The sequence below is a fragment of the Nothoprocta perdicaria genome, unplaced genomic scaffold, assembly GCF_003342845.1.
Source record: "Nothoprocta perdicaria isolate Ctin4 unplaced genomic scaffold, notPer1 scaffold_42, whole genome shotgun sequence".
Classification (NCBI taxonomy): Eukaryota; Metazoa; Chordata; class Aves; order Tinamiformes; family Tinamidae; genus Nothoprocta; species Nothoprocta perdicaria.
Window position 1 is genome coordinate 3,280,889 of NW_020455666.1, and position 143,781 is coordinate 3,424,669.

The 143,781-nt window shown below is 44.4% G+C and overlaps 1 protein-coding gene and 1 long non-coding RNA gene across 2 annotated transcripts; both read left to right on the plus strand.

Moving 5' to 3' along the window:
* The first annotated feature begins 26,966 nt into the window (after nt 1-26,966).
* On the plus strand, nt 26,967-82,912 carry FBLN2 (fibulin 2). The gene is made up of 16 exons (XM_026046092.1): nt 26,967-28,377; nt 52,203-52,314; nt 55,107-55,236; nt 58,639-58,825; nt 59,898-60,104; nt 62,215-62,331; nt 62,756-62,857; nt 68,980-69,114; nt 71,093-71,230; nt 71,535-71,678; nt 74,316-74,444; nt 74,960-75,085; nt 76,480-76,596; nt 77,176-77,304; nt 80,940-81,063; nt 81,708-82,912. Exons 1-16 carry the CDS (start codon nt 27,039-27,041, stop codon nt 82,063-82,065), a joined length of 3,594 nt encoding a protein of 1,197 aa, XP_025901877.1. The 5' UTR covers nt 26,967-27,038; the 3' UTR covers nt 82,066-82,912.
* Nucleotides 82,913-112,698: 29,786 nt separating this feature from the next.
* Nucleotides 112,699-121,067, plus strand: LOC112953131. Its single transcript, XR_003250524.1, has 5 exons — nt 112,699-112,746; nt 116,973-117,030; nt 117,434-117,566; nt 118,491-118,559; nt 121,042-121,067. It is a non-coding gene; the product is annotated as an uncharacterized LOC112953131 (long non-coding RNA).
* The last annotated feature ends 22,714 nt before the right edge of the window (nt 121,068-143,781 follow it).

Consider the following 143,781-nt stretch of genomic DNA (forward strand, 5'->3'; position numbering starts at 1 on the left):
ATATGAGTGAACTGGGGACGTGGAGTGGTTGGGATGGGCTTGCTTGTCTCTGCACCATGTTTGTATGTTGATGAGGGATGGTTCATGTCGAAATGGAGCCTCTTGAATGGCTCAGCACCCAAGCTGCGGTCTCAGCTAAGCTGGAGGAAAAAGCAGAGGAAAAGGCTGGGTTTGATTTTTGCAGATCTTCTCACCGGGGAGCTGAGACGCTTTTGTGCGAACGCGGCGGGTCTGTGTGGGGAGGCCTCGCTGAGCCATCGCCGAGGGCTCACGCGGCGGCTGTGCCAGGAGCCGCGAGCGCAGGTCACCAGCGGCTGGGGACTTTGCTGCGACCTCTCGCAGCAACCTGCTGCGGTGCCCCTTGGTGCTCCAAGCTCCAATTGCTAGCTCTCCGTGCTGGTTTTGAGATCCATGCAGTACCTGCTCTGTAAAGGCTTTGCCAGGAGCTCGGTCCTGGGAAGAGGAGCTGCCACCACCCCAGGGCCACAACCAGTGTCCCTTGCACGGCCATTCAGGGCAGGGAGGTCTCAGTGGATCTATGAGCTTCACAGCCGAGCAGGTCATTAGCGGTGCCTCCAAGCAGCTCATCCCCAGTCTTGGTAAGTGTCCTCAGCTGTGCAAGAGTTCCTGTGAAGCTCGTGGAGACGTTGCACTTAGCTTGAGCAAAAATTGCATTAAAAAAATCTGATGAGAGCCACAAAGGACATCAGCAGTGCGGGCAAACAGCTGCTTGCCCTGATGGTACCAGTGCTGGGCTCACCATGTGCCCCTGCCCCAGCACGATGTGCCAGCCTCACAGCCTGCTCGCAGGGGAGACCCTCCTTGTTCGTGTCTCAGCCTTGCAGAAAGCTTTCCGTTCATTTCCCATCTTCTTGTGTTACCAGCTCTGCACAGAGATGCTTCTAGCTTGCTCTCCATTATGTGCAGAATGTTCCCAGAGCTCTGAATCCCTCTGGGCTTTGCCACCGATTTGCCTTGTTGGTAAGTGCCCTCTAGGCAAACTACTGGCATTAATCTGTTCCATGCAACAGTACGGGACCAAGTCTGACTGCCAGACTTCTCAGCTTTCTCTCTTCTTGCAAGCTGTAGCCATCCTGGGTTTCACAGCGACTGCTCTTTGCCATCCTACCTACAGTTCTACGCGGCTAGGCAGGCGGTGCCGATGGAGCTCTGCACCCGCTGGGAGCTCTGCTGACGTGAGCAGAGCCGTACGTGGGTGCAGAAAGCCACATAAAAAGAGCCCACACAGAGAGAGCCTGTGGGCCCTGGGTCCCCTAGTTGGCAACCTTCAATATTTGCAATGCTCTGCTGACATTTCAGATGCTGTTATCCTTCCTAAATTAAGAGCATGCTCCAGAATCTTAATGTGAAGCGTTACTCTGGGGTAGCTTTGCGTGAGGGAGCATGTCAGTGGTCATTCTTATCTCGAGTATTAGCGTTGTTTTGGTTACAACCTGCAGGCAATTTGCTGCAGCAAATCCAGAGTGGATTTCAACAGTCTGCATTAGTCAGCTCATCCACCAGCAAAGAGACAGAGCCACGTCTGTTCTCTGTGAACTTTTAATGTCAATATGGAAACCTTTCCCAAAAAGAAAACAGTAAAAAGGAGCTGGTTTCTCCTTTACATCCTGAATTTTCCGAACTGCCAATGTTTTCAGGTGCAGAAGATGCCAGGAGAGGGACTGTGACTGCAAGGAGGGCACAGGACTGCCTGCAAGCAGATGAACGGGAGCAAGGCAGCTCTGCCCGCACCTTGGTGGAGGAGTCAGGGTCAAGGCACTACTGCCAAACTGGGAATCCAGCCCGAAGGAAGGCCTGGGTTTCTGTGGAGTTTTGTTGCACACAGTGGAAATGAAGGATGCAAAGCGCGGAGCGGGATGCGTTGCTCCAGGCTATGGGGCCTGGGCAGACACAGTGTCCACGAGGGTTGGTGGCCGGTGTGTGGCACATTGTGCCCTGCTGTCCTCTCTGCAGGTGCCAAGGGCAGCCCCCTGCCACAAGAGCTGTGCTCCCCCAGTGCGCTCACCTATGGTGAAAAGCCTGCGAGCAAGCAATGGTTACAAGTCTCTTTCCAAGATGGAGATCATTTTTCTGCTATTTGTCTTGAAGAGCTCTTTGTTCTCAGCTTTGAGTATGTTCCCCAGCCACTTGCAAAATATAAGAATCTGAAAAACGGTTTATCAATTATTGCTTGTAATTGTTCTTGCTTTATCAGTATGTCAACTTAACAGTAAGTCACTGTACGACATGCATGCTCCCCACTCAGACAGTGGTGCTTTATTCTGTTTCACATGTGCAAGCTTATTCCCTTACAGGTAGAGCCGAGTGCTGCATTCGGCCAAGCACCAGCAGAAAACCTGGGTGATGCTGAAGAATGGATGACACTGGTTTCCTGCCGAACTGCCTGAGCAGGTAGTTCTTGTACCAATGCACCCTGCCGAGCAGGAGCCCTCTCACGAGCTCTTTTTTCAGCTTTGCCCTTGTTGGTGGTTGGCCGTGCAGGTCGCAGCAGTCTCACTGGGGCCTGGCCACCAGTGATCTCCTCAAGAGTATGAGCTGTTCCCCATGTGGATGTCCAAGGGGGACATAGGTTAAAACTGACTTGCTTGGACTGGGCTACTCTTTGGCTTGTGCAATTTTTCTCTTATTTGAACTATGTTAGACTATCAACTTGCTGATGTGTCAAAGGAGCCACATCTGCTAATGACTTTTCCCATGATGGGAGCTCTGCGTTTCCTTAGCCTCCCAACTCGGTGCAGTGGAAGGCAGGCGGCTGCATGGCCTCGCTCTGGCCAAGCACACATTGTTTTCTGCTGCTTTGTGACTGCTTCCCAAATTCCACAAGGCCGTGGTTGCATGAGGACATGTGAAAATATTTCAGTCTGGATCTGCCCATACTTGACAATTGTTCGGGCCTGCTCAGTGGTTATTCAGCAAGACCAGTGCTACTTTAAAGTGGGAATGCTGTAGCCATGTGGATAACATAGTCACGAATAGACGTGGCAAAATAGTTCCTACAATTTGCAGTGTCTGAAGGAAAGGAAAAAAAAAAGGAGGTAGTGGACACTGGTGCTGTAGTTCCCACTGGTTGCTATTAGGAAATCATCGCTTGAGAAATGCTGAACGCTTTTTGGGGGTATTTTAAATATCATATCCTCTGGTTTGGTTGCTTTATCTTAGGTTTTGGTCGGAAAAGCTCCAGGTCCTTGAAGTTCTCTAGGCAGAACTCTCCCGTGTACAGAGGTCTTTCTGAGTGCCCTCATTTACTGTCTGTGCCTAGGAGGCACCAGAGGAAGAAGGGAGCTCTGAGCCTAGACCTTACAGGCTACGGTGCCTGATGGAGAGCTCACAGCTTCGGGAGTGCTGGAGATGAAAAACAAACAAAGCAGAAAGAAACCCAGCTTAATGAAAGTCCAGAAGAGCATTTTTCCCTAAGTCAGACTTCCCCAGAGTTAGTTTTGATTTCCCAAACTACTCCCCGAGTGGGTACGTGCTGATCCGGCCAAGGAGTCCAGCCATCCCATATTCCGTGCAGATTCACACGGCCTGCCTTACCCTTTCCTTCCCCAAATGATGCTTTTTGTCAGTCTGGTTCATCCAGAAATKATGTCTATTTCCTTTTAGCTTCACTTATAAATGTCTGCATGTATTAGCTCTTCAGTGTTACTTGAAGTCAAAGCAAAATATTTTAAGTGTTATCGCATTATCCTCCCTCCTCCCTTTCTGAGCCAAATTTGTACTCAGGCATGAAGGGACTAGGACTCTGTCTTTCAATTTAGGCTTAAGATTTCCATGGTTCGTGCAGGTTATTATTGTTGCTGTGTTGTGTGGCAGAGTAGAGCTGGCATTTTCAAGACAACTGCTTTGCTCTGCTATGCTGAGGAGTTTATGTGCCGTATGGTAGGGTCCTCTGAAGCTGTGATTTATCCGTTATTGTTGTTTTCCCTTGATAGACACATGGATGAAATGATTTGACGCAGTGGTTTCTCAGATGATTGGCAGAGTGAAGAAGAGCCTGGCCAAGCATTATGGTTGTGCCACTCTGCTTCAGCTCCATCTTCCTCCGTGTCCTGTGAGACAGGAGGTGGATAACCCTGCACGGCCACTGCCCAGCGCTGCCTGCTACACGGTGCCCAAAACGCCACTTTTCCTCCTCAAATCACCCATTTCTGTGGGTTCAGCCCGGGGCGCAGCAAGGCCGTGGGAGCGCCGTTCCTTTCAGGCTCTGCCTCACGAATGCCGCCGTGGTGGCTTTAACAGCTCTGCTGCTGGAGCGACGTGAGGAGTCCTCTCAGCTCCTGCGATAGATKCAGCGGGTCACAACTATGCTGGGCCTGAGCTGGGGCGACTCAGGGCTCGCAGGAGTGGCCATGGGTGCTTCCCTGCCCCGTGCACGGCCGCGTGCGGCGGCAGCACCGCTCTGCCAGCAGCTACCRGAGCAGCGGGGCCGCGCGCTTGATGGCCGAGCTGCGAGACGGCCACGGGGGACACCCAAACGCCCCGGAGCAGCAGCCACGGTCACGTCCCTGCCAAGGTGCAGGGAAATTTGACTCCTGCAGCCAGTGATTCCCCTGTTCTTTCTAAGCTTTCTCTCAGAAGAAATTCAAGACTGCATAAGATGACTTTGGGAGGGTCGCTTGTTTTCTCACTAAGTGAATAGCATTTTCTTTCTGGTTGAAGTTACGCAAGGATTTTGTGCCGCTGCTCTAGCCCCGAGGGTGCTGGGCGGTCCCGGGCAGTGCCCCGTCCCCGCGCGCGCTGCAGCGTTGCACAAGCAGCCGGTTGCACTTTCCCAAGCTTTGGCCCGTGTCACCGACAGGATACCGCATTATTCAGAAATGGAAATTCTTACGCTGCTCCTTTTCCATAATTACACGCACATTTTGTCTGTGCAGATTTCAAATGTGCCTGTGAACAGGAGCTGCAGAGACGGAGGCAGTCCAGATTTCCAGGCAGCGCTCGTGCTGACTTTCTCCAGCCTTTGCAGCCCTTGTGAGCTGTCCTGGGTGGGTGCCCACGGTGGGCCTGGAGGAGAGGTAACCAGCAGAGCTTGGGCATCTGTGGCACCTTTGCTCTTTCAGCCTGTGAGAAGCTTCATGGCTTGGCTTCCCTGAGGCACCTGGCCCCGCTCCTGCTGCAGGGCCCCACRGGCCAAGGGCTGGGAAAGGCCAGGCAGAAGCACGGGGCTGGGTCGTGTGCCCAGCCTGGGAGCCCCGGACGAGCCAGGCAGCTCGGCGCTCCTGTTGCTCCTGCACGTGTTTGCCTCCCAGAGCAGGGGGCACCTGGGCTGCCTGCAGGCCTCTCGCAGGAGCCTTTTTCTGTGCCCTAGTGCTACAGCTCTTGGCTCTTCCCAGGACCTGGCCTCTAATTAGTAGCAGGCTGGGTTTCTGCGCTGCCTCCCCTGCCTCACCACTGCGATAACTGCACTGTCCTGGTGCAGATTCGCATCAAAAGCGGCGGCCGTGGCTGGTTGCAGGCGCGGGGCACCTCACACCCCGGCGAGCGACGGGAGAGCTGAGCGCGCTGCTGAGCCCGGCGCGCTGCTGAGCGCGACCCGCGGGGCGGCTGGGCCCGGGCGAGCGGCGGCTCCGCGGGGCGGCCCCGGGGCGCGGCCCCCGCCGCAGCTTTCCGGTCCCTCCCCCGGCGCCCGGGCTGCCCCGGCCCGCGGAGCGGCGCGGCGGAACCGAGCGGAGCGGTAAGCGCGGCCCGGGCACCGGCACCGGCACCGGCGGCGGGGCGCGGGGAGGCCGTGCAGGGCCCTGCCCGGCGGCGGGGCAAAGGCGCAAGTTTGTCCGCAGTCTGTTTTTTTCTTTTTTTTTCTTTTTTTTTTTCCCCCTGTGGAAATGGCAAAAAAAAAAAAAAAAAGAAAAGTTGCTGTAGCTGTTTGGAAACTGTTGCTCTAGTGAAAACAGCTCCCTCGGTGGAGGCGAGAGCAGCCTGCAGCTCGAGGTGGGATGGGAGGCGCTGGTGAATGAAATGCTGCTTGGAGGTGGGGGGATATGGCAAAATCGTTGYCTGAAGTTTGTTCTCCGAGTCATGCGGAGTTGCTCAGGCTCGTGTCAGCTTAAACAAGAGCCAGTGGGAAGTTTGGAACGAAGAGATAAGGATGCCGGGGATAGGGCAGTGGGCTGTTTGTGGAGCGTGCRGGCTGCTGGTGCCAGCGTCCCGGAGCGAGTGCTCCCAGCTGGGCTGACCACACCGGAGCGCGAGCGGCGTCGGGGCAGTCTGGAGCAGCGGGCTCGAGGGAGCAGAGCACCCCACTGCTGGCAGCAGAGCCGYGCACAGCGTGGTGGGCGCTTGAAGCGCAGCCAGCCCCGTGTCTGCCCCCGCTTCCCCTCGGGCCTTATCTCTTCCCCTTGTCGCTCAAAGGCTTGTGTTGGAGCCTGCCTGTCGCGTCCAGCGCTGGCGCGTGGTCTCCACCACCTGCTGGAAGGTCCTCGGACCCCTACMGCAGAGCTGGGTTTTTCTCTAAAAAAGCTCAGTCCAGCAGGAAGGGAGGTGGTTGTCACAGGGCTGTGTTAGCGCGGGGTTCTCCAGGCCACACTCGGTGCATGGAGTGGAGGGGCTGGGTGCTTGGGGGCACCTCTGCCCTGTGGCTTGGGCAGGATCCACAACACCCAAGTCACCCCCTTTCCTGCTCCTCCTGAGGCAGGGTTTTTCYTGGAGCATCTTCATCCTCTTGGTGGCAGGGGGAGGCTATGGGTGCACTTGAGGTACAGGATCAGACCCTGGTTTCCTACTAACTTGTGTTAGCACCATTTAACACAAGGAAAAAAATTACCRTAGTGTGTTGTGTACAGATAATGGGTATAAATTTGCTTGAGAAATATAGAGCTTTATAGACATAAACATCCTTGTTATTAGATGGATGAAATTATTTTTAATATAAAGGATTTTTCCCTAATGGCAGAATGGCACCTACAGAGGCCAAAAAAGGCTCCTTTTTAACTGCTTCTTTTCCCAAATGCAATCATCTGGACTTGTAAAATTTTGAAGACATAGCTACACCAGTATTAGTAGGGCTGCTGTTGGCATAAAAATATCATCCAAAAATCACACCCTTAATTGACATTGCTGTGTTGGTAAAACTTTTCCAGTGCTGCCTTATCCTGTAGCGGTCATGTTATTTTAACTGTATCCATATGCCCTGTCCTGTGGGCAAAGGCTCTGGCCGGGCTTTGCTGAATTCCCTGTGGCGGCGGGGGCTTTACCTGCCCTAGGAAAGCCCAGGACCTGCTGGCAAAGCTGCCAGGCCCTGCAGTCCCTCCCGTGTCCTCGTAACTCCCCCTGACTCCTCTTTTGTGGCCATGCAGGGCTGGGATGGCCGCAGCAGACAGCCCTGCAAACTACCCTGGGATAAGGATCAGGTGAACGCGAGCCCAGTGGTATGTTTAAGCGTTAGGAAAGGTGCTTTTCTTTAATGCAGATCACCTGCTATGTGCAGCAGTGCGGACTAGCAACCCATGGAGCAGAAGGGCAGCTGGGGGAATGCAGCTGTGGAAGCCCGTGTGTCAGGTCCATGGATACCCCGGAGGAGCGCCGTGCCCACGCGGGAGCCTGCGCTGCTACGCGTCCGAGAGCAGCCCGGCTCCCGCACTGGGGCGGGACGGAGCCGGCCAGGCCTCCCGGCGGCCCCGGGCCCCGTGGCAGAGCCGCAGCGCGCTGAGCGGGGCGCCCGCCCGTTGCGCCCTGCCYGGGTGCCCGTGTGCGCTTCGCTGCCTGCCGCCGCTTTGCTGGACAGTTCCTCTGTGACCGGGGACGGAGCTGGGACACGTCCGCGCAGCCAGAAACTCTCTGCTACGTGGGGGTCCCTTCCTCCAGCTTTGTGGAAGTGGAGAGTAGTTACGTCTCAGCCCCAGGCTCTGGCTTCTTTCTTTATTTTCTCCTGCAGAAGGCAGCTTACAAAATGAAAGACAAAATACATTTTTTTTTTTTTCGCTTTAGAGTTTCTTGCCCAGCTCTGTCAGACCTGAGGTTTAACTTCTTCTGGCAAAACCAGAAGTGTCTGTGGGCACGTGCCTGCTTACCTGCCTTCCCAGTTCTGAGCACCGTGTCCTGAGGACCCCAGAGTGTTGYTGCTGAAACCTCTGCCATGCAGGAGCCCCGTGGTGTGTTAGTGGCTGTTGTCCTCCAGGGGAGGGCTTCTTCTCCAGGCTGCAAGCAGATCCCAAGTGGCAGAAAGAACCTTGATTCTTGTTCATTCTCTTATCTCCTCTGAGAGGTACCAGAGTCCGTGTACTTAGCATGAGACCCTGATATAGCGATAGGGTCCCATGCATTCACTTTTGTTTCACTCTTCCCTTCATTCTTCTCCATTAGCGGAAATTTGGATTTCCTGCCAGCTTATTGGCATAATATTAACTTTTTTTTTTCKTTTACTGGATGTGATATGATTGCCTTTAATAGAGGGCTCTAATTTTAGAATTCTGTGTTCATGTAGATCAGGAGCTAAAAGGAGATTTCTGAAGGAGGCTTTACAAAGTGGTTGGTTTTCTCCTGCTCTTGGTGTTGTAGTGTTCTTGGAAGAAACCAAATTGGTGAAGGAAAGAGATGGTTCGTTCAGGTTATGAAGGAATAGCAGTGCAGCGCTGTGGCTGAATCTGCTCCTTCCTCTGCAGGAAATGACTAGAGTGAGCTCAGACCCTTTTCAGACCCTTTTCATTCTTGTGTGTTACAAACCTAATATATTATTCACCAAAATTAAGCTGTGCTAATTAAATCTCCTGGTCTGCTTTAAGAAAGTCATGCATTGCCGTCTGAGTTGCTTGCTAATGAACTCCATGGATCGAATCCAAAAGCGGAGAGAAGTTTAAGTGCTGTCACTGATCCATGCATGCATGCAATGCTCATTGACTCCCTGGTCCAGATGTGACCTCCAGCCTTCCCCAAGTAGAGGCGATTATGGAGTAAATGTTTGACTGAGAGATGCCACTGACGTTTATTGCTGGGTGTGCTGCAGCCTGTGGCTTTCATCGGCGTGGCCTCCTTTTTTATGAATGGAGGCAGGCAGTGAGTGCCGAGCTGCCCTGCCTGGTGCCAGGAATCTGGTCCTGGAGACACGGCGGTGGAGATGGGAGCGTGCAAAGAGCCTCTGTGCCGGGCGGCCGGGGTGCAACTGCTGCAGGCCAGGCCGCGCCGCGGGGAGCTCGGCGGGAAGAGGTGCTGAAGAAGTACCGGGTGCGTGCCCCTTTTTCAAAGGGAAGGAGTAAAAGGTTTCTTCTCACTTCAGAGTCCTCCTCCTTGTTTTGCTGGGATTCCTTTTCTTCCTCTGATGCATGGCATGAGTATTCTTTTAGTTCGGGTCTGTTTTCCTCTGGGTGACTCTATTCAGGGACAAGACGTTGCTTTCTAGCCCTTTTGCCTGAATCAACAAAACTTTTAGTAACTAGTAACTCCTTACGCCTGTATGTGGCTAGTCCAGGAAGAGTTTTAACCTGGTTTTGCCTACATTTGTGGTGGAGGGAGAGAGTAAAGCAATTCCTGAGGCACGGATACATGTTTTTTTTTTGGAAGCAGAAAGCACGGGCAGCAAAGGTGATCTCCCCAGCCGCACTAGCAGAGCAGTCTTACGGGTATTCCTAATCCACCTCACTRTGAAGTCAGCCAGGTTAGCTCAAACCACCTTTGTTTTTGACTTAAACTAGCTGACTTTGCAGTAAGGCAGTGAATGTTCTCTCTGTCCCTCCTGCCAGATGTGGGGGGGGACTACCAGCCAGCTGCTGGTCCTCCGCCAACTTCTGCTCTCGCCAGACCTAGCAAAAATCACTGTGTCCCCTCTCGGCTTTCCTTAAATGACAGCTGAGCCATTTGTCCAGTATCAGTTTAACCACATTTGTCAGACAATCAGTTTAAGATGTGCCCCTTACATTCATCTTAGTGCTGGCCTAAATCACTGCAGTTTGGCACCTATCCCTCCCTTCTTAGGAGGTTTCACATTAGCGGTTAATCCCATTAACAGTTTTTCTGGGGGAAAGTTTGCAGGTCATCAGTGCACTGTGGCAGCCATCAGGACTGCGGCCACTTGGACTTCTTGGTGCGATTCAGACAGACCAACTTAGTGCAGAAGTCACCATTTTACCTCCTGAAGGACGGGCCGGGTCAGTTACCTGCGTATTTGTGAACCGTTTAGGAAGATCCTGGATGTGCAGGCATGGACACAGGTTTCAAGACGACTGATGAGATTCGACTTCCCATTTGCATTAAACTGCAATTTGGTGCCCATGTTTTTGTGACAATCCCATTCAAAAAGTTTTATGAAAACAGCTTCCAGGACTCCTGCTTTTCCATACTATGTGCTAGACTTTGGAGGCTGTGTTACATGTAAAGAAAAGATGGTAGCTGAAAAAGCATTGTTTTGCTGGTATCATAAATGCCTTAGATAGGAGGGAGATGAAAACCATGTAAAACTCTGCAAATCTGGCTATGTAGCCAGAAACGTTTAAATATACAGCTGGAMTAGAAAAAAAATATTCATTTTTGCAAATTATGGGCTTTTTTTTTAAGAGTTAAATGCAACTGCTTAGAAATGATTGATTATGGTAACATGTGAGCACTGCGATGTTTCATCCACTCACACTATTATTTCAAATGATTTGAAGTTGTTTGTGCAAGATTTGCTTTTACCGTGTCATTAAATGTCATGGATTTGTTCCAGCTGTCCTCCATGGGTGTATCACTCACGATGGAGTTTGCATGGGAACAGGCTGCCAGATTTTAGTTTTGACTCCAAAGCCCAATTTTGCTTTATTTCTAACACAGCAGTCCTTTGCAGGACGTATTGCTGGCTTTGAATGCACTTGGCAAGGAGGATGGTAGCGCCTCCGCTGAGCAGCGTTGCCAGGCCCGGCTTGAGCTCTGTCGAAGCCGCTCGTGCTGGGATGGGGAGCGGTGTCGGTGCCCTYGGAGCGCAGCTGGACCCTGCCCTCTGCCAGGGGCTCTGCCACTCCATGGCCTCCCTTTGCCCTCCTGGCTGCTGGCTCCAGAGTTCGGGAGCGCTTCCTAGTTTGCCTCAGGCAGAAGCGAGTGGATTATCTCAAGCCACTAATGAAGCCGATGCAGTGCCGCTGGCGCTGGGTTGTCCTCTGCCCTGGYGCAGGCGGGTCAGCGGGTGCTGAGGCCGAGCAGCTGGAGGGCTCTTCCACACGCTGGGCTGGGGCAGCCTGTGTCGCCAGGGCCTCGCTGCTGCCTCAGCGAGGCAGCTCCRAAGGACAACGTCACCAGCTGCTGGGACTTGCTTGGTGGCTCTGTGAGGTCTGTTTAGGCTTTTTTTTTCCCTTGATCAGCTTTTGTGACCGGAGCGCTTGTATTCGGTGAGCAGGTGAGGCTTTCCAGTTCTGAACTAATCTGCCCTGCATAGGAGGCTCTGCTGGATCATCACTATAATGCACCAGCTAATGATCTTTTCAGGAGTGGGTGTGATGAATGTTTAAAGCTGAGCCTGCAGTTTGGAAAGGCTATGGCCTGATACCAGGCAGAGCAAATTGGTTTGGGGGGTTCCCTCCAAGTCCTTCACTGATTAAGCGTAAGCAGCTCTGCTCAGTGCCGTGAGCTGCAGCGTGGTGTGAAATCCTGCAGCTTGCCCCCAAAGACGGGGAGAGAAACCCCAAAAACGTAACCTGCTCTGCAGCATGCGGCTGCTTCCTGGTGCCGTGGCTTGCTTGGAGTTGGGATGTGCCTCCCGAAAAGTGGTGCAATCACTCRTGGGCTTTTATTAAATGCCGGCGTTACGAGCGAGACCACGTGATAGGTGTTCTCCCTTCTCTTTCTTTCTTAAGCAAAYTGCATTTTTCTTGAAGTGTTGGCATAGAAGAGAGTACCCCAGGGGTGTCTGAACATCTAGGATGGATAAAAAATGAGGTGGTGTAATAGTGTCTCTCRAAGCTGTGTAAACTGGTTAACTTGAGCACATCATGTTTTTTCTATATTTAAGTAAAAAACAGCAGTTTCACAAAGTTAACTATATCTCCTGGTTACATTGCTTTAGTTCTTGGTTGTCTGTCTCTGAGGTTAGAATTGTGTATTTTCATGCTTGTAGAGGGCTGGATGCTGTGATTCCCTGTTGCGGAACAAGCGTGTCAGGTGCTGCTATAATTGTGACATCTCTTTACATGGGAATACCAAAAAAAAAGGAGAAAARAAAAGGGAAGAACAGTCTGCAAAGCATGTCAGACAAGCATGTGTTGTTTTGAATGAAATAGCCTCCAAGGGGTTTAAAATGAAATATTTCCATTTCTTTTTAAATCTGKTTTTCTAAAACTCATTTAAAGAGMCCTCAGTGATGTTCTCATGTTTGGGCTCTAGCCCTGAAAGTGCAAAGTGTGTCAGCCCCCGGTCGCCAGGGCTGAGTGCAGGGTTAGGTGTCTGCAAGTGAGCACTTGGGCAGGATTCAAGCCCAGGATGTTGTGTAATAACACTAGTAAATTTTCTAGTTGTTTTTCTATGGTATTTTTTCCTGATGGATAAATTAAGTATAAAGGTCTTGTTTCCTCATTAAAGGAAAAAAACTAAGTTAAAGGAAAAGAAATGCTTTCTGCAAATCACATCCTGTTTTTATCCTCCTTTAATTACCAGAGATTTGAAGTTGCAGAGTGATTGTAGCCCATCTGACCTACCTCCCCTTCCCTGCTTTGTGACACTGATATTAGAACTATGGGAAAACTTACACTGCTGGCAAAATGGGTGGAAAATCAAATGTTTAATGTTTTCCTTGAACATTTTGTGGTTTCTCCTGAAATTCTTTGTCTGAAACAAAGGGCGCTCTTTGTTCTTTTTTTTTTTTCTTCAAAAAAATCTGCTATGTCATTGTGGATTGCTGAAGTTTCTACAGAAATGGCATAATTTCTCTATAAAATCTTTTTATTTTTAAACCCGTGACAAAGAAGGAAAGTTACAAACTGTGCAAAAAATGCCTGTTTTGATGATGAAAAGTTGTTTTTTGGCAGATTGTCACAAGTGTATTCAGAATCAAAATGTTAGYGATTTGGAAAAATCTTGAAATAGAGTAATTTCACATGACCCCCTCTTGGAAGCATCTGAGTTTTGCATTCTTTGCTCCAACACAATTCCCAGTGAAGAAATACTTCAAAAAAACCAAGATTATAGATTCCTTTAAAAATGTCATTCCTTGCTGTTTGGGCACTGTGCTAAGATGTATTTGTGTATGTTATTCATATCCTGGTGTATTTGAGCAAAATGAAGCGTTCACGGGTTTGTCTGGAGGCTGGAGAAGGTAGGAGCCGGACCGCGATAGRCACCGGGAGCTGGCAGCGCGTGCGGAGCAGAGCGGGGCGGCTGGCAGCCCTGCAGCTCTGACGACTGTCAGCCTCCCCAGTAGCTCCGGCTTCTTGCTGGTTAAACAAGTGCTTGCCTGGCTCCCCCAGCCCGGCGAGCAACGTGCCAGAGGTGCTTGCTGTGCGTGCCGGGGAGAGGCGCCCGGGGCTGTGGGTCCTGACCCTTCAGACCACTCGCTCCCCTTCTCTTTGGTTGCTTTTCTGCAAGCAATACTCATTGCCACCGAGCAAGATAAATTTCCCAGTCAGCTGAGATCCCCAGCCTACACGGGGAGTCTGTGTTTCCCCTCTAAATACAGTCTTATGTATTACATTATTCTCAGTCTTTTCTTACCCTCATACTGATTTCAAACAATTCATTTTAGTTGATAATGCATCTGGAAAAAGATGGAATGGAGTCTTTGCTGTGGATTAGTCTAGTTTATCCAAAGGTCTGGAGTTTGAAGAATGGAGAACTGTGGAGAGGTTGTAGGGGAGCGTGGGAGCTGTGTGCGAGTTAGCTGTGAGCGCTGCTCCTGAGGCCAGGCACCAAAATTAGCAGGTTCCTTACATGAAACTGCTTTGCTTTCTTCTGGCTCTGAGTTACAATTCCCCCAAAGCTCTCCCTCATTTCTGCCATCTTTGTGCCTCTGGGACCCCTCTCAGGTGCTCTCCTTCTGGAGGCTCTGGAGGCTGAGCATCCATGGGTTGTGTGTCCACAGGCCAAGCYGCCATGGGTCAAGCTGCCATGGGCTGGGCTTGGAGGGCCGAGGTGCCATGGACTGAGCCAGCTGCTGGGGGCCAAATGGGTGTCCGCGGGCTCAGCCCCCTCAGTYTGATGAGGGGCTGTGGGACGAGTGYCCGTGGGGAGCCCCAGGGCCCGTGGCCGGGCTGGGGACGTGGGGCTGTGCCCAGGGGGCAGGGCACTGGGGGTCACACGGAGCCGGGCTGGGGGCGAGCCCTGCTTTGTGCCGCCAAGCCGCTTCCTGAGGCGTCGCGGGGGGTAAGAGCGCGAATTAGCCATATCGCCGGCGCGTGGTCCTTCCCTGCTCAGATTACACTGCGAAATCTGGGCAGTTCCTCGGATAGGGCTGGGGAAGGGAACTGGGGAGTGCGAGCAGCGAGCGCCTGGAGCGGAATGAGCGAGTGCCTGCGAACAAAGGTGACGGGGCGCGTGGGAGCCCGGCCCGGGGGGCAGCGTGAGGGGCGCGGGATAACCCTGYGTGAGCACCGACCTGGCCTTCGGCCCGGCCCACTGTGCGCGGGGACTGCGCCTCGCCGCCTTTCCCCCTGGCTTTTGTGCTGACTCTCTTTCCAGCCGTGCTCACTAACCCTTAAGCAAAGCCTGAGCTCAGGCGATGCTTCTCGCCTTGTGCAGTTGGAAGGCTGGGGGAGATGGGGAGGGTTCGCTCTGCAAGCAGAGCCCGCCGGAGCTGCGCTGCCCCACGCGTGCACAAAACTCGTGGCTTTTCTGCCAACGGTGCACGCTGCGCTGCTCGCGTGGGCTCCRCGCGGCGCCGGCGTCCCTGCGCCGCGGCTGTCTGCAGAAACAGCCGCTGCCGGCACAGCCGCGGGCACGGGACGGGCGCTGCCTCGCACCCTGCAGCAGAAGCAGGGTTTGTTTTCACTAGTGTAAGTGAAGGGGCAGCGATGATTCGGTGTGACAGGCTGAATGCGAGCCATATGAGCCAGGCTGCCTGCATAAAGGGCGATTGTGCTGCCAAATATCTCCACGTAATTTAGGTTTTGACACACTTAGCAGTTCTTGAGCTGCGTTTCCCCCAGCTTGCCGCTGTGTGCTGCCCCCACGGCCCGGGCTCCGACGCCGTGGAAAAATATCTGCATTGTCTCTGGGAACAGCAGCAGTCTGGGAAAAAAACGTGTGCTCCTGTGGATTTTATTATAGGAATGCGGGAGCTTCCCAAGGAGACTGTAATATCGCATAAGCTGTGCTTAGAGTCTTCGATATAGTATTAGGGATTCAAATAGCTTGGGCTCCATTTGCTAATTCTTATCACTTAAAGATAGTAGGAGTCCTTTACCTATTTCATTAAGAATTTTTGGCACAGGCTGGTCTATAAAAATCCTCTGATTGAAGACGAGTTGCGTTTGCGTTGAGCATGTGGAGCGGCGCTGCCGTGAGCGGCGCTGCGCCGTAACGAGTCGCGTGTTGGAGCAAAATGCCTGTCCCCGAGATGCCTGCGGTGCCGGGCAGGGGCCATCGCCTCTCCCCGCCTTCGAGGAGCACTTCACACTGCCATTTTCTTTCAATTAACTGCGATGAATTTCTTTGCTGTGTCTTATTTCTTGTTATACACTTCTGTTTAATCTGCAGCTTCTCTGTATGGATGGCAAATGAAAGGTGTTTTAATGTGAAATGATACAAGTTAATAGTAGTTATGGCTTATTGTAGCATTTGGAGGAGGATGCTGGTGACACTAGGGAGAGCAATACTTAAGTGAAGCGTTAGATGGTCTAGTTTGGGACATGCCTTTGCTGCTTAATGCTGTATGTAAAGTTTTAAAGAAGCATACCAAAAATAATAGATTGGATGCTATTTTTAAGGCAAAATCCCAGCAAAAAAAAAAGTTTGTCATCAGGTTCCAAACCATTCCTTACTTCACTTTAACAACGAGCTCTCCATTATATGGTCTTAATTTATGGAATGTTAAACAGTTTCTGGCATTACTGTGCCCCTGCAGGAAGAACAGATGGTACTTTGAATGAATTTTGCAATGGGATAAAATGTTCCAGGTCTTCAAAAGATCATATCCATCTGTAAGAAAGAAATAGCATTTGTGTAAAATAAACAGGGTAGATAGAATCAAACAACTTGAAATCCTCTGCYGAAAGAAAAGCAGTGTTTGTAGGCTGAGGTGGTAGTATGCTTTGGCAGGTAATGTGGAAATCTAYCATTTAAGCTCTGTGAGTATTAATCTTGGTTACATATCCCAGATGGGAAATCTAACATATTAGGATTCGGAAGACAGTGGTCAGCATATAACACAGTCAATATATACTGACAGTAGTCTTGTGTACAAGAGGAACATTTTGCACTTACAATTAAATAGCTTGTTTCCATGCAGTAAAGCACTGTGATTTATAGAGCTTGGGATCTGGGAGAAGTGCACATAGCAATGAAGAACAGAATGCTGACAGCTCTTGTAACGTTCATATATAACGTAGCTAACTTCACAGAACATCTTGCACCCTCCATGGAAAATAGGGCTAGAAGTCAAACACAGGGTTGGCAGAATTTCAAGGGGTTGCATCAGGTTCCTGCTCCATGCTTCTAAATGACCAGGAACCCCATCGGAGTGTTGGTCCTCCATCACCTTTCTGAGCTCTGCTGTGGTTCTCCCAGCCTGCCTGTTGGCCAATGGTTGCTTCTCCTCTCCATGTGGTGAAACACATGTGCTTTGGAATTGTTCTTTCTAGACTGCTGAGAGACCTTGTAGCCCTTGCATACAGTGAAAATAATCTGATCCTTTTAAGAGAAGAATAAGGATAGATGAAGTACTATTATATTATTTCAATATATTATTTTATATATAATACATTATATAGATTTAATTGCTAAAAGTGGTTAGAAAAGATGAGAGGATAATCTTCTGGTAGATTTTTCTCTCTCCACTCTTAGAAATGCAACTGGCTGGACTTAGGGTAGTACTTCCCTAAGTGTCCCCTTCCCTAAGTACTCCACTTCCAGTGTCTCTGCCTTCACAAATCTGTGTGAAACGCATAATTCTCCATAACCTCAACATGAGTTGCTTCCAGAGAGACAACTAGCATGGGCAACGGTTTTAGAAAGTTAGGATTTAATCCCAGGTTGAATGTGGACCATGCGCCTCTGGGAATACTATTCTTCTCTTGTCCATTCTTCATTCAGGGCAATGCTCGTGTCTTAAGTGATCTTCAGAGGATTTAGGTTTGTGGTCTTCTTTGTTTAGTGCTGGTCCTCTGGATTCCTAAGGGCACAGGGCTTGCAGAAACAATTCTGCAGAAGTTGCAGTGAGTTTATATTGATTGGAAAATTGCTTCAAATCCTGCCCTCTCAGCCCCTGCGCGCGGGCAGCGGGGTGTGAACGTCTGACTGGGCTGCCAGAGTGTTTAGAATCATCTCGTTGGCCACCGTGGAGGCCCCGGGGAAGGAGCTGAGGCAGCTGGGACAGCTCGGATACCTCTCCTCCTGCTGCAGAGGATCTGSTGTGGCCCATTCGCATTTACTTTTAGTGGTTTCTTTTCAATCAAGTGCCCAAAGAGAACACAGTCTTGYGCTATCCATAAGGAGCATGAGGAGAAGGAGCGTCAGCTCAGTCAGCTCATTCTTCCATTGTATTAATGATTTAATTCCTCCTGCTTAAATCATCTTTACAGTTCTAGGTTGTATTCAGCTGAAATAAAACCCTTTACGGGAGGTTACCCTTCCTCCCTTTATTTTAGGAGAAATATTGCCCAAAACATAAACATTTTTCTCCTTCTCCTATTAGTGTCTGCTACCAGGAGCAAGTGAGCTGTGCTGACTAGYTCATACCACCTTCTTGGAATATAGTTCATTTTAATGAAAATCAGATTCAATTTATTGTTTGGTTAGCATGYTCAACAGAAACAAGACATTGTCAAAGGAAAAGAAACAATCTTATTAAATTATATGCACCCCTATAGTTCACGTATAAAAAAATAATCAGCATTTTATGTTAGTGAGAGTGGCTGCATGTATATCATTTAGAGCAAGAAAAGAGCTCTAAGCATTTGCTTGCTCTGGAGTGTCTCTGACAAAATTCTATGCAAGTTGATAGGGCTATCTTATTTTAAGTGTATTTAATATTTGAAAGGATCTGACTTTTTCTAATAGATGTTAGGRAAACTCTGGTTGGTTTCTTCAGGGATGGGACTTGTTCTCTGCTGAGCAGCAGTTATAATGACAAGAATTGTAGTAACGTCAGTCAAAAACTACTGAAGATTTCCAAATTTATGCCAAAGAAAGGAAAAGAAAAAAGAGAAAATAAAAGTAAGTTAAAATTTCCATTTTGTTAGGTATCTTAGGAAAACATATGACCCACTAATACAAGCTAAATTTTGCAGTATCAACAACTCTGGATTGTAGAAACGTCTAGTTTTGAATGTATTCTGACCTTATGTACAAGTTAACATGGATTTACTTGTATTTGCTGATTATCAGTAACAATATCTTTAGGAGTGTGGGCTGCATATTAACATAGCGGGCCATAATATCTTCCTGTGGCAATAGAAAATGTAATGTATAGCTTACAAAGTAAACAAGACTTATTCTTCTAACATCACTCTGGTTTGTAGGATAAATATGGTGCAGAACCACAAATCATTATGGACACAAAAAGCACATATGGACTTCTGAAGGCTGAATTTTATCAGTTGCATTTAGACCTGAAGAAAACTATCCATTTGTGATCTGTGAGTATGTCTGTCTGAGATCCTGTAGAGTGTACAGGAAAAAACTCTGCTCATATCTCCTGAAAATTACTCTCTAAATTWGGGCTACATCTTGGACAGCTTGGATCTGGTCCAAAGCTACTGAAGTCAATGGAAAGAGTCCAGGAACTGGGTTCCTTGTGTGCAGGCTGACAAACAGCTTGTGTGTCACCTTGGCCTTCTTTAGAAAGCAGAAACATGTCAGGGGATTACTAGAAGTGTGAGTATTTATTATATGTGTTTTTTAGTTAGATGTGCATATACATATGTGTGTGTATATGCTGCAGTATTTCAACGTGCAGCAACTAGACACTTTGTTCAGTTTCAATTGACTGGTGCTAGTCAATTTTTTTCATTTATGGTGACTTCTGTGTAGCTGAAGATCTCTTCAGGTTAGTCATAAATGAATTTGAATGAAGCTGTCTCATCTGAAATGTGGATGAAGTTGTCTTATCTGAAATGCTTCTCTAGATTTTCAGATTTACAAACTGAGGTAGCATTGGCCTTGTCATCTCTTGGAGGATAAATAGGGCTCAAAGGACAATCCAGGCAGATATCTTTGGCGAGGTGTGGACTTTGTCAGTCCATAGGAGGCAGAAGTCAACCTGGTCAAGTTGAGTTCATGCAGCTGTGTGGAGGATTAGATACAGTATAGAATGGTCCCATAAAGTCCATGTGTGCTGGATGCCTGGGATCCTCAGCCTGCCTCTCCCATCACCTGTGGATTCGAAGGCCAGCAAGGAGTAAAACCTTCCCCAGGCTCATACTCATCCTGTGAAGCATGCGAGAGGTTGCTTTCCAAACCAAGCATCAGGCAGCAACACTCAACGCGTTTTACACAACACTTCACAATCTCTGCAGACCACTGAGGAATGAGCACAGCGGGGAAGATGGGAGGAATTGCAAGGGTACCTTCTATGAGTTACATCTGGCAGTGTTGTTGTTTCTGAATGATAGGCTCCGCGCTGAAAGAGCAGAGCATGCATCTTTTTGCATTTCAGTATCCAATGAACCAAATTAATTCCATTATCTTTTATGGAAAGTTTGTGCAGGAGTAGCTTTGATTGATGGGTTACATCTGTGACTGCTGACTGATTAGCAGCATGATAGATGTCGGCTTCAGTTTCAGGGATTTTGCTCTCATTCATGAGGAAAAATTGAAGGTTTCTTTCCAGCACATTTTTGCATTAAAACTTTTCAAAGTGCTCGACAAATGGTAGGCTTTGATTTCCATTTGTTTAACGCCTGTAGTAATTAACATTTCTGTGGGAACATCTAAACCAAATGTTCTAGTTTTTCCTCCATTAAAATAATAATTTTATGCTATAGTTAAAGAATTTAATTGGTATATATATAATAACCCTGGTTTGAGCTCTTTTTTTCCCCCTTCTTTTATAGCCATACGAAAGAAAACTGTTTCTTAAGAATAGATCATCATTGATGCATTTTGTGGTATCCTGGTCTTCATTAATTTATAGTTGACAACAGCCCTCATGGTACATGCAATTCACTTACTCTACTCTTGTCAACAAGCCACAGTTGCAGACACTGAGTGAGAAGACTTCATGTGTATGAATGCTGAAATAAACCTGAATTGGTTCTTCCCCTTCATACCAAGCAATATTTGGGCCACTTCTCAACCAAATTCTTCAGCTGAACTGTTTCCAATGCAGAGTAACAAGGCTGGATCCTTACCCAGACTTTCTCTGTGGAGCTGAAGTAGTGGTGGTCAGGGAAGTGGTTTCTATTTGTGCTACTTATTCTTCTTCCTTCCTCTAATAGGAAAACTCTGTTCAGATAACAGCAGAGCAAATTCTAAAGCTTGCTCTCAAGTTCAAAACATGAGTTCAAAACAATCAATTTGATGATCTGGGAAGATTCCACCCGTAACAATGTGCTTGGAGATAGGTATAGGACTGAATATTTTGCAAATGAAAGATTCTGTGAAAGATTAAGGAAGAAAATTGTAATTCCAGTCACCTGAAGCAAAGATATATTCCTTCAAACATGGAGTGGAGATGTAAAAGACAGTTAGGTGTGAGTGATGCCTCCAAAATCTGAACAGAATGGCAAACAATAGTGAGTAAATTTGAACTGGTATTTAATCCACAAACCAGAATGAGCTGTGGAGTCTTCCTTCTCCTGTTTTTTTTTTTTCACGTGGGCATTTATCCAGAGGAATGGAGCAGAGTGTGCCCTGTCTGTATGGAACAAAGGACGTGATGGCCTTGTCTGCTGTGTCTATGTATTATTTATTTAAGAGCCAGAACGCCGGCGGGAGGACGATGCATGGACAGAAGTTCACCTACTGTCGTGAGGGTCGCAGCTAGGTGCGCTCGGCAGCTGGCGGAGCAGCACATGTATTTTCTCAGCTGTGCATCAGCGTACAGCTAATGAAAGGAGCTGGTTTGTTGCTACAGTTGGTTACTGAGAGCACATTTACTCTCCTGAGAGATGGATTTGGATCCTGTTGAGTCATAAAAGCAAATGGTTTGATCTTAGGTCCTTCTGAGTGTTTTGCTACATTGTACAGATCATTGTTCGTTTGCAGGGGAAAAYAGCACTATTTGCAGCCTGTTCCTAGGGTGATCCTGATTGCAGAGAGCAAATATATTTGTTATGGATCAAAAGAGGTCTGTTGACAGAGCTGTGTACAAAAGTCATGGACAAATGGTGARGCAAAAAGTACTAAGAGACTATAAAATATGTATATAAAAACTGTTAAATCAGCATTATTTTCTCACTATTAATTGCGACAAAGTCGGGACACTTTTACAGAAAAATTATTTGTTACGAAATTACTATATTGAAACTTCTTTTTGATACTCCTTGAAGTTAGCTGTCCAACTGAAACAAACCCCTGTGAGGTATTTTGGRGAGTCTCAAATCAAGCTTTCCAGCTTTCCAGCTCTAATGCTGAAGTTCAGGCTGTGGGTGATGGAAGAGCTGCTGCCCTCCTGAACGGTGGCACCTCTGCATGTGCTGGTGGTGCAGCTGGTGCCTTTGATCCTTCCCCTGGTGAAAATGGTTGTTGGTTACTTCCAGAGGCTGCTACAAGGCAGGAAGCATCACTTTTCAATTAAATAGTAGGATTTCTTTTGCCTAGTTCATATTTTACAGTGGGAATGGAGGAAATAGTAATTTTCAGTTGTTCCAAAAGGGCTATGTGGAAGCAAAGCAGACCTGCTTCTGCTTAATGCTCCAAATAACATATTTCCCCCTGTGAGAAGATTGAAATTAATGATTCCTTCACTGTTAAGGGTTGAGAGAATCAAAGTTCTGGCAGGCATAGTGAGAAATAGGACATTGTAGTAAGAAAACAAAGAACCCCCCAACTTGAACCTCTGTGTTGACTGAAGTTTTAAAAGCTTTGCTGTGATTGACTGAAGCAGGGAGAAATGGAGAGAGGGGATCAAGGAGGTGAGTGGGAGTGAGACCTGCAGTGWTTGCCACCGTGGTGCATTCCTGTTTAGCTGGGGGACAGTGGGGAGCTGCCCTGTGCACACGTGGGCTCTGAGAAACGGTGGGAATGAGCAGAGGGCTGGAATATGCTATCGTGGAGGGTAATGCGGGAAGGGAGGGAGCCTCGCATATCCTGGGGTTTTCCCTGTGTGTGTGGGGCTGCAGAGCAGAGGGATGCCCCTTTGTGGAGTTTGCTTTACTCTTTTTCCCAGAGTTTTTGACTGTCATGAAAAGAGCTGGACTGTGGAGGCCTTTTCCCTCCCAGCGCTGGGCGAGAAYGCAAGTTTCCAGGTTGTGCGGGTGTGAGAGGAAGAGCTAATCCCGGGCTGGCACGGCTGGGCCAGCCTTACGGGCTGCTTCTGTTCTGCGTATAAGAAAAGTCTCTCACCAATTTCCATTTTCTCTCTCATTTAAAAGGGATTGTTCTTAAACTGATCCTTCCTTCCGTCCTCTCCCTCTTTCCTCTCTCAGTTCAAAGCTGTGGCCACTGCCATTTAAGAGCTGCTGCCCGGAAGGGTCTGGCTGAGGAGAGGTGTTGAAACGCAGGCCCTGGCTCAGCGCGTGCTGCGTTAAGGTTCAGCCCGCCGAGCTGCGGGAGCGGGGCAGGCCTCGCAGGGCCCCGCGGGCGGCCGAGCCCCCTCGCCGCGGTGCCGAGGGCCCCGGCTCCTCTCCCGGGGCTCCTGGCAGCAGCATCTCTGTTTCTTGGTGCTCAGGAGGTGTGAGGGTAGGTTAGTGAGGGACCCAAGCGTCCAGGCTCCCCGGCCTGGCGTGTGCAGGGACGACCGTGCGGCTCTGCTGCCCTCTCCTTTGCACCGGGCTCGCGCCTTGCCATGAAAGGCTCCTTGGAAGAAGGTGACAATATCAAACCAGCACTTCTGTTTTTACTATCCTGGCAAAGGGAGATTTAGGGAGGAACTGAGAGGTAGAACAGAGAAAACAATACTTGCACCTAAGCCTGTTTATGTGCGTGGATCTGCAGCTGTTTCAGTGGCTGATAAAACTTCAAAGCTGGACTTCAGGGGAAGCTTGTGCAGGTGCTGTCCTCCACGCTGGGATCCATTTATTCTATTTTATTGCTTTTTGTTTATAAATGACTGTCTCTTTCTTCACTGAACATTTGAAAGAATGCTCTTGATCGTGCCGTGTCTCTTCCACACGTGCTCACCTTCTGTAGCTGTTCTGCGAAGCCTGGGACAGCTTTCACAGGGAAAGGCCAGTTTCCATGAAATCTTTGAGGGAAAGCACCTCTTGTCACCTCTGGTTCCATAGAATAAGCTTTCCAGTTCAGGACTGAAGTGAAACCATCTGGAAAGAAATTTCCCAGTTAAAGACTGCTCTTAGTTTAAAGAAGTCGCACATTTCCAACATCTCTATGTCGTGTGCGAACACACTGCTTTCATCAGCATTTAAGTAACATAGCTGAACTGCTTTAATCAAGTCAATATTTCTCTTTTTGACTTTTTATTATGACTTTGATTGAAGTAAATAAGTTTCTGAGTATACTGTTTTGCAAAAATGTCAGAATTTATAACGTTTTGGCTCCAAATTAAATCTAAATAAGCATTTTTGAAATCTTGTTTTGTTCCACCCATGTCCCCCACCAGGAGAGAAGAACGTGGTGTTTTTCAGCCAGTGCAGGTTACAGTTTTGATGATTGCTGCTGTTGGCTTTTGATCTCCTGCCATGCAGATACCAGTTGAGTTTGCAGTGAAATTCTTTCATTCTTATTTCCTTTTCTGTGAAGATATGTGCCTGTACTTGTAATGCTGATTTAACTCTCAGTTTTACTGTGATTTTGAGATCTTAGTCTTGACTGGAAGCCCTGGCCTTCCCTTGCTGGGACACTCCTGCTTCCTGGGCACTCTGTGCATGGGGCTCACAGCAGCTACCTTGGCCCTGTGCAACCCCACTAAAACCAATAGGCTTAGCACTTGATACAAGCCAGAGCAGGATTTTCAGCAGGGCAGGTTGGCAAATTCCACGAAGGACATAAATTGAAGCTTTCTGGGTCATGAAGCAATGCAAAAGGCTTGGGGTGAGACTTGGGTTACCTTGCTGCAAAGTTCCAGAAAACTCTCAACAGAGCCTTTGAAAGTCCTTTCGTTCAGTTGTGCAGGGCTTAATCTGTTGTGACATCCCCCCCAACTGTGTAGCAAAAGTCAATGGAATTAATAAGACTTGCTGAAGGACAGAGTTAGGAGTAAACAGACCTGATTGTCATTTAGGTGAAGTCCTTGATTAATGTCACAGATATTTGAAAAGACCCTGAAGAAATAGTTAAAATACTTAACAAAAACAAGTCTTTGCAATAATACTGGTGTGAAGCCCCCCATCCTCTAGAGATGGCGCATTTCTCCCAGGTGGTATGGACAGCTTTATTTGACAGGTTTGATGCCATTAACATGTAAACAAGCTGTTGTCTTTGCAGCATTGTTTCCCCATGCAGGAAGGGCTTGGGTCCAGAGGCACTTGGACATGAGCTGCAAGGGCCGGGCTGGTCACGCACGCTCCRTTTGGAGGGACACATTTTCTTAGCGGGACTTGGTTGTGTCTGCAGTCTTCATTCAAAGCTGCTTTGTTCTTTTGCTAAAGTAGCAACAGACACGGATTGGCAAGTTTGAGTTGGGTAGGGGCAATGTCTGTGGAGAACAGATGGAGAAAGCATGGGGAAAATATGATGGTTTACAGGAATAAAAAGAGTTGAAAGATACTTTTGCTGGAGTTATTCCACCAGAAGCAAGGAACCGCTAATGAAAGAGAGAGAACCTATTGGTATGGAAGATTTTGGTGTTATTAGGTGAAAAATAATTTATATGGATTTTGACCTTCTCCCTTTGAGGTAGGTAGCTGGAGAACAGCAGGGAGCAGCTGGCCGAGCCCGGGCCACCACCGCGCTTGGCTGTGAGAGACGTCCGTGCGTGGCAGCGCCGCAGCCGGGAGACTCCGGCGAGAGGGACCCGCGGCCACGCACCCCGGCTGCCGGGAGAGCCCATCAGCAGTAGCTTGTTTTTAATTGTCCTTCCATTCATTATTGCCAGGCTACAGCTGCATGATAAATTATGAATTTAGATTACCTGGGAAAGCTGCTGACAGCAGGATGAATTATTAATTCCCAGGCTGGATTCTTAAGAATTTATTTCAGCACTGTGTATTGAAAATTCTTCTTTGTACTATATATATCCTAGCTTTGAGAGTAGTTATGAAAAAAAGAGGTTCTTCTAAGTCATCAGTGTATTTCCTTCTTTTATTTTTCATTCAGCTGGTATCTTTTAGCACACTGAACAAATGTGTTCACATACAGATGTGTTTTTTTACTACTAATTTGAGTGAGAATCATAATGTACTGAGGATATATAACGTACTAAAGTAATTCGAATTCCAGTGCCGAACTGAGGAAATACTTAGTACAGTGTGTTCATATCTTATCAGAACAGGCACGCTTTCCCCACGGCCTGGCCCCTTTCCAGCAGCGCCTAAGCAGGCTTGCTGGAAGCTGGGGTTGAATGGGAGAAGTAATCTTTGTGAATGGGCTCGCTGGCAGCGCTCCTGTTTCGTGTGTGGTGCATTGTTCTGCGTGATGTGAACACATTTCACCCTGTAGATAAATGTTTTAGGGTCTTTATTTTTTGGTGATGGGAGGGGTACTGAAAAAATAATCAGGCTACTGATTCTATAAAACTAAAGGCAGACTTTATTCTGTTTTATCTTCTTTTCCACATTCGATGTGTAGTTCTTTGAGCCTGCTTTTATATGAGARCAGCTGATTTGCTTTAACTCTTAAACTTTACATTGGTCAAAAGGTTTAATAATTAAAACACAAACAACTTTTCCTCAGCACATTTTAACAAATATTAATTATGTCAATTTAAATCTTTTTATATTCTGTTCATGGTAGAGTAAATCACTATAAAGCAATATTAGTGCTCTTAAAATGTGGTTARCAGTGGTGGCAGGCCCACGGCAGGAGCAAATGCCCATTGGTGACTGGTTGTAGCTCTAGTGCATTTGAGGTTGATTCTTCTCTGAGTTAGGATCCTTCTGTGGAACGGTGCCAGTTGCTACAAGCTGAGGATCTGGCCTCTAATATATGTTACGGGATAACTGATAGGATGTTTAACCACACAGTAACCACATTGTACAAAGATACCCTGTTTTAGCATCACTGAGGCACACAGGCAAACTACAGCCAAATGCTGAAAGGTAAAAGATTGCTAAATGGGGAAAAAGGTGGAAGAAAACCAWTCTTATTTTGAGTTAAGATGTGTACAGACAAATTTGAAAGTGTCAAGGTGAAGTTTCAGCCAAAAAAAGCTCTTCAGCATTCAGATCTTTGTAATTAAATATCCCAATACAGATTAAATAACTTATATATAAGATTAAGTATCCCAAACTTGTATCTTCACAGGAAGAACTGTGTATTTTTTTATTATCCCAAAAAAGAAAAATCTTTTTCTAGCAAGGAAGAATAGTGAGCAAAAAGGCACTGAAGTGTAAAGACCTTCCTTTTATTTTTATATAGTGAAGAGATTTTAAAAAGAACAGTCACAGTCTGTCTTTCTTTTCAAAAATGGGTGTTGGGGTGGAGGGAAGCATGCAACTCCAAACTTAGTGCCTACAATGCCTGGAAGACGTGRTGATTAATTTTGTACTTGGGTCTCCAGATGTTGGATTACATCCCAATTCTTAAAGAATGTTTAACAGGATATGTGCTATGTATAGTCTTTAACAGAGTTTTCTTTCATAACTCTAGGATCAAAAAAGGTAACTTGGATTTGAAGCTGAATCTACAGCCTTCAAGGAGCGAAAGCCCTTAGGTGTGCAAGTTTTGGACTAGAGCCCTATCTGCTTGGGAAGACTATGGATGGTCACCAGCTCTCCCAGCTGAACAGCTTGAGTGCTGTCCTCCTCGTGCTGCTCTGGACGGGCAGTTCCCATGCCCAGAAGGACTGCACCGGTGCCGAGTGCCAGCCCCTGGAGAACTGCATCGAGGAGGTGCTGGAGCCCGGGGCCTGCTGTGCCACGTGTCTGCAGCACGGCTGCACGTGCGAGGGCTACCAGTACTACGACTGTGTCAACGTGGGCTTTGTCAATGGCAAAGTACCTGAAGGGCAGTCTTACTTCGTGGACTTTGGGAGCACTGAGTGCTCGTGCCCCAAGGGTGGAGGCAAGATCAGCTGCCAGTTCATGCTGTGCCCAGAGTTGCCCCCAAACTGCATCGATGCCGTGGTGCCAGCTGATGGATGCCCACAGTGTGGCAGGATAGGGTGTCTCCATGAAGGCCAGAAGTATGTAGCAGGCCACACGTTCCACATGCCTCCGTGTAAGGTTTGCCACTGTCCAAATGCTGGYGGGGAGCTGATGTGCTACCAGCTTCCAGACTGCAACACGCTTGCCTTAAACACTGCGAGTCCCATGGATGCTGAGGAGAATGAACCCGAGAGGCACTATGATGACCCGTACAGCTATGACCAAGAGGCACCAGAAGGAGACAACACCCAAGTAGAGTCTCCAAAAAAGTACAGRAGCTATTCGTCCCACCTGGAGCAAGAGAGCATCAGCCAAGAGCAAAGTGAGGATTATGACTACCTGCCCGTCAGCATCGCTCCTTCATCTGTGGCTCAAGCTGATCCGTACACCGAGGAAACCACAACGACAGCCACGACGCCAGWGCCTAAGCTCCTCTCTGAAGTTACCAGCACCACAGAAAGAAGTGAGCGAAGGCGGGTGCCTCGCACCACTGCTGCGTCTCCCAAGCAAGTGACAAGTAAAGAGGCCCCAGTAACTACGAGTGCTCCTCAGGAGCACACCACACCTCGGCCAGGGACAACCAGGCCCCCGGGAGAGCTGGAGAGGAGACCAAAGGGCAAGCAAGGGGACAAGGAGAGGAGTGAACCAGAAAGAGCTCCYCACTCAAAAACGAAGAAGCATGCACGGAAAGAAGACCCAGGGAACAGCTTGCTTCAGGGCTTGAAAGAGATGAATTTAACAGAGCCAAGTTGGGCAAAATCTGCCCGAGAAGCTCAYGAAAGTAATGCTTTCCCTAAGGTGAAGTTCAGTGCAACAACCTCTCCGCCTGTTGCTCTAAAGGAAGACCGTAGTCAATCAACCCAAAAGCAGTCACAGTCACTCTTTCGTTACCATTCTGAGGAAGATGGGGACCCCAACTCCATCCATGCTGCTCCTAGGTTACCAGAAGGTAAGGCTTGTTTCCACTGTAGATGTCTTGATAATGTTCATTCACAATAACATTGCTACAGCTCCATGGCTCTTCTCACTGCTCCGCAAGGGCTTGGAATGAAACAAACTTCCAGTTACCTCTTTCTTATTTTTTTTTTAGCAGCCATTTGTTGCTTTGGGTTTCATTTGACAAGATACCATTTAACTGTTACCTATCTTTGATTTCTTAGACTGCAGGAAATGCTTTATGGTGTTTTAACTTTGTTTCAGGTGAAGAATTATAGTCTTTTTCTTCCTTTCCTCTTCTTCACCTTACTCTACAGAAAAGGAATTTAATTAGTTATCTGCTTGGATCCTCTGTTTGCCAACTGGATATAATTATGCTCGTAACTTCTGCCTTTGTCGGTAAGGAGGTGAAAACATTGTGCTTCTATCTATCCTGTAGCTGAAATGCAGCACGAGCTCACTAATTTGTGTGTTGAAATGCACTGGGGATTTGTAGGAAGAAAAAGCCCTGCCTCTTGCTTTGGATTTTAGGAGGTTGGAAGATCTTTGTCAGCAAGCACGACAAGAGTACATATATCTTCTCTGCCTCTGGATTCCTCTCGACATCTGCCGTAAATGTTGATTATGAGCTTTATGCTGTGCTCATTACAGTAATGAATGCAAACTTCATCGCTATAAATTAGCACGTATGCAACTTGTATTTTGTCTTTCATCAATTGAAGAATAGTATCTCCTTTTTCAAGATGTGGTACAAAATGTTCTTGTGAAACTCAACTGTATAATACTTGCAGTATGAGTAGAGGATACTGATTGCTCCCCAGACAGTGACATTTCATCCTGTTATCCAGGTAGCCCTTATGCAACTTGAGCTAACTAGTTGCATAAGCTAACTAGTCTGCCTGCTTGAGAAATGTAAGGGAGATGGGAAGAGGGTAGATTAGGTGAAGGAGCTGAGGTCTGAAAAGAAGAGCACTTCATGACTGTTTCCCAAATGAAAGATATATGAGATCCATGAGGAGAGATTATAGCTTTTTTCATGTTTCCTGCATGCTACCTGCTCTTCATAGGAGCCTGTTTTATTTTATTTCGAGCTCTTTTTGTTACATGACAGACAAGTATGATGGAGGTGACTGGCTGGCTATGCAGGGCAGGAGCAAAGCAAACTGTCAAGCGATCTGTGTAGCCTGAATACGGTCTGTTCCTAGGAGTAGTGACCTCATTTCCTTTGTGCAAATGCAAGTGGCAAAAAGCACGTGTCCAGCCCATGAGCCCTGCGCATGCACTGCATGGCTGATACTGCCAGGATGCAGCCAGGGTTGGGATGCCTGATGGACAAGAGCAAAACGTGATGGGTTTCTTGCCCGATATGAATTGTCTAGCCTGGAGATAGAGGCTTGGAAATCACAGGATCCCATTTTTGTTTTTATCAACATATATTTTTCCCCCTCTAAATGCTGTGGAAGAAATGAAGAAGAAGCATCTTTTGACAGCACAGCCCTCTGCTTCATTGTAGGGCTGCAGCTCTGACCTTGCTGCCGCTGTGCTTGGCCGAGGAGCTGCCGCACGTCCAGGGAGCAAGAGCCGATGTCCTCCTGCTGCGTTAGCCGCGTTGCAGCCATTCCCTGGTGTCTCCCATCATTTAGTGGCTTTGCAGCCATTCCCTGGGTTGAGGCCAGGCCAGGCCACCTCTGCCAGCTGTGGCTGGTCCCCATTGCCCTTGGTAATAGCTGGTAGTAGCAGATTATATGGGCATCATGCAAGAACTACAGAACCTTGCCAAAGATTAGGAATCTCTCCTGACACGGCTAATGCCAGGGGACGGCTGTATTGTTGTTGTTGTTGTTGTTTTTTTAATTGATGTGGCTGTGACTCATGTGAGCAGATCCATATGTTCCAAGTAATAAAACACACACATCTTCTGTCTCTGTGGTGACTCCGCAGCCTGCGATAAAGGGAAGGGATAGTGAAGACATTACTCAGGCTTGAAAGGAAAATTAATTTTGCCTACGGCTGTAGAATGGGAACATAAATTTTGTAGGTGTGTTGCTAACTGTAAAATGCTGTAATCAAAGCAAGCAGCCTCTTGTCCCCTGTCAGGAACGGGCAGTGTGAGCCAGCCCCTCCGCGTGGCCCTGGGGGCTGGTGCCCAGCGCGGGGAGCTGCGGCTCTGGCAGCGGCTGCCTCGGGGAATGGGGCTGGCTTAGTGGTTTGTGGGGCTTTTTTTGCACTTAGCTGAATTGTCTTGTTATTCTCATCAGTATATGTGCAGTGGATGGATATTCTTTGTTTATTTTAAGCTTTCCTTCCTGGAAAATATCAATACAGTTCTTAACATTTCAGCTTAATTACTTTTTTTTTTTGTTTTTTTTTTCTTCTTTTTTTTTTTTTAGTTTTCCTGGAAAAACAAATTTAGGTTTCTGAGTCACTGAGAGAGACGTTTTTTGCAAGCACAGGGACGTTCTAAGCATTCTACGTATTTTATTCTGCAGCCTTTTTAAATTTAATTTCTTTTTTATTTTTATTTTCTATTTTCCCAGACTTCAGAAAAGTGTAGGAGGCTTCACAGAAACGTTTGCTGCCGCTAAAAATTCAGGGTTGAGCCCGGGATAGATGACTATTGCCATGGGCGGCATTGGAAAGCATTTGTTCTTCCTATTAGCTGTATCCTGGCACCGGCACTCAGTTGTGGTTGGTTCCCTAATGCCTTTGGTTAAAAACTTGGCTTTGGTACTTGTGTTTTATGTGTCCTGCTCTGGTTTTATATGTAGCTTGTCCCCTGAATGTTAGAGCTGCCCTGTCCCAGTGTGGTGGGATGAGGTGGGATGCAGCGGGATGCAGCGGGATGCCGCTGCCCTGCCTGGGTCCCTATGAAAGGAGGAGCCTTCCTGCTGTTCCTGGGGCACCGCGGGGCTGAGGGCACAGCCAGGCTGCCCCAAACCCTGGCGAGCTGGTGGCGTGGGTGCTGGTTTGTCTTGATGGGTGTGGGTGAAGGGCTCCCGGCCCCAAGGGGTGACCGCAGCTCGTGGTGCTGCCCATCCACAGCCCGCCCTGCTGCGGAGACGGGCCCATCTGCGCCGGCGAGGACGCGGGGAYGTGGTCGGAAGCGGAGCTCTCCCAGCAGCACACAGCTATTGAGGTTTCCATAGCAAATGCCAATTAGCCCATTCCTAGAGGAACAGTGAGTGTGAAGTAGAAGTAATTGCATTCACTGAGAAAGTGTAAATTAATTACCTTTACCAGGGGAAGGGATGAGATTGATGGAGATGGTTTCCTTTATACAGTCTCTTCCAAACATTGATCTAGTCTTGTCCCTTACTGCAGGAGCAAGCAGCAAAGGGATTTTTAATTTCTAGTCCTTCATCTTAAAAAAGCCTTGAACAGCAGAGGGATGAATAAAGCATCTTTAAAGATGTTACTGTCAGGTTTTATTGCAATTTCCCCGCTTGTTTCCCTTTCCCTGTGTTCTGCCAGGCGGGCGCGTGACTGTAACTCAGGTAGCAAACAGCCTTGCGGCGGCTGCGCTGGGATTTGCCTCTTGTTTTGGCAGCCTGTGCAGGCATTTGCATCTAGCTGGAACCCTTATGTTACCCAATGGAGGCAGTTTTCAACTTAAAAAAAAAAATCATCCTTACTTGTGAATGAGTTTGTTGTATTTTTTAGGAGAGATGAGGATAAGTGCTCTGCACCTGCAGGAAATCCCAGCAGGTAAATATTTGTGTGGAGATCTCAGTGGCTTGGAGATGGCAGCTGTTGTGTGGGGATTGCCATCAGGGAGGGAATGCTGGATCTGAGTAACCTTCCAGGATGCAGCTGAGCCCTCCCTTCAGTTGCCTGTTTGCTGGGATTTTCAGACTGGCAAAGAAACATGACCTTGAATGTCCTGACCGAGGCAGGAAGAGGTCCCATTAAGCAGAAGCTGCAGGGAAGGTTTCTTGGACTTTCCCTGGATATACAGGCCTCTCACTCCTGCTGTTGCCTTCTGCGAGATGAAGCAGGGGTGAGAAGATGTTGTGGGCAATAGAAACACCCTCCTGTAGGGGTGACCTCCCCCTGGCAGAGTGCAGAGACCATTAACTGAGCCAGAGTGTGGTGCACGGGGTGTCCTTCTGGTGCTCTGCCAGCTGGGGTTAAATAAAATACTCTTCTTTAGAGGGACTGCTGCATATCAAACTAGGATCTCATGTTCTTTAAGTGGGGAAAATAATTTAGAGGATCCTTGCAAGAGCAGGATCTTTTTCTTAGCACCTGATAGAAGGGTGCAGGAGTCTGAGGATACAGCCTGACATTTTCAGACATCCTTGATTTCATGGGATTCTGGGTACAGGAGTGTGTGTGTGGAAATTGCTGTGTACCTGTTTTATGGAGGTAAATGTTCTCTTTTGTAAAAAGTATCATTCATAGTTTGAAAGGGAAATATTTGATCCTGATTCTGAAATTAAAACATGATGGTAACAAACAATGGAAGTAAAATGATTTTTTCTTTTTTTTTCTTTTTTTTGTACAAATGAATTAACCACTTGTGAAGACTTGGCTGTTAGGCTTGTTAGGTTTCCCAGGGGTGGTTGCATTTGCTGCTTATTTACGGTATATATCTGAGTGAATATTTTGCATGCATGTCCGATGCTTCTTAGGAAAGCAGAATGTAAATGAAGTCCCTCTGCTGTAGTGCCTATAATATTGTAGTCAATCAGTGAGGAATTAAAAATGACCCCGAATATAATTCCTTGTTAGAGCGTGGCACACATAAGCAGTAATTTGTGTTTTAGATTTTGTGAGACAATAACCTTTTGAGCAGTTACAAATACACCGGCCAAATAAATGTAGCTTTCTAGCATATGCCTCTTCATAAAAGGGGTTGTAATTGTGTTAGCCGGGGCCTCTCGGAAAGTCTCTCTTGCCTCTTAGGGAGTCTTGGGTAGCAAACCGGCCGTAATTGGAATTTTATAAAGATTCCCTTATATGTGAGCAGGTTTTATGTTTTCCTGAGTACTGCCCGCGTGTCCGCACTGTGCTGAGGTTACCCATTTCCTTATGAAGTCACCAGAAAACCCGAAGCACCAGCCCAAAGTGCTGGTGTCACTGGTGCTGCCCTCAGTAAAGCTTGGCCAAACAGTAGTTCTCTCTCACTTCTGTGAGTGCTGGTTGCTTTGCTGCTGCTTTTTGGGCCGGAGGGATGCAGACTGTGTTCACAAGGGCTCCGGGGTCTTTGACCACAGTTTTGAATTACCAGCTACTAAGATAAATGTTTATGGCTCTGACAACTCTGGGATTAAAATCTATTACCAGCATAAACAGTTGTCTTCAAGGAGGAGATTCACATCAGTAACTTTTTAAAGATGTTGCAGAAGTTGATGCTCTTGCAGACTGTTGCTCTGTGTATGTATGATATGTATCTTGATAACAAAAATCATCAAATGAGAGCTTGCAGCCTCCGTCTTACCAGTCAGGCGGGGTGCTCTTGCTTGCGTCTCCCACGACCCGTGCTGCGTGAGGCACCATGCGTTTGCCTGCGGGTTTAGCTATATGGCTTTTTCTCAAGCCTAAATGAACTGGGTGCATGAGTAGCTTTGATCCGTAAGGTAAGTGCTGAGGATGAACCTTATTTTACACAAGGTTGCTATTTAGACACTTTTTTTTTTTTTTCCCCAATAATTTGCATCTTCTGTCCTGTGCTGGTGGCCATCTGCCCCCTTGCCCTCCCTGCTTTCTCCAACTGCAGGGGACCTCATCCGGGATTTTCCTCCTCCTTTTCCATAGCGCTGGAGGAGCCAACTTTAATGGGTTGGGACGAAGCAGGCGGATAAGGAAGCGTGTCCCTTGGCATGATGTCCGCTCCTYGGAGGCTGAGGGGAGCCCCCGATGCCTGGGGCGGCTCTTGGTGGCCGCGGCCCGGTTTGGGGACGCCTGGCGTCTGCCCCCAGGGATGAGGACCAGCGGGCACGGCTCGCCGAGGGCTGCCGACAGGAGGGAGGGAAGGGAAGTGGCTGCGGYGCTGCTGGCAGGTCACCAGGAATCACACAAACCAAAAAGGCGAGTGCGGGCTGGGCAGCGAGCGCCGCGGAGGAGGCAGCGACGGGTCCCAAATGAAGAGCACCCCSTTCACCAGGGGTATCATGCATAATCTAAGAAATTTGAAGCCACTTTTCCCCAATATGTCCCAGTTTTAATATTTCACCAATGTGCTTTCAGCGTAGTGRCTGGGGTGACAAGCTCAAGAGCACAGTCTGAGGGCTCCAGGCTCACACGGAGCCATAGCAGCAATAACTCCCCATAAATTCCCAGGGAGCAGCAACTTCGGTTGTTTCTGGTCGAGGGGAGTTGGACTTTGGCTGGAGCTGACTCATATGCAGGGAGTAAAGCTATGAAGAAAATGAATGAGCACTTACAGCAAGAACATCTGGCCGGGCTTCATTTTCCTTCTCACTCCTCTGTTATTTATATGTTCGTTTCTGTGCGGGTTTGAAGTAACGTTGTTTGTTCTATTTACTGGAATCATTTTCTGAGCATGTGTTAAAATGATTRATATAGTAGGGCTGCACATCTTATATGAAGTGAAACATCCAAAGTGTTTGTTGAGTTTATATTCTGATTGAGGCATCTTGCAGGGACTTCGGGAACAAATTATATTTTGCTGCCAGTGCTTTGTAATATAGAATTTTTGTACTTGGTGCCAAACGTGCTGTGCCTATAGCACATGGCAACTGCGAAAGAATTCCAGAAAGCACCAGAAACTTCAATGGGGAATAGAGTTTCCTGCAGAAGAAAAGCATGTCATCTTCTGCGGCTCGCTTGGCAGCAGAAATGAGTGGGACTGTGTGCCTGCAAAGGGCTGCTTTTGTTTTTGAGGAGACTCTTGTTGAAACTTTTCTAGTTTGTTATTATAAAAGGCAAGTTAATTACTTGAAAAAAATCTTTTAAATGAAAGCAGAACTTGCTGTATACAATAATAATTTTCTACAGCTCTCTTCATAAGGTTAAAGTGCTATCTTTTCCATTGAATAAGGAGAATTTCAAACTTTGGGCTAGGCTGATTTGTCTCTGTCTGTTACATTTTTCTGTCAGACTCAAATTCTTTTCCCAGCTCTTACAGTTAATTTGTAATAAACGAAATCTCATAAAAGGTGGAATCATTATACAGATACACTTTTATAGCTATTTTCCTTTTTGTTTGTAAATTCCACCAGTTAAATGTCTGGATACTGGGCGTAAGTGGAGACGTGGTCGATAGCATCGTGGGGCAGCCCCTGGGCGCCGCGGGCCCGAGAGGCTCAGCCGAGGGGCGCGATGAAGCGGCTTCCTTGCGAGAGCACAGGCTCCTGTCCGGTATTGTCACATACTGGAGGTATCAATTAATTACTCCAGTACTCTGCAAGTGCAGAGCAATTTATAAGTGCAAAGCCCGCSAATCTTCTTTGTGTGCTGCCCTCACATGAGGTCTGAGCACTGCTCTTCTTGGAGCAGCTCTTGGCTTCGTTTGATGCCACTACATCGCAGTGAAGAGATCATCAAAGCACTTTCATATTTGAGATTCTTTAATGCCAAGAAACACATACCTACACACAAACGTATTTATACATACACGCAACTATATATGCAGCAAGATTAAGGAATTAAGTTGATTTCCTGGAAGGCCTTAGGATTGCACCCTACTGAAGAGATGCTTGGTTCTGTTCTCAGACATCACATCGTTGTGTTAATCCTGGCGTGTTTGTTCTGGCTGGCTGTTTGCTGCCACCTTGCTGAGATTTTTTTTTTTTTTCCTTCCTTTTGCTTCTTGTTTCTGCTCCAGAATATGGAAACTGCCAAGCAACTGGTGCGGGTGCCTGTGCATTGACCAGCCCTTGCACCAGGCGGACGACGGCCGTGTCTYGCTTGCCCTCTGCCTCTCCTCCTCCCCGGTGCTCAGGGTTAGCACCAGAGCAGAAGCTGTGCAGAGCTGTGGAGAACGTGGCGTGTGGGGGCCTGTCACTAGGGTCGTTGTTGCACACGAGGCACCTTCAGAGAGGGGATGGTGAGAGGGCCTGGGTGGTTTTTCTGAAGCCGACTGAATTGGAATGGTTCAAAATAGTATCACGGTTGCCATGGAAACGTGCCTAATTGGAAATAGTGGTTTGGGCTGAGCCCTGAGTCTGTCCAGCAAAGCTAAGCTYGGACGTGAGCGATAAAACCTGCATGGGCTTGGAGGGTCGTGTCCAGGCACGCGCCGGCCTCGATCACCCGGCCGCTCTGGCCACCRCTCGCATCGGCCTGGAGGCTCTGGGGAGGGAAAAGCCCTTCCTGCTTCAAAGTTTTCCTCCTGTTTTTGCCCCAGGAGGTCGGTGGAGCTCGGAAAAATGCCGTGGAATGCTGCTTTCCTGGGAATGGATTTGATTTTTAGTTTTTAAATGTTACCGTGCAGCAAAGTAGAAGCAAATTTGAAGTAGTTCAGCTGGATAAAAGCATCCTATTAAGGTAAATTCAGTTTATTTTGTCCCAGGAATGTGGGGCAAATGTGTGTCTAATTACAGATAAGGCAACGAAGCCTTTCATCTTCTTTCAGCGTAAAGGAATCTGCAAATAAAGTTGAAACAGGAAAATGTTTTGGAGAAATGAGACAAAGACCTTTTCAAGGATTCGGTTATCGCACTTAGGGGAGCTGGAAATGTTTTGTCCTATCCTGCTTTGTGGGTGGCTTTGGACCTATGAGGACAATTGCAGCAGACACTCGAAATCCKTCCCTTTGAGATAAAAATCTGTGGTTCTGCCTTCAGAGACTTCCAGTTTCATCTGTGTGTTTGTAGCTGGGGAGGGCCCATTGGTGCTGGTCTCGTGAAGATGCTGGAGCCGCACAGGATCCGCGGCTTGTGCCTGGCCTCTGAGGTGCTTAGCAGGGTGTCATGTTCCCTCTCCAATTTCATGCTCCGTAGGTGGTGGAGAATTAGTGCTTAATTACTTGCAGGCTGTGGACAACAACCAACCCCCTTCAACTGTTTACATTTCTGCATAAGGCTGGAGCTGAACCTTCCTTGTGGTTCAGTCCCTCAAAGGCTGTGGAGGACCTCAGAGTGCTTGTTTATCTTTTATTCTCTAGATAGGGATAAATGTTTGGTTCTAAGGGACTTCTTGCTATTTAAAAAAACAGAAAACAAACCCAACTCATCCACATCTATACCAGATTAGGTCTGATAAAGCTGAATGATGCCATCCACCTCCGCAGGCAGGCGAAAGGCACCTCCTGGGGTACGTGAGGTTTGTGCAGCTTGCCGAGGGGGAGTTCAGCTGAACAGAAAATCACATCCAAGTTTTAAAGGAGGAGCTGGAGCTCTGGCCTTGCTTGCTTACAAGGAATTACAAACATCACTTGAATAAAACATTAATTTCCCATTAAGTGACATTATGTTGCTGTGATAATTGTTCCTGTTTTGAGTAATCCTCGTTTCCTGCATGTCTTGGGTGACTCACTGCAGCGGAGGTCTCGTCCGTTCTGYTTCGCAGATGCTCCCGAGCTCTCTGCTCCTCATCTGACTCAGCTTCTTTGTCATCTGCATCTTCTCTCATTGATGGTGCTCTGTGAAAACATATGCCTTGCTAAAGACTTCATTCTATTTCCAGCATAAAAATGCTTGGCACTAAGGGCTAGAATTTTAAATTTAACTCAAGTTTTAAGAAAATTGTAGGCTGAAAATTCAGGTGCCATGTTTCCAGGCTGCCTCAAAGCTTGCACTTGAGAAGTCCCAACTGCAAAGACGTTTGCCTACTTGAATYCTTCTCTCTACTGTTCCTATAATAGGAACAAAAGTCTCCTCCTTTCAGATGATCTGTGAGTAGTTTGCTTGTGTTACAAATGCCTAGTGTGATCTGAGCATCTTCTAACTTGAAACGAATTCTATTCTGAGGGATTAAAGGCTGTGGATGGCAAGACACACATCACCTTTGTAACAAGACTGGCGGCTCTGCTGCTAGTGTTGGTATATAAACACGGAGTTTGAAGAAAGCTGATTTGGGAGTGGTGTGCTAAGTGACAAAAACATAGCATTGAAAGAAATCCTTTTTGGGTGCAAGGATTAGAGCGCTGTCCCTCTGCAATGTGGCATGACCTCTTCTAGGGTGTTGTAGGGCATCTGACCTGGGGTGCTCCGAGCCTGCCTTCCCACCCGGCATTTCCACTGCCCCTTGCTCCGGGCAGCTGCCCAGGATGCTCACCTACTGGTAGCACAGAGCTGCAGAATAAGCTTGATTCCCTTTCTGGAACCTTCCTCCTGCCATCAAAATCAATTCTGGCATTTGATGGAGAGTGTATTGAGGTGGAAAAATAATCTGTTCTGCTTTTCCAGGGCTTTTGGTACGTGAGCTGCCCCGCAGAGCTGGCACTCGCATCCTGCCTGCTGGAGTAAGCCTGGTGTAGCTGGGGCTGCAGGCGGCGCCTGGGGCTTATTCCGATGTGACTCSTAAGGGAAGCCCTTGGTTTGCTCCGAGTTGCCTTTCTCTCTRTTAGTATTGCTGACAGTGATTTGAGCTTCTTAGGTCATTTTTGGGTAAAGGGTTTTTCCCATACTTAAGACGTGTTCCAGTATTAAGAGCTGTACCCTGATAACAGATTTCTCTTTAACGAGAGATGCTACAGGGAGCAGTTTTGGGGTGGTGCCATGCTGCATACACTTCTCTAGATATATCTGTCATTTGAGGTGGTTACCTCAGCTGTCAGTCTGTCAAGATTACGTAAAGTTTTTTAAATTATCTTCTCGTTACGTGGCCAAGAAATGATTCAGTCCTCTTGRTTATTGCATTACCTCAAGCTCCTGGTATTTATTACACATCCAATCAAGAAATTAAAAGTGTGAGGCTTGCAAGGATTTATCTAGTGGCATTTAATAACTATCTGCTTGCTAGTAATTTGGTTCAACAGGAAGAAGAATTTATTTTTGAACTGCCTTTTAATGAGTAGATAAATAAGTTTCTATGTCACTCTAAAGCGTTGGTTGTTGCTTCATAGCTGCATTTACAAATGTAATGGATTTACTATTTCTTGCATATGTAGCAGTCAGTTGAGGGTAGTTCCCATTGTTTTAAAGTATCTTGATCTAAATAACCAGCACCTTAGTTACTGTTGCTGTATAGTTAGGAAAAGGAACAGAGGATGCAAAGGAGACAAGTGTCTTCTRTCATTTACCCTCACCTATATTAAAAAAACTTGTTTCATAGTGGGGGGGGAAAAACAACCATTTAAAGTGCTTGATAAACTCTTCTCAGAGTCATTTGATATTTTAAACATAGGAAATGTAAAGTGTTAAAATAAAATTAAAAAGTCTCTGGAGCCGCGTGCTGTGGGTGTCCCTGCTTGAGCAGGGCRGTTGGACTAGATGATYTCTAGAGGTCCCTTCCAACATCCACCATTCTGGGATTAAATAAAAGAAGAAAAGAAACTTTTGGATAAGCAGCATCGCTCCCTGCGGGTATTGAGCCCATATCTGTCATTTGTAGGCTGTGAAATCCCAAGCTAAAAAAAAGAAAATGAGGATTGTTTTAAGGTAACAGAAGGAAGTAATTGCTCATTCATCTCTGTTTTGCAGATGTTTGTATTTCCAGCATAGCAAATTATGGGTATTTTTAAACAAACATAGGTTAGCAAGGAAAGTGTGGGGGATTTCTGGTAAGTATCCTTTTCGTTTCTAAAAATGTCAGAAAGAAACTTAATACCATGAGGAGTTTCACTTTTCTTGGCTTTTTTCCAAAGCATCACTTTATTTTGCCTTCCCTGTGCGCTTTAGTTTGCTCTAATTATGTCTTATTTAYGAATTTAATCTTTGGGAATGTAACTGAAAAACCATATACATGAAGAAAAGGCAGATAAAAACTCTTTTCGTTTTTCACAATGTCAGATTAAGCTTTGAAAATGCTGTATTCTGGATCTAACAGGGCACATGGACATGGAGTAGGGATTTTTTGTTTTGTTTTGGGTATATTTGCTGCTTCTCTCTCTCTCTCTTCCCTCCCCCTCCCGCTGCTGAAACGAACCCTTAAACATATAAGATGGGTATGTGTCTTTTGTATGGAAGTCAATCATAACTTGCCCAATGCTCRTACCTGTGAGCTGGAGTGAGCCAGGTCCCCTGAAGAAGAAGGTCTCAGTTATGGTAAGCAAGTTTAACACTATAAAGGGAAAAGAAATTGTTGTGCATTTCCTTGGATTCTACTTAAAAAACTCTTTAAATGTGTGTGATGCACCTAGGTTTTCATCAGAGGTGACAAATGAAGGTAAAATTTGTGCAGCTAAGATACGCAATCTGTATGAGGCGAAGATGACTGCAGTGACTTTCTGTATAGCATCACAGGTGAGAGCAGTACCTCATTTTATCACTGAGACAGATTGGAAGGTTTCAAGAAGTGTTTCAAAATATGCATAAAGATTATTAAGAGTTATGCTGCATTTCAGATTTATGGCCACTCTTGAAGGGAARCTATCCTCAACTTGAATTCATTCTAATTAGCACCAGGTCAGTGAGTCCTTGGGATTTATTATAAAAAGTGTTTGCCAGGAAGGGGGTCACATTGCACTGGGGACACATCCTGGGAGAGGCTGAGTGCTTGCTGAGCTGTGTCTGTAGCCATGGTGGGTAATTGGTTTTTGACTGCAGCTTCTAGCAAACCTTTATCAAATTTGAGATCATCTGCATTCCTTGAGCGGAGCTGAGTGGATGCTGCTGAACGGATGGTTCATAAGTTCAACTCCTGCCTTGTTYTCATATGCTGGACTAGATTGTGAAAATATTACCTCAAGAGTTAAAAATGCTAAGTCTTTCTTTTTAGCAAATATCRCTGGATGTCAAGCAAACATATCAAATTTAATTGACTTCGAAAACTTAYGAAGTGTTCTGGAGCTATTCCATGGAAACAGCATGTAGAAAGTCGTACCTGTCGGTGCTGTTTCTGTTCAGGCTGGATCTGTAGGTTGCTGGCAGAGCATGGGGCAGTTTGARCTATTGCTGGTCATGGGCTGGGTTTGTCTGAAGCCAGATGTTAGCTCCTGGCAATTAATCTTCTGTAGTTAAATGTCAGTGTATTTCCCTCATTTGCAGTTATTTGTTGCATGCTGTACATCCAGGGAAGCCCACTGTACAGATCTTTTAAAAATGCCTCGTTTTTTCTACCATTGATGTTCAGTGACAGTTCATGTCGTTTAACTTTTTGTGTCATCAGCTGTAAATTGCCACAAAGCTGTGGGAAGCTTGAAATGACAAAACAATTTCTCTGCTTTTAGACAATTAAGCAAGTATAATAAGGAAAAAAATATGTAGAGGGAAGGAGAAGGTGGAGAGCGAAAATCTGTTGTTCTTTTTACTTTTTTTAGTGTTTAATATTAATTCCCTCACTAGATTTGTGTGCTTTGAAAAAAAAGCACAAATCAAGTGCAGAGTCATTACTTTAACAGGTGATGGTGTGGAAAAGTAATTAGCCTTAAATATCGAATTATTATCCCTTGCCAGACACTTTTGCTTTATATGTCATATGCTGTAAGTGCAAGTCCTTGTAATATCACTCTGGATTCATGAGAGTGTTAACTCAGGTTCCCTGTTCTTGCAGCTTCTGCAGTACTGCTCATTCATTATAACGCTGGTCGATTCCCATGCAGGTCCTGGAGAACAGAAGTCAGAGRGCAGTCAGTGAGCTTCTGCTCTGAGTGAAAGGCCTCAGCAGAGGGAAATGAGCAGTGAAATGGAGGGACCTTCCAGGCCGGGCTGCAGGAGGCTGGAGGGACACAGGTGACCTCGGCTGCTCTTGCGAGGTCCCGATGCTGCCCTCAGTCCCATCTGCTCATGGCAGCTGGGGAGCCAKGGGAGCAGAGAGGGCAGCCCTAAACCCGAGGCACCTGGATGGTGTTTCTCCATCCTGGAGAAACAGCTGAAAGTTGAATATTCATATTTTATATGAAAGCTTTTGTAACAAATTGCCTGGAAAGTTTATGGACCCAAGAGATTTCTTGTTGTTTTTTTTTACCAGTCCTTTATTACAATGCGGTTGCTGCACACTTAACTTCAGTGTAAAAGCMAACAACAAGTCCAAAAAAGCCCCTAAACTCCTAAAAAGCGCCTTGCCAATGAGCTCTGCTGGTGGTCCTGCCCCTTCCCGAAGGGCTGGGGAGCTCCGAGTGGGAGCCTCTCTCGCTGTTTTGGAGCTCCTACTGGCATCATAGGTTTAATATTAGTTTAAAAAAGGCAGGGCTGCCTTTGTGTAAAAAACTTTATCCATGCCCCTGTAATGGGGAGCCATAGGGACTGTTTTAGGCCACCCAAAACTTTGTCTGATCTGTGGAGAGGCCAGGAAAATCTTTCCAAGTAAATACGTCTTGGGTGGTTGCAGCCTGGGCTGGTTGCGTTGGTCGCCTCCCAGAGCCCTTCTTTGTGGGGAATAAAGGATTCCCAGGGGATATTGCTCCTGCTGTTGGGCTTTTCAAGATCTATTGCACAACCATTGGATATTGCAGGTGTGGTGTAACTGGCAAATCTGAAGAAAAGCCATTTACATCTCAGAGAGAAGTCGTTGTTTTAAAAGTGCTGGAGAGATCGGACGTTCTGAGTAGAGTCCTGCTCTWTGGGATAGTTTATAAAAGACCTATTTTGTGCTGGTTACATTCAAGTAAATAAATAACAAAACAAATTATATTGCCAGCTAGAGAATGCAAAATTTACATTGTAGTCTCTGCTTCCTAACATGTTAATTAGTATAAGTAGTTGAATGAATTACTCTAGATGTAGATAGCATATGGCTACATAACTCGGCACTAAGATGTTTCTCCTCTTGGTCTGGATTTACTGCAAAATTAGGAGGGCATGAGTTTATCTTTTACTCGTCTCTCAGTGCTCTCCGAGTGTATTTAAAGAATCTCTCTCTCATGAGATGTATCGATGCAGGAAGAAAAAAGCACAGAGGAAAACACCTACCTAGTGATTTTGATCTGTGAAGCGTATCCTTGCGCTGCAGGGTGTATAGATGCATCCCAGCGACTGGGAGGGAGGAAGCGTGGCTGCCTGTTGCCGCGCGGCTGGGCAGGGAGCCGTGCCCCGAGGCCGCCGCGCGCGGAGCCGCCCGCGGCACTGGCGGCTCCGCGCCGGGCGCTGCGCTCCTGCACCTCTGCCTGGAGCCATCGCTGCGGCCGTGGCGGGGCAAAATCTGTGCTTTATTGGGCTGTGAATGTATTTTCCTTTCGCCGGGAGAGAGGGGATAAAAAAAAGGCAGATCTCTTTTAAGTGGAGATGTAAGGATTGCGCTCATTTTCTTTAGCAATTAATTGGCCATTGAGAACTCTGGAGGGGTGAGAGAAAAACTTCTTATTTTAAGCACATGCAAAAATTTAAAAACTTGACTCTACGTCAACATGTGTGCCCTGAGACTAAAAGCTGACCCATTTCAAGCTATTGGCCAACGCAACTGAAGCAGAACTGAAACTATAACCTATTAGTAGGCTGGCTAGGACTAGAAATTGAGCTAGAAATTTAAAAATCAAACCACACTCTGGTAATTTGATTATACTTTGATCTTTAAGCACAGAGCACTAAAACCACTTCTCTCCTCTGTTTTTCATTTCTCTTTTCTATCTTCCTCTCTCTTACCTAGCTTGTTTCTTCAGAGTGAATAGCTGCTGTGTGTGCATGTACACTGGTTTCCAAGTAGAAAATGAAGAAGAAAAAAATCAGCAGTAGACTCTATTTGCATGGAAGTAAAGCTTAGCCTTTCAAACTGTTACTGAAATACTGTATAAACTTCTGTCTCTTTTAGTCATTTCCTTTTCTCTGTTTTATCATCTGCCTTAAGCCCCTGCAAAGGGCCTTTGCAGGAGAGATGAAGATGCTTTTCCACCCTTCGTGAGAATTTGCTGCCTTATCCCAAGCCCTCCGAAACTCACTTAAGTCACAGAGTTGGAGCTTTTCACAGCTCTCTCTTCCTCTCTGGTTCCAAAAYCGAGTATGTACAGGAATGTAAATTCCTTTAAAATTGGCTGCAGTTTCCAAGTAGGACATGTAGCCAGGGCCCGTTTCAGGAGGTGGAATTCCAGCGGAGGTTGAACTCGCTGCGGTCTCAGGTGCGGTGAGCGGGCTGGTGGAGGGAACGTGCTCCTCCTCCGGCCCTTTGGGTCGGGAAGAGAAATCCTCTTGGCAGCAAAGTGGGTGCATGGGCAGGCTGGACCGTGACTTTGCCTTTCTGCTCACGTTCGTGCCCGTTCCAAGCGTCGCACACATAAGATCTCGGGAAGGCAGGGGATTGTGAGCGTCTTTGTGGCTTGCAAAGTGCATAAAATGCTGAGCTCGCTGAAGAAATAGTTTCTGGAAAGGCAGATACAAGATGTCAGCTAATGATATGCTAAACTATTCGCAACATTTTTATAATTATTTCCTACTTTGTAGGAGACAGATGTTGCTGGTTGAATATCCCCCGTAGGCAGCGCTGCCCCGCTCCTTCCCACGGGCTGTCGCGCAGGGCCGGAGTCAGCAAAGCTCCCCCGCACAGGGATGTGTTTAATCAGCGCTGCTGAGCTGAGCGCTGGCCTAAGTATCTGCATGTTCATAGTGATTCTGTGGATCCAGGGGCTTTGTGCTGGGCTTTCAGCAAAGGGGTGGACAAGTCCTCTCGGCTTCCAGTGGCCTGGATTCAGAACCACCAAGTTGGGCATCCRTCAGCAAGGACATCTACTTCTGTTGTGATTGCATTAATTTGCAAATGGTTCCTGTATTTGAAGGTAATGTCAGTCATTTTGCTTGGAAGTAAAAAATAGTAGCTTTTATCTTGATGCTCATCTATGCAAGTGTGACTTGTTCCTTTTAATCAGGAGCATGAAGGTGAAACAAAACATGAGAGATTTTTGCGGTAATCTGCGTAGCATTTTCTGATGGAGAGAAATGAAAGAATGAATCCCTTTGTGCCACTGGACCTGTCTTGGTATATCCTGGCCAAAGGCTTCTCTGGGGATACGCTGAGCTGCGGCACGGGAGACTAGACCTGAAAGTAGAGCCTGAAAAGGGAAATGAGCCACCCAATAACTTACATGAAGCCGCAGTATCAAATGGAGTGCTTCATTTAGAAGTTGAAAACTCTATTTTCCTAAGTTTCACACCAAATTATTAGCTTATTAGGGAATTAGAAAGTCTTGTTTCCAGCCAACTGTAGTTATGAGGCAGATTGCGTGGCAGAAGAGAAGTTTCCTCATATGCTTCCTACTAACTGCTGCTGAATTCCCCTGAAACTCCCCAAACATCATCAGTAGCCTCTTCACGGTAATATTTCAAGCTGTGTTTGTGAAGGATTCAAAGARGTTTGTTTTGTTGTTGTTGACTAAAATATCCCAGGGAATTTTCATGGCAGTAACTGCTCTGGCACTGGGCACTTCCTGGAGAGCTTGAACCTCCTTGGGATTTACGGATCAAGGCAAAACTGTGGGCCATCAACTTCTGCAGCCTGTCATTAATCCAGGAAATGCCCAGGGCTGCAATCATTATTGCCGAAATTCTTGAACAAATGCTGATTGCAGGATTTCATAAAGAAAAGCCAAAGGAAATGAGAGCACTCTTCAGAACATCATAAAATAAATAAGCACGGTAATTTATGTTTGCAAACCTTACAAGCACTAGCGAGGAGTACAGGATGATATTCCGGCCAAGAAGGCTGGAGCTGTAGAACAAGGTTCTCTTCTATTTGTGTGTCCYTGTGCGCTAATTAGGAACTAAATGAGTTTCCTTCCTGTGATGCTCAGAGGCCTCTGGTCACCAGTCCTCAACCTGCCTTGGGTTGGAGGGTGATGCCTYGCCGGGACCCTCCTGGGGTCCGGGTGCTGGTGGATGCCACCTTGTCACCACATCCTTTTCTTTTCGGTTTGTTTTAACCTATTCAAGGTGTGCAGGGCAATCTGCGTGGTTGTGGCTGCTGCTTCTGTTGTTACCACGGCACATCAAGTTGCTCGGGAGTTGTATTGAAAAATACAGCAGAGAAATGAAGTGGGCACCAGCAGCTGGGGGGTGAGTCAGCTCGGAAGGGCGTCCCGCTCGCTTCCACGCGCTCTCAATAGACGCGGCTGCAGCTCACAGTGAATCACGGGCTTGATGAATTTCGTTTTTTTCTTCTGTGCATGAATTGGTCATGAAAAGAAAGAAAATTGTGACTTTTTTGTTTTGTTTTAAATGATTCATGAGCCTGCCTGAATAATTTCTGGACTGCGGGTTGTCTTGCAGTGCAGGTCAGGGCAAGCATCCATAGCGTCTGCTGGATGCTGCTCCGATCAGATCAAAATATGGTCATCTGCAGGCTTCTTTTTTCCACCCTTGTTTTCCTAAATGCTCTGGAAGGCAGACCCCAGCTACACCCTCTGAAAATCAACAGCCTTCTTAATTTTCAGTTTAAGCTGAAAACAGGGCTGGTAGAGATGCTGTCTTTGAAGAAGGGAGCTACCTATTCATGGAGAGGAGTATGCACAGAGCTGCTCTCCCCAGGGATATAATTCTTCAGACAGGAATTACATGGGAAATCGGAACCAGGCTTTTAAAGCTCCAGCTCTTTTGAAAGTTAATAGCATAAATATACGCAGTGCAAAATCTGGGAAGGAGAGGCGAGGAGGTAGATACAGCCAGGACTGCGCTGAAGGGCAAGACACGTTGTGCCGCCTTTGAGCTATTGCCGGGGCTGGAGGAGGGCGGCGGTGAACGAACAGCTTCCCTTGCAGCCCGCTGGTAGAAGCGCTGAAATGAACCACGTTTGTAAAAAGCCAGAAGAGAATCTTAGGTTTTTCATTGGAAAAATGGTTGAGGAATTTATTTTGTTGTTTTTTCTCCCTTCCCCCCTTACGACCCGGAGCTAATAAATGGTGCTGTCATGGAAACGTTAAAGCCCAAACATAGCCTAAATTCCCTGACCTCTGGCACAGGTAATACAAGTTCTGACTGAGAGGGATTATCCCAAATGGGGGCCGGAGGGAATATAGGGTTGCTATTCATTCACACTTGGAGCAAGATCTGCCAGACGCCGCACGCGGGCTGAGCCTGTGTTGATATATGTCTCCATTGCACAGCGCGTAGTAAAATGAGAACATGCAGTTTGTTTTATCCGGTTTTTCATTGTGCCTTTGGGCAGACACAATTCCCTCTATTTTGCCAAGCGAGCCAGCATAAGGAATTTATGAAACAAAGAGTAATGTAGGAAACAGAGCATTTTCAGGTTGGAATGGAAAGCAGATGCCTCCCAAGGAGCGAAGGCAGTAGAGCACGGACATGTCCTAGGTGGGTGGATGGATGGAGGCGTGGATTTCTGAAGAGAAGCAGGAGGCTTCAGAGGAAGGAGCAGAGAGCTGGGACATGCTGTGCTATATTGATCTGTAGAGATTAATCTTTTTTTTTAATTTTAAGTTTTCAAAGAGGAGGAAAATGGAATATATTATAAAAACCTGTGAAAATAGGTATTTTCAGTGCCTAAAGGGCCCCAGTTAAGTGTGGTCTTTGCCCTGTTTGATGCAGCACAGGACTCTCTGTGCAAAGGCAGCTATTGGCAAGGGGAACGAACCACCTTGTGTGTCCCGTGTGAGCCGACGGCCCTGGAGAGGGGCCCGTGCCGAGCCAGGGAGCCCTTCCTCTAAGGGGAACGTGTGGGAGACGCACAGACCTGTTGAAACTTTGCCAGTGTTATTTTCAAAGGGAGCTGGAACCAAGTTGCAAACATTGGCTGCACCAAAAAACCTGCTTTCTGTTTCAGTCCTCGCCTTGGCCACAAGCAAGGGAGCAGTGCCACGAAATTAATCTCAATCTACAAAWTCATTTTCTTCCAAGAGCCTGGATTTTTATTTTTTTTTCCCCCCACAAAGGCTAAATCCTATACTTCTGGGGGAAGTAAATCCTTTTCCTTGGGTATAGGAATGAAGCGGTACGCTTCCTCGCAGGAGCTGAGCTGCACAGTGCCTACACAACTCTCGCCATAGGCAAGAGTGACCTGTAAAGACTCTTTCTAAAGTGTTAAGGTTTGTATGAAATATTTAGCAAAAGGAGAACGTGCCATGTGTTTTAAGTGAATGAAATTCTGGCGCTGTTGAAGCTAATGGGCCCRTTGACCCCATTAGCGGCCCCTCTTGGGTGGGAAGCTTGGGTGGATGGGGCAGTGTGACTGCTCAGGGTTTGCTCCTCGCAAGGTGTGAGCAAAACCCCTGGGCAGCCCGTGGTCTCAGCAGGGAGCAGAGCATTTTGAGCAGGAGAGTGATGGAGCAAACGTGGCTGACAGCTCATGGTCCGTTCTTTGTCTACGGTGAGTCTGTACGAYTGCTTGAAGAAGGCGGATCTGCAAAATAGGGAGGAGTGCATTGGTGCAGGTGTCGTGCAGAGCTGAGAAGCTCAGGTGCGAGTGTAAGCATGCTGCAGAATTGGAGCTATTAAACTGCTAATATGTTCTAAATGAAAGTTYAGAGGAAATCATTTTATTTTATTATGACACTTTAATTTGCTGTGGACCCTAAAATATTCTGCTTCTTCTTGACCAGCCATGGAGCTTGTTGGTGTTTTCCATCCTTGAAACACAGTGAGTGAGCGCTGAGATAAGCTGATGGGAAGGCTGCTTTGCAAATCCCTTGTGCCTGCAGCCCTGCTCTAACAAACAAAGAGGTCTGTGTGCGGAGAAGCACGTGGGGTCTCGGAGCCCCATGCCAGGCACCCTCGTGTCCCAGTGCAAGTGTGCGGATCTGGGAGCGCCCGCGTGGCCGCACAGTGCCGTGGGGCAGGCGGAGGGTGAGCTAAGATGCACACGGGAAAGCTGCTTCCATCCGTGCTCAAGTCACGCCTGGAAATGTGTCCAAAAGGCAACGCACGGTGTTTTGGGATTGGGCCAAAATGCGCTTGAGTTCGTATCTGCAGGGTGATGTAGAAAGATAATTTGCAGGAGATAAGTTTCTAAATTGAAAACAAGCGAGGAGACACAATGCTGGTCTGTAGTACGTTCTGAGAGAAATTACTTCCTTTTTGCCAGGCGAGGAGGTTCGTCTGTAACAACCTGCCTGTCACCCGCGGTGTCTGCGAGCGGCTCGGCGGTGTCCGCGCGGCGCGCTGCGAGCGCTGCCCGCCGCTGCGGTGCTCTCAAAACGACTTCCGTGCACTGAGCAGCTGCCAATCTAAATCTCCCAATAGCATGAAAATTCCCTTGAAAATCCTCCTACTTGAATGTGTCAGTGTTCCTAAGTCTGTGGTCGCTCGCAGTCTCCATCCTGCTGTGTTGTCTTCAGCCATGTGTGTGCATCTAGCTGTGTGTATTTGCGCTTGCTAATGTATAATCAAACTCTCATAAATCCCAGCTAATGACTGCAAGCTCCATTATGAATAATTCAGTTTTTCTAATTTCTGATTGAGATAAAATGCAATACTTTGTTCATTTATTATAACTCCATTTAAGATTTAATTATTCATAAGATCGTAATGAAAGGGAATATATTTTGTAAATATGACTGCTTAATATTATGGCACTTCAATACAGCAATCTGATATTGAATCTACAGTGAGCGATGAGGGGCTCATTTTTATTTCAATTATATATCATGTAGATTAATATAGATTAGTGAGTTCTGCTGAATTCTTTGGCTTTGAAACTAACAATAGCAAAAAGCTGTGTTTCTACGCTYGGTGAAATGCATGGAGTTTCCAGCAGTGACTGCAGAAGGGCAGAGCTGGAGGGCTGTTACAGGAATGTCTTGCAATGATCCGGCAGCAACTTTCTGCCCGGTCTCACTGCATCTCTCCAGGTCCCTGGCGGGGCAGGCGGTGCTGCCGGAGGCGCAGGGGTCTTGCAGGGGCATTAACCAGGCAATAATTACGGAACTCTAAGGCAAAGGCTCTTTTTTCCCCTGCTTTTTTTCAACGCATGAATAAAGGCTGTGGGCAGCAGGGAGGACGTCTGTGCTGTCCGTGGTGCCGTGACTCCCTCCTGCTGCTGGACCCTCCCGAGGCTGTGTGTCATGCAGCGCCCGCAGCGGTACCCAGGGCTCGGCCCGGCAAACGCGGGTGCTCTGGGGCTCGCACGGTGCCTGGGAGTGAGGCCCTGGCTCTCTGAGCTCTTCTCCCTCTCTTTTCCCTTCCTGTTGCATGTTGTTCATACAGTTTTTTAAATTGCCTTTTTTTTTCTTCACAGACTTTTTAGGATAGAAAGTTCTGTGTTAGTGTGTGAGGTTTTTAAACCTTCTAGTTGATTTTCATAAGGTAGGCAGACCTTCCTGTTTCCAAAATCTAGTGCTATTTCCTAAACTATCTCTAAGGAAGTGCAAAGAAAGAGTCTTCCCTAGAGGAGACAAATGACTTCTGTAAGTGCCAAATCTCTGAACACGGAGGACAGCCCCACGCTTCACTTGAACCTCCTCATCTCGCTCTGGGGCCGCTGAGCTGCAGGGACGGCGCTGGGAGCCCCGTTGCTGCTGCTCCGAGGTGGGCGAGCAGCTCCGCGGGGCCGCGCGTGCTTCGACCGCGGGCGTTTCTGCCACCRTCTCCCTGCGGGGAAACACTGCAGTTTTGCGAAGCAAGGCTCTGTGCCGTGACACTGGGTATCAACTGCAGGCAGAAGAAAGGATCCTGTCATGATTTTTTTCCAGCAAGTGTGGCATACTGGAGGGAGGAGTTGCTGCTTGTTGCTGGCCTGGCCTGAGTCTGTTCTGCACAGCAGATATCCCGGCGCTGCAAAGCCTCCTGTTTAGCTGGTGTCTCGCTTTAGCCAGAAAATTTACTTACATGCAAGTCTAGAAGGAAAAATATGTAAAGTCCTGTGGCATTCAACATTTCCGTGTTTACATGCCCGTGCCAGTGTTTTACACGAGCTGAGCTGCAGCACAGTTATGTGTCTCAAAGCCTTTTTGTTATGGCTTAAACTAACTGAAGCATCAAATTGAGCGTGAGGAGCCCCTAGGTGTATGTGCTCTAGGAGAGTGGCCTACGAGTGAAATTGTTTCATCGACCCGATGAAAACAATTTCATAATGAAAACAATTTCATAATGCTACATATGTGAAATTACCAAAAAACCCTCTTGTTAAGCTTTTAAGGGCCTGTGCTGAGGAAGGCACCGCAGGTTGTTCTTGTTCCTGGGTGATGGGACATTGCTGGGTGATGTCACGTTACTGCGGGGGTCAGAAGACYCCTCCACTTTCTGGTTTATTTAACACAGAGGGCTGGTGCTTCTCCATTGGGCTGTCACTGCTAGAAGACACTGCCCCTGCAATGTCCTCTGGACAGAATATACTACCAAAATACCTCTTGCATTGTCATACATTGACTTGGACCATTTAAGAAGTGTATTTGGGCTCTGGCCCTTAGGAGTTCTCAGCTGTTGGCTGAGTTATTCTCCTGCATTAGGAGTGTTGCACCTTTGTAAAAACACTGATAGGTTAAAATGCAGCCCAATGAATTTCAGTGTCAGACAAACCCTTCTGAATAATGGAAAAGGACACTGTGACGTGGGTTACTGTTATACTGCTACATAGATTTTTTGTGTGTTTGAATTTCGAAAAACCTGGAATTGAGCCTTGTAAGAGCATATTTGAACGCATTAAACAAACTTGAGTACTTGAAGACTGACTAAGCCCAAATTCTGATCCCGTTGGAAGCTGGTATCAAAATAGTTGTTGATTTTGATGGAGTTGGTATGTCAAAAGGATCAGCTTGGCAAGAACCCTTTTTCTTCCCTTTCCCTGATAATGTTATAGCCTTCTCCGATGTTGGAAGTGTGATGTGATCCAATTATTTTGCATATTACCAAATGAAATGTGTCGAAATACTTAACTGCTGTTATTTTAAGTCTCTTCTCAATTAAGAAAACAAAACCACAGCCCAATCCATGCCATGCAAAATGTRTGTGTTTTCTGCAGGTTCCACAAAGGAACTGATTGAAAGCTGCTGTGGAGCCGGACAGCAGTGGGCTATAGACAATGGAGAATGCACGGAGATTCCTGTCAGCGGGATGGACGGTGATATTTGCAGGTATGTAATTCAACACCTGGGYCTTACAGATTAACTTAGCAAGCAACCTATTAGAATAAACCAAATGCTTGGTCAATTCATGTGATCTTCAGGAGACAGGAACTGCTTCATTTAGCGTGTTATTTATTGGTAGACTGTCAATATGTCCTGGCACATTAGGAGGAAGGTTTTCCCCTGCCTTTTACTCCCTTTTCTGTTATCTGATCTAAACAAAAGCCTTTTAAGTTTTCTTCTTTCCCCGCCATGTGAGCATATTTTTGTTTTCTGAATTTATGCGCATCTGTGGAATTGCAGATAAATAGAAGGGCAGAGGAGCTTAATGTGTTTGTCTTCCATTTGGCAAGTACTAAATGCAATGATTATCCATATCATTAAATGATATGTTTATTGGCCAATATGAATAGCTGCTGGTTCTGCTGTCTTTATTCAGCTGGAGGGTACCAGACGCCTTGATAATGCTGCTGGATTCAATAGCATCTGGTCTGAGCAAGGTGCCAGATTCAAGCTGCACAGAACAAGAAGGAAAATGTTGGACTAACACAGGCTCTGCACTGTGCTTGCTGCATTTGTTTCTCTCCCTCTCTCTCTCCCATCTCTGCTTTGCCTCCCCCTTGTCTGGAACAAGCCTTTGGAGGGCTGAAACCAAAGCTAACTGGGACTCGAGCACTTCAGAAGAAGCAGGGTGGACTCTTCAAGGGGCAATCCCAAATTTTCAGCATGAAAGGTGCTTGATGTAATCAGTTTTATAAAAGTTGACTTCATTGCACCTTTGCAAAGTGGCTGTGAGAGTGAAATCCTCTCCGCTGCATTTAGTATGACATAACTGACACATGCCAACTGTCTGTGAAGTAAAGGCAGATGAAAACATTCACGTTGCGGCCTAAGTAAGTGCAAATCCAGTACGTTAATGAATTGCACCTGCACATCTGAGGCTGGGTTTAGATGAAAAAGCCAGACTCAAAATGCATTAGTCCCTGTGAATCTCATGGTAYAACATCAGGAGTTCATTTATTTTACTTTCCAAATTGCAGTTGTGTCATCCCTGTTTTAAAGATTTAAGAAACACCCCTGAATATTCTGTGTGAAGAAAATGATCCTTGTAGAGAAATATTCAAATTCATGGYCTCAAAAACTTGAAAACACAGGTAGAAAATGCTGCTGCCCTGAGGAGCTAGGTCAGCGTGCAGAGCCCTTTGCCATGCAGGTCCCTGTACCAGCRTGTACCACCTCGTGTGCCAGAACGACGCAAGCAAATACTGTTTTTTCCTGCCCACAGGTTATACACGAACCTACACCACACAACAGTATGAATTTTCACACATGTCCCTTTTTTCTAGACTTCTCAAATGTTGCACAGTAAAATAAATAGTGCTTATTTGAAGCCTTTTTAAATGTACCATGATTGCTTCCATTGATGGCACAGACACAGTAGTACTCTAAAGAAACAAGCGGAAAAAATTCCCTCAGAATGACTTTTGAGGCAGAGACATTGGCTACAGCTGAGCTTACCAGAAAGAAATCATCTGTGGTAATTAGATGAAGGAAGTTAAAACAAAGCAAGTCACAAAGGCCTAGCTGGGCCTTTGATCGCAAGATGTGAGCAGAGGCGGCCAGCTGCATTGGAGGGAGGCTCCTGGGCTTCCCGAAACTGGATCTGACCCAGTACAGTAGGTTGTATCTCATGTTTGGAACGAGGCTCGGTGTCCTACTTGCAGATACAGGCATCCTYGCACTTGCAATGGCTTGGGAGGTTTTCTCTGAAATGTTCTGGATATTCTTTGAACCAATAAATCAGGAAAATTAGGAAATTAGGAAAATAAGGAAAAGTTTAGTGATGCTGCAGGTAATATTTTTCTGGGATGTATTTCACACACAAGGAAAGAATATCTCATGTCTAAATACTACCTTTTTGAAGAACATGAATCTGTGCAAATTTCAGTGTTTTCATGCTGTAAACCCTTCACATAAAACCCCCTTTGCAGTATTTTGCCATTTCCAGAAAACATTATAGCTTTCAGTATGTTTAATTCTTTTTAGAAAGTTTGGGTGTCTTGTGAAAGCAATAATAGTTTAAAATAATACTAAAGGTTTTCTCATGAGCTGCTATTCAGTGGCACTTGGCAATTGCCATTTAGTTGTGCTTTGAATCTGCTTCATGTCAACCTTGAGTGAATCTCAGTAAATGYTGAGCCAGCTATGGCAAATGTACACACTATAGGCACTTTATATGGAGCAATCATAACACTCATGAGCTTGTCTTCGATAACCTGAGTCGGAGCAAGGATTGAATTCCGGCTGGCAGTCTCTCTGCAGGAAGGTTGGGTGCAAAGGTGGGTTTGGATGGGTCTGGTGATGTWTTTCATGTTAGCTGGGAAGATACCTCCCCTTCGTCGTGCAGCGGCTCTGGAGCCCTGGCTGCTGAAGGAGCCACCATGTACGGGTGCATTGTCCTTCACTGGGCCAGCAGATAGGAGGGATCCTCTGCTTTCTGAGGAGCAAAACACTGGGACCCTGGACTTTAGCGTAAGTAGAGAGGAGCTGAAAAGGATGTCCCCGAGCAGAGCTTGACAGGTAGTGACCCAAGCTCATGMGCCTTTAGCATGCATGTTCAAAATGAGAATTAGAACTAAGTCCCGTGAAGGTCAATGACACAACCTGTATTTTATTAGCAACGACACACAGACCAGACCGATCGCGGGGCGCACGGTGGCTCCCGTAGCCGGGTGGTTTTTGCGCGTCGTGGCCCGCGTCCCGCCGCRTCCCCCTAACGCTGGGCGCCGGGTGCTTTGCAGGGTTGCCCAGAAGCAGTGCTGCGTGGCCACGGCGCGGGAGAGCAGCTGCCTGGCCGGCATGCTGGCCGCCAAGGCCGGCGCCGCGTGCGGCCCCGACGAGAGCGCCGCCTGCGCCGCCTCCGCCTACCAGGTGAGTCTCTGCCGCCCGTGCTCCGCCTGGGAGCTCCCTGCTGCCCGGCGCTGAGCAGCAACTGCTTTGGACAGTACTGTGCAGCCCAGTGAATTTTAAGGTTGCAGGAAAATTGCCCAGAGTTATGGATTTGGGGTTGTTTTGTTTAGTTTTCAGTTGTCTGGTGGATGCAGCCCCTTTTGGAATTTCCCAGTAATGGTGATTTCAGAAAATTTTTGCCTTTAATTTTTTTGCCTTTGCTTTAGAAGTAGCTGCAAAGGACATTTTGATTTTTCTGTCTATGATATGGAAGACTTCAGAAAACGATGGGCCCAACCTTAATCAAGGATTTAATGGGGAAAGTCATTACTGAACAGTTTGCTTGGCCAGGGTTTTGAGGAGCGGTCTCATTTCTCAGTTAAACAAAACAGTGAACTAGAAGAGCAAGCGTTCSCAATGATGATGGAGGCTTTTGTTCATAAATAAAGGCAGACCATTAACCAGTGGGTCAGATTACAAATCGTGAGCCCCTGCTACAGCTGCTGTAAATGAGATTTGCTTTAGATGAATCAATGGAGCCAAAACAATTTAAACCAATCTGAAGATTCAGCATCTTGCCTGCTCACCTCTCTTGTTTCTACCAGAAGGGTACATTTCAGAATTCATTTAGCTCTGATAATAATTTACATAACTATATCTAGGCTTAAGTGCCGCTTCCGTTGTCTCAGCAGGAAACTTATTAGTTCTGTCTGTTCTTATCCATCAGTGACCCCTGTGAATAACTGCTCACTCGTAAGGGAAATATGCGGTCGTGTGCTGCGCAGCTAAAGTTTAATTAACTGTGACAATTTGTCATTTTCCAAACTGTCATTTACTCAGGCCTGCAGTCTGCCATTAAAAGACAAAGCAGAAAGCAGCGAACATGCGCATCAGGGAGCAGGCATGAATAACCCTGATATGCGAGGAGTTTTTATTATTAGATTTTCACTGGGACATTCACCAGGCACCTGGGAAAGCCTTTCCTCCTGTCTGGGGGTTCTTTTTCYCTAGGTTGTGAGCCTGTGCTCAATACAGTTGCCAGTATTTCCATGGACCGGTTTTCCATGTTGTYTCCTGTAAGACAAAATAGCACCTGGTTTTAGGGAAGCCCCGTTGTGCTGGATTGCAGGAATGCTTTGGGGAAGAACACAAAAGGTTACGAGTTAAACAGTGGCTCTCAAGTTGTGTTTCTCAATGTTGATGCAAAAATAGTCTCAATGTCAATGTAAATTCAGTAGTATTTGCTATTAATTCAGTTGTAGAATTCTGGTAAAGTTCAAGAAATGGTAAGTAGAATATTAAAACTATTTCAGTTTTGTGTTTTGGAAGGGACTTTTTAGCAAACACGTTTTTCACTGGAAATGAGCACTTTCATCTGGAAAATATAGGAACTCAGGAGTGTGTAACCAGTTTAATACTTACTGTGATGCTTGCACATGGGTTAAACTGTGAATCAAACTATGACTGAAAAAAAAAACACCATATTTTTCATGGCAACAACTTCAATAGTAAGCAGCACTTCAGAAAACACACATATGACCATTAACTTCCTTTGTTTTGAATGTTGAAACTAGAAAATTACATCAAATCTGAAAATATTTACAAAGTAAAATTTTTAGTTCATAAAATTTTGAACTGAATATTCTAAATGTGAGGAAGATAAAAGGATTTTCCTGGTTTCCAGCAAGATGATAATCCATTATAGCTGGATTTTTTTCAATAATTTTTTGAGTCAGTCTCTCTAGTSTTTCCCAAATACATATTTGGATGCTGATATCAGTCTCTCCTTGGGGAAAATGACGGCTTTTTATGGCTTGCATATTTATAAATGTGAATCACTTTATTTTTTTAGTTGGGGCCATTCAGATTGGCAAGAAGGAGTGAAAATAAGAGCCGTGTCCGAGGTGCTGGGCTGAGCGGGCGGGAGATGCTGGAGCTGAGCGTGTCGGCAGGAAGGTGCAGCATCCCCGGAGCTGCAGGGCGGCGGGCTGCCGAGCGGGGCTGCGGGTCGGGATCTCCCTGGACGGGTTTCCCTGTCTCCCGGTGGAGACAGAGCCTGTCCTGGTGCTCACACCGCTCTGGGRCTGCTGCTTGTGAGATGTGATCCCTATCCGTTTCCATACCGTGTCCTGCTCTCCCAGTGCCGCTTCTGCTGTGGGCTCTCCCCAGGCCAGAGATCCCTCTCCAGGGAGGTGCCAGCTCGGCTCCGTTTCCTCTCTTCCTTCTTAGACTCYGTGTTGGCCTAACTAACTGGTGCCAGGCTGGGTGATGACCAGCATCTGACATCTGGTTGTGGCCTGAGTATTGAATCATCTGAAATCACTCGGAGTGAGCACTGGGGTTCGGAGAGCTGCCAGGGAGCTGCCACTTGTAATGGGTGCTGCCGTCCTAGWCGTCTTGGCTAAAAAGAAGGGTTTCCACGGGCAAAGAGACTCCATCTCTGGGCATTTTGTAACTATTCCGTCAGAATAGTTGATGTCTGGCATCTAAATCTGCATATTAGGCATGTCASGACATCACTTACAAATCCAGGGAAGCATCTTTATTCACATATGATCTCTCTATGTCTCTGTAGTACTGCTCCTCAGCTTCCTTGCTTAATTAGAGCGCCACTCTGCATAAATAAYTCTTTGAATCATATTTGGGATGTGTTATAATTTGGCTGGTGTACTTTTGTGGTCCAACTGTGCAGCAGATTTTTACATGGCTAAGTAAAGCCCAGCCTCACTTACATCCTCCTGCACCGGAGAAGTCTGCGGAGGAGGTTGTGTTTTGGGGTGACCCATTGCAATGACCTGCTGCCAAACTCCATTTGTGCTTTAGCAGTCGTGAAAGGACTAGAAACGCACATCAGCCCTAACACATATCCTGGCCTTTCTGCAGCCCATCTCCATGGTGCCCAGGACGCTCAGGTCGTGAGAGGCTACAGTGGGTGTGCAGGGCAGGAATGCACAGAGCARACACTGTTTACTGTCACACTGATGGAGCTTGGGCACTGCCAGTGCTCCTAATTTCTACATAAAGTTATTTTAAATTCCTTTTGCATTGCCTCAGAGAGCTAACTAGACTGAAGAGCGTAGGAGCATATATCTGTACTGTTTTACTTATATGCATGGTCATGGCTGTGTGCGGGAGCTGAGAAGAGGTGGTCTGCAGCACAACTTGCTTCCTTGCAGAGCTGCTGAAATGCAGCCGTGTGTCCTGGCTGTGAYCAGGCTGTTTGTGCAGGGATGGCCAAAACGAGCGCAGGGAAAGCTCTGAGGTTTGCAGCCCTAAACGTTAAGTGCTTTTGCAGGTGCTCCATGTTAGAGAAGGCGCACACTGGCTCCGGGTGTGTGCGTGGGCTCCTCTCTGGAGCCGGTGCTGATGGTGCTTGTGTTGCAGCAATGCTGTGACTGYTGCAGTCTGGGCCTGCGCCTGCAGAGCGAGGGCAAAAGCTGCGAGTCCAACATCAACCTGGGCTACCCCTGCAGCCACGTGATGCTCTCCTGCTGCGAAGGAGGGGATCACTTTATTCATCCGGAAATAAAAAAGCATCCTGAGCCTCTGCCAACGGTGACACCGGAGAAGGGTAAGTGTTTCGTTAGCAATGAGGAGAAGTTGCAGGTAGGCTCCCTATCTCACATGTTCATGAAGAGAGGTGTTGGTAGGAATCTTGCTACAGCAGCACAGGCTGCGCTCAGGTCAAGCGTAGAGTTCTTCAAACAGTTCTGAAAAAGAAAAAAATATGTCAGTGTTTCTGAGGTTTGTAACATACCTGCTTTTTAGCCTGTGTGGTTTTTTCTTTCCTTTTCTTTTTTTTTTCTCCCCTCTCACCTTCAGTCGTGGAGTACAGAAGTAAGTTCCAGAAATAAGAAATGTTCTCTGAGAGAGAAATGTTTATTAAAGTCACACACTGCAGAGCACAGGGTGAAGGCCAGCTAGGTGAGACCTACCTGGCAGATTCTCTGCCTTTTATTTCTTTCCTTTTAATTTTTATATATTTTTTTAAAAAAGATGTTTTTAGACTACTGAGGGGCAAGAAGGTTCCAGCTCCATGTAGGATGCAAAGGTGAAGCTGGTCAATGTCTTTCAGCAGCAAAAATCCTGAAAGAGTCGGCATGAAAGTAATTATGATTTTTTTTTCCAACATAGTCCCAAAGAAACCTTCTGGGAACAGATTTCCTAACCCAGTGAGCTAAAAAGACAAGGGTAGCACTGAACATCATAGCACTTCTCCCACTCCACTGCATGCACTGGAGACGCAGCAGAGCATGGCAAGCTACGCAGGTTTTCTTTTGCTYGTTCCACACATGCCCATAGAGATCCAAAGAGCAAAGTCAAATCCCTGCAGCCAGAGGGCTAGCAAATCCAGAGGGGCAAATCTGCAGTTTAGACAGCGACACTTCTTCCATGAGCCCGAGCTCATGTTCCTTTGAGCAGCACCCTCTTGGGTACCCGTTATGAATTGCAGTATTTTTCAGTCTTTAACCTTGGGGATATCCTGTGTGACCTTCCAAGGTCACCTTTTTCACAGTGCCTCTGGTAAAGCCTCCATCTCTCCAGCCTTGCAGGACAAGGGTAGAGCACCAAATGCTCCCTGTCGCATGGTGCTAATGCCAGAAGTGGTTGTTAGAAAACTGTGTGTTTTGCTGTGCTGTTAGTTTCAGAGACTGACGATCACAACGAAGCCTTGTCCATCAGTAATGAAGCTGAACTGTCAAATAACTTGCCTGGAGATGACTTGGATGAATGTCTCATCTAYGGTGGGGAGCTCTGCCAGCATTTGTGTATTAACACGGTGGGATCTTACAAGTGTTCCTGTTTCCCTGAGTTCACTTTGCAAGAGGATGGGATCAGCTGTTCTCCAGGTGAGAAAATGAGCAAGAAACCATGAGTGATGGTATCTTGGGCTTTGCACTTTCACTGATCTACCAACTTTCCTGTGTTGTCTCTATACGGAACAGCCAGGTTCTGTAAATTCCTTTTGGCAGCTGTTCAGACATTCAAGTTTAGATTTGGGAAGCTCACCTTATTCAGTGATCCCTAGTAACTAARGGAGAGTTAGATCGTCATCTTCCTGCCTTCCTTCTAGAAAAGGAAGGTCTACTTTCCATGTGAGAATTTGTGATCTTACTTGTTTTTCTGCTCAGAAACCTTCAGGATAATTACAGGATAGAAAAGCACAGATTTTGGAAAAATAGGGGAAGTAATAATTTGAAAAAAAATCCTTTATCAGAAGAAGGCCTAGTCTGAGCCTTTGACCATTTTGTTATTCAGGTCTTTTTGCTGGTAATTATCTCAGGATTTTCTCTCTTGTTTTCTTGCTTGCTTGCTTGCTTTCTTATTATGTATTTAATTTTTAAAAATTCCAACTCTTGATTCTCCACCAAGAGTGAGAAGTAGAGAAGGATGAAAAATTTCTTCAGTTCCCTGTTAGCACTGAATAGTATATGAAACTGAAAAAATAAGATTTCACRACTTTTTGAAAAGAACCTAAATGAGCTGAAGCCTTCCAATTTCTTTGAATATCCTAGCCTGAGATTTTTTTATGGGTAACAATGCACACATATTTTCCCTGGACAACAGGCAGGCTAATAATGTAGGGAAGAATGCCCTTTCAAGAATCTTACATGATTATTAATTTTTATGTATCTGTGCCATGAGACCAGGGTGGGCGTTTAGTGTGTTCAGGTAACTTTTTATTGTTATTGTAAAACAAACCAAAAAAAACAAACCTGAAAAACTAATGAAATACGTTTTGTTCAATGACTCATTTTGTATTTCACAGTTAATTTTCCTTTAGATAAACTTTATTCAGTTCAGCCACATGGCATTGCTTCCTGAACTTTAATTTTCCATAAAATCATTAACATCTTTCAGTGACATAATATCTAAATATATCTAAGTGGTGGAAGTCTTGTAAAGAATTTCTATTGTGCTGTAATTGTTTTGATGTCTAGAGTTCTCCSATGGCAGGATGTCAAATCAGATAATCTCAAAAGTCAAAACCTTAGATTAGTTACAAGTGCTTTCAGTTATTTAATAAGCAAAAGAAGTGTTGCCATCTAATGACAAAATTCTTTAGACTTCAAATGCTTTTGACCCAAGACAAACAATGAGCTTTCGCTATGTCATTCCTCTCAACGTGATGTTACAGCGCTCGCATCAGTAATGTGTCTCCGTGGCAGCTCTCTGCTCTGTTGTTTGTGTTAAAATTCTGGGGAAAGAGCCTAATCCAAAAGAGGTAAAGATAACAGTTCTTATTTTAGCKTAGCGAAATGTGCCTTGCTGGCCTCACCTGGGGCGTGTGTATATTTTCGTCCTGCTTTGCTTGGTTTCTCCCATGGCCGACTCTGGGGCTAATGCCTTTGGTTTCTGGGTGGTCGGTGCTCTGGGCAGCCCTGCGGGTCTGCGAGGCCCGTGGTGCAGAGAGTTTGCCAAGCTCAGCCTGGGTGCAGGAGGGAGGCAAAGGCCGGGTGTSGAGGAGACACGTGGAAGGAGTGGGGCAACCCAGGACACATAGCCTAACGCAATGAACCTTGGTCCATCGAGCACAAGTCTTGGCCTAGGTGCAGGCTCAGAGTTGGGCTCCTATGAAAGGGAGATGAGCAATGAGTGAGGACTGCAGGAAGCTGCCAAAGAAATTGGAACTGGTCCTTGCTTGGTGGCTCACACTTTGCTCCATGTGTCACTTGCACTAAAACCAGAAGGAATGGGGCAAATCCCTCTTAAGGGAGAATTGAACCATATGGATTCAGGCTTCCATTTTGATGATATTTAGAAATTAGATTACTCATATGGAGGTAACAGCTTTTTGTAACTGTTATGAAATGGACAGTTTCGGACAGTTATGGTTGCTAGAATGTTTCCTCCTGTGACAAACCACAGTGGATTGGGATGAAGGGTCTGATGGGGACTCGTGGCTTGGGATGTTGGATGGATGTGATGATCCATCCAGGTTCGGACTCTGCCTTACAGATCCCAACAGAAGACAAGTGACGGAGTTGGAAGCAGAAGCCACTGTCCCTCCCGCCGCCTCTCCGGCTCAACCTGTGCTCGTTGTGTCCGTACAGGAAGAGCAGGACAAGTGTAAAGGTASGTCAGACAGACAAACTGCAGAACAGACGGGTGAGGAATGGGTAGAAGGGTGGAAAAAAGTTTCAAATGTCCCTTCCCCAATCTGGTTTCAGCACACACCCTTAATTTGTTACCTCTGGCATAAGAAGGATTGTCAGGAGAAACATGAGGAGGTAATTTGAGGCTATGCTCTGATTTCAGGGTTATTACACCCTTGCTGTTTAGTTTAGGACAAGCAGTGCAGCTGTGCAGCATAACGTGGGCAATGTAGGTAGGAGGGGCACAAGTTCTAAGTCGTGATTGAGGCTCCCGGAACAGATGTTTACAAAGTTGGTTTCCTGCTGCCAAAGCTGGGATTATATTTGTGTGACCCAGAGGTTTGGAACTATGGCTGAACTGTGTTGTAAAATTTAATATATTTTTGCAATTTTGCTTTGTATAGATAATGGCCCCTGCAAGCACATCTGCAGTGTTGTGGAAGGAAATGTTGTTTGCTCTTGTTTGTCTGGATATACTATCATGTCTGATGGGACTTCTTGTGAAGGTAAGTGGTTGAGATTCGCCACGAAGACAGAACTAAAACTAGACCTGTAGGTATTTCCCTAAAGCTTCTCTCCTGTAAGCACTGTGAAGTGCACAAGTGGCAGCATGGAGAAAACCTTCCTGCCTTTGAAATGATTTGGCAGAAGGAGTAGCAGCTGTGCTTGGCACGCAAGCGTGCAGCACATCTACCCAGCGTGGCTGTTAATGGAGAGCTGCGTGCGAAGGCAAGCGGCAGGTTTTGCTGCCCAGTCACCCTTTGCTCTTCTCCTCTGGCCTCCTGCTCTTGATGCCTCTGTCCCTTCTAGCTGCCCTGTCCTGCTGCCGTGTGTCCAGCTGTGCACGGGCAGCTTCCCCTGACAGCCGGTTTGTCACTGTCCCTGGGACCCCCAGAGCCCTGCCCCGCTGCCAGTTTTGTTGGCATTTCTGCTTGCCCTGAAAATCTGAGCCACGAGGCTCCGCCAATTTGAAGAGCTTGTCCCTACGAGCCACGATCACTCCATGATTTTCCCCCAACACCCATGCCCAGGCCTGGGTGGTGACGAACAGTGAATCTCAAAGTTGCGTCATTCACATTATATACATTTTACCAGGGTATGTTTGGACAGCCTTTGTACAGCAAAGATGTGGGAGTCAGAGGCAATGCTTTATGACTTACCTTAATTATAAATCTGTAAGTGTGGGACCAAGAGCAGCCAGCAAATAGAAGCTTCTGGTGCTCAGAATTGTTCATAAGTGATCCACATCACTCTTAATCTTGCATGTTATTGAATAACAAATCATTTTGCTGAAATTCCAGATAGTCTGTGAAGAAAATGGGAATTTAATATCGCAAGATAAATGTTCACTCTGCACTGCTTACTCAAGTGTGGTGGAAGCTAATTTGATTAATTAATGTCAGAATCAAAATGGGCATTTCAAGGCAGCCTCCTTCCCACAGGAGGTGAAGAAATTCAGAAATGCCGTGGGAGGTAATGAGTTTAGATTTCAGTAACGGGCACCTGTAGTCTGTGTTAGAGGTGTCTGTGAAGGTGTGAGGGGTGATGCTCTGCAGTGGGCTCTCTAGAAAGGCTCTGCAGGGAATCTGTGTTGCTGCCTGTTTTGTGAGAACGGTTCCTTCTGCAGTGACAAAGGTGCAGGGGCAAGAGCAAGAACGAGGTGATTGCTAAAGCTCTGTTCCAGGCCTGTTTTCACTGTAACACTGTGAATATTACAGTATGGTGCTGTTGTAGCAGCTCCAACACACTTCATTTAGAGAGCTCCAGTGTGTGAAAGAAAAGTTGTCTCATTTCAGAAATCATTCTAATAGAATTCTGGTTTTCCCTTTTGGTCACAATATGTTGCTATAGATTTGGATGAGTGCCTCGCAGGTGCTCACGCTTGTTCCAGAAGACAATTATGTGTGAACACATTGGGATCATTCTCCTGTGTCAGCCACAGAGTGATCTGTGCAGAGGGCTTTATACTCAACAGGCAAGGAGAATGTGTGGGTAAGATGATAGGTGTAAGCCGTTCACCATAGCATCATAATTCTTCATGCTATGCAATGCATTTAAACCATTTGTGCTAAAAGGCTCTCTGGCCATTTTTGCATATGACATTTCAATATGAGTTAGTAAAAACACATGTGCACCATTTGCTCAGCCATTTAACATCATGAGTGTATGCTATTTGACTTTTTCATGATCAATACATTATCAGGCTACATATAGTTTTGCTTAAAAGTCATAAAAGTTCATAGGTGTGATGACCACAGCAGTGCTAATGACTATTAAATGCATTAAGACAACATAGCAGTAGATCTGTCTGGACAATGTCAGCGTGGCCAAATCCCTGGGCAAAAAACAGCAGCAAAACTTCCTAAGAATAACTCCAGAAATCTGCACGGGTCCAGGCAGAAAAGACCTGTTCCAAAATGCTGGAATTTTAGAACTCAGATTAGTCCTTCGATAATTCTGGAGGAAATTTCCCAGTATAAAGGGGAAAGATGCATCATAACGTTGCAATAACACTGCTGCTATTTAAGAAGCCAATCTGCTTTCACCAGTGTATTCATGGGGTGTTCCGTGTATTTATGGGGATTTCTCTTGCTTCAGACAACACTGTCCTGCGCTTAGGAAAGAGCTTCCGCGTGGGAGACTCCTCCAGGAGCCAGCCAGGAGTCTGCATTGCTGCAGGGTTGGGGATGTTCCTTAGGAAAGCGGGACGCAGCTCTGCTCTCCGTGTGCACAGGTCACAGGAATTAGGGCTGCCCGTGGCTGTGGTGCCCTGCGTGGCCGCACAGCCAGCTCCTCTCCTCCTCCCAGGGCTCAGAGCAGCTCGTTTCTCGCCGTCCCAGCGTCACAGTGTGTGTTTATGTTCCTGTGTTTTTAAAGCCCTATGATCTCATTTGATTAATGAGCATCATATGGCATGAGGGCATGAGCAGGAAAGTTTACACAATGTCAAGAGTTTTGGGCAGGAATGTGATTTAATATCTTCTGGATTTCCTTTAAATTGTCAAAATTGGATTTCTTTTTCAGTTAGATACTGTTAAGCATACAAATTTAATGTAATGATTTAGTTTAAACTAGGTGTCTATCAGAACAATGCTGGAAGGAAAGATGCTTTTACAGCTAAAATATCAGCCTGGGAGGTGGAAGCATCTGCAGTTGGCCACGCTCTGCGTGGTGCATTTCAGAGCTGCAGCAGAGCCTGCTGTGGGCACCACACCTCTGGAAATAAGGCCCCTTGAGTGAGCATCKGAAGGAGCTGCCTCTCCATGTTTCTGCTTCTGAAAGTCTTGCCCTTTAATCCCTTGAATTTTTTTCTTCTCTGGATTGTGTAGTAAGGATATATGTGTCCTTTTCAGCATCTCCCAGCTGTGTTTTGAAGCTAAATTAATGCATGTTTGTCAGCAGCTTTGGCAGAAGGTGCTAGAGAAGATGCACTTTCTTTCTCTCCTGGTMTCTTCCACGTGAGATTATAGCAGCTTTACATGGCTGATGTTAAGACACACCTCAGACATTGCTAGCAAAAAGGAGGAGACAACACTTGCTTGTAAAACTAGAATATCCTCTTATCCTTCACCAAATAACATAGCTTGTATTTCTCTAAGGCAGTTCTGGTTTTACAGATATCCTTGTTAAACAAGCTGGAAAACGTTGGCCTCTCTCTTCCCTTTGAGCAGATCTGCCCGGCGCCCCCCTGCTTGTGCTGTGTGTGTGSTGCCTGGAGAGCACCCGCTGTATTTAATGTTTTTCCTACTTTCCTGGTCCAAGGGGGAAGCCACGAGCAGACTGGGGTTGCTGGTTTGCTCGGCTGCCGCGCTGCAGCCACGCTCGCCTCAGCACCCCTCTCGAGCTGAGCTGCTTTTGTGCCCCATCCCGAGCTCCCTCCAGCCCCCGAGGAAAGCTTTGGTCATTGCTTTGCAAGGGATAGCTGTTKTGTTGATGTTACTATGGGCATATTTCAGGGAGGGGAGCAATGATCTTCGCAGAGCAGCGAAACAGCCGATAGCCTTTCATCCTTTGAGTTTCCTTAGTCCGGCTGTGGAAGGTGATAATTCCAGGTGCATGTGAGAGCAGGTTTGCGGAATTCCTGACAAGCAGCCGTGCACAATGAAGAGCCCCCAGCTGTTTAAATAGCTTGCACACCCCACCTCTGTGTAATTGTTTGAATAGATGTGCCAGTGTCTTTAGGCTTGAAAGCTCCGTGTTCTCCGGAGATAAGGCCAGACTGATGTTTCTAACGTGGATTGCTTTTTGTGGTAACTTTCAGGCAAAGCCCTTACAGCCACCCACACACGTGCTGACTGAAGGCCACTGTTTTATTTTCTTTCCTACTCCCATCTAAACTTCTCCCTCTGGTCGGAGTGGGCAGTAAATGGCCATTTGTTGCTGAACTGCAGGGACTATATGTGAGCACCGGCACTGAGGAAGAGGTTGGGTGGCTGCGAAGGAAAAGCAGTTCTGAGTAAAGCGGATATCTTCCATAAAACAAATCAAGCTGAAACAATTCGAAGAGAAAACAATTCAAGACTAACTACAAACACGTGACAAAAAAATCTGCCTTTAACATTTCATGAATTTAATGTAGAGGAACTAGGTATTGAAAAGATAGTATGAGCTGAATGCCAATATTACTTCACAAAAATGTCAGCTTCTTAGCTGCAACAGATATGCTGAAGAATCATGTAAATGTTCCTGTTTTCAGCAATAGTTCCAGGAAAAAGAGTGTTATGTGGCTGTGTTTCACTCCATTTTTACTGACACAGAGAGAGGAATGTAGCTACCACAAACATAGACCAAGTCAATCTGTCAAAAATTAACTATGATTCTCATTTCAGTATATTACTGAATTGTTCCTATTATTGTTGTTCCTATTTTTGTAGAAATCCTCTTACCCTATCCCACAGTCATTGTAACTGTGTTGTGTTGGATGAAGACAAAGCCAATTTGATGTTAGTCATTAACTCRGTCTCATACTGAAACCCTAACTCCTTTTTTTCTAGTGCTCTGTCAAGAATCTTGCTGGCTTGTTGTGTTGTCTCCAACTCTTGAAGAGCAGCAGGCTATTGGCACACTTGGTTGTATGGATAATGAAAGGCAGAGAGAGAGGAGAGAGAGAGATTGTCATGTTTTATAGAACTCTCCATTTCAGCCCTCCCTTGTACCGTGTGGTAGAGCAAAGCAAGGCTGGTAGGTGCAGCTGAGCAGAGCTGCCGAGCCCAYGGGCTGCCCCCGGACAGGCCGATCACTGAACTGGGATCTCCAAAGCCGCCTCTTCCCACCCTCACACTTGGAACGAGCAGCACTGACTCGGTTTAAATCTTGCCTCCCTGCCCATGCCATAACCATTGGCTTTTACAGATTGTCCCTTGTGCACAAAATTTTCCCTGAAAACAAAATTCTGCAGGTAATCTTCTGGTTTCCGTAATTTTAATTTCCTCAGACATGTTCAGGCCAGCTCTGCTTGTTTTCCTAAGGACTGAGAAAGCTTAAAGTTGACTGCAGACAAAACATGAAATCATGCTATTTTTTTTGGCCTGCTGTAAAATCTTGCCCCCCTTATTTTCAGGTCTGGTGTAGAATCTGTTTAAATCAGTAGAAAGAATTGCATTAGTCTGTGCTGCTAAGTGGTTGCTTATATATATATTTAATCTCATATTTATTTAAGAAATAAGTCTAGTTAGGTGGGACAAATCTACCAGGGCAGCTCATACTCTTCTCCTGCTACGTGAATGCTTTTTTGTTTTCTTTTCCAAGACATCTTATGAGAATGTTGATGTCTACACTTCATGCTAACGTGCTGCAATCACAAAACTGTAGAGGAACTGTAGAGGCCGTAACCCCATTACAAGCTTTGGGGTAGGCAGGTACCTGCTGCACCGTGGAAATACCCCCGACTGTGAGGGAAGGATCAAGCCCAGAGTGATGTCCTGATTGTGGGAGAACCTGCTGGCTCTGGAAAACAAATACAGAGCACACAAAGAAAAGCACTAGCAAAGGAAAATAAAGCTGAAGTAAATGCAAAGTGAAGTGGCACCCAGCTAACACACCGGTCCTGCAAAACTCAGCACACATCTCTAGTGGGCTGAAATTCCTCAGTGCTCCTCTTCATCTGTTCAGCAGAAAACAAGCTGATGCACTTTATAAGGCAAAAGCTTTTAAAATTAMTTCTCCTGGCTTTGTGCCCTGCAAGGGGCTATGATAGGTCTGATATTGTAGCTACCTGGATGTGACATTCCACAGCCCAAATGAAAATCTGATTTAAACTGTCCTTACTCTACTGGGTAGAATGAAAACAGCTCTGTGTGCAGAGAACCTGGATGGTTGGTGGGAGTTATGGTCACATTGGGCTGTCATTAGTGCATAAGTTTTGGGAAAGGAGGAAAAAAAAAAAAAAAAGAAAAGCTTCTCTTTTGCTCTTTCCAGTCTCCACCTCTGTTTGCTTCTTAGAAATCTTAGAAATCCCCCTCTTGCAGCAGCTCCGCACTAACCTCCTTAAATCAGGCCACTGTCTGTACTCACCTTCTTTTGGAAGAAATGGCTTCACATGGGCTTCTGGCTCCTTCCCAAAGCGAGCAGGAAGCAGCAGATTTACTGATAAACCTGAAGCACTGAATTGTCTCATTGCTTTTCGTAGACATTAACGAATGCGTGACGGAGGCGCACACGTGCCAGCGGCGGGAGCACTGCGTCAACACCGTGGGCTCCTTCAAGTGCCTGCAGGAGCTGAGCTGCCAGCCGGGATTTGAACTGAAGGATGGGGAATGCATTGGTGAGGAGAACTCTCTGCACTTGATGCAATTGCTGTTACTAATCGGGAAAGGAAAGGGACCGTAGAGCATGTTATGGTTGCTGGTCTATAATATTAGAATCAAATCAGAAAAAAAAAATGGTCGTTATGGAAATGTTAGGCTTCACAAGCCCCTGCTGAATTTTTTTATTTGAGATACCTTCCAATAGCTATGGTGAATAACTTGGAAATGCACAGAGCCATTTGATTTAGGATTTGCCTGGCTTTTAAGGGTTGTCGTGAGCTGTTGCTGCTGCTGCCCTGCTCTGGGATCTCCACTTTGCTCTGACGGAGCAGGGGCTCAGCCCAGCCCTCCCTGTGCTCAGGGCGCCCGCCCGCAGTTATTTACATTTGCATTTATTTACACGGGGGCAAGAGGTTATTCCTCTGCCTCTCCCTTCCTGGTCTATACAGGGATCTAATGGACACTCTTGGAGAGGCTGAACTCAGCACTGAGCATTGCAGCCGCTCCGAAGAGGATCCCTCCTTAGGTCACAAGTCAGGGTTATTTACTCCTAAATGTTTTTACAGTTTCCTGACAGCTGGAGAAGGGGAAGCCTAAGGAAAGAAGTTAGTGCTTGACATATAACAAATGCTATAAAATAGAAATKATCACAATTGCTACTTTACACACAGCTGTCTTAAGTAAACGTGGCCTTACTTGAAAAGTCTTTGTTGAGTCCCTCTGCTGGTGTCTGATTTTGGAGCATTTCTAATGTTTATTAGCAATCTATATTAGTTCTTGAACTTAGATTGTAGCTATAATAGATTATGAAATGTACAAATTGTTTTTAAATAGCTTTTAAATTAATGGCTTATAAAAGGGACTGTTATTCCAAAACTACTCAGTGTAAAATTGTCTGCGTAGAACTATTGATTTTCCCACATTTTATGAAATATTGAGTTCCACATTTTTCTGTAACTCATTCTGTATATATAACTCAAAGATTGGTTTAATATAGGTTTAAAATATTAYATACTACCTTCTGGAAGACTGGTGGCCTTCTCTTGTGACTTTAGCACTAAATTGAGGGGTTAGAGCAGAAAGATATAAGGGTCAGGGGCTCTCCCATGTCTGCCTGGGGAACTCTTTTCTTTTCCTGAACAGCACAGTTTACTGGATTTGTCTAGTAAATGCATTCATCATGAGGAGTGTCTTCAGGAAATAGTGTATGYTAATGTAGTATTAGAAAACATTCCCAGAAAGTGAACTTTGCCTGTATTTATACTGGGATCTCCATCCTTCAATCAAGAGCTGTAAGCGATGCTGCAGCTGTTCAGCGGAGATCTGCTGCGCCTGAGTTGCTAAGCTTGAGCCTTGTAGGAAGTGTATCTAGCAAGCAGACATTAAATTGGTGGAGAAAATTTGGAAAATAATCTCATGTAATAGTGCAAATGAGAAACCATGGCTGGCTGCGGAGCAGAAAAAGGTTTGACACTAGTGCTGCTACTGCTTCTACTTTTCTGAAGTGGTTGGGTATTGGGCTTGTGTATTTCTGCACCTCTATGTGCACCCTGTGTGCAACATAAAATTGCCCTCTGTTGAACTCAGGGGTCCTTTTAGCATCTGATTCAGCCTAGCCAGGAGTTTATCTAGAATCCCTGAGGGCTGAGGAGCAGAAGAACCAATCTGCTTCTGGAATAGCATGGTGTGTGGTTTGTGTGCCCTTATTTCTAGCYTTATTCTGGATCCCTGAGGCTTTAAAATGAGCAGAGGTTCAGTGAACACTGTAGTGGGACCAGCATAGTCCCATGGGTTGCAGAACCTGCCCAGCTCAGGAGCCCACAGGTGTCCAAGAGTGACATCCCCACACCTCAGTGTGACACCGCAAGCTSTTTTGGGAGTCTGGTTTAAGTGATGCTCCCTAATTGCCTTGCAGACAAACTAGTTGTGAAGCCTATGGAAAATTGCAGCTTGACTAGACACACGTTAATTCTTTGATCTTGATCTCATTAACAGACATTGATGAATGCGAGAGAGGGACTCATAGCTGCAGAGTGAACTTCGTCTGCCAGAACACAGAAGGCTCCTTCTACTGTGAATCGAAGCAGCGCTGCATGGACGGGTTTCTGCAAGACCCCGAGGGCAACTGTGTTGGTAGGTGCCACCAGCAGTGTGTCTGCAGTACGTGCAGCAGCACTGCCCATCTCCTGTTCCTTTTAGCCTGTCCAGTGGGTGTACATTTATTATGTGCAATTTTCCTTAAATCTTGCAGTGAATTAAGTCGAAACATTGCTGATCTTTGAAGGTAGGCATACCTACATAATTAATTTGAAAGGACTGCTGTAACAGACTCTCATCAGCCTTAGCTTTGTGGTACAATAAATCAAAATTAATGCAAAGAAGCGAGAGCTGGAAGAGAAGGGTCGCTCTCAGCATGCTAACTCATTTTCTTCACCAGATATTAATGAATGCACATCCCTCCCCGAGCCGTGCAAGCCAGGATTCAACTGCATCAACACCGTTGGCTCCTACACCTGCCAGAGGAACATGCTGACGTGCAGCAGAGGCTACCACGCCAGCGAGGACGGGAGCCGCTGCATYGGTAAGGCCAGGCTCCTGCCCCTGCCCGCAGGCCCTCTCAGAGGCAAACGAGTGTTTTGTGTCCMAAAGAGTTTTTAGTTAGTGATGGCATCCTAAAGATTTCTACTTATCCTTAAATGGGAGGTGAGACAGGAAAACTTTTGGGACTTGTTCACAGCTGCATTCATAACTGATAAAAACCCTCCTGTAAGAGACTGGAGAGARAACTGTAGTGAAAAACAGGGGGAGAGACAGAGGGCCCCAGTTAAATAAATTTCCAGTTCTTCCTCTTTGCTCTTTASTACCCTCTCTCTCTGGCATGCTTATGTGTGTGTATTTGGGTAGTGAGAAGATGGGTGAAATTTGGAACTAGGCAGAAGAACGGGATATTTAATGTAATTAGCCAAGGAAACGGAGGCAGCACCCTAAAAAACACCTACAGTGTTCCCTAAGCTCAGGGCAAAGTGGTGCAGTGTCATTTATTGCTTTATTATAGACCAGCCTGAGACACCCTGGCTGTGCTGGAGGAAGGTGCAGAGTTTTGTCTGCAGAGCTGTCCTGTAGGGAAGCATCTTCAGCTGATTCTCAGCAAAGTCAACAAGTCTGGGCCAGTTGGCACCACCTGAAGTGAGGGGACCCTGAGATTGCTTTTAGGGTCATACAGCGGTTTAAGGCATGAGGAGATGATCTGATGCGAAGTATTTAGTAATGTTACTTTGCTTCTAATTTACATGTTTGACAATGCCTTTAAAGGGCAGAGGTAGAGAAACTCTCTGGRGAATATGGCAACATTTCTACTTAATTTTAGGAAAACAAATGTTTCATGTTACGTGGAGATACCCCTGTCAATGCTGGGTGTGCAAGATCTCGGCTTGCAGCCCTGTTTTTCTTGGTATGCGTTCCTTTAAGTAGGAAGAGAGTATGGAGGAGAAAAAGGAAAAGCATATGGTCCTAATTTCCCATTTCTATGGTAAAGACTAGTTTCTTGAAGGTATTATGATGGTTAATTGGACTCCTAATTCAAATTTACTCAAAGTACCATAAAATACGTCATCTGGATGTGTTTCTGGAGCAGAACTAAACTTCTGTTGTCATTTCCATTTAGAGGATTATTTTTCCTTGGAAATGTTCGTTTTTTCTCATTCAGTAAATCAGTTATTAAAAGCTACCKCTTACATTTAATTCAAAAGCACGGTAATTACCATGAAATATAGCATACTTCTGATGGGATAGTGCCCCAGAACCAGTTAAAGGCTGTATGCAAAAGAATATATAATTTTTAAATTTAATTTAATATATAATTTTTAATTAGCACAAACTAATGAAATGGTTGCTTGCATGAATTCATTGCAAATAAAACTTCTAATATAAAATATGTGTCTGCATTGAAAACTTTCTTGATTTGATGCTTCCTCTGATCTGAAAGAAAACAAGAAGGCAGCATTTCGGCAGGAATCCGAGTCCGCCAGGCACTCTTTGCTGGGCACGTTCCCTGTCRTCACTAAGCCGCTGCTGGCAGGGACTGAATGTGAAGAAGTCAGAGTTCAGAAGAACAGTATTTGCTTGAATCTCTCACCAGGTTTAATATTATCTCCACTTTTCCAAATTTCCAAGTATGGGTTTGGAAACTTGCTCATATTTCCCTATCATTTTCTCAGCAAGTGACTGCTTTCCAGAGCAATCTCAGACTGCTGATTGAGAATCTGCCCAGAAACTCGCTGAAATGAAATGGTGCAAAATTTGTAAATTCAGAYGGGCCACTGTATGGTGAACCTCCAGTCATGCCTTGGCTGCCATCCTAATTAATACTTCATGAACCAAGGCTTGGGGGGTTGAAGTAGTTAAAGAAATGGATGAAGGAAAGCAGGAAAGATCTTGTGGCTTAGAAAAAGGCAGAACTCTGCCAAATGGCACTATAATAAATACAAATGTTGGAGGCTTGGTCAGAGTTTTTGATGCTTCTTATCACAGATGGTAACAGGGGATTTGCTGGATACTGGTGAGCTGTATAGTCATGTTCTAAGTCTTGTAAATCAGCCCGTGATGAAAACTCTCATTGTCTTCTGAGGGTTGTTAAACTGAGATTGGTGGTGATGCATATGAGTGAAGAAGCACCTGATTTGTTCATATTGTATTTTGAATGAGAGGCCATGAAGAATATCAAAGTTTGGGTTGAGTGAGAGAGAGAAGAAAAGAGATCAACTTTGGAAAAGAGCAAAAGGTGGGCAGCAGAAGCAGGGTAGAAAGGGCAAGAGGAGATGAAAATAGTGATTTAGTCAAAGGATGAACAGAATTTCTGGCTAGTTCTTGTTTTGTTTTAAATGGCTTGTCATGACTCATGTAATGGAGAACATCAGAATAGGGTATTTAAATGTCATGATTTGATCAGATTCAAAATGTGTTTACATTGAAATGCAGAATATGCCATGAAATCTCCATTGCATTTTCACTTTTGAAATATCATTTTCCTTTTCAAAGTTTGACTTAGAGATATATTCCTCTGACTTTGAGAAAAGCAGAGTGGAAAAGCTAATATTCTACCTCCTGTGTTGAGGGGACAACCCTAAGAGTTTCTGCTTCTGTTTTTCTTTTCCCTTTTTTTTCCTTTTTTGTAAACTCTGACATTCAGCAAACTAAGCTAATGGCTGTCTCTGTGCAGATGTGGACGAATGTCAAACCGGGGTGCACCGCTGCGGGGAAGGGCAGGTTTGCCACAACATCCCTGGCGCTTACCGCTGTGACTGCAAGATGGGCTATCAGTACGACGCGTTCAGCAGAAGCTGCATCGGTGCGTARGGTGCAGGCCGAGGGGGTGACGGGCTGGCTGAGCCTCGGACCTCCAGCACTGCTAGCACTMCTGCAGAGGACACAGTGATTAGTCCTGCAGTGAGTGGCTGGAGGGTCAGGGCATCACTCTGGGAGCTGCTGCCAAGTGTCCCCAGCCAGGTAGCGCCCTGCTCCTCGGGGTGCTGCCTGCGGCTCAGGTGTCCTTGGTTTAGTTTGGCTGCAGGTTATTGATTAAAGTCGTTTGCAAAGCACTTTTCTATAGGTTATGCTTCCCCCACTGTGGAAATTTATCTTCCTGAAGTCTTCACAACCTTCTCCGTAAGAGACCATGATGCAGCACTTTGGATTTTATTGCTGCCATAGACCGTTTAGAGCACAAAGGTGGATGGCATAAAAACTGAAGTTGCAGCATTTTGTGGTCTACAAATCACTCTGACATCTTTTAAAATATCCTCCTGCATCTCCTTTGGTGYTTTTACTTGTACACTGACTGTATATTTGCTCGTGGTGCTGCAGATATAAACGAGTGCTGGAACTACCCCGGGCGCCTGTGTCAGCACACGTGCGAGAACACGCCTGGCTCCTACCACTGCACTTGCTCTTCTGGCTTCCGCCTGTCCTACGATGGGAAGCACTGCGAAGGTACCAGCTCTCCTGTGCTGTAGAGTTTGTGGTGTGAATCAACGGGTGCTAGAGTAGGAATTGTGGTGAAATATAAATGTGATAGCCCCATGATAAGTGTGCTGAGTTTGTAGGTTCTGAATTAAGCCTCCAAGATGGCAGAGAGGAGCTAACAAGCCCCAGTCCGTTGTCCTGAGCACACCMGCAATGTGCTGTGAGGGAGCTTTCCATGCGTGAGCTGGAGCCCTGACGAGCCTGCAGAGCTGCCAGTTCCTTGGTGCCCGTTCAGGGTCATGATATCACTAAACGATTAAGATAYACAGGCTGGGTGCCTCTTTTCTCTTTATCTTCGTTTTACTCTCAACTCACTGTATAGTGATTTTCTTTTCCATCCTTTCCCCTCAGAAGGCCAGGTGCTCGGCTGCTCTTATTCTGCCTTCACAATTGACAGTTCCTCTCCCACAGCACTTGTTGTTCTTGAGCTGTTTCACTGGTTTGGGTAAGGGCACTTTTGGAAGGTACTGCAATATAAAGAGCAGAGAGCAGCACGGGTTTAGTAGCTACCAAGATACAATCCTGGAGCTGGAGAGCATCTCCAGTGGAGCAGYCATACAAATGACTGAGATGTGTTGCAGTGCTCAGAAAGTCACTGTTTCCCCTGCAAGGATAATGACTCTGAGTGTATTACTATTTATTTTCTTTTATGGAAGCATTAAAGCTGATGTAAACTCTTGTAGTTACAACATATATGGGGTATAGCACTTAAAATGTTACAGGGAGATATTTTTTCTTCATCATGAAGTGACTTTAAAAGATAACCCAAGTGTCTGTCAAAGTTTTAGGTTTCATTTGAAATACTTAAACTACAGCAAAGCTTGGATTATTTCATTTTTGTTTCTCTTCTTTCTTCCTTTCCTTCACATACTTTTTTTTCTTCACATATGAGAGAGAAGAGAACATAGTAAAATCAGGGATTTTTCACTCAAGCCATACAAAAAATGAAACCAGAGACATATCAATAGTGACAAAACTGGGAAAAAAGCTTCAGATTTTGAATAGAATGGAAATTTTGAACAACTTTATGGGTTTTTTCTTTTTTCTTTTTCTTTTTTTTCTTTTTTTTTTTTTTTTTTTAAAATAATCATGTTTTTTACTAGCTGCAGCATATCACATGTGAAACACATGTTTGCATGTGCCTACCTGGGCATACATAGAAATGATATGCAAGTGCAGCACGTGCCCTCATGCCTCACAGAATGGGATCGAGGGGGCAGAACCTGAACTAGGGGTGAATTACTYCCCCTTTATCTGCACTGTGCAGAAGGATCCGGTAACAGCTGTTCCCAGGGAAAGGATGTGGTGGGAGTTACTCTTCTGACCTGCTGTGCAATGTTTTGGCTTTGCTTTGGATACAGATGTGAATGAATGTGATACAAGTCCCTGCAGCCAGGAGTGTGCCAATGTTTACGGTTCCTATCAGTGCTACTGCAGGCAAGGTTTCCAGCTAGCAGAAGATGGGCACTCATGTAAAGGTAAGGCTGTGGCTCCACCACATCCAGTTAAGCATGTTTATGCTCTTCAGCAGTAAGTGCTCTCTAAATCTCAGCAGCAGCTYGTGCTGCAGGCAGTGCCCAGGGGTGGCTAAGTTGTACCATACTCTGCTGCAGAAGCTGCACAGGGCGGCTCTAGCTGTTGGAAACGCAGCTTGCTGTCATACACACACGTGTTTCTCTTACATGCTAACTCCAGAAGGCCTCTGTTTGAGAACTGATCAAGAAATCCTCATTCTTTCAAGCAGAAGGATGTGTCCCAAAGCAATCCCAGAGGGCGAGTTAGAAGAGTTTTTCAGACTCGGATGTGCCTTAGGCTTAGGCTCAGATGTGCCATCAGTCCCTACCACAACTTGCAGACAGTGTTTTGGGGAGCAAAACCCTATGTTCACAATTTCAGAAAGCACTGTCAGTGTCCTAGAGCAACATCATACTTTTAAGGTTGCATTCATTCCTGCTTAAGAGAAGTGTGTTATGTGTGTCACGTAATAATTTCCTTGTGCTCCTCAGCCTTCCTTTTCAAGTTTGTAACTTCTTCTATATGCTTGTACTTTTTCCCAGATATCGATGAGTGCACACAAAGTGCAGGCATCCTTTGTACTTTCCGCTGTGTGAACGTTCCTGGCAGTTATCAGTGCGCCTGTCCCGAGCAGGGATATACCATGGCAGCAAATGGACGCACTTGCCGAGGTAATGATGAGCCTGGGGAGCTGGAAGGATGATAACAGGATACTTTAATCTTTAGAATGATCAAAGACATTTCAGAAGGTCAAGTTTCCGTTTTGGTAACTAGTCTTTGTTAAAGGGCTAGTATTTGACAAACTTGCCATGTATTGATAATCTGCAGTGCCAGCTTTTCCATGGATTGAAGAAGCAGTAGCTGTTGCAACTCACCTATCAATGTAAGGCAATTGCTTGAGTGAGTTTCTTGGTGTTTCTTGCTTAAGTGAGTTCACTGAGCAAGTTGAGGCATTTGATTGCTTGCATGTGCTATCAGTATTGACACATCAGTAAGTCATCTAATTTTTTAGAAGTGGCAGATGTGTACATCCACATCCACAGCTTCATCAGGAGCTTCCTACCCCAGAAATCCAGGAGAGCGAATCTAGGAGTTGTAGTGCGGACCTGGACATGTTGAAGTTTGCCATCTGAGCTTGAATATGTTGGCTGTAGTAAATGTTAATGTGAATGACATGTACCCTCCAGCCCCCACCCATCCTTTCCAGAATCACTGAAGTGTGTGCTGGCTGTCTGGAGCTTTTCATCTGGTGTGCAGCTGTCTGGGTTGAAGTGAACCCCCCATTTCCAAAGGATGCACTGACGGTGTAATGATGATGGAAGAGCTGATTACYTTCATGCACTCTGCACACATCCCTGCAGCCAGTTACACTAACTGCCAGGCATTTCCTGCTCTTTGGATTTCAGGAACCCTCCACATAACTTTTTTGTTATGTATCTTCTGCACTTAAATTCTCATTGGTAACTGCAATGAATTTACACTGCATAAATCACAAGGACCTGAACATAGTTGATCCTACCCTTGTAGCAGAGAAAGTGACTCAATGAGAGCAAGAATCTTCCCAAGGGAGTTGGTCCTGGGGGGAGCTTTCTTTTTGTAGGTGTTGTTATATCAGACCTCAGAATCATCATCCAAGGTATGCTTTAACTTCTCCAAAAGCCACCTTTAGAAAATCCGTGGCTATAGCTCTCCTGAGGCTGTCACGGTGGCAGGGTCTTCATGGTGTGACATGGCACTCGGTGCCCCTCATGCAGGCTGGTCCTGCACAGTGAGCTCTACACTTGGAGCAAGTTTCCAAAGGACTTGTAGTGCCTGGAACAAGTGTCCCCCTTCCTGGGAGAAGGGAGCCGACTTGTCAGGCTTGGCACATGTGGGACAACTTTGTGCTGTATCCAGTCAGGCACTGAGAGCAGCGCTGAGTGCCTCCCATTTTTTGGCCCGAGTGAAGCCAATGTAGACTGCTGAGCAGTGCAACATGAGCCAGCTCGTGGTGAAGCCTGTTTGAAAAGGTGGTCAAAAGGATGGTCTGAATTGATATCAGTTGGACTAACCTCAAGGCAGTTGTATCCATCAGCCCAAGACCTGGCCCCAACTGCTTGCCAGACAGCGGGCTCTTGGGTTATGAGGTACTAGTAGTGTGTTCTTGAGACTTTCTTTTTTTTCTTGTCTCAGATGAGTTAAATTTCTTGAATAGAGAGTCAACATATGGATCGTTTTGGAGGAACTGTGAATGGTATTTTTGCACCATAGCCAGACTGGTGAACTGAGTGTTTTTATGACAATAAACACAATATGGAAGAAATTTTCTTTTCACCTGAGGGCACTTCTGAGAATCAGTAAGGGGTTTAATTTACTTTGATTCTCTCTCACTTCCTCTTGTATACTTTTCTTTGGACTTCTAACCTTCAGAGCAGCGCACAAGACCAGTTCTCATCCAAGGAAGGAAGGGGAGGGAGGTTACAGTTCTCCCCCAGTGTCTCTCCTCTGCGACAACTGGCAGAGCTGCAGGGCCCTATGCAGCCTGCCTGGTCGGTCTGTTAACGTTTATTTCATTTTAAAACGTCCGTGCGTTGTCTAGACTTTTGGGAGTACACARTGTGACTGAGAGAGCTTTGCCAATATTTTCTGCTCAAGTTGGAGCGCTGTTATTGCATCTGGTTTTCAGCATTTTAAGGACCATGGGTTGGGCTTGTGAATAAATATTCTTTAGGTAACCACATCCATGCTCTAGGCCAATAAGTGTCTTTGAGCTTTGGCAATTCTTTGTTGTCTTCTGCAACGTTACTTCTTGTTTATGGCAAATATTTATGTTTAACTTAAGTTTTTAAATCTGTGTGTGTTTAAAGTGTTGTTCTGAAGTTGCCATATTCATAACAGCCTTGTGGCACGTGGGACTCCTCCATCATGCAGCTGAACGGCAGCAGTGGCTCTGCTTTGTGCTCACGTCCTGCTCTGATGCCAAGCACCTTTCATGTGTAGATAAATCCTTCCCCAACCTAGCCCAGCTTTCTCAACTCTCAAAAAGTTGGTGAGAAAGACCTGCTTGCTTTAAACACCACTTGATCTTGTTCTGATGAGATTTGTTTATTCTTGAGGGGTTGTTTTTGTCACATTAGACCAACATGTAGATGAACTTAGTACTTGCCTCTGTTGATGATATGTCTTTGCTAAGGTGGAGGGTTCTCCAGACGGGTGTCCCAGAAGGATGCATGAATCCTTACTGCTCTCTACAACTACCTGAAGGAGGTTGTAGTGAGGCGAGGCTTGATCTCCAAAATAACTAGAGCTGAAGCAAGAGGAAATGGTCTCAAGTAGCACCAGGGCAGGATCAGGTTAGATATTAGGAAAAAAAAAATACATAGAAAGAGTAGTCAAGCACTGGAACAGGCTGCCCAGGGAAGCAATGGAGTCACTGTCTTGAACCCTGGCAGTGTTGAAGAAATGTGTGGATGAGGCACTTAGGAACATGGTTAAGCGGAGCTCGTATTGAATAGGTTATTTTATTTTGTTCCCCTTCAGCCTAGTTCACAATGTTGTGTACACCACTGCCTCTGACAGCCCAGGAAACAGAGGGCAAAGCACACACAGCTCTGCCTCGYGCTCGTGTGCGCTTTGAGCCTTGGATGCTTTTCTGTTACAGCGGGAAGTRGCAAGAGAGGCGGCTATGGGGTTTGAAGAACTTTTTTCCTTTTTATGTTTATTCTATCCCACAGTTAAAACAAACCTGGAATGAGGATGGTTAGATTTGCAAATCATGCAAATATTTGCMGAGTCCGGGTAAAGAGTCACCCTTCTGCAGAGGGAAAGCGCCAGGGCCGGCCGCGCGCCGCGGCTGGAGCCAGGCAGCCCCGGGCCAGGCCGGGACGCGCGGCAGGACCGCGGGCGCCCTTGCTGGCTGYGTGGGAGGGAAGGGACTGTCAGCTCTCGGGAGTGACTACAGGGTGTCAAGGAGGAAAATCAGCTTTTTCCACACAARATGTTTGAAGTTTAAAGCGAGTGGGATCGACACACTTTCCTCTATCGCTCCCAAGTGCGGAGGGCTGGGGTCTCAAGCTGAGCCTGGCGCAGCTCCTCTGTACTTGCAGCTCATGTCCCGTGTGCTGGGATGTCTGCGGTACCCGTTGCAACTGCTGAAGGGGTGAGACAGTGGCCTCGCTGCCAACACGTGAGCCCCTTCAGATCATGGGGCTCTCTTGCTTCTCATACACACAGACCCATCTCACTGGCACATTATGGCCCATAAAATTGTGGTTACTGTCTGGTTTTGAACTTTCTGTGTGACCTTCCTTGTGCTTCTGCTTGCCAGATATCGACGAGTGTGCCCTCGGGACCCACAACTGCTCTGCTGCCGAGTCCTGCTACAACATCCAGGGCGGCTTCCGCTGCCTGTCCTTCGAGTGCCCGGCCAACTACCGCAAAGTCTCCGACATGTAAGCGTGGCCGCGGGCGCTCTGCAGGGCCAGCGTCTGGCGGACACAGGATGCTCCGTGTTGCTGCTCTCACAGCAGACGCTGCCGGCCATTAGACAGACAGTATTTTGGGCTCCCTGTCTTATAGACCTAGAGCTYCTCGGAGGTTGCCTCTTCTGAGAGTGAAACTCTCAGGGGGGTAATCTAAGTTGCTTGTGATTGAGTCACTTATAAAAGATGCTTTTTCTGCTTCACAGAACTAGCAGTTTTGCAGGTTCAGGAGCTTTGCTCGTGTGTGTCTGTAGGTGCCATGCTTTGGTTTTCAGAGCATTGGGCCACTGCCTTGCGGCGCTGCGGGGCTGCTGGCAGCACAGCCTGGCTCCCCAGTTGCCTGCACCCATGGGAGTCTCCCAAGTGCTGCTCTCGATGTCCCCAGGATCTCTTACTCTGTTGTGCTCTGATATCTGTAGCGTTTRTAAATGTTTGCAGCTCTGCAAAGGCAGAACACACAAGGATAAACTATTCAGCTGACATTTGCATAGTCAGCTGTTTGTCCCTCACATGCTTGAGWTTTTTTTTTTTTTGACTTTGTTATTCACTGAAATACATCATTTTTCACTCATAAGTGCGTGGACAGTGAAACCAATTTGTTTTTCTTCTCTTAGGAGGTGTGAGCGCATCAGCTGCTTTAACTACCTGGACTGCCAAAACACCCCTGTGCGTATTACCTACTATCAGCTGAACTTCCAAACCAACATCGTGGTCCCAGCTCATATCTTCCGTATTGGCCCGTCACCTGCCTATGCTGGGGACAACATCATCCTTACCATCAACAAGGGAAATGAGGAGAACTACTTCAGCACCAGGAGGCTCAAYTCCTACACGGGCATCGTCTATCTCCAGCGACAAGTGAAGGAGCCCAAAGACTTTTTATTAGATGTTGAAATGAAACTGTGGCGTCAGGGAACATACACCACTTTCCTTGCCAAAATTTACATATTCATCACAGCTCATGCGTACTGAGGCGTGTATTGACATTGGAGTTTATTGGTGCTATGCTCTTTACCTGCTCTACCAAAGCTTTATACTGTTGAACTGGCATTTAACGTATTTAGCCTTTATATTATTTTTCTATCATTGCTTCAAACTTTTTTTTTTTACTGGTTGTGTAAATTAAGTTAATTGTTATGTTTTTTTTGGTTGTTTGTTTTCTTACATAATTCTTTACATCATCGTTTGACAATGAGCGAGGAAGGGTTTGGAAGGCAGTACATGTGCTATATGCTGGAACATTTTCTTAGATATGGTTTTTTGATTTAGTCACATCTGCGGGATGTTGCATTAGAAAGGAGAGATCACTTGGGAGTATCGGTTTTTGCCACTAAAGGAAAAATCCTTGAGCAATTTCTCTTTACTACCAAATCTCATGGTCTGACAGCCACCAACATCACGGAGTTTCTCTGCATTCAGATGCTGTGTTGAAGGCTGCGTGTGTACACTGATGGTTAGCTCACCTCATATTAAAGGATTATTTTCCTCCTTCCAGCTTTTATAATCTGTCACCTGAAAACATATATGAATAAAAGAAAACTCCACCAGTGAACAAGCCTATGATTGAGTCTTGCTTTAGTAGGACTACTCATATGCTTAATGTTAAATGTTTGCAAGACCAAGGTCTTCAAAGAACATCATGCTTTGGTATAAAAGCTTATACTGCTATTTGTAGTAGTTGCCTTCATAGGTGCTTCAACTCCTCTTTATACAACCCTGCTCTGTTTAGGTTACTACAGATATGAATCGGCTGTATTGCAGTTCTTAAAGGAATGTCAAAGAGGAAACATTGGAATAATGATATCATAGTTACCACTTCTTATTTGACCCCTGGGTGTGCATTTGTGATTTTAAATAAGAAGCAGGGGACAGTCACTTTTATTCTTCAGGAAAATGACTTAAGTTATGCTACTAATGACGCAGAGGAAAATGCTAGTTAAACTGGCAGTTTGTATTATGCCATTTAGAAACAGCACAATCTAAGGTTTGAACTGGATTTCCTCTTTCCACAGGAAACTGGATGAGGCCCAAGGCTGTGACAATGCATAGTATAAGCAAAGTATTTGTTAGAATTTAGAATGGAGTATCAGAACTTCTTTGCAACTGATACGGAAAAGAAAGGAAAAGGAAAAAAAAMCCCAAAAYTCCAGCACTGAAATTTTCTAAGCTTTCTTTGTTCCAGCTATAACTATTCTGCAAAATGTTTTAAATGAAATATGTAGCTACGCTATATTGATGTTTACTACACTATATTTTAATAATCTGTTCTTTTCTATAGTAGATCTTATTTTGATCAGTATGTACTGTACATAAAATTACAGAGAAGTCAAATCTTATGGCTTTTATGCCATAATCAACTATTTTATTATATTGTAAAATATTTGTACTGAGACTTAAAATCTTGTAAACACCACCTATAGGGTGAGAGATGTACTGTATTCATTATATCCCAAGGCCAATTTCTACCACTTCAAATAAGTCATTTCTTAAATTGGGACTTTCCTATTGATAATAAAATACAAATCTGACAACATAAAGACCCATTCCTGGAGAAAAATTATTGATATTCCCCAGCTGTAAAGTATGGGATATCTACATGGTAAGCAAGCTTTCCTCCGGTGTTTTTTACCCTTYAGTAAAAGTGACCCTTTTCCATCCATCTTGTGTTTTCCATAGTTTGCAGCTCTGCAAGGGCTTAACAGAGATGTGCTGACTGAAGGACACRCGTGTGTGGTTTGTCATTCCAGGCAGTGCCTCTCAGAGCAGCAGGGCTGGTGCGAGGCGGCCGGCAGGAGCGAGCGTCGCGAGCCCGCGTGCTCCGTGGCAATACCTTTATCTGGTCCTGCTGGGGCACCTCAGGAGAGACTGAAACCCAGAGTTTTCCATCAGCATTAGTATTTGATTGAGTGTAAATGATGTTCCAGCTTCAACGGTCTTTCTTGTCAGAGAACAAGTGGACAAGTCATTTGTTACTTGGAGACCTTTTGCTGACAAAAAGCAACCGTAGTCAATCATGTTAAGGATCTGGCAGGTGGTAATACTGACTTTTCATTTTCTAGACAGGCAACTGATGAAGAAAGTTTTAGAAGAGACTTTGCATACTATTATAAGAAAAATGCTCTGTTGTGAAAAAATATATATTCATCAGCACTGTATCCTATAGAAATTCAAAGAGAGAAATGGTTGTGCTGTACTACTAGTCAAAGGGAAGGAAAGATGTATAGTAGATAACTTGACATTCACCTTGTCCTAAATAACCAGAAGAATGATTTGCCCAACTTAGAGCATGTGCCCTGTTAGTTTTAGCTGCAGTGTGGGGAGTGTTAGTACTACATGTTTGCTTTTTCTTAAGACAGTGCCAAAGATTCAACTTAAATAGATGTGTCCAACAAAGACTCACTGATGGATGAGGACTTCCCCTGGGTGGGACTGGATTTTTTTTCTTTTTCTACTGATCTAGCTCATAGGAGGCCCAATTCCCATCTACAGTAATGTCCCGTTCACTCTACTGGCGAGGTAAAATGGACAGAAAATGAGTATATACATCAACCTGCATGAGAGAGGCTTAGTGGAAAAGAAATTTGGCTTGGACTGGATTTATGTGGCCTCTTGTACCTACCTAACAAGTGAGTTAAGTAGTTCCCCCTGGCCTTCCTTGGCTTCTTTCCCTCTCCCCTGTTTGAGGTGAGTTAAAAAGAGCTGCCCAAGGTCTGTGCAATATAGTAAAACTGTGAGGAAGGCAACAGTTGGAATCCTAATAAAAAAAAATCATGGCAGACTTGGGACATAAGAACCTATGTGTGTAAAAACTCAAATTATTAATATTTTTTCCAAAATTGGATGGGTTTTATGTGACCTGTCTGAACAATATATGTTCTGCTTAATTTTGCAGGTTACGTACTCTTGCATCTATGTAACCCGACCTCTTTGTGCTTGAATCTTATGTTTCTTGGCAGATCCAGTGTGTCCAGAGACTGAGGAAATTCAAGTATATCATTACAGGGAAGAAGAAATGAATATCTGCATGCTTGCTGGAAATCTGAGTGGGCCAATGACAGCATGAAACATCAGGTTTTCTTTTGTCTGGAATGTAAATAACAAATAGCTAAAATGTTATAAATAGCAGTAGATGGGAGAGTAAGATGTTTTTACCTAAGCTGCCGAATGGTTTTTTTGCTGTACCGGGGAGGAGGTATGTTCTGTTTTTCTGGATGTAAGAAACTCCCACATACATATGAATTAGTGCAGATACTGACTAGTCAGTGCTGGTTTCCCCTCGGAGCTGGGTGCAGAGAGGCAGGGAAGCCCCCAGCCAGTGCCCTGCTCATCCTGGTCACACCAGTGGCTGGCACCCAGCTCTCCCACCACCCAGGAGGCTGCTGGTAGCCTTAATGCTGCTGCCTTTGCCTCACTCAGCTCAGCTGCAGGAGGTAACTCTGAGGCTATAAATTGGCTTTAGGTGGCTCATTGCTGATGGTTCTGCAGGAGCAGGAGGTAACTAGGAGGCTATAAATTGGCTTTAGGTGGCTCAGTGCTCGCGGTTCCTCCCTGCTCACCCATGTCTGCTTGCCCACCGTTGGGAGAAGTGTTGCTGGGCTCTGAAAAATGCTGCTCATCTTCCAACCCCTTGGTCCAGCTAGGAGTGAGGAAAGGCCCAAAGTTGCGCCTGTGATACCAGAGCAAAGGTAATGTGTATGAAAACGGGAAGGGAGTTTGCTGTTTTCTGGCACTGCGAGCRAAAGTTGTAGTGAATATTTTTCTTTTGTTTTTGGTTTTTGTTTTGTTTTTGGTATGTGGTCGGGTATGGCTTGAGCATATGATTAAAGCTACCCTTTAAGGGCAAAACCATAGTGAATGTCCCCTCAGACCTTTACTTTCATTGTGTTTGGAGGGGGCAGCATCCAGGCAATCTGCTGCATCTTTATCTTGCTCCTTGTTTTTTCTAGTAGATGCGAGCGAGAGGCCTTGGCTGTTCTTCCCAATCCCCTTTTCTTGTTTCCATTGCTCCTGCGTGTTCCATGAGGAAAAAAAATAGTCCCAGCTGGGGAGAATTAGGATTCTGGAGTAAAAATAGATCTTTTTTTTTCTTTTTTGAGACTAAGTAGAAATCTCTTTCCATTCTCAGCATCAGAGGCACTTGTATTGATGTGGCTATTGAAAGCCGTAATTTAATTAGATSCAGTTTCAGTGATGCAGACCCAAGTAACACGATTGAGTCTGCTGTATTCTAAAACAATTTTCTCCTGCGTCAGTCTGCAAATAGTGGTTTTATGGCTCTGCTGCAGCTGTGAGGAGCTCTTGATGAGCTTCACCCTCCATGGTCCCGTTCCCATGCCCGGTATGCGCTGCCGGAGGAGCTGGCACACTGATCACCCTGATCCGTGTGCGAAGCCTCCAGGGGCTGTTCCTGTCCCAACTCCTAGTTTCCCAAGCAGGGTCTTTCCCAACCCCATGCCTACTGTGTGAACCTGTGTAGCCTTGGAAGTGTTTGGGGGCAGATAGTGACATTTGATAGTAATTACAAAATAAGTTAGCAAAAATAACTGGCTCAATTTGATTTGGGAAATATGTATCCAAAATAAGTGCTTTGAGAATGGGCGAGTAGAGCTGCCTCTCTGTGTAGATGGGAAGCCCTTACGATAACAAAGTCTGTAGTGGGCTGCATCCCAGCAAGGACATTCTGGCTCATGGTGGTTCCAGAATTGCTGGTTGCAGCCAGATGCACTGTTGCTTGCTTTTAGAAGAGGACACATCTTCCCTGGCCCTGATTACCAGAGAAAAGAATGCATGGGGAATATTTTCTACATGGATAAATACTGATAATCTTAAACCAATAGCACTGTAGTGAAGCACTGACTCCCTTGGAGTTTCAATAAAGAGGGTGAACTAGCAATACAGGGCTGGCAAACACAAAGTGATCTCTTGAAGATACTATACCAATTATGAGAAATTTGTTTGCTGTTGAAATGGAAAGCAACCATTTTCTTGTGTTGCAAACACTTTTCCTGTAGATTTGTAAGAGTTAATCTCAGGTGTTGCARAGGTCTGCTATGGTTAATCCTGTTGTCTTTTAATTGGACCTTGGGGAGACGACTTTCACATGCACAAGGGCAATTTTGGGCAGAGAAGTTTGGGCCAACTGGTGTAAAAGTGTGTGATTCTGGAGGGACCATGGGAGACAGTGTAGAATTAGCAGCAGGATCGGGGAAGTCCTGCACTGAGCCATTAGTCCAGTCATTGGATATGCGTATAGTAATGAAACTCTGTGCTGTGGAAAGCTTCCAATTTCTATTTAGGCCAAGTATGCAACACTATACCAATATGCTGTAATGCTTACCCTAATGTAGATGTGTACGGAGGTGCTCTGGTATTGATGAGTGCAAACTGAAGGCCAGTAATGACTCATACTTGATGTAATCACTAGATCTGGGAGGACACAAGTGCAGAATTAAGTCACAAAGTTTAGAGATTGTCAAAGTTGGCATAACATTAATACTACGTGTTCAGCCTAGGGGAATCTGAAAAGGACCTYGAGATATCTATAGAGGAACCCCTTTTCTGGACTACAGAGTTTCCTGTTTCTATTACATTGGGAAAATGCTGCTCACAGCTGTGATTCACAWTGCAACCTCTATTTGTGCAAAAGTAGCAATTATTTATACAAGTACTGCTGTAAACTTGAAAGACTGGAGATTAAAAGAACTAGTCTGTTCTTGGCTCTGTTCTAATAGACAGCTGGGCACAAATGAATTGTAATGTAGACAGTTATGGCCTCTACAAGTCCTTGCGTTCATTAAAGGAGTCACAAAATAAAACCTTTGCTTCATACTGCAAGGGCAGTATCAACTTGGTACTTTGTGGTCGTAGAACTGTTATTACCAGATTAGAGGCTAGAACACAAATCGTACCCCTCACTGTCCCAGAGCAAATAGCAGCAATGCTACCAGTGGGCTCTAGAAGAGCTGCCAAAGGATGTTTCTAATGGACCCTTGTGGCACTAGGCATCTCTGTGAACACAGCTGATGCTGGAGAAGACTCATCAACTTTGGAAAATAATCCCTTACTAAGGAGGAAAAAAAAAATCTTTAATTAAAAAATGCCCACAGTGGATCAGATSTTTCAACATCTGTTGATGTATAGCTATCATTAAGTTCAATCATAACTTAATTTCTCTCTGGGTAGAGGAAGAAAAATGCATAAGATGGATGCTTGTAATGTTGCCCCAATTACCCCTGGATGACTCTATGTAATGAGGAAGGCTGTTTAAGAATAAGAATACTCCACCCACCTGCTGTAGATGGGTATCTATACCTCTAAGAATACTATTAGGCTTGTAAAATTAAACTGAGTAGTGGGAAGGGGGCAGTTTCCAGGCCTCTGGGGTAGAAGGACACTCAGAAGCTGGCAGGCAGTGTTAGAGTGGTGGGCTCTGYGTCTGCTGGTGTTGCTCCAACAGCCCATCTCCATCCTGCTCTTTGGAGGCTTTTTACCAGTAGTCCCTTCTCCTAGGCTGCCTTCTGCAGGTTGCCTTGACCCTCCTGCTGCCAGGAGCCTTTTGGCTCCCTTCTCTCCCTTCTAAAAGGGCATAGGCCCCAAAGAAACACGTCCAGAAATCCCGTAGCTGTTACTTTGGTGYTGCTGAGAGCCCACAGTGGTGTTAGCAGCTCGCTAATCTGCTGGCAGCACCAGCCCTGCCTCTAAAGAGCAGTATTTTAGTGAAGTTAGGCTCTGGCKTTGAGCCGCACCATGCCACGGGCTTGGAGCAGGGCTGCTGTGCACACGAGGCCTGAGCCAGGGCCCTGGGAAGTCACYGACAAAAGGCAATGTGCATCTCCCCAAATTTCATTGATTTTTTTTTTTTCTTCTAARGCATTGCTGCTTTCTTTGCTTTCTGGAGCGCGTGTTTGAGGGGAATCAAACATAGTGTGATGTTAAATATTTGTTCCCAAACACTCCTTGCATCAGTGTTAGGCCTCTTGTGGAGACTGATGCGTTACCTGTGCAGATGCAATGTGGTTGAGTGGGAGCTTGGACAATGCAGAGGCAAGAGCTGCTTTGGGAACCTAAGGCAATGAGTTGGGGGGATTTTTCTGTTTTCTTTCATCTTCTCGCACTGGAGGACTTTGAAAAATGGAGCCCAAGGCTCTTCTTTTATTGGCAGTAATTGTTTTCCCAAACCTTCCAGCTAGGAGTGATTTCTCATCGYGCCAGCTAGATTATTTGTACACCACAGCGCTGCCCTGTCCAGGGCAAGGCACTTTCTGATGCAACGTAAGGTGTGCCATGATTTCCCTGTCACCACAGCTTTCCCTCCCAAATCAACAGCAAAGGGATTTGCAGGGAGCTTCTTTTCTTCTAACACTCATCTAATTAGCTAGCAAATTAGTAATTCCTCCTCTCCCTCCTCGTACCTTTTGTCCCGTCCCCTCAGCTCCTAAAGAAGCATTTTTCTGTGTTCCCACAGAAAATAATCTGTTTACACTTGCCACAGCAGTTCAAAGTGGACAGCAGGAATATGTTTTTCTTATGCTAGTAATTGCTTTTCTTGGAGCATTAATTGATCAAAGTGCAGGAATAAGTGGGGGCAGTCAGACCAAATAGTAAATATTTGGAGTAGGCCCCACACTGGAGCTTTYTGGGGGCTTTTTTGTTTTGTTTTCTCAGTGCTACATTATTAACTCTCCCGTGTTTGCGTTGCGGGGCGGCGTGAGTGCAGTAACTGTGGAGGTAGGAGGACAGGGAGCTCCTCAGCAGCATAAGGCACCACATTGCTGCAGGAGCACTTGAGCTGCACTGCTCCAACCACCCTCGCCCTTGGGCCCATTGTGTTTCTTTAGCCTCTAAGTCAAGGTTTTGGCCAACCTGTGTAGTGCACAGCTTTAGTTCAGAACTGTCTTATAAGCAAGCTGCAGCAGTTTTATTCTCCTTTTTGGACTTACAAAAATCCATAGTGAAAGCCTTTAACCTGCCCTGCAAGCTACCTAGGTTGCAAGGAACATTTTCTGTTTTTTTTTTTTTTTTTTTTTTTTATGGTAACAGCTAAGATGATTCTTCCCAGTTTCCTGGCACAGAAAGTCTTGCATGCAATGTGAAACTGAAACTTTGTATTAACACGAACATTTCAAGGACTCTTATCAGATCTGTTGCACTAGCCGCCAAGGTGCTGCTTCAGATGTGCTATGCTTTTCGTCAATGCATTTCATCACTGGTGCTCTGAAGTGGGATTTGTTGGTGCTGGCTAGAGAGGCAGTCACAAGTTCACTGTGTTGCTTTGTGGTGTGTGTTGTATTTTTTCTTTTTCTTTTTCCTTTTCCTCTTTAATCTCGTGTTCAGCTCCATGAGTTTTGGCAGAATTGTTTGGCAYTGAGAGTGCCGAGACAAACCAGTTTCTGGATTTCTCTTATTTGGAACAAGTGCCCGTCTCGCTGTTGCCAAGAAAAGCTGTGTTCAGTGGCGAAGCTCCAGGAGCTCTCACCACAACCACTTGCAGGGCTGAAATTCCCAGAGAAGCCTGGGGCTGGGATCATTAGTTCAGAGGTGCCCTCGGACTGTGTGTGTTGGGCAGCCTGTGTGTAGTTAAAAAGCTTTTCTTACTGTTTTCATAAATACCTTTGTCACAGAACTGCTGCTGGCTTTGATAATTCCCAAGTTTTAACTCAGTGCTGAGATGAAAGTTAATTTTCTATCTCAAAACTTTTTTTTTTAAAGAAACATCTTTAATCACATTTAAATCTAGAATAGATGTAAAGGCTCTCCCAAACTGGGACATGTTCTGCCTTGTTCTGTATTTCTTGGGAGTGTTTCTGGAATAGGCTAAAAGAGGATTTTTGAGCTTCCTAGGGAAATTGCTGCTGTCCTTGATTCTTCTTCTGGAAGGTCATCTCAGAAAAAAAAATGCACTATTCAACTCAGAAGAAAAAGGGAAAAGTGCCTGAGAGTATTTAAAGGATATTTACTTGAAGGTAAGAAGGCATAAAAATAGTGCCTTAATGATTAAAGATGGCATCATGCCTCTTCCTATAGAGGAAACTAGTTTAGATGAGCTGACTCATTTACAGTCAAGACTATTAAATTTCTTTCCAGCTGTGGTGTCGCACGGTCCTGGCTGGCTGCTGTGCAATTCCGGGTGTTGCTGCACCAAATCCCACGGCAGCTGTACCTTATCCTGTGAGCACAGCTGTGCCTGGCACTCCTGTATGTGTGTATATACGTCCATATGTCCCCACAGGCACCTCCGTGCCCATATGCCATCCGTGCTGGTGCATACTGCACAGGATGTTCATCTACGGCCGTTGTGGGAAAGCTCTGGTTCAAGCTAATTTCTGGAATATTGCCACTGAGGTGAACAGCCTCATGGTGGAGTGAAATCAGTGATCTCTACTTTTAAAGGAGGAAARGCAACAAGACCTGCAACTAGGTTGTGTTTTGGCGGCTCTTGATAGTGGCTTGGCTAGTGTGTGAAGGGGAGCAGAGGAGAGAACCCCACTGTCCCCACCAAGCAGAACTGGGCATCCTCACCTTGACGGAGAGAGGGCAATAGCAAAGGAAATGAAACCATGTAAAGAGGAAGATAAATACGACGTCACCTGCTGAAAATGCCAGTTCCACAGAATCAAGACTCATTAAATGCTTTTGGTAATGGGAACAACTGAGCTAGTTTCAGTTATCCCAGTCATGCTGTCAGCTAACGATGAGCTAGCAGGCACAATCAGTGTATTAAGCTGGCCTCATCAGTGCAACATCTTAAGGGCTCTTAAACAAAAACCAACCATCAAAAAACCCCATTATGAAGCAGATCTTCATAATCTACTGCTAACTGGAGCCAAGCAGGGACAGTGAGTGCTGCAAGGAATTGCCATCCCTTCTGCTATGACTGTGTCCTCAAGACACTGTGACAAAGCCATGGATGGGGTGGAATGGTCCATCCAYGAAGCCCTAGGCACGGCTCCTGTACTGTGGGTATGCGCTGGAGACTGAGTGCTGGGGCAGGTGCTGCTTTGGAGGCTTTTCTGCTGTGGAGAAGCACCGGTCGGGCCATGAGTGTGGTGGCTCGACGTGCTTTGATGGAGGCTGTGCTGGGTTCTTGGCACTAACATCCCGCAGACTTCCATGATGTCATCACGATGTGGCATGTGGCTGGCTTAAAAAGCGAGCAAAGTGAGCCTGCCCCTTGCCGAAAGCTGGCAGGAGCAGAAGGAAGGGATGTTTTAGCCTATATGAGAGCAAGGCTCGCTGGCTTCAMTGGTTTGCAGCAGACTGACATAATGTTGAAGACAGGAGCCGGAGGAGTGGCTGGACTTGTTGCTGGCGCTCCTGAGCAGGCAAGCGTGGCTGTCTGTCGTAATAGAAGCACTCGGGGCAAGCGGGTGCCAGAGGYTGGGCTGGGCTGTCCCGGGCAGCAGCTGGGCCCGGGGCTGCCTCCTTCCCACCCGTGTCTGGTGGGAGCACCGAGCTCCTCCGCGGGCCGCAGGCCTGGCCGCAGTGTTTGCAGCATCGTCCCCCAGGGCCTGGATGGTGGCCCTGCCCGTGGCATGGTGGGCCAGACTCAAAATGGCAGCTGATTTTGTGGGCCTGGCTCTCAGCAACGCGAGGGGCTTCCTGCGTCGCTCAGCAGTGTGGGAATGAAGGTCCAGCTGCCGCGGGCGGTTTCCCGTGCTCACGGCCACGCTGCCTTTCCCGGGCAGCGCGGGGCAGAGTGGCTTGGGTTTGAGTGATGCCTTGCTGGCCAAAAGACCCTTCCTCAACGCCCTGGGGAYGTCAGCTGTTGGAAGGAGAGCGTGGTGGCGGCGGCAGCTCCCGGGAAGGACGGTGGCCAAGGCCTGTGGCCGCTGCCGGGAGGGAGCCGGGCTCCGGCCGACAACACAGGGAGCTCTGCGCCTCTCCTCGGGCCCGATAATGACGAACACTACCCGGTCATCTAAAACACGAGGCTGAGGTACTTCCTGTAAGGATTTGTTTCTCTCATTACTTTTGGGAAAGACTGAAAGCAATTTTGCTGCACCCACCAAATTCTACCTCTTTGCTTTTTTTCTAGTAAGATTTTTCTTAAGGATTTTAGACTGATCTGATTCTACAAATATCATTGTGCTGAATTAATATTTTGAATGTTGAATTAATTGAATTGATTTTTTTCCTGTGCCCGCTTAGTGAGACCTTGGTCCTGGAAAGAGGATTTCGTGTGGCAAGCATGAGTACCCGTGCGCTGCGCTCTGGCTGCCGCTGGCTTCGTGCATGGGAGGGGTGCTGATCTTTATCTAAAAGTCATCCATTACTTGGAAGCTTCTGTCTGCAGAAGTGAGCCTCTTCCTACGTCGTGTCATGTGGGAAGAGTAGGAGCACCACCGGGCAGCAGCTCCATCCCTGGGAGCAGAGGGAGGGAATATCCTCAGGATGGACTGACACTTTAAGCAATGCAAAGTCTAGGGGAAGAGATAACATCTTTTCCAGGCATATCTCAGGAAAAGCAGGCAAGCTTTAGAGCAAGGGAAAAAAAAAGGGATTTGAGCCTGAATGCTTGTTTATTTTTTCCAGGTTATCATTATGTGTTGTAAAGATGTTCTCTCTCCCCTCAAGCCTTCTCTTGCTTATATCCCAAGACCATCATAACCAAATTATAATAGCAGGATTAGAGCTTTTAACTTATTTTCCTATACTTCATGCCTTTAGAAAGGGGTAAATTGTGGATACTGGAACAATACATTTCATGGACATTTGGAAAGGATAAGCAGGGGATGGAAGAGAAAGGGTTTGTTTTGCAGACCTCATTATTTTTTGCTGCTGCATGTTTATTTATCTGTCAAGTCAGAATGAGCAGCCATTTGTACTGGATCTTAATTTAGATGATGGATATCCTATGTACTGAGTAATGCCTTCATTGTTTGTTATTGGGCTTTAAGTAACAGGCATGAGTAAATAAGACAATATAAATATAAATCTACTTAATTATCTGAGCTTTAGAAATGCAAGGGAATAAAGCCCAACCCAAAAAGAGAGTTTGAGCACTGGCGTGGGGAAGTCTTCAGAAAGAATATGTCTGTTAGGAAATTTGAGTTGGCCAAATTCTCCAGTTCCTCACCGCAGAGGAGAGGTGTTTAAGGATGATAAYAGGCTAAATCATGATAAATGATGGCAGAAGGTGGTGACAAATGCAATGTACTACTTGCTAGGACAGGCAGAGATAGGATGCAAATGATGAAAATTGAGCTAATGATTTATTCATAGAAGAATGGAAATGTGTTTAAGCTCCAAAAAATACATGCATTTTATGTAAGCTATGTGTTTCGATTGCTGCTAAATGCTATTTCTGTGCAAAAATGGCAGTTAAGTTGATCCTAAGTTTATGTTTGTTTGTTTTTAAGTATTGCTAGGTGTACCAAGGTGCTGGGTACAACCCCTCTGCAGAGCCATCTCTGCTGCTTTTCTGTCCTTACGTCCTCTTGGAGCTGTTGGCAAAACTGACCTAAGGCTGCACTGGGAAACATCATGTTGCAGGTGGAGAAATTGGCATTATTATCACATCTTCATGCAGAATAATGTAATGCATTCAAAGAACAATGATGCTTAGGGTTTGGTGGTGGGTGTTTTTTTTTTTAATTGCCTTTGTCAGCTCCCTCATTGAAGACACAAGCCTGGTTAGAGGGATAGGACGGATTAGCTCTTACTGGTGCAGGATCATCACCCCTCACTTCCCTTCTCCTGAACCCAGGCTTTACATCCCTGGTGCTCACAGTGAGGAATACAGAAAGGCAAGCATTTCCTTGGTGACCATGTCTGCAGGCTCCAGTTTSGGGGGGATTTATCTCTCCTGCCAGAATCTCTGGGAATTTTGCTGTAAATACAAACCTTTCTACAAACACAAACCTGTAAACACTGCTGTCTTGGTACTTTATAATAACCACTGCAGTTACCTTGAGATCTGCTGCTCTCAATTAGGCCCAATGTCTGAGAAATGAAGCTGCAGCAGTTATTGCCTTCACTCCATAAGTGGAAGGGTAGTGTAAGCCAACCAAAAATAAACTCGCATGCTATCAAGGACAATTAGCAGCTTTCACAAGGGATTTCAAAACAGATGGGCAAAAAGGCATTGAAAGTGGTTTTGTGGGCTATTTTTTTTCCTTTCTTTTTTCTCCTTTAGATGTTGTCCCTTCACCATATGGCTGAGGAACGCTGGCAAGGCAGCCAGTGTGTTCCCTTGTCCTTTAGGCAGAGRGGGGACAGCTAGATGTGATATAAAATGCTCATGAGGTGCAAGGGATGGGGGATTCATTCARCCTTGGACACTGTCCTGTGTAGCCTTAGGCTGATGACTGGAGAATATTTTCAAGTGAGCTTCTTTCTCCTCTCCATAAATTGGCTCATATGCCCAGTTTGAACTGTGCTCATTGCCTATTGGCCCTACTTGCTTCACTATTTCAGATGCAYAATAAGATATAATAATATTCTCCTACTTCGTGAAGGTGCTGTGAAAGTGCATTAGTTTGCATGGGGAAACTAGAAAATTGCATAATCGGTGGAGCCAAATCTTATTTTACTGAAATATCTGCCTATCTTTTAGAGAATAGAAATGGGATTAAGAATAATCAGGAATAAAAATATACAGCCTGGGTAATTGATTGAAAAGACAGTCTTTCTTTTTCCCCTCTTGGACAGAAATGTTTCAGAATCTCACAGACTTGTTTGCTGGATGTTTTAGTAGAGCTCTGTTCTCAGCGCTCCATCTCTGGTGTCAGATTTTGTCATTYATGGTAAATTGTTTTAAGAACTGCTTGACATCAGAGCAAAATGGCCTACAAAAATTAACATGAATAAACATCAGTTGATATAAAACTAGCTAAAATTTGCAGGATCTTTTTGCTTCATCAGTAGAAAGCATCAGAAAGATGAATGGCACCACCGCTGTACTCAAGGGAGATGAGCTATATCAAACSTCATACCCCAAGAGTTTCTTTCAGAAATGATATTCCCCAGAGGCATATTTATTTCTCTTGTGCCCATGCTTTCCTGACATAATATAGTTGTCCACAGGGTTTTTTAATAGTCCTAGCGACTGAAGTGCTGCTACATCAGCTGTGCATCCTTTCTTTAGAGCACCCTTATAACCAAGCTGCTCCTATCTTGGATAAGGCTGGATGGTTTTGAGCGGAGCAGCCCAAGAAGAAAACCAGCTTCTATTATTCGTTTATTCATGCGAGTGACCCTAATTAAAGTCAGTGGAAATACATAGCAAGATTTTCCTCAAATAGAGATAACTTACAGAAACACTGTAAGGTTTTGTGTTTGATATAATTAGTAGACCTTAGTCACTGTGAATTTACAAGTTTAAAAGATCTGTGAGAGCAGTTACTAAGCATCCAATCTGAGGATTTTCTTTAACATCACCCAGAGGGGCTGTCTGTTAAAGATATCCTCAATTGCATTTTTATCCAGTACTTGGGTTTCTGAGCATCACATTCTCCCTAGTAGTTTGCGCTGAGGCAGTACTTTTTTTCCCCTGCGTAACTTCTGCGATAGTGTTGAAAAGAGGAGAAAGCAAAGAGGCCTTTCTCTTGACAGCAAGAAAATCGGTAAAATCCCTATTATCTCAATGTACTTCAGCACAGCACTAGGAATAGGGCACTCTCTTTGTCAAGAAGAGGATAATACTTGTATTATCCTATGAAAACAGATATATTATACRGAGCAGTTATTGTAGGAGAGTTGGGAACAAACCACAGAGAAACTATACTGTAAAATGACTAGTATACCTAGGGCATATACCTAGTATGGTATAGGAACTATGGTATTTAAACAAAGAAAAAAAACTACTGACCAGAARTTCTCACCTTTAACTTAAATGCTATCTTAAATTAATTGCTTTCTATAAGCATATAGCTGTGGCATATGGTAAAAGTGTTCCTACTATAAAGGATGATTTAGAAAGCATCTTCATAGATAGGGGGCTCATAAATATAAGAATTTTAGAGTTCTGATTTACACTTTAATTAAAGTATGTATGATACATATATTAAAATTCAAACGCTTAACTAATGTAAAGGTCAATGGAATGCATAAGCTCTATCTTCTTAAGTTTTTAATTTCYACTTTCCAGTTCACACAAACAGATGTGCATGTAGAGCTATGGGGAAACTTAATACAGCAGTTTGTGAGGAAAGTTATGGTGATGTGTCTTAGTCTAGATTCAAATTACTTTCTTCTAGAAAAAAAATTACAGCTGTCACACCGTGCTGTACTAGCTGTAAGTATATCACTTCTGTGGCCTTTTTTTTTTTTTTTTTTTTTTTTTTTTTTTTTTTTTTATCATGAATATCATACAGAATCTGTGGGGAAACTGAAGACTATAAAGTTCACTTTGGTTCTAAGGCCTATGCATCAAACAGGCAAAAAAAACTTTGATTGCTCACCTGTTACTATGGAATAAAATAATAATAGAGATGTATGAATAGCTGACACTGACAATTTCACTTGAACAGAAGTTACAGCCATAGCTTGGCATTAATCTGTGAGTGCTTATGAAGGAGAATTTATTAGAAATACTAGAAAAAAAAWCTTGCAAGATTTACAAGGGAGATATGATTTACAATAGATAGGGAGTTTATCATTTCAGCAATATGCAATGAATATTGGACGTAATTTAACATTTCCTGCTCATGCAAGACTGCRCACTGATTAGTTCTCCCCTTTATATTTCAGTTAGACATCAAAAATGTGCTTTGAATACTATTTTAAAATAATATAGCCATACATCTTTAGATAGCATATAATGGCACAGGCATATCTTGTATAGTTGAAATAATATTCAAGTCCTAATTAATTAAATACAAAATTCAGGGCTTACAATGGCACAATATTAAAGTAATATCTAAGAACTAAAGCCCTGCTCTCCTTTGGTTGTGAAGGTGAAAACAGTAGAGTCTTTGCCCACCTGCATGGTTTGAGATGCTGGTCAAGTGTCTCTGGAACAGGGAAGCTCCTCAGCCCACGAGCAAGGAAAAGGGGGGACAGAACTRATGGTCTTCAGCCAGCACTGAAGCTGTCTGGGATGAGATGGGCTCTTGCCCAGACTAGAGGGGCTGCCGGGATCCTGTGGCTCYAGAGGTCCATTTTCTGCAATGGAGATGAGGGAATAGAGATTTTCCGTGGAAATTACCTTTGCTCATGAAGTCCCTGGTTCCCGTGAGKAAAGTGCTACAAGGCTGCAGCTGCTACACTGGCTCTGTGTTGCCTGGGGATTTGGGTTATGTTTGCAGATAAATTTGGTTCTGTTTGTGTTTCATAACCATGAAAGCCTAAGATAAATCTCCCAGTCCAGGCTCTCTGACCTTGCCTTCTTGTAAGTCCTGAATTTCAAGCAGGAGGGGCGTCTCCACAGGAATATGCAGCAGTTGCCAAGACCTGTTAGTGAGAAGACTGGTCAAATATGAGAGTCATCCCATTTTTAAATGAACGTGTATAAGTGCAAATCCAGTCCCCGGGAAAGGGGCCCAGGCGCCCAGATGATGCCCTGGGTGAATAAACTCCTCCAGGTCTGGCAGGCCTTCATTGCAAGGCAAGCACTAACAATCCACGTTTTCCCAGTTTGCTGCTGTCCCTCAGTTCTCTCAATGTCAAATCGCTAAATGCACTGCTAAAAATACTTATGCACAAAGACAGCCTACATGAAAGGCTGCTATTCTTTGAGGAGGAAGGCACCCTAGCTGTTAGAGCTGATTGAGGGCTCCAAAAAAGCATTCTGCAGATAGCTGTCCAATTTCTGGAATGGATTAGCTTTGGCTACACTCACACCCTGTTTGTATGTTTTCCTTAAATGAACATTTAGGTGTTAGAATTTTTTCCACGTGTACGCTTGTGGGAGTAACTTTTAATTTTGAAACATGGGTGCTAGCAAATGGTAAAGTTTGCTTTTGATGTGTTTTAATCAAGAATATAATAATTTATGCTTTTCTTGTTTGGGATCTGGGACAATGCATCTGTCCTGGGGTATTAAACCACCACTTACCTGTTTCGATAGCCTATGTGTGAAATGGTAAAAAATGGCAAATCAATCATTCATTCAAATGCTGCTAATTGGTGTTTATATTTGTGTTGCATCTGATCTGAGGCTAATAAAGGCCTGTAAACAAAAAAATCAGGCTTTTATCAGGAGTTTCCACTTTTAACTTGTGGTGAAGACCACGTGCTTTTTGGTAGAGCTGTGGTGTTTTAGAACCCTGTCATATTGGATGACTGCAGTGATGAAMCACGGAGTCTATTTGTGAAGCGTCTAGAATATAGGTTATGACAAGATACAGTAAGTAGCTGAGACAAATTGAGAGACAGACTGAGGTGGCTGGAGTAGTGAACTGAGCAAATAACGTTACAACTGTCTGTAGTCTCAACCTGCTGTTTCAGTAGCCGTCATTTCCCAGCGATGCTGCAGGAGCGCTGCTGATGAGAGCAACTGGGAGCTTGGAGGAGGGCCATGTTTCCATTAATTGACATATCCTGGACGAATGAAATTTTACTGATGCTTGCATTGAAGTTCTTGCTATTTTGGGGWAGGCAAATTGGTGGTATCTAAAAATGGCAATGCTTGAATATGTTTTAATTTAACTATGAAGCAAATTCATAATTTTTCAAAACAGGCCAAAGTAAGGGGTAGAAGAGGAAGGCAAGAGGATGAGAACAGACCACAGTGATATGGAGCTGGAGGAATCAAATTAATGTTCAGAAAACCCAAGTCACTTTCTTGGTCTGAGCAAGAGCTGTGTCAGTGCTGGCAAGTGTGATATATTTCTCATGTGGTGGCTCCAGTAGCACAGAAAGCTCCGGTTCAGCCTCCCTTTCCCGTGTGAACCCRTCTAGGCCAGTATATGGATCAATTAGTAATTGTTTGTTTGTTTTAAATATTTAGCTGACCTGGTCTTTGTGTTTTCCAGCTTATAGTCTCTACTTAGAGYGAACTTTCAAATCCCAATATTAGATATCATCTTAAGCTTGATTTTCCTGTGTCCTTTCTGAGGACCATTACCACTTCAGAAATATGTGGCACTGTTAAAGTTAACCTGTGTATTCAGGAACAGGGGAAATGATGGGACCCTCTGTTGTTGCATAATACAGTCTTCTGGAGGTTTATAAGTATCATGTAGTACCAAAACTTGATATCTTCATATAAATTCTGCATAATCCCATAGAAATGCTCTTTATAATGTCTGTATATGTCTATATATACACATTGTAAATGTTTAAATATGTGTTGTTCATGGCACGGATTCAGACTTTTCTTGAACTAAACACCTGGAGAAGTCCCTGCATTTCATCGGGCCCCGGCTGCTGTGGCCCTGCAGTGGGGACTGACTTTCTGCGTCCTCGAAGGGGAAGCAATAGGCAGCTGGCTGCTCCAAAATCTGTAGCAGAGTCCTTGGATGAGCASGGATGCGTCTTGGACAGCTGAGATGCTGAATGTGCTGGTGCTGGGAGCTGTGTTAGCAAAGGGTTTCACTTCTTTCAAGATCCCTTTAAAAAAAGTTAATGAATTAAAATGCTATCAAAGTTGCAGAAGCCGCTGCCTTCACCGCGCTTTCCTCACAGGCATCTCCCACCAAGGAAACGCAGTCATTACCACAGGAGCCTGCGCTCCTCTGCYGCTGATGGATGCGTGCAAAGGGGAAGCGAAAGTTCGTTTTATTCTTAACAGCTCGGTGCCACGGTTGGAGTTGCAGCCTCTTAATCAATCAGTGTCAGGCGGTGTCACAGCCGCCGCGCTACCCGATTACTCCCATTACTGCTCCTGCTGCTAAATGGGCTCTGCTTCAGCATTCCCTGCRCTGGGAGGTGGCTGGGCGCGTGCGAGGGACTGCTTTGCTGGAAACACTTGCTGGGCTTCGAGACACGCGGATGTCTGCTGGCTTCTCCGCTGGCTTCTGCAGCAAAGGGCTCCGTTGAGGCACCCGCAATGGGCCAGCTGAGGGAGTGGATATCAAGCGTGTGTGGGGCGGGAGAATGGAAAGACACACTGTGGTGGCTGTCATGGGATAGCACCATAATGCCCCATTCCGCCGTAATTTTGTTCTCTATCGCTGAAATCAGCCAAGCAAGTTGACATGGAGCAAGCAGGGACGGGGTAGCTGCTAGACTGCTTTGCTGTTCTAGTCCTGGTGCTGCCTAAGGGCGAGGGTGGGATTTGCTGCTYGCTCGGCAGTGCGCACCAGCCCCGACCTCCAGCTTTATGGTCGCCTCTAGTGTGGGGGCTGAAATTTAAATCAAGCCAAGCGATTGCTTTTGTCACTGCTCTTGTGCTGCAGTCTCACTGCATTGCTCCAAACTGCACCTTTGTTTTCTTTGTCCAGATGAGTCAGAGAATATTTTTAAAAAGCGCATGGTTTCTAGAAATAGGAAGACAAAATATATATACATATATTCTGTTTAGTGAAGGCATGCTGTTAAGTCTTGGCTGAAAACTTTTTCTGCCAAGAATGGAAGGTTTATATGCTGATGTTAAAAGAATACAGTTGCACAGCAAGGAAGCTAGTGAGGTCAAAGACACGGTAACTTTCTAGCTGAGAGAGAAGTCTGCTTTACTGCTCTGGACAAGGGGCTGAAGKATGCAGTGACAATTCAAGTCCATTCCTTCCTAAACCTGAGCCTCTAAGAAAACATTAATGTGCAGCTTATTCTGGATTGCTGTGGGCGATGGAGAGTTTTGCCCCTGGAAAACCCTTGAGATGCAGGCACCACAGCAGCACTCGTCTCCCTCACCTCTAGCAATCTGGTTGCCGCACTTGGGTGAGGAAGGCCCTGCTGCCCTCATCCCTTCTCCCCAGGCCGGGTCTGGCCACGTCCGTGGAGGAGCTCAGAGTGCTGCTTTGCAGAGGGGGCAGAGGGCTCCTCGGGCGCCAGGCAGCTCTATGGGCCTGTGCCCAGCACTGGTGGGGCGCCCGGCCTGGCCCCGGGCTCTCCTCCCTCGCTAAGCCCAGCGTGGGCACCAGCATTGTCGCTCCYGGGTATGTGGGGAGGAGAAACTTGCCCTTCTGCAGAACAAGTTCACAGATTCACAGATTCACAGAATATTTAAGGTTGGAAGGGACCTCTACAGATCATCTAGTCCAACCTTCCTGCTCAAGCAGGCACACCTAGAGCATGTGGCACAGGGTGGCATCCAGGCGGGTTTTGAAGACCTCCAGAGWAGGAGACTCCACAACCTCCCTGGGCAGCCTGTTCCACTGCTCTGTCACCCTAACAGTAAAGAAGTTGCTCCTCACCTGGAGACGGAACTTCYTGTGCTYCAGCTTGTGGCCATTACCCCTCGTCCTATCGCTGGCCACCAGTGAGAACAGCCTGTCCCCTTCCTCCCTGCATTCTCCCTTCCTGAACTTATACACATTAATCAGATCCCCTCTGAGCCTTGTCTTCTCCAGAGAAAACAGGCCCAGCTCACTCAGCCTCTCTTCATACGAGAGATGTTCCATTCCCTTAATCATCCTGGTTGCCCTTCTCTGGACCCTCTCCAGAAGCTCCACGTCCTTCCTATACTGGGGTGCCCAGAACTAAACACAGTTCTGGGCACCCCAGTATAGGAAGGACGTGGAGCTTCTGGAGCTTCTGCAGCAAATAGCTCCCTGTTCTGCAGCAAATAGCTCCCTGTGTACCAGCCAAATGTTATTACTCTAAATAGCTGGGCTTTTTCTCCCTTTTTTGTTTCCTCCTGGTTGTGCTTTGGATCTCCCCGCTACCCAAGCGGGTAGCTTGGTTCTTCTGCGGTGGTTCACGACCACCACCTAGTGACCCGTTCGGTCTCACCGATGTGTCCAGCAAGGTGCGATGCTCGCGGGCCCGTTCTGTGCTCTCCCATGGCGGGTTTCAGAATTTCAGTCTCCAAAACAGTTTGATGTTTTTTCCTGCAAATGATAGTGATAAATTGCAAAGAAAAAATGTTTAGTCCTAGTGGCAGCAATGTTTGGGAAAGCTCAGAATTGCRAGGGTCTGTACCTCTTATTCTTATACATAAGAAAATACCATAAGATATCAGTAGCTCTGTTTCTCTTATGATGCAAAAAAATATAGCGATGTCTTATGGTCACCACATCACCATGAGTGGCCCAGAGAAGACTTGGAGAAACATCTGCCCTAAAGGAGGCCAGCTCTGAGCACTGCACGTAGCCTCTGCGACCCATTGACCCGGAGCMCTTCCAGAGGGGGTGGACTTAGCGCTGGATGCGGAGCCGAGGCCGTAACCTGTTCACGCATCTCCAGCCGCTTCCCAAGCTCCGACAGGAGCCGGCACCGAGGGCGGCTTGCGCCTTCAAGTGGCGTGTTAACAGCAGCAGGTTAGCAAGAAATATGTGTCTGGTAATCCTGCAGGTATTGTTAGTGTTGAAAAATGAGAAAAGGAGGAGGAAAGCTGTGATGGATTGTAGAGCACTGCTAAAATGGAACTGAGTGCAGCAGCTGCACTGCCGACAAATCAATATGAAGTGCTTCTAAAATCAAGCAACTGGGGAAATATTTCATTAAGATACCTCAGAACAATTTGGAAAGTTTTTGTTTTCTTACAAAAAAACCCTGTTGTTTATATTATCATACAAATGGCATTGTTTTGTACCACTTCTGCTATTATATTTCCTTTTACTCTTTTTATTATTTTACGACTATTTTCTTGTGCTATTACATTTCTTTTTAAAAGGATTACAGCTGCAACATCAATTAAGATTTGTTAATAACTAGGCAAGGCAGTGTGAAAGAGGGTAAGARACTATCCTGATCCTAAAGAAAGGCTGTCCCACTGGGTGAATCTGGTGTGGTTTAACTGCAGAAGGGCATTCCTGGTCATTTGTTTTCAAGGTATATTTTAAAGGTATAAGGTATATTTCAGTGCACTTTAGTACGTTAAAGGTATATTTTAAAGAGTGGGCATGTGCTGAGATACATGGTTCTCTGAGATGCAAGGAACCACAAGGCACAGTTACTTATATACCTAAATGATGAGAAATATCCAGTACCTAATTAAAGAAGAGCAACCAAAATAATTTCGCTGCTGAAATATTTTACTGAGAATTAATTTCTTTGGGCAGGGGAAGAGAGGGGACCAGCAGAGAATGCAGCTCAGCAGTATCAGTTCTGCTTCATGGTGTAAGCAGTCTCATCTTGCCTTGGGGTGTTAGCCAAGCAATCTGAATATTGACTTATTTATGCAATACTTATTTCTAAAAATCCCAGCAGATTAGTATTTGGCAATAGTTGCTAGATTCACTGTTGCATAGAAGAACATAAATGGAGTGAAGTCAATCCAACTTCTTGGAAATTTTTTAAATATACATATTGAAACATGTTTAAATCATAATGAACATGAAGTACATGTTTACCAAAATCCATTGCCCATTTACTATTTATGTACCCCATAAACCCGTGGTTTATAAGGTCTGCAAGTCTGGCAAAGGTCCAACTGTACAGTAATCCAAAACTGAGCTTAACATATTCAAGAAGCTATTCCATGTCTTCCTGCAAGCTGGCTCACTAAAAGGTCCCCTAACAGAATCTGCAGGGTTCGGCAGGATATAGATTTATTCAGGCCTTAAATACACAGCTTCAAAAACATTTGATTTACACAAASGTATGCTTGTGTATGAGGGCAGTGCTAACCTTCAGCACCGTCCTTGCCTTGCTTCTCCCAGGCCTTAAGATAGTCTTTAAAACAGCCCCACGTGCCCCTGGTCCCCAGGCAGGACACAGTAACCCTCCTTCTCCGGAGCCCCTGGCATGCTCAGCTGAGGAATGTGTCCGCAGCCAGGGATGGAAGATGGCAAACGGTGCAAGAAGGAAATCTGCTTTGCTGCCTTGGCACACACGCTGCGCACGGCGGAGTCTGCCTTAAGCCCARCTCCTCAGAGACGTTTGTATGGCACTCGAGTTGTTGCTTTTAATTCTGCTTTCTCAGTCAGTATTGTAAGCTAAAAGTAAAGAGAAATGTATGAGGAGAGGCCCCTTAAGTGTTCATTTTTATTTGTAAACTTGTGTGTTTGTATATTCTTATAGCCTACCGAGCCAAGGGATTCTTGTTTCTAAACACGTTCTTGAGAGCTGCTGGGCCGAGCGCCAGGATGTCGAACTCCTGCCTAGGTGGTGCTATATTTTAATGCTAAAAAGCAAACACACCTGCATCRACCCTGAAACAGATATTTAGAATAGAGATGGAAGAGAAATGCTGAGGTGGGCTGAACTGGAAAGGGAAAATGCATCCARATTTTGTAGGCTACTTTCTCCCACAAAGAAATAGTGAATAATTCAAATGGTGCTAAAGGGCTTGTGCAGAAAATATCTCAGGGTGCACTGTACCCTTTAAAAATCATTAACTCTTACATGTTTCTTGTCATCTCATTTCTTATTTCTATTCTGTTCTGCTCGTTTTCTCTCTTAGACTTAAGTGGCTGAACTATGAGGTTAAGCCTTACAGTTATATGGGATTGTTGCATAGCAATACTATCTGCTACAATATTTGTCTGTGGTTTACCAGACAAGCCGCCCAATCTTTAGCTTTTTCCATGACAAAATGCCCTGGAGGCTGAGGGCCATGCCTGCAGCATGTGGGGCTGCACAGAATCAGTGTTATTGTCCTGGCACGGTTGCTCCAATACCCCTCTGAGAAGCTCTTACTGCTTTTTATTCCAGGCACAGAAAGTTATTGCAAGTGTAAGCTATCAGTTGGTAATAGTTTTAAGCCGAAGCTTAGAAGTAGTTACCACTCTTCCTTTGAAACTAGAGGTTTTTTCAAGTAGGATTTTGTTTTCTATCCAGTTTTCTGTGTTACTGGAGTGTGAAAGCTTTTTCTGTGCTTTTCTGTTTTAGACTTGCACCTTGCAAACTTGCAGTTTCCATTTAGAGTCCCTGAGTCCCTTTTGCGCCATCCAGGTGAATTTTTGCCTGATTAGTCTTTCATTTCCTCTCCAGGCCAGAACAAACCCCAGCAAGGGCAAAGGCTTTGCCCCAGGAGGTTGGTGTTGCAAGCTGAGCAGACCGAGAGCAGTCTCCTCCTTCCACGAACACAGGCAAGCAAAGAGCAGGAGGGAAAACACCGGAGTAAGGAGCCAGGCAGGAGAAAGCGCTGAAGCTGTGAGAACAGCTTCTGATTTGAGAACAGTCTTCCCTCCATAACCGCTGTATGTGAAATTTCTTGTTGGTCATGTTTCCGTTTGAGGAGTTCAAATGCTGGGCCTGGAGCCCCATCCGGCTTCGTGCTGCTTCTCCCAAAGCTGCTTGGCTTGCTGCCTGTCACCGTGTCCACCAAGCAGCTGATTAGTTCCCCAAGCCAGATTAGTCTTTGCAGATAAGTCATATCATAGTGCACTAATGTGTTTGTGGGGATAAAACAGCAGTGCTATCCCATGGATTTTTTTTCCCTTGATCAGAATCTCCGGTGCCATAGAACAGTTGATATTTGAGTGTCTTGCATCTTGTCTCTCAGCATCTGTTTGGCTGTATAAACTCGGGTATATTGCCTCTTAAGTCATTTTGTGTGGGGAAACTGAATCCCTGAACACACTTCTTGGTAGCTTAAAGCTTGTACTGATCTTTGTGCTGTTTGGTAGAAGGATGAGTTCATGGGATGCTGCATGAAGGAAAAAGATATAAATTAGTTAAGATTAAAATTAAAAAAAAAAAACAAGAAAGAAAAAAAACCTAATATACAGTTACATTAGGAACTGAATGAAATTCAAAGAAAGATGTGGGTGAGGTACTAAAAATTTCATTGTTAATGTAATCTGTGTCCTGCTGGGTGCTGCCCTTGCTTTAACTTCATCTGTATACAGTTTAACAGCAAAACCCAAGCGTGGCCAGCATGTAGCAAGAAACRGGGCTCGTGACTGGAGTTCCTTTTGGCATATCACACTGCAGATGCCATGTTCAGAGGATAGGATGTCCTGGTCAGTACTCAATTGAAGTCAGGAATTTCCTTCCAGCCAAGCTCTTTCTTGGCTCAGGATTGAGAAAGGAGGGAAAGAGGCTGTATGGCCTTCATAGCTGCTTAGTTTCACTTTTGATATTAGCTTTTGATATTCACTTTTGATATTCACTTCCTGATGCATGAGAAAATGTCTGTTTTTATTCTGCTGAGGGCAGGCAGTTCTTACCCAGCAGAAAACTGTACCTGATGGCAGAACTGGRACCTGGGGAATCCCTGCCAGCTACATTTTGCAAATAAGCATTATGGATTTTAATGAGCAGTTTCATGCCCACATAAATTGAATGTCTGGCAAGCAACATCAGTGCTGCTGCTGCACATYGCCCATCGGCCCAGATGTTTATTGACAAAGTTGTGGGCTTCTTCCAATGCATRAATATATTGATTCTGCAAGGACCATGTGCCCCCAGTACATGCTAGGCTGGCATCAGTAGTTGGTGGTATAAAAGGTTGGTCATTTTTAAAAAGTACAAAATTATGCATCTATAAAACAACACTAGCATGCATGTGGCACAACAGGTGACTTAATGAAAAAGAAAAAAGGAAAACAACATCCACTTTGTATAGTCTCTATTATATTTAAAATGCTAGTGCTTTTCAAAGTACAGTTAATTGTTAAGGCATAAAAGCTCAAGTGACTAAGTGTTTTCAACCTCCCCTTTTCAGTGCATTGTACTTGAGATGCTTCTAAAGATAGCRACCTTTTGATAAATGTTGAGCACTGATCCTCATAGACAAGACCCACCTGAGAAGTCTCAAGCTCCAAAGCCTGAACCACACAAAATGTATAATCCCTTAAAAATATAAACTCTCTTAAAAATATCAAATCTTCCTACCAGAGCTAAGTCCAGACTGCAGCCTTGTCTGAGACTTGCTCTGTCAGTGCCCTGTTTCCAACATGCCTCTGGCTGATGTTTTAAAGGGATCATCTGCTGTTCGAAGCTGAAAATTGGCAGCAATGAAGAGGCAACGTAGAACATGACCCTTGGAAAGGGGAAGAAAATGGATAGTGGGAAAAATGCAATTTCTCAGTTTCACTAGGGATAAAATCATTTGTCATCTTCTGCCTCTTCAATTAATTGAGGTCATATAGTAATGGTGAAGCATGAGGCAGATTTGTTTCTCTGGCCTTGGAGGCRTTTCCAGATTCCTTTCACAGTCCTCCATCCCACTCTGCTGGAGGTCTGGTCAGCTTTGCTGTACAACAGTTAAGAGGTTTTATGTTTTGTTGTTGTTGTTTTTTGTTTGTTTGTTTGGCTTTAGGATTCTCTGGGTAAAAGGGAATAAGTGATATAATAACGARTCGAAGATATTTGTTGACTTTCTAGGCCACTTGTTTCGGAGAGGGACGGGGACTTGCCCGTGTTCATCTTACAGTTTCGCAAACTGGAAATTACAGGCTAAAATATCAGCATTATATATCTGCCCTTTTATAGAGGAAATGCATCTATCTAGTAGCAGGGCATCAGTAATTTAATACCTGCAAAGCAGTGGTCTGCTTTTCAAAAAAGGATCTTTAATCAGTGATGGAGACAACTCCGTTGTCTTTGATCAGTGGATAATTTCATCCTCTTTCTGTTTATAGCTCTGAGTGACTGCAGGCGAATCCTTAATTGCAGACTAGTGCGATGGCTGCTGAATAGCAAATTCCTTTTTTTATTTTTTATTTTCCATGAACTTTATGGAGGATAGGAAGTCAGTGGCAATAGGAAGTTCCGTGATAGCTGCGAGGTGATTCTCAGAGTTGGTTTCCTCCTATCAGTTGTCCTAGGGAGGAGTATTGCTTTAGAGCTTTTTGGAAATGATGTGACTATAAGATATGAAATAGTTGTCTATCAGTCAGCAGATGAGCACTAACTGCTGCCCAAATCGGTGGTGTTGGCAGGTCTGCTGGGGAAGACGTGTCTTCCCTGAAGATGTGCAACAGAGCTCAATACTGGCTAACAGCAGGTTAGGATTGTCCTGTTGCTTCTAAAAGAAATCAGCTAAAATTGAAATGAGGACACTAACTTTGGGGCTAACTCAGTTCTGGCATCTTCTCAGGTTGAGCGTAGCTGATCCTCTTGAGGACAGCTAATTATTTCAGTGAAACTCTCCTATTGCCGGGTCCTATAAATGGGAGCTGTGCAGATGGCTGAGACACCTGCACAGGTATGATAGCTTATCTTCCTTTGGGGAAGCTCCTAACTTGGGGAAGCTGGCCTGCCTATGATTTAGTGTTGCATCTCCATTTTACAGAAGAATYCTTTAAGATTAAGAAGACAGGTCTGGTAGTGCTGAGTCGTGCTCTGAAGCATGTCTGCATTGGGGGTAGGATGAGAGAGATGGTGCTGCCCTTCGGTTCTGTCCTGCAACTAGCCATCAGTTGTGAGCCCACTAATTTCATTACTCAGCAAGCTGCTAAAATCGATTTTGGTTCTCCAGCTGTTAGCAAGGGAAAATTTACATTTTTACTAGATTTCTGCCTTTCAGCAAATTAATGTGGAGCCAATCAGGATTCTTTAGGGGAGGCTAGGAAGCAGAGCAATTAGCTAAATCATAGAAGTGTAGCCTAAAGGAGAAAAGCTGCCAATCTTCGTGGCCAGTTCTCTCTTACCAGTTTGACATCAGTGTTGTTTCACTGATGTGAACAGAGTTGCTCCTCATGAGCAATGGTATAAGCAAATAGAGGAGAGGCCCTTGGCTCTSTTTTAGTAACATGATTTCCATATATCTACTCCCATTAATAGAAATATTTGGCTCTTGACTCCTTTTTAGGTGCACATTGCTGTAGCTGCTTACAGACACCCCTGTATTTCACAGCTCAAAGCGCAGCACCTGTACTTGAGAATGAAAATCAGCTCGTGGCCTCCTCATAGACCTGAAAACTTGATCTCCCCAAGGTCCTATCTCCTTCCTCCTGAGTAGAGCCATCCATAGGCACCCCTAGCTTTGGGCCGAGCTACCAGGACACCTTCAACCGTGCGCCTAGGGTTTACAGAGATGTTCAAATGGGGTCATCTGCCCCTTGGCTGGGACTCATAGGAGGACAAATGTCTCTGCACAGCTGCTCATCTCTAACACCAGGCCTGCGTATGATGACAGCAGCTTGTCTCCAAACACCCGTGTCTTCGGTGGAAACATGCCCGAGATGTGCTGGATTTTTGTGCAATAACGGTGACATCTAGTGGTTTCTAGTGTYCTTACAGGCAACCCTCTCTGTATTTTGTCTGCAAAAATCATTAAGGCCTTACAGGGTATTCCCAGGAATTTCCTTACAAATGATGTTAGGACAGCCTGCTTGCAGCTCACATGACTAGGTATTCTTGTTTAAGAGAAAAGGGAATTTAACCAAAGATGAGAATTTTAGAACTTCAAAATATATATTCCTGTAAGGCGCTTTTTTTTTAACCTGATGTTTTTGGGCCTTGGAGAGCCAGTTTGAGAGAAAGTGAAGCAAAAGAGCCCCCTGAAGGAGCCAGGAGCTCAGACCAGGATTCAGCACTGGGGACCAGTAGCTGGACACTGGCTGGGATGGTCGTGTACAGGCTGCACCAAGGAAGGGACCACTGTAGAGCTAGCATGGTCCTGGTACCATGGGGTGCTGTGAAGGCACCTGGACGGGGCAGATAGGCCCGTGTCCTGTGTATGGTTCCCCCAACATACATAGCTTGTCCCCGCAACACACTGTGTCTGCCTTTAGCACGCAGCATCCCCTTGGCATGGTGCCTTATCCCTCAGAGCGCAGTGTCCCTCTTTGATGYACTGTGTCCCACCAGGAACCCTCTTAACTTGCTATGTTGTCCCTCAACACTTGATGTCCCCCCTTGATGACCCCAAGGTACCATTGGGGGGGGCCTCAATGTGCTGTGCCCTCCCCTAGGGTGTTGTGTGTCCCCCCCTTACATCCCGTCCCTGCTCTCTAGGGTGTCTCCTATGGCGGGAGCAGGCCAGGGGTGATGCCACTCTCTGAGGCTGCCTGTGGTGTCCAGGCCTCAGCGTGCAACCTGCCCAGACCGTGGGCTTGGTGCAAAGGCCAAGGAGAGCCAGGCATACGGGTGGCGTGTTGGGTTTGGGAATGCTGAGAAGCTGGGATGTGCAATGAAAGTACCCAGCCCAGCTGGGGAGAGTGAGCAGGAGGCCAAGAGAAGAATGTGAGGGCTCAGAGCCTAGAGAGAAGGTGTTTTAAACACATTCTTCCCCAAAAGGCAGGATTAGGTGAAAGTCTGGACAGAAACCATGCTGGAGTGCTGATTCACTGGGCCATTTTGTGTCTTTGGAGATACTTTCATCCTTGGCCACGTCCCCAAGGCACCCATGTGAGCACAGGAGCATTAATTCTGTGTGAACAAGCCTGGCSCTACAGACATTGGGACTGAAGGGCTTGGGGCTGCCTGAGTCTTGTGAGAGCAGGGCTGTGATTCAGTGCTCCACACGCTGCATCCGTCCCGGGCCGGAGGTGTGTGCCAAGTGCACTGCTGACCTCCGTATCCATTTTTTTTCCTTAACAAATGAAAACAGTGATGGGGAAAAAGAAGGTATTTCTAAAGGAAACTTTCACTGTAAACTTTAAAATTGAAATCAGCTCATGCAGGAYGACTGATACGTCCTGCTTGCGCGTGTCGGTCACGGTGTTGCGCACGAGATGTGACCTGTGGGCGCGCGTTGCCGTCGTGGGCTGGCAAATCTGGCCATGTCAGAGATCTCAAGAGTCCTTCTGAGAGGGACAATCCCAGGCACGCTGCACACCCCGACAGTACCTGCTCACCTGCCAATATGCTTCAGCATTTAGTCAATCTTTATTCAGATTTATGTCAAGCAAAAGTACATCTCTTCAAAATGATGTGAGGTCAAAGCTAYTGCAGACTGCAAATATGTAGTGTCCATTTCATCAGTAAGGAGATCCTTGGCACTTTTTAGTTTGAAAGTGCCTGCTTAGTTCTATAAGCCTCATATTGCCCTGGGATAGGGGAGGGCTGCACTCTTTTCCTGATGCTGCCGGTGATCTGCGACATGAAGCTACCTGTTGGTATCTTTTATATATATATATATGTATACATATATACATATATATGTATATATGTATACATATATATATATATATATATATGTATACACACACACACACACACAAAATCAGAGAGTTCAGCAGCTTAGTCCAGAAGCCATGGGGCAGGGGGACACTGCAGCGTAGGTAGGTCACTTCCAAGGCATTTCAAATGGCAATAGTCAAAACCTGGGCCTTACAATGAGGGGCCCAAATGTGAGGGGAAGCTCTGTCCCGTGTGTTCCCAGCAGGCTGCTCTCCCAGTTGCATTCTCCGGGGTAGTCAAGAGTTTTATTGAGCTTTTGTCATCTTTTACCAGAGTGAGAGTGGCAGGAGCTATTACATAGCGGAAATGGTTATCTCATATGGATAAAAAGCAGCTGACTACACAAGAAACAAAATTCTAGACAAATGTGGAACTGTTTATATAATATGTAGAAACATCAGTAACATAATTTAGATTGTGTCTGCAAGAGAAAGGTAAAAACTAGAAGCAAAAAATACATTTAATTAATGTTCAGATCCATACATGCAAAAGGAGTGAGGTGTTTACACTGTCAGTGTCACTTTTCTTCATTGCGTTTTTCAGTTATTAGACTGAGAARTCCAGAGAAGTGCAGTGCTCAAAAGACTTAAAGAAGTTTTTGAAATTCAGCACACATTAGAAGCATCAAAACAACAACAAAAACAACCTCAGGTAAGAAATTCAGCACCTAAGAAGTAAAATGAAATTAGATTTTAGGAGTGCAGACTGGAAAGCTCTTGTACAAGGTTCCGAGATGGAAATGGACTAGTYATTCATGAATATTTGAAATGACGTAGTGTCATAGATGCTCATGGTAGTAATTAAGACAAAGTCTGAGTGCCAAAGCATTAAACTGCTTTGAAGTCTTTTAGTTACTTGTCYAGTTAGGCTTCTGGCTACCTACACTGTGTACACTGCCACAGGAACTGTGTGCACGCTCTCCAATCAGATGCCATTAACGAGGGCTAGAGCTGTCTGAGAAAGCTCCTTGACAAGTCCTTGGGTTTAGATCAGGTGCGTTCTTGCACACATTCAGCACTCATCCAATTATTCTATTGACTTCACTCAGGCCAACATTGGGCTGATATTAATTTTTGTTTTATTTTTTGAAAATCCTATTCAATGTCTGAAGTCGCTCTTCTTTTATTAGCATCCCTAAAACCACAGCTCTGTACCACCGTACTGTTATTGTAGGATGTCTGCTCATCTCAACAAAGAACTAAAATAATACTGTGAAATTACCATTAAACATGAATTCTCGGCATCTATATGAAAAAGCACAATTTATTTGTTGGGACACTTGGCAAAGATAAACATGAGTAACTTTCAAATGGATAATAGAGCCAAAGAATTTCACTCATTCTATTCTGCTGATGAATATGACCTTTGATCATAATTTATTCTCTAGGAGGACTTAAAACTGCTATTTAACTTACCTAAATAATATCTCATTCTTTCTGAGGCATGTCACTAGAAGACTTCCTTTTTAATTATAAATATAGGAAAGGGTGTGAAAGGGATTTGGACATTGATATATATGGGATTGTATGTTCCACTCAAGATCATTGTCTTTTGGATCATTAAAAATAAATCATAACCAGTTGTAAACAATTAATCCAATTTCCTTTATAATAGTGTAAGTTAATTTCTCTCTTTGCCATGCATTTCCATATACTGTTTTTATTCCAGCTCCCCTTGCCAAAGATCCCTCCTATTTTCTCTTAGRAGAAATAGTAGGCTGTGAATTGTCCCTTATAAGCACTAGATCTGGCACCTACTCATTGCCAAAGCCTGTTTTATGAAGGGGGTTGCTGCTTGTCCCCTTGAAAAACAGACAACAGTGGACACAATCAAATACTTTTTAATTTGTCCTTGTTTGTGCASTTTTCAGGTCTTGATTTTAACTGATCATCTCTTCACAGAGGATTTCTGTTCTGTATTCAGTAGTTAAGATGTGTTTAGCATGAGCTGATAGGCTCAGACTTGTGTGGATAGGAAGCTACATCCCACGTGCTATGATAGCAATGCAATGCATCATCTGTTCAAGCTGTAGACTTTCCTGAGAAAAGTGAGTATTCTGAGAAATTCCTCAGTCGCACTGAAAGTTAAGCAGCAAAGATCATCAGATCATCAAGCATTTGCCTGTTTATCCTCCTTCTGAGGCAAGCCTCAGATCTGGTACAAGAGGAAGAACTAGAAAGTCAATAAAAGCAGAAGGTAGAGCATATTTGACTTTGCCAACCACCTCTCTTGTAGTGAAACCAGATTCTGTGACCTCTTAGAGACCTACTGTGTGGTGAGTACTTCCTTCCTCTACTGAGATCCTGGCCATCATCCCTGAAAGTGTGTTAATTTTTCAATGTAGGCTCTTTTCAAACCCTTCTGCTGCTTATTCTCCTCAGCCCATTTTCAAGGGCAGTCKCAACTTTGTTGAGGAAAGTTTGTAGAAGGATAAAAGGCAATTAGAGAGCTGGACCAACTACAGCCACTTATATTTTTTCAGAATCTCTTCTTTAAAAGGTTATTAGAATAGTCTTTAGCATTCCCTTTCTTGACTGAGAACTCAGGCTTCAAAGAGTACCCTAAATATTTCTACTGGACGTAAATGTGGGCAAGAATGTATATTCCACATGTAGTTAGAGTAGCAATGCTATTAAAGCAAGAGGCTGTTCTGAGAAAAGTCACTATTCTGAGAAATGCTCAGTTGCATTGCAAGGAAGGAAAACACATAAAGCCCTTGGCCCAGTTCCACCTTGTGATGTAAATCTCTATCAGTCAAGGAAACATCTATCTCTATGTTAAATGAATAAATAAACCTGAGATAAAGTAGTCCTTTCCTAGCTGCTCATCTGGGCATGTTCACTGGCCTCAGCTGTGTGTGGCCTAAGCTTTCCTTAGGAGGCCCTGACTTGATGGCTCTTCCCAGGCAGTTGTGGCTCTGCTTCTCCAGAGTGGACCTGCTTATTTACCTAAGTACTATCTTAATTGCAGGCAAGTTATGAGCTCTGTGCACTGCGTATCTTGGCCCAGGACATCTCTCCAAGCCATTGTAGTCTGTCACCCTCCATGCTCTGCACTTCCTGACCATCATGCTTCTCTATTACTTGAGTATCCTGAYGAGACTGCTGGGTCCAAGGGAAGATGTAAACACTTAGGAAGCAGATGGAAAATACCAGTAGGAAACAATGGGAACCAAGTGCTCCTGGGGAAGCCAGTTATATTGTTACTGGGATGTTGCCCAGTCCTTTTGCTTAATTCTGAGCTGTTTTCATGGCTCTGAAGGCCTGTCTGTGGGCATGAGTAACTGATTTCATGACAGTGCTTTGCATTACAGGATTAAATCTGAGCAGGAAGGTAKCCCCCTCTCTGTTTTAAGATACGAAACCAGGTGTGAGCCCTTTATTTCTACTCTTCTTTTTGCTTAAGGTTAATTTGCACACTTCTTATGGATAAAGACATTCCTATAGAGCAGGGCCAAAGCTGTTGGGCGCTCCTGTGAAYAGCTGTCTGTGATTGAAATAGCAATAAACCAACTCTGTCAGCTGATTGCAAAGGGACGGGAAGGGAGTTTTCTTGCAGATGTGGGACCTTACCAGTCTAATATGGCTTTGCAGAAATGAGCTGATTTTATTTATCTATAAAAAACCTAGCAACAATTACATCTCCCTAATTCAGTCTCTCTTTCCATACATACMTATGTGAAACTTTGTTTGAAGGAACAACCACTTTTCATTTCAATGATTACTTTTTGTTGCCTGCTTCTGCTGCCTTGGCAGATATTCTGTAAGATTGTGCTGCAGAAGCTGGTGAGTCAAGAGTTTTATAATCAGTCTGCGCACACGCTGTGCAACAGCAGCTAGTTAATCTGGACTGTTGTGTGCGTCATTTAGTCCCCTCTTGAATACATAAGCTCAAGGCAAAAAAGGTCACCTGTTACTTCTCAGTAACTTTGGAACTGCAATGTGTCTTTGTGATATATTGATTAAGGCAAAAGGCTGCATTGCAATGCTCCAGGGAAAGAAACACTTGACTAGAAATGTGGGTATATTATCTCACTTTATCAGATAAGACTGCAATTGGATATGATTTTGCTCAGCCAGAAATAATCTAATATCTGAAAGCATGAAAGATAGAGACCTTTAAGTTCTCTATTTATATATATATAAAAAAAAAAGTTCTATTTTTTCCCCAAGAATATTTCCATTTGATTGTAATTGAAAGGGAAGATATTGTATCTTTCAGCTAGGCAATTAGGGCAAGTGAAACCACTGACATTTGTTCATATCTCACATATCATCTCTCTTCCACTCCTTTTCTCTGCTCAGTATATTTCAACCCAGATTTGTGTGTGTGGTGCAGGTAATGGTAAGAGTCACAGTGAACTGTCTGTCCCAGCTTGCACCCTCAGCACAAAGCTGTAGGAGCTGCTTTCCGTGCACCCTTCCCACACCGGGCACGGGCGCCTCGAGTGTGTTAGTGCTTTCTAATGCCAAGYAGGAGAGAAGAGGTTGAACAGAGTAGGGTGACTTATAGCTCTGAACAGATGCAGGGAGCCATTGCAGGATGAGAACTCTTACCTAATCTTTCTCTGGCGTAAATGCATGTGATACCTACTGGCATATGTTAATGTCCCCCTGCTAACCTCTTCTAATGTCATTTATTCTGCCTCTGTTGCAATCAGCAAAGCAGTAGGCCTTCCTCCTGCCAGAAGGAAAAAGTTAATCTCACAACCTTCTCCTCCCAAGGCCACAGTCAATGTCTCTCCATGAATCAGCTGCCAAAGGATGTTCCTGCAAAAGTCTGCTCACACCCTAAAACTTTTTGTCTGTTATTTGCTAAATATAACGTGGTAATAATTTTACTGACACAAGGTAAATGGGCATCATTTTTCTTTGTAGGGTCTCTGTTTGTGATGCTGTATTATAAATGGCTTTAGAAAGGACACATTTTCCTAAGGTATGTAACTGTCTTGGGGTATTACACTGCGTTTTAATAGCATGGGTTATTAAATACTGTTAAAAATATTAAATACTGTTTAAAAAAAAACCCAACCAAACAAAAAACATTTTTCTGTGTACATATAACATACTATCCGGATTCATATCTTTTATTCTTTCTTAGAGGTAATCTTTACTAAACTCCTGATTTGGGGAGGCCTGAACTCGGATGAAAAAAAGAATTATCTGTTTTGAATACAAAATGTTTTTATATAGATAGTATAAAGGAGATGATGCTGCAAAGGCATATCACAGGTTCCTTTAAACGGGGCTCTTCGACAGCTTTATCTGCACTCATGTCACTAAATTTCTTTTTCTCTTACCTTAAAATGTAAGTTTTAATGTTTGATATATCCATGCAGCTCCAAACAAGCCATAGATGCCTTAGTTCCAACTGCCAGACAAATATTTTTTGTTCACCCAATGATGCAGTGATGCTGCAGTAGAAAGCTCCTTTGGTTCAAGACCCAAGACAAGCAACATTTAGTCTTACAGGTTGGTCCTGAGTACCTGAAACTGAGTTATTCAGTGTTCAGCAAAATTATTTTCAGAAATAATTTTACAGTCTATCCTAGAAAAGTACATTTATACTAAATAACACTATGAATGTGGTTTTCCTGTTCAAGAAAATAACATTTTACAGAGGAAACATGACCAGTTCTGTGTGTTCTGTGATCACAACTGACATTATTTTAAAGAAGCTATCTTTTATTTATTTATTTATTTATTTATTTATTTATTTTTAAAAAGTGAATGAGTGGTGTCCTGTGAGCCACCAACCATGGCAGCATATTGCAGGCATCCAGTCCCACTTTACTTTCTCAATCCTCCAACTCAATAGAAGCACAAGAACTTTTAAAAATAACTCTTCTACTCGTTGAGTTCAGTGTATTAATTACATTAATTACTACATTAATTACATTAATTACATTCCTACATTAATTAATGTAGAAATAGAGATTATTTGATGTCAGTAGCATCAAAACAAAATCTCTTTTTTCTTGCTGAGCCTGAGCAGCTCTGTCCTGTTGGCCTTGCTCTGCAGTACTCCATGCTGACATCCATGGACGACATCTGTAGAGAGAAGATCTTTTTTCTCTCAGTTTCTAGTATTCTGGAGTTTGCCTTTTCGAATGTATGCCTGGCTGAAAGAGTGTGATATATTCTTGTAGCCACTGTGCATGTAATTTTACCTTCTCTCTTTGATGCTTCCTTCAGTCAAACTTCTATGTCRCAGCAGGCTGTTTCAAATTCTCAGCTGCCATTAATATATCATTCACCTGTATCCACTAAGCACCTTTTCTTCACTCTTTCTCATTTAGTCTGATGAGACACACTTAACTATCCTCATATAAAGGGGAGATTTCTGGAAAAGCTGCTTTTTTTTCTTTTTCTTTTCTTTTTTTTTTTTTTTTTCAGTCCTATGCCCGCTTTTCCTAGGCTACCTTGCTCAACAGTGAAGCTTGCGGGTGCTACGAGGGATAGAAGGTAAGCTGGAGGGGAAGTACTTGACTCTTAACTCTAGCTGTTGCTTGTGTTTCAGAGGCTGGAATAGAAACTGTATAAACGTCTGCTATGGTTCATATAATACACAGCTACAAATCTTGGGGCATGGCCAGTGGAAAGAAAAAAGTGCATATATTAATTTTTTTTTTGTTATTGATTGTATAAATGGTGTGACCAAACTTTTATTTTATTTTATTTTATTGCCTTTTTATAAGTAACTACAAGCTAGGCACAACTTCAGACAGCTTCCTTCTGCTGCTGCCTGAGTGTGGGCAGGGAATGTTAAAACTCCTGTACCACAAGCAGAACTGATGCCCCTGGCTCAGGGTTTTACATTTCATTCCAGGGGATGAAYTTCTTAAATGTTCTGGATCCAGTTTGATCCAGAGCTGCTGCTGTCTGTGGCTCTACCCTGAAATAGAGACAAGGGCCCTGTACTTTTCTACATTTGGTTCAATTATTGCTAGACTCAGAGGAACTCATCTGCAATCTCTTGATCTCAGTAACTGTCTAGCAAGAGACAGCTTAAAATCTGAATACGCATTTAATTTTGAGGCAATGCCTAGGAAGCTGCAGGAGCTCAGTTTCTCAGCTCTCCAAGCAGAGTGGAGATGAGCTGTCTTGGGTGCAGCTGTGCAGCTGTGCAGATGTGGAGCTGGCCCAGCCCCTGAGCCACTGTTCAGCTACTCAGTGCCCAAGTCCACTCTTTCAGAAGAAAAAGTGTTCTGTTTTTCTTTTTCTCCCTCAGAATAGGAGTGTAAACATCTCAAAAATGGAAAGTTTCCTTAAGAAGGTGTTCCTTAGCGTGCTATTAACTCTTGAGTGCTTGCCCTGATGGAGGAATGAGAATTAATTGGCTGGCTGTGAACTGAGAATGCTGGCAATAAGAGACTCTCTGTGATGTCAAAAGTGATAAGCTCTGATGTATTGCACGTTGCTGTAACAAAAGATTTAGGGAGAAGAAATGGTGTCCCCTCTTCGTGGGGGCTCTCGGCCTCCTCCTTGGGCAGGTTTCAATAGAGCAGCCTCACGTGGGTAGGTGGGCAAACGTTCCAGGTTTTACCTGTAYGTTGGTCGAAGTTCAGATATGCCAGATACTGTAATAAGACAGAAAACTGTAATAACAAAAAGAAGCTACTTGATGAATTACACTAGCAAAATTTTCTGAACATTTCTTTTAACAAATGGATTACTTGCATGATTTGAGCTTTTGTTTCCTAAGAAACAAATGCCGTAGAATGATGACAATGCATGTTAATATGAAATGCAAACCAAATTCAGTTAAGTAGTTCCCAGGGGATTTGCATTTTACTAGCATGTTTACAGACACTTCGATATGCACTCTAAGTTTAGTGAGATTTGTTAATAAGAAAGTATTGATTTCTAYCTAAATGATTAGATGGGGGTACAGTATGTATGTGGAGAGGGGATGAGATTCGTCACTTAAAGAAAGCGCCGCTCAAGAAATTACCTCTTAATTCTCCTTTTCCACCCTTGAGCTTTACCYAGTATCTTGCACATTTCCTTTCTGGTAAGACGTAGATATGGTGGCAAATGYGCTCGCACCCGATGAACTTGGAGACAGTGAGCGCGGTGCTGCCCTTTCCTCTGTGCTCCGAATCCAACTGAGAACACTTCCGTGTATTGATTTGCAGTGCTCTTTATGTTTAGGAGTAGCAAGGTTTGACAAATTATTTGCTTCCCTCACTGGCTTTATCAGTAAAGCTGTCCTAGTTTGACTGAATGCCAGGCTATTTTTTGTAATACTAAGTGATGGGAAATGAACCAGAGACATTCTGATAAAATGAGTAAGAAGATTCACTGAAGGACTAGAAAAGAATAACCACTAGAGTAGCTGGCATTTGCAGGACACTTACCATTTGTAAAAACTGTGCAGATTATATAATTCTACTGTTATATTAAAAACCAAAAGTGTTTCCTTCATTTTCCTGAAGAAATAACACCAGCATTTTTTTTGAGCACTTATAGTAATGGACATGGTTTCCCAGGCCTTACCTACGTCCACTCTTACTACAGTAAATGCAGGGATTCATTTTGCAGATGGTCATAACCATTTTTAGTAACTTAAGCATTAATCCTCTTTTGTCCTTCCCCTTTTCTGCACAACTGTGACTAAACATTAAATGGGAATGTTTAAACATTCCCTCTGGAAAGAAGTGTGTCATGCAGTGGGACAGGAATGGGAAATTGTTCTCTGTTTCTTATTGTATTTTGCATAATCTTGGTTCTAGGCACAAGACGTTTACCTAAAACAGCAATTGTGTTGGTGTGCAGGTATGAGGACATTTCCTAATGGCTCACAAGGATCAATCAAAATGTTTTACCATGCCCAGCTAGAGCCAAATGCTGCCTCTAGTTAGTTGTGTGAAATCAGAGAAACACCCTTTGTTATTTCAGTCACTTTGGTGACACTGAGAGGAAAAATTGGTTCATTGTGTTCCAGGCTGTGTGATGTGGGCCTGAACCAAGGCWGCCACCGGACCCCTTCAGGTTTCGTGGTGGAAATCTTGAGGATTGTAATTCAGTTGGCCACAGGTGAAGTATCCAGGAAAGGCAGGAGCTGAAATGGGAATATGGTGTCGTATGTGGGGATGGCTAGAGTTTGATCACTTCTATTGGAAAGAAAAAACTGTGTTAAGAATTCATCATGCATTTTGAGATGATCTTCACTGTCTATTCAAGAAGGACACAAGATGCTGCTCCTCTGTTTCTCAGAAATAAGCCAAATCCCAAAGAAYGTGGTTCTTACATGAAACTACTTGTTGTTGCTGAATTGGTAGCGCATCTTTTATATAATTCAGGAGAATTTTTCTAAGATCTGTCTTCTACATGAGATTTTTTAAGTTTTATATTGATGTTGCCTGTTAATGAGCTTAAAATGGGTTGAGGAAAAAATGAAAAAAGGTTTTCCCATTATTTTAAAGCATTTATCTCAAAAAATCTGTTTTATTGACATATTGTTTTTTGATAAGAGATAAATGTTTATTTTTTTAATAAATATGATAACTTCGAGATTTGACTAGTSCTGTTTCTTGTACGCGTTGGTACCTTAGCCAGATAAAGAAGCAGACTGTTATGTTGGTGTGTTTTGTTTTGATTTGTCTTAATCTATCTCATAGTTACACCACTGGAGGGCAGAATAGAAACAAAGGAAACCTGTTCCTGAAACAGGACTTTGTGTGTATTGCAGAGATTTACACACGCAGGTTATTTATTTTCTGTATTCTGTGACTCTATTCCTACTCATTGTGATTATGTCCATAGACAGTGAGACCTCAGCTCCAATAATCAGGRGAAACTTCCCGTTGTTTTGAGTAAGAGTCAAAACTTTGCCCATATTTAGCTGATTCTTTTGATTAATCTGATGGAATAATAGACATCTGTTTCTGAAATTCCCTTCATTTTGGGGAAGTACATAAGCCACATAAGCTCCATATGTTCCTCTAATTGTAGAAGTAAAATGTTATTGCATATCTTACTGTTAATAATGATGCAATTGCTCCAATACGACTTTAGAACCTCTAATGTCTATTTACTATACTGCAATGTTTTTATGGCTTTATTGCTTTTTTTTCTGCCTTGTTGCTCTAGTTGTTTAAAAAGCATAAAGATGCAAATACTCTGATATAGTGGGTTTTTTTTTTATTTATTTATTTTTTATTTTTTTTTATTTTTTATTTTTTTTATTTTTTGGAACTATGTTGTGCTGAATAGCAATGACATAATTAACCACATTCAGCAAAACCTCACTAGCAGTCTCTGGGAACTCAACATGACTCATCTCACAGCAGCGGATGCTCCTATCCCTGCAATGAGGTAGGTGGTAGTACAAATGAATATTCCTAATGTAAACTATTGATTATTTTTTGTTCCCCCCAAAAATTACTAGTGGAAAGAATAACCTTTGAAACTTCTGTCTAAGCACACAAGTTCCTGCAGTGTCGATGGACAGGAGCAGTGGAGGTCAATGGCTCACATTCAGAGAGCATGTTACACAATTCAGGACGTGCTCTTCTTTTGCCACCCCTCAGGAAGGGGCGCATCTTGTCCTGCACCTTGCATTGCACCCAGTACAGGGAGCTCAAGCTCTATCAGAGCTTTTTGCTTGTTTGCCACAAGTGCACCGCTTTCCACCATGACATATAAACCATTATTTGCCAGTGGACCAACTATGTACAAGACTGAGTAGAAAAATTGTAGTTTTTATAGGTGGCCCCTCCAAGTGCAGCCCTGCTCAGTCACGGGCCCAGCTCCAGCTCTTGCTCCCCTTTAGTTTGATTGAGGCAGGAACAAGCTCAGGCTCAGCTGAGCRGTAAAGCATTCGGGTAATGAGTTCATCATTTACCTATAAAAAAGGGCTTGTCTAGACTGGGAAAATAAGTGGGTTTAGAAGGTGCCTTAGTTGATGAGTTAATTAATGTGTACTTAAACAGCACATACAGGAGAGACAAAGATGGCACTATTGGTGATGACTTCCGTTGTTCCTGGTGAGTACTGCAGGTTGCCTGTGACTTCTGACATCTTTTCAAGACTTTACCTGATTTATGTTCTAAGAGGTATTTAAAATATGTGARTTAAGCTTTTTGAACTGTACTATTTTAAAGCCCCACCCACTTTCCGGCTACTTTACCATGSAGAATAGACACCCAGCATCTTCCATGAGATTGTTTCAGTGTTTTTCCTTCCCACTTCTTATTGATACTTTAAGGCTTGATGCGAGTGAGGGGGAAGCAAATGGCCAGGACACTGGCATTCCAAGTGAAAAATATATCCTACACATACCTTGTGTTTTACCTGTCTGCTTTTGATTGTTCGCAAGTAGAAGTTTGACAGAATACTTGGTCACCGCTCACCTCAGCTGCGGGGACATCAGCCCTGCTTGCACCCTGCCCCGCTTGCCCGGGGTCTCGCAGGCCAGGGCCCGGGGCCGGGACTGCCTGGCTGCTCCTAGGCRGGGATGCAGCCGCAGAGAACGCGGCCAGAAAAAGCAGCTCATAGGTTTGTGACTGAGAGTCCTCACTTTACTGTTGGCCAGTCTGAGATTTTCATGACAAACCCTCTATTAGCAGTTTATGCTTTTGTCCTTTATTTTAGATAAAGTGAAAGCATATTTTTGGCAGCTGACTAATTCTGTGCTTCTGGAAATCCTGCTTCCATTATTAGCACAGTGACTGCTTTTTACACTCTGTGAATACCAAGTGAGTGTAACAATGTGTTTTGCTTGTGGTGAAGACAGCATTTAAAGTAGAGAACAGCCATTAAACTAGTCAAAAATGCAATTTTGGTGTTTTTCAAATTTTTTTAATGGTAGACAGGTAGCTTCATGTTAGAGATAAGCCTATCTGTAAGTGAAATAATTACTCTTTAATTAAGATAATTATAAAAACAGGAATGTAAATACTCAAGGTATAGTATGCCTGAAATTTTTTTCTTTCACATTATCCACAAACTTATCTTGCATACCTAAACCCTGTTTTTACTTGATGATTAAAAGAGCATATACTCAGTTTTGAAAGCAGAGTACACTACCAAGCTTTATGTAGACTTTCAATAGCTGAGATATCGAGTCTACAAGAGAGACTTTTTGTCATTTCTCCTTTCCATTTCTTTATTCTTTTTCGGCTTGCTTTCTAAGGCAATAGTGCATATGTGGTCAGTCTGTCTTAGCATTCTTTTCCCACTAGATTCCACTAATTTCCAATTAGATCTGGCTAAGGGAAAAGACCTTCAAAGTTCCTTCAGGGGCACCAGAAGTTGACCTCTCACTAGAGACACATGTGAAAAAAAAAATCTGAATATCCCAGCTGCAGGAAAGTTTTGTATTTTGAGACCACAGAGAGTCCAACTCTGAATCAGAAATCAGGGGCAGATAARTCTGCATTACGTCAGCTGCTCATGGAGCTACTTACTTGTTTCTTCTATTCTGATAAATCAAATTGAAATCCAGCCCCCTCTCCATTCTTTTTTTCTTTTTGGAGGTGTACATGACACTGCAGAATTTGACAAGGAGAGTCAACCCCACCAGTCCAGAAAGCAGCATTTCTGGTATGGTTGCTGGCATGCGGTAGGAGAGCATTTCCAAATACTTGGGAGCTGTATTGCACATTCRTAGTGTTATATTATCACAATTTGTTGTCTCTCTGATCTGTCTGTACTTGTTTTAGACAAATATAGAAGTAGTGTGGGAGTTGCATGCTCTAGTGCCAGAGTCTGTTATGCCCAATGGTGTAGCAAATTCTGGCTTTTCCTGTGCAAATGTGGCACTGGAAGTGAAAGTGCTTTGGCACTAAGAGAAATGGAACACATTAAAGGCACATGGAGGGGGGGAAAAAAAAAAGAAGAAAAAAGAGCAGCTGAATTGCCCTTCAAGGACTATCAGTAGCACTACTATCCCTGCACAGCAGCTCTAGCTGTGTGCTGTTCTGCTAAAAATCTGAGTGATCTCTGTCTGTTTTGCAAGTCACCAGATGAATCTGGAAAAGGCCCTAAATACCCTCTGTTACCTTTGCAGTGGGCGCTCTTTCAAGTCAGATAAGAGCACGCGGCACCTTACAACCCCAGAGTGCTCGGTAGACCTGTCCACACTGGGAAACTCAAGGTTAAGCCAAGTTAATGAGAGGGTAAATTACATGAGCCAATTTGTATAGAATTAACATCATTTTTAAGCTCTACTGAAAGAGATAAATAGCAGGGCTTTTGCTGACTCTAGCATTTGTACTGGAAAAATCGCATTCAAAACTCATAGTTCAGTTTAATGTAACTTAGCTCACTGTGTGTCCTCAAGGAGCAGAATTCCAGTGGGAAAAGCACCTAAGTCTTGAAAAGTGGAGGTGCTGACTTCTAGTTCTGCTTTGCTTTGTGCAGAGCTCAGAGTTCGAGTAGACAGTCACTCAGCTACTGCATCCCCCGTTCAGGTGAATGAGAGTAGTCTGCTCACCCCACCCCGTTCTTTCAGAGACTGTAGCCATTGATAACTGTGAATATTTTAAGCCTCTCTGGTAGGTGATGCAACAATCAGTGAAAAATTCTGTATTTTTTTAATCTTATTGTCCAAAAATTCCTATCTTTCAAATGAGAAATATATAGACTATAATTATAATTGATGCATTTTGGAAGACAGAGTTTGGTTTTGCCTTATTTCATTTCCAGTTTACAGTAGCCTGATCTCAGCTGTGATCTAGCCACTGAATGCCAGAACTTTTCAGGCAAAATGCTTAAAATCTGTCATCCAAAAAAAAAAAAAAAAAAAGACATTCTTTAAAAACATTGTCTCAATACCCCTAATTTTATGATGCCTTTAAGCAATGTTGCCAAATCATATAATACTGTTTACTATCTTAATGAAGGTAGTTCCTGAATGTAACCTCTTCCATGTCATAATTTAGTTGCAGCAAAATGTTTGAAAATGAATCCTCAAGTTTCAGTATCCCAAAGGCAAATAAAAGTGTGTGTGTTCATATTTGTGTTTATATAGAGATTATATAGAGAGTGAGAGACAGCAAGAGAGCTTTTAAGCCTATCTGATGAGCTTTTGGGGCTTGACTCACGACTTCTGAAAGAGCAAGAGGCTGGCAAAGCTGCAAAAGTAACAAATTAATCATCAGTGGAAAACAGTTTCTAGGTTTATAGGACAGTGCAAACRCTCCTTACTGCTCTATTTTGCTGTGAAACGGCAGGTTCCTTTTCTCATGAGGTCACAAGTGTTACCATTTTCTGTTGCCATCGCCTTCAGTTTAGCCTGAGAGGGCAGAGATTGGCATGAGTAATTGTATGGCACTTCAGTCTGGCCYTGAAGATAACGTGTGTCACCACTGCATGTCAGTGCTCTCTCAGCATGCTGCCGAGAATTGTGCTCTGGCATTCATTAAATACCACGGCTTGTTTGTACGTGCCCAAGGTACGAATGAAGGAAGGAGAAATCTTTTCCAGATCAAGATAATCCTTACAAATTCCAGTGACACAATTCTTGAAAATCAAGCGCTGTGGCAAAAATATAATCTAATAATCTATTCTGGAAAGCCTTGAAAAGGAGGAGGGAGAGAAGGAATAAAATTTACAATTTAAAYGAGGGGTGAGAGCCTGGGTGACTTTTTACGTACTATATGCAAAGCTTTGAAAGACAGCTATTATGCATAGTCCTAGCCTAGATGTTCCAAACTTTTACAGGAGAATGAGTCACATWTGAAGATGGACATCAAATTCAAATTGATAATGACAGAAAATTGTTAGGTTTTGAAGGCAATTTAACAAGCTCTSTAAGACAGGTATTTCTGAATGCTGCTGGCAGAGCACAGATGCCCTGACATAACCATTATTGTTATTACTAAGTGGCACTTCCAGTGACACTATTAACAGAGCAGCCAACAGAGGAAGATTGGAGAGGGCTGAAGGTGGGTGTCCTGCCCRGAGTGACATTTGTGCTCTCCTGTTTTCCTCCATAAAGTAAATCCCGTGGGTACATAAGCGAACAGAGCTTTAGACCTTAGGACTCTTATTTTAGCACCTTCCGGAGAACCAGTGTAAATGTTGTGACCTGGCTGTTGTTTTCCTCTAAAGGCTCTAAACCTGCAAGCTGGTGAGGTGGGAAGAMATTATGCCCATCACATCCTTGATATATTGGGTGCTCCCTAAAGAGGTACATAATCTGRCAAAACGAGAACCTTTACATTTCATTGCATTATGATCATTTTTAATGTAAAAAAMCACAAATTCTATGTTAGTCTTCTGCTGACCAGGGCGTTAGCATTATCACTATGGTTCCCTCTTCCCTGAAGAGTTTGGAAATCTTGTCTCTGGGACAGGGCAGCCACCTTAACCCTTCGTAGCAGGTTCACTTTCAGTTCAACAGGATAATTGATCAGCAAGGGCACAGCAGGCAGATGGGAATAGTGTGGAATTTGCCTGAAAGGAAAAAGGATTAAAGCAACTTGGGTGCATATGTTGGACTGTAACTCCTTTCCTGTTTATAACTTTGGGGTGGTGATATGATTGGTATCTAATGGCTGCAGGGTTACCTTTAAACAAGAAATCAAAACAGCCCAGGAAGTCACTGGATAATTTATTTACCTCAGCTCAATGTCTTTTCAGATGTTGTTTTGATCGGTTTKTGCTTATGTTTCTACTTCAAGCTTTCATCTGATTCCTGCAATATGTGACACATTTCTATTATACTTTACTGTATCTTGTGGTAAATAATAATATTCATCAGGATGTTTAAGATATGCATTGCATTTCCAAAAGCATATCTGAAATTGATACCTGAGAGAGATGGACCTGCTTTGTGTGGAGCTGCTCTTTTGTAGATTTCAGCAATAATATCCATCAGAATAGAGTATTGCTAATGTATTATCCTGCAAACACAATATGGAGATAGAGACATGTACCGTGTTATATTTGCAGTAGTGTAGGAGATGAAAAGTCAGATCATACTCTACATGGACATAATTGCACAGGCCAGGAAACTTGGAGAGTTGATAAATCCAAGGAAATGCTTTTAATTTTCTTATCAGAGGAGTGGCATTGCCTCTCTCTGAGCAGGGTGTGGCCCCTAATCCTTGAGTATCGCATCCTGGAGGAAAAAATGCATGGATCATAGGTATTGCCTGGGGGTGGTGGTGCAGGATTTGGGCAGAATTCTGATCCTTCCTCCACTTTGTTGCTCTGCTATCCTTGCAGTATTGACTCCAATAATGTCATCCGAGCAGTGTAAGGCCGATATAGTAGTTTCCTTTGGGGTTGTCCCTCCAGTTCTTGGGTTCAGTGGCAGTGCAGCTGGCAGCCGGTGGCCGCTGGCTCGAGCACAGCCACTTGGTGGGTGGTGGGGCGAGGGGGCAGGTATTGAGGAAGGAATGCCAACAACTTGATTAATGTCCTTTGTATTAATCCAGTTTCTTATCCCTTGCTTCAAAATGATTCATATATTCTTTGTAGATTGCTTATTTAGTAGTAGGATTGGAAATACATGCACTATAAAGCCAAGTTTAGGAATGTAAGTAGTAGGTAATGAGACATATTCTGTACCTCTRATGTAATWCACAAAATACCGTGTGGATTGACAGCTCTCGATTTTGATTCAAATCTTACAGAAGTGTGCTTGTAATAGTCTACAGTTTCAATAAGAAGTCATAGAGTATTTATGTGTTAAATTGGAATGCAAAAGCGAATCTGGCTGAATCAAGCTCTCCTCATACCTTTTATGCAYGGAAGGCAGAGGTGGCCAAGTTACAGAAAGCAAGTTTCAGCTCAGCGCTCCCCAGCCCTCTCATTTGATCTTATCTGAGGTGTCAGGAGGTGACAGGCTCCATCGGGCCAYGTAGAGTTCAGGGGGTCAGGAGAAGTCTCATAGGGCGGAGCAAGGGCTGGGGGCACCCCGATTGTTCCTCAGGGAGAGGGGAGGCAGGCTGTGATGCCTTCTGAAGTAGGGGAGAGCATCCACATRGACCATGGGCAAAGTCCACAAGCTTCCTAACATGGGGGCTGCAGGGTCTATGGAGATGAGACCTTGGATGTTCAAACATCTTGCAGCTTGGACACGGGGGAGAGGTAGAAGATACAGGAGCCTGATCTGGGACCTTGACTTGGAGACATCAAAGTTTTGGATRGGAAAGTAGGAAGGCAGAGAGCATAGGAAAGTAGGAATGCAGAGAGCACAAAAGGTTGGCTCCAGGACATGTTAGAATTTTGGAAAAAGTCTGGAAACATGAACTTTTTTTCTTCAAGGAAAATACAGAGGAGAAAATTTAAGGAAAATCCCACTGCTACTAAAAGGTAGACATTGTTCTAAGTGTAATTTCAGATTCTGAGTTGGTAGGGGTCTATGACTGTCTCTTCATGATGGAAGGATGTGAGTGGTTGAGAAAGGAGTAGAGATAAAGAGGTGAAGAGAAAATGATTGATCCCCATTTCCTCTCAAAAATGCAAATATAGAGTTAGAGTGTGACCGTGAGAAAAACAACATGAATGAAGCTCCTCTATAGAATAACACTCTCAAAATGCCCCAGCTCTCTATGCTGTTATGAAAGTCTTTTGTGAAGTGAGGCAACTTCAAAATCACTTTTATATAAGCAGGGACCCACCAGTCAAGTGCTACCTGATCCTGTGGTTGAAGTTACTACAAAAGTAGTTCAAGGTCACAGTTGTTCATCCTTCTTCTCTCCTGCCACAACACTGAGTATATTTGTGTCACTCTGGAGGAAATAGCCTTGGATTTTATTGTTGAAAAATCAACAAAAGCATAATCAAAAAAAAAAAAAAAAAAAAAAGAGAATTCTTTTACTGTTTCAGTGTCTGCTGTGCATTGCTCCAGTAAATAACTGTAAAAAATCAAATATTGATTTATATGTTTGGCTTCTCTTTGTTCTATAGAAGAGCAATGATTTCACTTAGCTATTATGATGAATAAAACTTCAGAGATAATTAAATACATTAAATCCCTAAGGGAAGACTTACTTCAGGTCTGAAGTATTCAGACTTAAAAGAATTTGGAAAGTGTTAAAAACACTATCGTTTTAATATTGTGACTTAAAAAAAAAAAAAAAAAAAAACCCACCGAGCAGATGCTATGCAAGTAATAGTTATTTATTAAAGGCATCATCCTTTCTTTTCCTAACAGAAAAAATCTTTAGTCCAAGGCTATTCTTTGACTAATGGTATCTATTACATAACCCTTTAATATAACCACATTTGAACGTGATATCTGACTGGAGACTATTTTAAATTACGTGTAACAGTGGCCAGGGGCTAAGAATGTTCTTCGTTGATACCATTCATGTTGCCAGATAATGCTGCTGTGTGAAGACTGGCAACCAGCCTTTCCCTTTTCAAATATACATTTAGTTAACATGAGTAAGAACGGAAAAATGATTTTAGCTCTTCTCTCATTGGGGCACAAGCTCACACTTATTTCAAGACTGTTTATATATTCATTATTGCTTTAGCTGCAGCATGTTTGGTACATGCACGTGGATCTAGTACCTCTCACCTGCTTCTTCTACATTTGTTTTGAGCATTAAACTCATTGATTGTACTAGCGTGATTGCCACCTAACTATAACCTGCAAACWGACCTAGTCATGAGATACTGAGTCATGAGGGCCTGCTAGGAAAGGCTGGAAAATTATTAACGGTAACGATTTGCACTATGACTTATGTTCACATCGAAAAGAGATTTTTATAAGTTTTTCTTTTTGATGTATGAATGTATGCTTTCAACTTTCACTGAAAAGCTCAAGTTGTGATAGGAGACGAAGCACCAAGTTGTCTCAGAAGGGCAAAAAACCTAGATGCATATAAAATACCACTATGGCACATCAAAATCTAAATCATCTTCTGGAGAACTATATTGCATCAAGACTGAAATAGAGAGGCAAAACTCTATCAAGGTGTGACAGACACAGATGTCCTGGATGTGTTTGTSAGGACAGACTTAGGTGAGAAGACCTTTAATATGCCAGAGATGATCACCATCTAGGGTGCCAAGAAATTGTCATTCTAGTCCTGGGTTTATTAGAATGCTGCTGTATAATCTTGAGCAAAAAGATGTAAGCAGCAGATTGAATGAATTCAGACTTTGCAGTAGCTCTTAAAAAAACTACAGTGCAGGTAGCATAAATTTATGAGAAAGATGATATCTTAGATGGAAAGTGGAAGAAAAACAGTTATCTGTGAACTAATAATAAAGGGAATCTGGCATAGCCTTAATCTTAATATAGGTGTCACAAACYGGTGTTTGAATTCGTATGGAATGGATCCAAGCTTTCAAATGGATGATTGCTCTTTTTGCATGTACAAATTTGGGGGTATTGGAGGAGAGAGTTATATTGGTCCTTAATTTTTTTTTGTCTTACCACAGAAGGACTTGATCCTAAATAAAAAATAAGTAAAGCTTTTCTAAGTTGCTTTTGGCCAGGAAAATAAGTGTTCATGCTACCTAGATTGATCCAGAAGGGACCATCCCATTTTATCTATCTTTTGGCAGTATATCTGGACAAGAGTTGGTCTAAGAAAACTATTAACTGTTTTAAAACACCCCTTCAACTCACTGTTTGCTCAGTTGTAGCACTGTGTAGCACGCTGTCATACAGTGCCAGCAGCCRAGGAAACTTTGCAAAGAAGGTGTCAGCAACCCAACCAGCAGGGTAAGACATTACAATTCTCCAAAAACGTTATGTGAATCAGAAGATTTATTAGAAAATGTATTCAGCCGATAATAATGTGGGAGACTTGGCATCTCTGTTTTGTCTGCTTCATGATTAAAATAATCTATTTGTAAATTTAATGAAAAAAGAGTTTTAATATGAAAAGGGTTAATTCTTAACTCATTTCTTGTTCACAGACAAGAAATATTTTCTRTAAGTCATAAATAACACATTTTAATAAACCAAGACTTTGATTACTTTATGTGGTCCAACTTGCATTGTAATTTTGCAGAGACTCTTTGACACTGTTCCAACATTCTCTTGTGCATATTAAAAGATCTACATATTTTAGATGTGCACGGGTCTTCATGGTCTACTGGTGAGCAACATTATTACCGAAAATATGTTTGACCTTTCAACAAAATAATTGACTTTTAACGGAAAGTGATTTTTTWAAAAAAAACCTCATTGTTTACATGATTTGCCTTTAATTTATGTTCCTGTACTGTGCAGCCATTTTTCTCAAACTGCACTAATTTTATAGTTCAAACAAGGCTTCCATTTCACCCTTGAGCCAGGATCTCTGATTTTTTCTTTTAACTGGGAGTGCACAAGCCAAATTTTTGGAATTGGTCCAAGGTCAAATTCAGTTCCTTGGAGTTTCATCTTGAATCTGAACTTCAAGAAGGAATTTAAAAAAAAAAAAAGTGTCGTCTTTTTCCTTGGTGACAAATACTAGCCAAAATGTTGGTGAACATTTAAAGAACAAGGCAGCCAACACTACCATTTCTTCATTTTCAGCAAGAGGGAAGAATACAGTAGTTACTTAAACTCTTCCTAGGGATTGGAAACTAATTCAAACAGCATCCAGTTGGTCCTCTCTTTAATTTGTTTTTCTTGATGCTAATCACTGGAACAAATATTTTGTAGAGGACATTTTTAATGTTATTACATGCGGTTGCCTCCCTGATCCTCAGAAAAAGGAATGAGGAATTAATATATTTGAGTTCAGCAAGTGCAACCTGAATTACCTGATATTTTGTTTCAGTTGTTTCTATATCAGAAAAAAAAAATGTGAACTTTATGATTTAGAAAACAGTTATCCTCATCTGACTAGGAGTACAAGAGTACTGCTATAAGCCTATACTCTCTACATAACTAAGTAACATATGAGATTAAAATTATCCAGTACTGAATAAAAGTTGGAGAGTCTGACAGGAGGATGCAATATCTTTGTGTTTAGTCAGGATGAAAGTGAAAATTGGTGAGGATCAAAAGCCCTTGACATCCAACAGTTGCTGCTATTTTGCCTAGTCAAGTCTTCAAGTCCTTCAAGATCCTAATTAAAAATGGTCCATTGCTGTTGAGATTGTGGCTATGTTTTCCTCTCCATCAAATTCCTTTGTTTAGGTCTGACAGTTCATCTTTAACTTTGATTATTTATAATTGACCTGATTTTGGCTGAGCCATGTTCAGGTGGGAGCAATTTTCCAGGGACTTTGTGCATGATAAACACTTACCTAAACTTGCTACTCATTCTTTTGATCGATGTTGTCATATGAAACAAATGTTTCAAGACAAAATAGCCTAYTGATGTAGCTTTTAGCTCTCTTTTGAACTGCTAGGCTGTGGACAGTGTGTATATGTTCTAATGGTAAATTATAAAAATATTTATTTTTCCTTATTTATTGCTTTTACTGAATGGTCTGCAGTTTTTTTTTTTATTATTATTAACTCGGTAGATGTATTACTCACTCGCAGCGTCAGTGAATTGGTTCCTCTACAGCAGTGTAAAGGGACATAGAAGCTGCTCTGAAGAATTCCCATGGCAAGAGGATGGGCAGTTCCCACAAGCAGCCTACAAACCACCACAGATGACTGTCATCTAGGTGGGGTTGCAGGGGTTACAGTAGTCTCAGGTAACTTCAGGGAATAAGGGTGTTTTAAAGAAGCATTTGAATGGGTAGTCAGAAATCATGAGGGGCTTCAGGAGTGAGAAGTGGTCTCTAGGATGAGTGGTAGGACAGAAGAGTGAATGAAGACAAGAATAGGAGGAGATCATAACAGGAACATTACAAAGAGAAGGTCACAATAGAAGAAGTGAGGGATTAGAAGGAACAAGGGCAGAAAAGAAGGCCCAAGGGTTGTGGTGGAGAGTGAGTGTCTGTGCTGATCTGCTTTGAGACTGTGGAGTGATCCATGAGAGATGTGAAAGTTGCTTTTCTTACAAAGGAAAGTCAGGCGAGCATTCAGAGAAAGCAATCACATGAACATAGAAACAGGAATGATTTTAACTTCTTTTACAATAACTTCTGCAAGGTGTTGCCAATTTTTTTTTTGAAAAATCTCAGTAATTTATAACTGCTACTTTTCTTGAAATCACCATTTCACTGATATTTTCAGAGTACTGTAAGATACCAGTGAAGGGTTTTTGTTTGCCAGTAACAGCTCTAATGAGAGTCTTTCACAGATTAGCCTTGAGTCAGGCAGGACAGGGTGAGTCAGCTCAGGAGTCGGGAGGAAGCAGCAGTGAGCAAAGCTCCTTCCCAAGCAGTTGACCTGCGTTTGAGTGCAAGCTTGTACAAGCCTTGGGCCACAGATCAGTGGAGGCTGGGAGAGTGAACGTGTGCTTTATTCTCTTGTTCTCAGTCCAGTGGATGGAGGCTGATTTTTATACTAACCATTTTTATGAACAACTTGGATATCTCATATTCCATTAGAAGTTTACTGTCAAGTTTCAGTCTTCCCCAATTCTGGCACAGAAATGTACTGTAAAGCACCTTAAAACTTTTTATGCCTGGTGCACCAGGGAAAAACAATCCCACAGCCCGTCATGATTTATCACAGCAGTTGATTGAGGCTTTGTGAACCACTTCACTTAAAAGGTCATTTTGCTAATGAACAGAGAGAGTCTCAAGAAAAGAAATCTTCCCACCTTCTTTCTAATTTGCACAAGAAACTCTTCCTCATTCTTTATCAGTTTTGTGGAAAGAACTGTTTGTCTTCCGACCTTCCTTCTCCTTTGGTTAAGGAATCTTCTCTTACAGTCCTTTCCTCCACAATGTTGATTTGATTCAGAAAACCAGAATATTAGAACTCAAATACCTAAGACTTAATCCAAGGTTTAAATAGCAAATATTGCCATTTGAGGTTTTTAATCATTTGCTGCTGTGTTCCAGCTTATTGATAAAAATAAATGAAAGAATTATAATTATTTTGCATTCATGTTATATAAAAAATATAAAATCTTTCTTTAGATAACTTGTGTAAGCATAATTACAAGAGACTTCTAATACTACAGCAGAAAATATTTTAATTAATTAAGATACTTTAGGCCATTATTGCAAATTACAAATTGTATCTGCTGTTGCTCAAAATGGCAGCATCGATAACCATGTTGCACCCCTCTGTGTTACACATGCACAATCCCCTGAAATTATTCAGTGTTTGCATATGGCTATGAGCATACAAGAGGAACCAGATACAAGTCCCTCTTCAAAAGCATAGTCAAGAAGTATTTAGGATTTTTTGGACAAGACACTTGGATTTCTGACACTGGAAGACACAGCCTTCTGCTTAGACATGCTCGTAAGAAGGCACCCTGCCAGAAAGGGTGTCCATATATAGAGGTTCCTAAGGTTCAGCTGGTTCTTTTGTCTCTTAAGTAACTCATGAGCCAAAGCTGACAAAGAAACCTTCCCTGCAGGGGAACCTTCCCTATAGGACCGTAGCCAAATGTAGTTGGAGAACTCGCTGGTTCACGGATTTGGCAGTAGAGACTGTTACACACATTCAAGCGAGTTGTTTCTGTATGCTCTTTGGAGAGAAGAGGCAAGGCTGGGTACAGTCCAACTGCAGACTTTGTGAGTTGGTAACTAGGCCTTCAATATCTACTTTTTCATGTGTTTCTTTTATCTAGGAATACATAGAARACTTTCACAAAACAAATGGACAGACTAGTTTCCTTCTGCTGTTGCAGAATAGTTGTGCAAACRATAGGCTTCCATTTGTAGCTTGCTTAGAGGCATTTGATTTTTGTTTGATGTTTTTCTTTTCTTCACCATGTATGCAGTGAATTCATCCTTTCTATTGTCAGGCGTTTCCCTGAGATGTCTGAGCTAGGTGCTTGGCTGCCTTAGTCTTCGGGGTAGTTTAGTTTATCTTCAGTCTCCACGGCCCTCACTCCTGAAGGACTGTGGAAAACAGCTTTAAAGTTGAGGTATCTCATTGAAGTTTTAGGTGGACTGAATCTGGACCCAACACCCACTGTGAACACAGCAAACCAGGGCTGCAGTCTACCTCTCAGTCTGATCCTCTTGATAAGGGGCAAAAAGGTTAAACCAAAAATTTCCTTTTGGTTTCTGTTTAGTTATTTCTTACTAATTCATGCACAAACGAGAGTAGGAACTGGTCTGCAATTGCTGAATTATTTAGTGTGTCTCTCCAGCAGGGTTTTCCAAGATATCCAGTATCTTTTATCTATGACATCATTAGCTCTGAAAGCCAAGCGGAGACAATCTGCAGACTGAAACGTAAATTCCCTGATATGACCTGAAATGTAAATTCCAGTAATATTCCTTCTCCAAGTGATCTCTTGTTATATATAAAACCCCGAGTAAGGAGTGCTTACCATTGTGTAATTTAAAAGCAGCGATGCACCACTAATGGCCAGGCCATTGTGCTTGGATCTAGCAGCAGTGAATGATTTCCAGAAGTTGGTTATTCCTGCATGAATGATTTTCTAACCTATAGTACAAGCAGCACTGCTGAAGTGGAATTTACTTTTGCTGCTGTGATAGAGAACTAAGCAAGTGTTTTGCCTCAGTGATAGCTCCGTCGGTTCTGGTGAGCTACGTTTCACCCACTGGATCGGGTATGTTCTCTGATGCTCTTGGACATTGATGCTTTATGCTTTTATGGTGTACGTAGTCGCCAGGCTGCATGCTTTGGAAGAACAAAGGCTGAAATGGAATTTAATACCTTTAGATTTGATCTGTAATCCTCAAAGAGTTTCCAGAAAAAGAATTTACACACAGTGTAAAGATACGGAGGTCTCGTGTAATACTTCTTTGCAATTGTAAAATACTCAAAACAAACAAACATTAGATTCATTTTTTGTGGTGGCCAGGACTCCTCAGATGAGGACTGAAATTAGCCCTAGCTGCTTAAACCAGTGTAACTATCTGCCCATCTAACTGTAGGCTGGTCAATAGGATTATCAGGAAGATTGGCCAGAAGGTCCTGATTCATCTAATAGCTTTAAGCAGTCCCTTTTGGAGATGTCAAATTAGTTTAATCTTGTGTGTTTGAAGCTACTTGCAGGAATAAAGACCAGTTCTCAATGTTTGAAGACCAGTTCTCAGTATTTATCCCTAAATGCAGAAACAAACATGAGGGAAAATCATTAAAATTGCATGGCTAGAAGTGTAAAATGTTATTTCAAAAAGAATTTGGGAATGAATTTTTAAAGGGATTTGGATAACTAAGTATACAGTTTCAGTGCTTTCTGAGGCTCCCATGTGGGAGCTGTCGAAGGTCATTCCTGCAGCAAGAGGATGACTGTGGCCAAGAGCACGATCCCAGGCGGTTTGGAAAGATGCAGCCAGAGCGGGACGTCCATCCAACAGGGCTCACGGTAGCCCAGGGCGCCCTGAAGTTGGGTCTGTGCTAGGAAGTGCCTATCATGGGTTCTGAGGTGCCTAAATGGTGTCAAAAAACTCTACGCTAAGAAACGCTGCTCATAGGGAGGCAATGGAATTTGGCTCCCACAGTCTCCGCTTGCTTCTTTAAAGGAAGTAACAGGATTTTTTAAAAGTTAATCCAGAGTATATCATTATCCATTAGGTCTGGAACTTGCCAAGCCCAGGTCCTAATGTGATTGCTTAGACAAAAGTGTCACTGGAATTCTGCCCAAGTTAGGGATTCAGTGTGCAGCCCTCAGTATTTTATGCCATCAGCAGTCATAATGAGGTTGTTTGCTCCTATTCTGGGCTAACTAGTATCTAACAGCAAATCATCACACTTGTTTGACCAAATAAAATATATTTTCATGTTAGATCTGTTTTTCAAAATTCCAAACACTGTTTACACCCAGGAAATTGCTTCATTTGTGGCAATTTCCTTTTTTAAAATTCCATTTCCAATTCCCATTATGAAATTCCCAGGCATGTAGTATGGCCTGAAAATAGGTGGAGTAGGACCAGCGAGAAGGAAATACCTGCCCTTTTGTACGTTTTACTCTCATCTAGAGAAGTGAAAGAAATACATACAGAAACCCCAAATGAAAGCCATTAAAATAATTAGCAGCAAGATTAGCACTTGATTAACACATTTTTTATTTTTTTTTCTGTATTACCCTCCATAATCAGATGTGAATGTAATGTCAGAGCTGACACATTAACCTCCCTTTTAATGTGACGATTCCGGTGCAGTTTCTGAAGCTGCAGCCCMCGGGCAGCTCATGGACAGAGCAGCTGAGACGCAGAGAACATTGTCCCTGAGGCGCACGTGGGGTTGGTCTGGGAGCCATGGGAGACCACGGGAGGCCACTGTGTGTGTACGGCTGCGGTGATCCCGGCCGGCCGCAGGTGAGGTTTGCCAGCGTTGGCTCTGCTCTTCCTGCCCCAGGATCCCGGGAAGATGGAGAGTGCTCCCCCTCTCCAGGACTGKCGCAGTGCCGTTAGAGATCTGCATGTTCCCAGGCTTGGTGGGAATTTGTCTCCTTAAAAACTAGGGGCATCAGAGTGTGACCCTTGTTTGTTTAGGCCCGACTGCAGTATTTATTACTACAGAATTGCTGGTGCAAGTGCCGGCAGCATCCGGGAAGCTGCAGGCGCTGCTGGCAGGGAGGAGCAGCGCGTGCGACGCAGCACCGGGTGCTGGCAGCAAGGCCAGAGCCAGAACAAACAGGAGAGGCAAAAAAAAAGTTGATATATATTTTCCTTCCTTGATAACCAAACTGGCTTAGAAGAGGCGGGATCARAATGTTAGGAATTACTAACGAGAGTATTTTAGTGCAGCAGCGTGACAGCGCTGAGCGGGTGGCAAAGGTGGGCTTGTTTCCCAGTCTGCAGCTGCTCTTTTGCACCGGCTTCCCTTGTCTTTAGAAAAGACTCCTGTTTCTATTGACAAATGTCTTCTGAGAGAGTGCTGCTGGGAGTTTCGTGTCCATGTTTATACCAGGGCGTGTAGCTCCTTAGCTTCCTACGAACGTGCTGAGATATGATTGCCAATCTGAATGTGCTAAAGGAGCAGGAACCTTTTTTCACAGTCATGTCATCTTCAATGCGTTTCCTTCTCAGCCTTCTTGCTCTGCCCATCAGCTTCCCTACAGCCCCGCCTGCAAACAAAAGGGTGTTTTCCCTTTGAGGTCTCTAAGAAAATAATATTAGTACCATGTGAGTGCTGAGGTGGGTGCTGYTCTGGAGCACTGATGCAAACAACACCACTCTGCTCAGCCTCATAAATTTGGCTCAGTGTTTGCAAGTAAGATAGCTGAAAGAAAAGCACATTTCTCCCTAATGAGAGTCCCAGAGGAGAGGAGTGAGCTCAGAAAGGACATTTCAGCTCACAGAGTTTTCCATCAATTTTCCTGTAAATAGAGCTGGCTAAATACAGACATTCCTGCAAATAGAAAATGCACATGTTCTTCCCCACTTCCTGTTCCTGAAATTCATACGGACACCCTCAAATCTTAGGAGATTTGCAGGAAGTTGACCTCATAGATGTGGAACACCAGTCACCGAGACACTAGTTCCGGTAGCTAATTGCCTGCAAGGGATTTACACCAGGCTGCAGGGACCCTCTGGCATCAGCTGGTGCCCCTGGTGCCTTCCAAGCTCCTCTTCTTCCAAGAATATTATGGAAGAATACAAGTTGACAAAGACCTGTGAAGTTGCTGTATGTCTGCCTAGGTTTTCTTGTTCTCTACTCCCCTCTCTTTATGATCTAAATAACTAGGATGGAGAAGTTGGGGAGATACTGCCACACAAGCAGGACTCTCTCAATTCAAGTGAGCAGGTTCTTTGCTGGAGACATTTGTTCATACCCTGAGCTTAAGACAAATATGATATTTGTTCTACATGTGCTACTGAGAACATGTTTTTGTTGCCATATTTCTTATGAGAGAATTGCTCAGACCACATGGGTTCCACCAAACCTCCTGCCTTATGTTCGTTCCTCTGTGAAACAAAAAATTACTGAAGTGTTTTCACTCTGAAAACACCAAGGTCTTTCAGTTTGTGCTACAGAATACAGAGAGCAGTAGCAGCTGAAGTGTTAGCCATACAGATGAAACTCAGAGAGATAATGGTATTGGTCAGGGTCCAAGGCCTAGGTGGTCTGCTGAGCTAACCTGCTCGTGAAATGCCATTTATTTTAAATAATTGCATGCAAGGGACTGAAGTGGCAAAAAGTGCATGCAGTAACCTGGACTCCCAGCTCAGATTGCCCTGGGCTTATAAACAGGAGAACTATCACAGGGAAATTACCATCAACAAGGGAAAAAAAATAAGGCATCTCCTCATTAGAATGGAAAGATTGTTATGGGGCACTTACAAGATATTTATGAACACATTTGAAGAGGTAATCAGTTTGTATGACATTCCTTGCCCACTGCAAAATACACTGATAATAATGAATTACTTCAGTAACACCCTAGATGACTAATTAACATATAATCAGCAGCCAAAAATATATTTTAAATCCCATGATTCATTAATAACCCTAATCTCATTTTATTAGGCATGAACTTGAAAACGCAGTCAAACAGCCAAACGGAATATTTGCAGCCGTGATTAATCCTATCTAGAACTTTATTGTTGTCAGTCTTGCATTTTGGTAAGGGCATTTATGGTATTGAATATTAAGATTTTGCATAATGGAGCTTTGCTTTGTTAATTTCATGATTGTACTGATGTTTGGAGATTGAAATAGGGTCATTTATCTCTCTTTCATAGATTGCAAACATAAAGCAAAGAGACTCTCATAAAGCRTTCACTGGGCTTTTGCAGCCACAGTGACCATACTAGTGATAGGAATATAAGCCTCAACTGCGTCTCGGGAGTGATAGCAAAGAGCCAAGACATTAGCAAGGTATCATGGCTCAGGTAGAATAAATACAGTATTGTGTAAGAAAGTGTCCAGCGTCGCTCCATATTCTGCTGCTATTGTACAGATCTGGCACATTTACAGATGCCACAGTTTTAGAAGAACACTGGAATGAGCTAGGTWATGAAAATCAAATATTTGGGGTTGTTATATTCTGTCTATCACAATACATAATTTGCAAGCAACCCTGTAGGACTCTGAGCCCAGTAGCAAGTAGCCTTGAGTTATGCATCATTTATGACTTTAAGACAAAATATGTCTTGATACTTACATCTAGAACCCCATTTTAATGTAAGAGAGGAGTGAGTGTAATGAAATCACTAGCAGTGACATAGAGAAAGAAAACATATGTGTTCGTATTTTTTTTCTTTCTCCCTTACTTTTACTTATTTTTTGTGGTTGTGAGTAAATATCTTGCATTCTCCTGTCTTAGGCTAAAGCCGTGGTGATGCAAATGAAGCAGCTGAAGAGGCCTAGGGCTGTGGGGAGATGGGGTGTCCTTGGCACAGGTGGGGATCATTGCTGCCTGCTTGCCTCAGCTGTGACTCAAAATGGGGCTTCCAGGGCTGGGCAGCCCTGGATCTCTGTGCCTGGGATCGCCTCAACACCACAGTCTGATGGCTCCTAGCTGTGAGTAACTGATCCTTGYTCCAGTGGTGATAAAGTGTCTCTGGTTGTTGTTCCTTTGCTGTTACTGAGAGTTTCAGAAAAAGAGTTTTGGCTCTCAGGTAGCCCATCCTTGTTTACATGCTGCTGTTCCTACTTCTCATATTTGAAAATGTATTACTGACTTGTTATCTGTGGTCTTGTCCAGGCCAAAAACACAGAGCAGGTATTGGCTAGTCAGTAGTATTTTTTCCCTTTTATATGTATTTGTGAGTTCTGGGGTTCTTTTTCCTTTTCTTGCATTGAAAGCTCAGATCACGAAATGTGCAAGTCTTGTCCTTGAGGCAGGAATGGTGGAACGGTGAGTGTGAGGTTCATCATTAGGACTATAAGCATGAATAATTAAGCTGTGACAGTATATTTTAGCATATGGGAATGGAAAGATTTTTCATTGCTGTACATTTTCTTTGCTTGTGGTCTTGAGTCAACTAATTATGCTTAGTAAATGTGAAGCTTGTATCGTTATTAGCTCATATRCCCTATACTTATAGATATCTGTGTAATTTCTGAAATGATCTAGCCATAAAGTGACTGCCTTCGCATGCTGAGTTGCACTTCTGGGGGGATTTTATTTTTTTTCTTGTTTGCTTGTTGTTCTGGAAATTTCTTCCTGGATAACGTGTGCATCTTCCTCATTTTTGTATATATATATATATATATATATATATTATGTGACTTTTAGTGCATGGGAGTGCTAAACCTGTGCATAACAACTGTATTTGGGATTGCTGTTTTCCTTCCGCAAATCACTTTTTGCGAGTGAATGGAGTAGTAACTCTCAAGCCAAGGATAAATCTTTCAAGCTTGTGGCACAATAGGGTAGCTTAAGATTTTTTATCTTGCTCCTGCCTTTTCTTCTTCAAGACAGCTTGGGTTTAACCAAGGCTGACATGGAGCAACACTGTAGTGCTTTCCCTGCCCTGTGCATTTGTGTTGCGCCTTAAGGTGCTCTTTACTAGTAAGAACAAGGCCTGCACAGAAGAGGAGAGACGCAAATCGGGCTGCTTTTTTTTTCTGCTCAGCTTGCTGTTTTCTGTGTAGTTCAGCAACCATTTTGATGTAATGAGCTATATTCTCACTTTGAACCAACACCAGTCTGACCGCAACCTACTTGTGATATTAATGTTTAAAAAAAAAAAAAAAAAAAAAGAGAGAGAGAGAACCCACAGAGCAATTAGGCCGGGTTAGTCCCACAGTGGCATATGATCAGCACTTTGATGTGTCAGCGCTGCCCGTGATGGATGGATGAGTGCTGGGCTTGCTCTAAAGGCCCGGGCTGGTGTGTGCTGGCACTCTGGCTGACGTCCCTGCGCTGTGTGGTTGATCATGGACTAGGAGGGCAGTCCCCACCAGAGACCGCTTCGGGTGGTGCTCTGCTTCAGCTGCACMCCGAGAGGTTTATCAAACTTTGTAGATGTTTTTGGTAGGCTCCTAAGGTCACGCATAGCCCTTCTCAAAGCTGGAGTTTCTGTGTGAGGTTTTCTTGTTGTTTGCTTGTTTATTTGTTTTATTTGGCTCTYGCACGATACACAAATATATGCAAAATATCTTGCTTTAATGTGACAATTTTGGTGGAAAGCAATACTGGGTGGCAAATCCAAGCGCTCTTTGTGAAGATTATTTTTCATTCTTTTTCAGTTGGCCTCCATACAGTCTTGATTGAAAGTCCAATTAAACCAGCACAAGTTTCCTACAGACTTAGGATAGCCTTGAATTAAACTGCGTATTTCTCTTTAGTGATGTGTAGGAACAAATTAGACCCAGCAGCTCCCATACTGAGGTTCTTTACTGGCCACACCGGTTGTTCTATGTGGTCAAATTTTTATTCTAGTGTGGGTTTCATCAGTAACGTAGAAGCTTCTTTTTGTAAGACTCAAAATACAATGTATTCAGCAATCATAATTTGAAAATGCAAGACACTACAGGTCTYTTTCATTAGTGGATTGTGGTAGGTATTGCTGAATCTAGTTCAAATAATTACTTTTCAATTTTATGGCTACAGGCTATGTAATAACATCGAATATAGCTTTCATATACATAGGTCACATGAAAAATATGTTGCATACCCTTAAGCATCTTTACTCACCCATGCATTCACTCTGGCAACTGCTGTGTACTCTTCATCACTGCATTATGTACAGAGGTAATCCAGAGCTCTGCAGTCCTTGTTGGGCAGCACCTTGTCAATGTGCAGCTGCAGACACGCACAAAGCCAGACACTGAGACCATAAAACAAACTGTTAGGGGAAAATTGAACATTCTCTTYTTCCTGAG